Source organism: Rhinatrema bivittatum, chromosome 1, assembly GCF_901001135.1.
Source record: "Rhinatrema bivittatum chromosome 1, aRhiBiv1.1, whole genome shotgun sequence".
Taxonomy (NCBI): Eukaryota; Metazoa; Chordata; class Amphibia; order Gymnophiona; family Rhinatrematidae; genus Rhinatrema; species Rhinatrema bivittatum.
This window is the reverse complement of record NC_042615.1, coordinates 328,454,772-328,598,950: the sequence shown is the minus strand read 5'-3', so window position 1 is coordinate 328,598,950 and position 144,179 is coordinate 328,454,772. Positions and strand designations below refer to the sequence as shown.

Sequence of the window (144,179 nt, the reverse complement as noted above, 5' to 3'; positions counted from 1 at the left end):
AGTGAGTTCAAACTTATTTACAATGTGTGAAAAGTGGAAGGGACACCAAGGAAACAGTTTGAGGTGAATTGAAACTATTTTAAAGATGTTCGACACAATTTGTTCTTTGCCAGTAATTTAAGAATGATTTCAATAGAGAGAGATATTTATTATTTGGGGATATTTTAGCATTTTAAATTAGGGACTATTTAGTCTCCCTAAATGCTGAGATGGACAAACATTTGCTGTTGTGTTTGTATTTCAAGTGTAAAGATGTTTCTTTTTGTAGTCACATAGGGGCGGATTTTAAGAGCCCTACTCGCGTAAATCCGCCCGGATATACGCGAGCAGGGCTTGCGCGCCGGTGCGCCTATGTTCAATAGGCCTACCAGCGCGCGCAGAGCCCCGGGACTCGCGTAAGTCCCGGGGTTTTCCGAGGGGGCGTGTCGGGGGCGGGGCCGAGCGGGGCGCTGTTTTCGGGGCAGGATGCGGCGTTTCGGGGGCGGGCCCGGGGGCGTGGTTTCGGCCCGGGGCGGTCTGGGGGCGTGGCCGCGCCCTCCGGAACCGCCCCTGGGTTGCGTCTAGGCGCGCCAGTGGCCCGCTGGCGTGCAGGGATTTACTTCTTCTGGGAGGCGTAAATCCCCCAACAAAGGTAGGGGGGGGTTTAGACAGGGCCGGGGGGTGGGTTAGGTAGAGGAAGGGAGGGGAAGGTGAGGGGAGGGCGTTACCGAATTCCCTCCGAGGCCGCTCCGATTTCGGAGAGGCCTTGGAGGGAATGGCGGCAGGCTGCGCGGCTCGGCGCGCGCCGGCTACACGGAATAGGCAGCCTTGCACGCGCCGATCCAGGATTTCAGCGGATATGCGCGGCTACACGCGTATCTACTAAAATCCCGCATACTTTTGTTTGCGCCTGGCGCGCCAACAAAAGTACACGAACGCGCCGTTTTTGAAAATCTACCCCATAGTGAGGATTTTCCCTGATGTGACTTGATCTACCCATATGAACATAAGAATATGCTTTCCTGGGTCAGACCAGGGATCCATCAAGTCCAGCATCCTGTATCCAACAGTAGCCAATCTAGGGTACTTGGCAAGTATCCAAACATTAAATAGAACCCAGTTTAGGAGGAAAATGTTTCTTCTGAAGAAGGCTCAGGTGCTTGCACTGGAAACCACTTTTTTTTTTTTATATGAAGTTCCCATGCAATATCTAGTTGATTTCCAGGGGAATAAGTACATTTTCTTTGAGCCTTCTCAACTGGAGAATTTTCTTAAAGAGAAAAATGTTTGAAAATAATTTTGTTCTTTATGTGTTTGTGATGTAAAGGTGTAATTATCCCGGCATGTTAGAATGGTTATTTGCCCTCCTCTCCAGTTATGTGTAGTTAGATGCAATTTTCCTTTCCATTGACAACAGAGGTACCCTGAGTCTGAGGTTCAGCTTTTTTAGCCACATTTCTATCTATAAGACCAATTTGCAGACTTCTAGCAGACCTGGACCTTGACTACAAACTTTGTGGTTTATATTCAAAAGCCATTTAGAATTTATCTGGATAAGAAGAGGGCATTCCGGTGGGGGGGGGGGGGGGGGGGGGGGGGGGGGGGGGGGGGGGGGGGGGGGGGGGGGGGAGACATTTTGGGGCGGGCCAGAGTTCACAGCGTAAGTTATGTGGCTAACTTCGATATTTGGACCCTGCTAGTTAGCCAATATGTTTATCCGACTAACTAGCCGAGCCACACAGTGGCTGAAAATGCTCCTCTTTATGCAGATGACATTCAGCTTGCTTTAACTGTAGTGCTTAAGATGGATGCTGTTTTATGGAGAGTTGTAGCTTCAATTAAGGAAATTGGGCCATGGGTGCAAGCAAAGAAATTAGCATTAAACATCAGCAAGATGGAAATAATGCTCTTAGCAAAGTTTCTTGCCAGTCAAATAAAGAATTTCGGGGTGACTTTTGATCCGACCCTTTTTCTGTGTCCATGCGTTGGTAAAGTTGCCCAGAGCATTTTTCACATGTTGCGCATAGCAGGCAGATTCAGGTAATTTCCGCTGCCGGATGACTTTGGTACAGTAATTCAGTCGCTTGTGTTAATGGTTTGGATTAGGTAACATTTAAGACTTCTGGCTTCCATTTTACACTTGCTGCAGATACCCTAAAAAGCAGCAGTGCAAACAGTAGTTGGGGGCCTTGCATTATCAGCATGATACTGAAGTCACAGCTTTGGCTCCCGATTGTCTGGCATAGCAAGTTTAAAAACTTGTTGCTAATCTTTAAGGTACTGCATTTATTAAAATCTATGAATCGCCTAACACATCAGGCCTAGGCGATGAACAAAAGATACATACATAATAAAAACACAAATAGACACTTCATAAAAAATGACCAAAACAATGCAATAAAAGTAACATTATAAAATCAATAAATAGGATAAAGGAAAAAAAAAGTGAGCATTACAATAATAAAAGAAAATATATAAAAAAGGATAAAAGGAAAAAGAATTGCTCTGTATCTCTAAAAATATGCTAGTTTAAATAAAAAAGATCCACTAGTGCTGCATTTTAAAGGTTAATGTACCTACCCCAGTCATTGAGATCACAGTAAAAAAAAAATCTCCTGGAAGTTCCATTATATAGGCATTTACACCTGCGCAAAACAAGAGAGCAGATGTTTGTGATGGCAGAACCAATTATTTGGAACTCGTTACCTGATGATTTATGATCTGAAGTGTGTATTAAAACATTAAAACAAGGTAAAGGATTTCTTATTTAAACAGACTTTTGAAGGTTAGGGGTGATTGGATTTTTTTTTAATGATAACTCATATGTGCGGTGGAACAGAGGCTTGGCAGCAGTTGTTCTGCAACTTGTGTAACTATGATGATTTTTTTTATTATATATGTTCATTTTGTTCCTTGCCTACAATTGTAGATAGGTAGGTATCAAATATACCATAGTGTCTCTCTCTAACACCCACTCAAGGTTAACCCCGTTGCCACTCATAGAGTCCTGCTGAATAATGTCCAGGCCAACCTGCACCTGCTTATTGGGCCGATGTAATAAGCAGCGCTAAAGCTGCTTCTGGTTCTAGTGTCATCTAGTGTCTAGTGTGTGTACTTGAGAAGTATTTTGCACGTGTTTTTATTGCTGCAGCATGGGAAAAGCACGCGTCTAAATGCTTTAAAACATGCATCTGGTTTAGTTTGAGTGCATGCAAATTCACGGGCTACACAGGGAGCTGCGCATCAGATAGTGCGGGTTTTTGAACGTGGGTATTTTAGCGCCTGGGTCAGGGCAGGAGTTAAAACGCATGTCCGGAGATGGGTTTACTCTGGGGTAATCATGGATTACCTTCACTTTTTCCAGATGTTTGGAATATTTTGTGGCTCAGCTGTAGAAATCTCTGCTGCATTCGAGGCTAGTGGCATCCGCCAGTACAGCTGCCACATGGTCTGAGACAGAATTTGAAGGGATTAGACAATGATCTATCCACCTTCAGTTCCACTCCCAGATCACTAACATCTTCACTGTTTTATAAAAAGGGAAGGCTTTCACCCCAAGAATCACTTGTAGGTCACCACATTAATGCAGGTTTCAGCATGGGTTTCTGCACAATTTATTACATAGGGCTATGAGAGCGCATTTTTCTGTGTGCTTTTGCATTGGTTAACTTTTACACAGATTTTCTGTGCGCATCTTATTTACATACAGGCCCGTTATTACATTCCCCAGAGGTGCCTGCTTTTGCTGTGTTTACTAAAAAAAAAAATGCACGCTGACAATTAGTGCCGATTTCACAGCAGGTTTTATCACATCGGGCTCAAATCTTAATAACCACATCCAATTGGATCACTCATGACCCCGGCCAAAATCACTGAGTCCGCCATACTGTATCAACTCAATGAATACCTCTATGTCAACGACAAAACCATAGTATCAAGACGTTGCTTCTGTCCTCCTTGGATACCATTCTAAGAGGTTTCAACTCCAACCAAGATTACATCTTAGTATTACTGGACATCTCAGCAGCTTTCGACACTCTGGATCACAGTATACTGCTATCCAGACTATAATTAATTGGTATCTCAGACATAGTTTACAAATGGTTCAATTCCTTTCTCACTAACCGACAGTGCCAAATTAATTTAGGAGCCTTCTCATCTGCACTCTATTCCATCCCCTCTGGTATACCTTAAGGTTCATCACTTTCCCCTATTCTCTTCAACATCTACCTTCTACCGTTATGCTACTTACTGGATAGCTTAAACATCCAATTTAAAATATTCACGGATGATATACATTTCTATATCCCTTACTCAACCTCATAGTACTATACCCTTACACCCGTCTCTCTATACATAAATATAAGTCTGGCTTTCACATAACGCCCTAAAACTGAACACCTCCAAAATTGAAATAATCTGCTTGTCATCCATCCCCAACTCTAACAATGGTCCTCCTCCCACGCTTGATCTATTTTTATTTATTTATTTATTTATTTATTTAGATTTATATTCCACTTTTTAGACTGTTTTCAGCTCTTCAAAGTGGATTTCATTCAGGTACTATATTTTTAAACAGCACTCCTCTTCCAATCATTAATAAATTGTGAAACCTTGGAGTAATTATCGACTCCCGCCTCTCCATGAACAATCACGTATCCACTTTGGTAAAAAATTCTTTCTTTAAACTACACATGTTGAAAAGACTTCGACCGATTTTACATTTCAATGATTTCAGAACAATTCTTCAATCTCTAATTTTCAGTGGTCTGGATTACTGCAATGCATTGCTTATTGGTCTCCAACAAAACACCCTCCACCCACTTCAACTGATCCGGAACGCTGCAGCACGCATTCTCATAGGAACCTCTCGCAAAAAGCATATCTCCCTGATTCTCTATTCCCTTCAATGGCTACCAATAGACGCAAGAATAAAATACAACATACTTACGTTGTTTTATAATCTATTGAATGATGACACCACCTCATAGCTTAGCTCACAACTATGTATTTATAAAGTAGTTAGAAGCCTCCGCTCCGCCATCAAGACAGCAGATTTAGACATAACCAGAAAGAGAGCTTTTTCGGTAGCTGGACCCCTACTTTGGAATTCAGTTCCAGACAATCTTAGAAACTCCTCCGGTAAGAAAGAATTCAAAAAGAACTTGAAAACTTATCTTTTTTAAAAAGCATTCCCCAGGAAGAAATAATGACTGAGCACCCACCACTTTTCCTGACTAGCTCATTAGGCCGGAGACCTTCTTCAATATTCTTACTACATGTCTGTTTTTGACAATCCAGTTGGAATCTAATTCTTTTCTCATTCGATTTTAATTATGTTACCTGTTATTATGATTTAAATTTATCTCAAACCTTTTAATTTATTTTCTTATATTATTTAGAATTTTATTTTGGTCACCTTGTAAACTGTTTTGACTACCTCCCAGTAAAAAAACAGTATATAAAAATTGTTTAAATAAATAAATGTTTCTCCACTATCAGCCTCCAACCTACTAGCTGGTTCCTGCATGCCTCTAGGCAGGTACCCCACCTGAAAGCTATAACCTGGTAGTTTCTAGGGACACTGAGACATCACACAACCCAGGGGTCACACAGTTTTTACAGACCAAATCTAGAAAACATTGGGAACATTAATCAGTCCAGGACAGGCAGAGCTAGCAAACTATTGTTTATTAACTTAAATTGAGAACAGTGATCCAAAAAAGATTTAAATTGCAAGCAGTAACAGATAAAATAACAAGGTTTAAACACTAACGGGCGAATTTTTAAATGCCCTGCGCGCGTAAATCTGGCCGGATTTATGCGCCCAGGGCCCTCGCGCGCCAGCGTGCCTATTTGGCATAGGCCGCCGGCGCGCACAGAGCCCCGGGACGCGCGTAAGTCCCAGTGCTTTCTAAAAGGGGCGGGGAGGGGGCATGTCGGGGGCGCGTCTAAAATGACGCGGCGTTTCAGGGGCGTGATGCGGCGTCGCGGGGGTGGGGCCGGGGGCATGGTCGAGGCCTCTGGACCAGCCCCCGGGTCGGGTGATCGCGTGCCAGCAGCCCGCTGGCGCACGTAGATTTACGTCTGCTTTTAGCAGGCGTAAATCGTGGAACAAAGGTAAGGGGGGGGTTTAGATAGGGCCGGGGAGGTGGGTTAGGTAGAAGGGAGGGGAAGGGTGGGGAAGGTGGGGGGAGGGCGAAGGAAAGTTCCCTCCGAGGCCGCTCCGAAATCGGAGAGGCCTCGGAGGGAACAGGCAGCGCGTGCTGGGCTCAGCGCGCGCAGGTTGCACAAATGTGCACCCCCTTGCGCCTGCCGACTCCAGATTTTATAAGATACGCACGGCATACAAAAGTATGCAATCGCGCAAATTTAGAAAATCTATCCCTAAATGTTATCTAAACTTTTTGCCTGGGGAGTTTCAGGAAATGCTCTGTTCATCAAAGTTAGAGAAGGGTTTCAGCACCGAGATCTGCCTTCTCTGTATTTGTAGTTGGGACTAGAAAATTCAGGAACTTCAGGGCTAGTTCTCTGTCTGAAGGGACAATCAAAGTACTAATAATAGCTCTCTGACCAGTAGCTTTCTGACTAGTAATAGTTTTCTGCAGGATGTTACAGTCTTAGAGCTCCCTTAATTTACTGGGATGTGCATGCTGTCTTAAGTGTCATTCTGAGCCAAGCCAAAATCCCAAGCCTCTGTTTGAACAGACAACAGTGTTAAGGTCAAACACCACCTGTAGACTGGCTCAAAGGAAATGAGCTGTCTTTGGGGAAAAACACAAGGCCTAAGGCCAAACAAAAAAATCACAGTGCACATAAAACCCCTGTTTTGCCATAGCAGGTAAAAATATTCTAAACAAAAAAAATGCAAATTATATTATGTTTTTCTATTATTATATTTCTGTTCATATTCTTTGTTTGATAAGACTGTATTTTTAAAATTCTATTAAAACAAATACTTTTTTTTTTACATCGGCCAAAGTATTAATACAGTTTGTACTGTAAAAGTTACAGGTGAAGTTACAGTTGGAGATGTACAGTTGAAATTAGAGTGAGGAAGGCTGTTTGTCAGCTCTTTCAGTTCTCAAAAGCAATATTTTGGGGAAAAAACAGCTTCCTTTAAGTAGCGATTGTTTAATTGACTGTGAAACAAATAGTCCATATTCATTTGGGGAATTTTAAACTCTTTTTGCAGGAGTGAATGAAAATGAATGTGTTGTAGTTTAGAACTGTCTGAAAGATTAATGTTCCCTCTGAAGGTAAAGTGATGGAGCAGTTAAATTAATTTAAAAGCAGAGATGAGCAAAATTAATATTCTCCTTATTTTAGTGAAGTGACTGAAAAGTGTCTGAATGCCTCATAAAACAAAGGTAGTAGAAAAAGCAGCAAAGACGGAAAGGTTTAAACACCAAGTACATTATTTGGAACAATTGACACTTCAATTATTTGGGAACACATTTCCTGCCACTGTCACTAGTTAGATTGACAGAGCTGGCTGTCACTGACAATGATTCCAGGCCAAAGCTTCAAGCTTACATAAATGAAATTATAAGGAGAAAACCCCATTTTTTTTTTTTTAGTGACAGTCAATAGCTGTTAAACCACTCCTGGAAAATTAAAAGTGGCAAGTTTTTGGCAAACATTGTCTCAGTGGAAGAAGCAAGATAGAAAATAGAATACTCTTCTCCAGAGAAAAGATAAGGAGGAAGGAATCATGAAGTGCATTTTTGCTTTGGAGCATTTAGAATGTTCAGAGATCAGCTGCCTCAGCACAGCCTGTTTAGTACTGCAGTGACAGCATAGAAGATTCATGAAAGGGAACCACAGCAGGCTACATAAACACTGAGGAACCTGAAAACCGGCTTTGTATATTAGTACTAGTAGGAAAATTTATTCGGAAATAAAGATAACAAGGGGACCTGGGCTAGTCAGGGAACCTGCTTAAATTGTATTTTTATTTTCTTTTAGTTGGTTTCAGAAGTTCACCAAGGAATATGAAAAGCAAGGGAACACACTGGCAATGAATATTGTGGAAGAATATTGTGTCGGGGAAGTTATTATTATTTTTTTGTTAATTTGGTGTTCACTAGTGTAGTAGTTTCTCAGAAAACAGAAGATATAGAACAACCTGCAGCGGGAGAGAATCCAGATGAATTTGGTGCTACTCGAGCTACAAGAAACTGTGAGCCACATTTCACATTTTACACAACACTGGCCACAGACATCTACAAATACATTTAGATATCATACTGAAAGTAGTGTGAAATAATTTAATTAAAATAAATAATATTAACAAGTAATAAATGCTAACAAAAAGCTCTAAGGTCACTTAAAGGTGCACACATTAATATTAGCAATCATGACTGTCCGACACCAAATGGGGCCTGAAAAATGGCTGTCGCAGCTGAAGAAGGAGAGAGCCTGCTGAAGCAAGGCTGCCATGGGAGCCCATCCTTGTGGCGGTGAAGAAGAAGGCCTGCTGGAGTAAAGGCTTGGCAGGAGCCCATCCCCATGGCAGTGAAAGAGAAGGCCCATCGAAGCAAGGCCGTCACTTGAGCCCATCTTCGTGGTGGCGAAAAAGAAGGCCCCCACCCAAGCAAGGCCAGCACGGGAGCCCAACCCCAGGGCAGTGAAAGAGAAGGCCCATCGAAACAAGGCCGTCACTTGAGCCCATCTTCGTGGTGGCGAAAAAGAAGGCCCCACCCAAGCAAGGCCAGCACGGGAGCCCATCCCCATGGCAGTGATGAAGAAGCCCATGCCCGCAACAGCAAGAGGGTTCGCCAGAGCATGGCTGCAATGGGAGCCCATCCCTGAGAAGGGAATTCGTGAAGAAGAAGACCTGCCGGAATAAGGCTGCTACAGAGTCCATCCCCGTGGCAGTGAAAGAAGGGGTTTGATGGTGAGACCCAGTTTGTGCATGTGGGAATGGGAGCCTGAGTGTGTGGACATGTGTGAGAATGGGAGCCTGAATGTGGGTGTTTGTGTGTGAGAATGGGATCCTGAGTATTTACGTGTGTGAGAATGGGAGCTTGTGTGGATGAGAGAATGGGAGCCTGTGTGAGTGTAAGAATGGGAGACTGTGTGTATGTATGTTTGTGAGAATAGTAGCCTGGGTATGTGTATGTGTGGGTAAGAATGGGAGCCTGGGTGTTTGTGTGTGAGATAGAATGGAAGCCTGGGTGTGTGAGAGAGTGAACTTGTGTCTATGGTAGAACATGTGAGAGTGAGAGCCTTTGTGTGTCTGTGAGAGAGGAAGGGAAGATAGGAGAGAGAAGAAACAGAGAAGTGACCCTGGAGAAATTAGGAAAAGACTGATAAGGGGAAAGTGGAAAAAAAAAAGAGGCCAGGCCCAACTGATTAGAAAAATCAAAAGATCAGACAACAAAGGTAAAAAAAAAAAAAGATTTTTTAAACAATTGGAATATGTCATCTTGCCATCTTTGGGAATGCGCATTTCTTATATTTTTGTATTTTGCTCTTTAGTTCTACTGCTCAGAGTCTGGTTTCTCAGGCTTTCTATTTCGATTTTCTTTGCATGTTTCTATTTCTTATTTGTAGTCCCTTATTTCTGTATTAAGTAAGGGGCTGTCTGTGTTCTGCCTGTGTGTGACTGAGGTGCAGTATTTCTGTTAACGTGTAGTTTCTCTTTAGGGATGTGTAGCAATCTGGCTTGTTCTGTTACCCCAGTATATGGTATATTAATGTTCTAGGGCCTGGTGTACTATTTGCATTGCTGCTTTTTCATAAGGTTGCTGCTATTTGAGTCCTGAGAGTCAGTGCTTTGATTGTGTAGTATGGCAAGGTTCTAGGCTCCTTTTTTTTTTTTTTTTGCAGGGGTTTGTGTTACTTCACAAAGAGGTAGATTTTAAAAGCCTTGCGCACACAAAAATGGCTACATATGTGCGTAAGTGGGCCATAAGTGGGCTGTTCGGGAGCTAAGTGAATTTTAAATAGCTGGGAAGTAATGTATGCATGCCCAGAAAAAGTAGGCAGAACATGGGTATTCCAGAGATGGGGCCAGCACTGACACCTATAACCCCTAATTTTCCTCAGCCAGTGTGCATATGTTACACATGTAACTGCTACAGCTCCTCAGTAGGTGTAAGAGTCTGGTAACATTCGGGGGGGGGGGGGGGGGGGGAGAGAGAGAGAGAGAGAGACTCTTTATAAGGCTCAGCTTGACACTCAATATATGGACCACTGTAAGGGGTACTTTGATTCGGGGTGAGTTTTTGGGAGGCGGGTTGGGGTTAGGGGACTTCGTTACAGTCTCTGCTAGCTGCATTGTACAAATCAACTCCTTTTCATCACTGATAAGGTCTAAACTTCTTTAATGATGTCAATTTTACAATGAATACCTCCCGAAAACTCACCCCGAATCAAATTACCCCCATCCAATGGTCCATATATTGAGTGTCAGGCTGAGCCTTCTAAAGAATCTCTCTCTCTCTCACCCCAGCATGTGCAAGTTATGCATGTAAAGCCACAAACATACTTTATAAAATAGCATGCATCTTTGGGTACATGCACAGCCCTTTTAAAATCTACAAAAATATGTTTAGCAGGGGAGGAAGTCTTTTTTTTTTTTTTTTGGGGAGGTGACTCCAGAGTTTGAATATATATTTTTTTCATGTTGGGTTGCAATGTGAGCTGTTGAAGTTTTGCTCTGCACCTGTTCTTATGATTATTGCTATTTTATCGTAGTTATGATAATCTCTGCCTTTCTGGAAAGATGATTCATTAAAGAACACATTAATATTTGTTTACAACATGATTGATTGGATTTGATGTTTGTGTTCTTTGCTTTTTACATATTTTTGTGTATTTATAAACTACAATAATATCTGCAATAAAAATACAATAAATACAGATTAGTAAGAAACTTTTAATGTTGGCAAGTGCTTGCAATAATTGATTTAAAATATTCTAAAAAATTTCAGTCATGATGCATAACAGCTGTTGTAGACTATTTTACTCCTGGGGGAATTCTGCGCAAAGAGATTTAAAATTCTGTGTACAAAAACTTAAAATTCTGAAAAATTCTGCATACTTTATATTGGTCAAAATAACACAATTTACATGACAGACTTTAAGCAATTACATTTTAAATTAATACAGAAAAAAAGTTATTAAAGATGCAGAATTTTAAATATTTTGAGCAGAATTCCTCCACCTGCCAGTATCTCTCCCTTCCACCTCTAAGCTCAACCCCTTCCACTCTATTGCCAGTCCCAGAGTTTGACCCCCGTTCTCAGTACTGCCCCTCACACAGGCTCCCTCTGTCCCTCCCTCTCTCACACACATGCTCCCTCTCTCTAGTGCACATACACACACCCTCATACAGGCTCTCTCACACACATACATCCCCTTATACAGAGTCCCTCTCTCTTGCATACACGCCCACATAAGCTCCCTTTCTCTCTCATGCATACACCCTCACACAGGCCACCTATATCTCTCTCACACACACACACCCCATCCCACAGGCTCTCTCACACATATACAGTCCCTTCACATAGGCTAGCACCCTCACATACACACGATCCTTTTATCATATATACCAGCTCCCAATCTCTCAAACACATACCCACTCCTTCACAATCCTCACATAGGCTCCCTCTCTCTGGCACTCAAGCACCCCCTGTGCTCACTCATCCTCCCTGCTTGCCCCCCCCCCCCAGGTCTCTCTCACCTCCCCTGTTCTCTCTCACACCCTCTTGCTCACACCCCTACTCTCTCACTCCCGCTCTTTCTCTCACTCCCCCTCTCTCACACCCCTGCCGCCCTCCTTCTTTTCTCTCCCCACACCCCCTTTCCCCTCCCCTCTCACACACACACACACACAACTATCTACACACACTCACTCTCACTAGGGCCTTCATCTTCGCCGTGAATGGTGTTTGCTCCATTCATGGCACGCTGGGGCCTTCATCTTCTCCGTGAATGGCTCGCGCTCCATTCATGACATACTGGGGTCTCCTCTGCCATTTTCTGTGCAGAATTTGGCAATTCTGTGCGCAAGGGGGGGGGGGGAATTCTGCACAAATTCGGCTTTCCGAAGTAGCGCAGAATTCCCCCAGGATTAACTATTTAGAAACCCATCATAGGATGCATGCCAAGGCATTATTTATCAATAAAAGTTCAGCCCTTATTAGGTAACCTTGGGCCCACTCAAAAAATCAATTCTGGCTTTGCCACTGGGTCCAAATGTCTTAAAACACCAAGTGCTAACTTAATTTCAACTTGTATGTCAAAAAAAAAAATATATATCTTGCAGTTTAAATACCCAGCATATGAGAATAACTAACCAGTCTTATGTGAGTGAGACGGGGCATACACAATTCCAAGCTCTTGATTTCTCCCTCTGCAGCAGTACAGCTGTTCCCAGGTATGGTTAGTGTCTTGCCATGGAGCGAAGGCAGCCAGCTGCAGCCCTCAGCTAGTAGGTGGCAGGTTCATGAATCTCAATAGTCCCGAGATGGCAATCCAGGAGCAGTTACATACGGGCTCTCTGCAAATTTTAGGCAGGCAGGAAGGCAGGGCTTTTGGCAAGCAGCAGCACAGGCAAATCTGCAAGGGCGAAGTCAGTTCTTTTTCTTCATCCCCTTTTTAAGGATTCTTGAGCCTGGTCAGGGCCTCCAGACAAATGGATAGAATCTGTAAGTAAATACTGTGATTAGATATATCTTAGTCCACTGGTATAGGATTGGTGGGTTTAGGACAGGGGGAGGCAACATCGGTCCTAGACTGCCACAACCAGGTGGGGGTTTTTAAGGATATCAATAATGAATATGTATGAGATAGATTTGCATGCACTGCCTCCATTGAATGCAAATATATCTCATGCATTTTCATTGTGGATGTCCTGAAAACCAGACCTATTTGTGGCACTCCAGGACTGGAGCTGCCTATCTGTAGTTTAGATGCTTCTTCATTTTAGCAGGGATATTCACACTTTGCCTGTGAGCATGATGACATATGCTGGAAGACACCTAGTTATCCAGAATGGGCCTCTCAATTAGATGCAAAGTTTGTCAAGGCCATGGAAACTTAATAAGTTTGTGTCTAGGTGAACAAGCTAATTCCAGCTGTAAAAAAAAGAATATTCAGTATATTCAGTGATAGCAGCTTTCTCAGTGCACTTGTGTAGTATCTATCTCATGTTGCTGTGACTCTGTCTCGTTTGGATCAACTTAGCACACAGAAAGCTTCAGGGTGATCTGGCTAGTCCCTACACACCTGCAGCCAGACTCCGGCATCTTCAATGACTGTTGGGTCACAGGTGTGACTGATAAGCTAGGGGCGGGACTGACAAGAGGTTTAAAAGAGAAGCACCTTGTTCTGCTTGCTCTCTTGCTTCTGCCTCCTGTTGCTTTCCTACCCATCCACCCACCCCTCGTGGCATAGTGCATTCTGTATGTAGTAATGTGTGTCTCTTGCAGCAAGGATACCCATAGGTCACATAGAAATAACAAGTGCTTAGTACATGGTGTATTGGTGGTGGGTAATATGGGGATTAATCATGCAACAGCATGTATAGTATATGATGTGACAGGGTGCTTGAGCGTTAAAAAAAAGGAATTGAGGTGAATTCAAAGACCTCATGTTGTTTAGCTCTGGCTGTTTTTCTAGCCTGTTCTGTTACTCGGAAACGCCCGAATGGTCGATGCCTGCTACAGCTATAGCACATTGCTAAGGGGTCAGTTGCCTCGTGAGAACATGGTGGCAGTCAAGTAGTCCCAGGAGTGAATGTATGGCTATTTTACGGTCTCAAGCCCCATGTGGTCAGCGGCTTGGCACTCTTGGACACACCTCCTCCAGTGCCCGAAAGGAAAGAATAAGTGAGGGGGGCCTAGAGGCTGTTGCTCTCTGCCATCCTTTTCCCCCAAGGCACAGAGCTTGAAAGCTAGTACTATGCCTGAGCTGCCCCAAAAAGAGGAAGATGCTTGAATTTGAAGTGCTGTGCAGGTGGTGTGTGTGTATGTGTGTGGAAAGATGGAGTGTTATGAAAAGGAGAGCTATAAGAGAGAGAGAGGTGTGTGAGAGTCATAGATCTGGGGGTAGACAGAGAGTATGGGAGGGGAGATGGGGAAGATGGAGTGGTCTCGGGGCCATGGAAGAGTGTGAGTGAAAATGAAATGGCATGGGCAGAAATAAAAGAAGGTTTAAGAGAAATTTAAATTTGCCTACCCAGATTAAAAAACTCACTGGCCTCCACTGCAGAAAAGCAAACACCAGACAGAAGGAGCTCAGGTGACTACTACAAATGGACACACCTCTTCAAAATGGGTTCATCAAACAATTTGCCAAACCTGGCAAAAGTTCTAGAGGTTTATTGACCTGTTTTGACTTACCCTGTTTGAAGAAATCCAAAGTGAATTCAAAGTTTTCATTTTGGATTTTAGAAAAATCCATTTGGATTTCATCCAACCTCCGAATTTGCTTTAGATTTTCCAAAAATCCAAAGTGATTTTTTTTTACTTTTCCCCAAATCTGTGGGTAAAAATACTACAAATCCTAAAAGCCCACAGAACTCAAAGCAGGCACGGTTCAAAGTTTAACCTTGAATGGCTTGCACTAGCAACACTGATTGAGGAAAACGAAACATCCATATATCCTGCAATCTATATCACATGCCCATCAGGAAGGAAGCAGCTGAGATCCGATCTTAACCCCCTCTGTATGAGCTTCCTCCTTAGTAAGGGCCTGATGTAAAAAGACAGGCTACAAAATGTGCATTGTATTTCAATATACATTTTTTTAATGCACTCGCTAAATAAAGTTAACTCCCGATACAGTAAGCTAATAATATGCAAATCCATCGAATCAAAAAAAGACATGTTACAGCATGTATGTAAGTGAGTGATTGAAAGCCTGTATGTGTAAGTGTATGATTGAAAACCTATTTGTGTGAAAGAGAGTATGTATGTATGTGTGATTGAGATCCTTTATGTGTGAGAGAGATAGCATGAATGTAAGTATATGATTGAGAACCTGTATGTGTGAGAGAGATCATGTGCATGTATGATTAAGAGCCTGTGTGTATAAGTAAGAGAAAAAGAATTTGTGTCTGTGTGTGATTGAGAGCCAGTGTAGGTGAGAGAGCATGTGAGTATGTGATTGAGAGCCTGTGTGTAAGTGAAAGAGAGAGCATGTGTGTAAAGGTGTGATTAAGAGCCTATATAAGTAAGAGAGAAAAAGCATGTGTTTATGTGTGTGATTGAGAGCCTATGTAAGTGAGAGAGAGAGAGAGCATGTATGTGACTTACAGCCAGTGTGAAAGAGAGAGCTTGTATGCAACAGAGAAAGGAGAAAGTTGCAAGCATACCATCCCTCCTCCTGCGAATTCAAAACAATCTCAGGGCACCTGGATATCAAACATTACCAGGTATGCAGAACAAAGCATTTTTAATCCTTATTTTTCATTATTGGGTCTTTGTATCTGCTATTTTGAAATATTTTATTGATATCTAGAAAATTTAGATATGAGTTTTTAATTATTGGATATTCCATTCATTAGCTATTTTGCAATCTGTTCTGTTTGTTAGTATGGTTTTACTACTATTGATTTTATAATTCTTGATTCGTTTTGAGGACTAGTTATGTTTCTCTTTTTCCTTTTTTACACTGCATACAGTCTCTCTGGCTAGTTGCGGTTTCCAGTTCAGTTTTTGTCTGCATGTTTCTAGTTATGCTTAATGGTCTCTTTATTCTTTGTTAGGTGAGGGTCAGCACATGTGATTCAGGTGAGGTTTTCTGCTGATGTATAGTTTCTGTGTAGGGCTCTATAGCAGCCTGGCTTGGTCCGTTTTCCCAATTAAGAGGTGTATTGGTGTCTTAAGGCCTGGTGTAATATTTTCAATGTTGTCTTTTCTTAGGTAAGGTGGTTACTGTTTGAGTGCTGGAAATTGGTGTTTTGGTATGGGATGTTTACTATTTATGCAATTTCTGTTCAGAGTACTTGTCTTTTCCTTGTGTCATTCTTAACAATAAAAATAATACTGGACCTTTATTTATTTTATTTTTATTTTTTATTGTAATGAGCAATGTATCACACATGTGAGCGTGGTCTGTCAGGTGTGTCAAGATGGGAAAAAGGTTGAAAATCACTGGTCTAGTATGAGCTGCCTGTTTAGCGCGCCCAATGTAAACTTTCGGACAAGGACAGATTATCATATACACTACTTATGCTGATAGACATATAGATCCTCGTAACTGCATCGTTCTAACAGAGATATAGGCTCATGCCATGTATCTCCTTCAGTCATTTGGCTACATAAGGCACACTGACCACTCACTCTATGTCCCAACGTGCTGATGGGTATCTGGAGAACATAAGAGGCCAAGTAGGATTTCACCACTCAATCACGTATGTTATGATTACATGTGTATGATATAATAGCCATAGCGTTAAAAACTTCATGGAGCTGCAATATAGCCCAGTACGCAAAAATAGAAGAGACTACTGCTGGGGCAAGATATGTATGTCATAAAACACACATTATTCGAGATGTATCATTCTCCTGCTTATCTATAAGGAGCCATTTTCTATTAACATTTTCTATTACAAGCACACTTGTAAGCCTACCTGATAGTAGAAAAAGGATATCCTCAGTTCAACAAATGATTAGCCAAACATTATGCTTGATTGATAAAAATCAGATTTTTCAGTACACAAATCACATATTCTAAGAAACTGCCCTAGATTTCAATTTAAAAGGATAGCAACTTTCAAATCACAACTGATTATTCTTGTCACTCAGTTTTCTGTACACCATTGTATGTAAGCTTGATCTGTATTTTTAAATCAAGGTGTCCAAAAAAGAAATAGTGTCAGCATGAGAAGACACTGAAAATTTCAAGTTCCTATCCTTCAGGTATATCCAATGTAAAAAAGATTGAAGATGTTCCATCATAGAGCCCAAATACAGAAAACACATCTATATATCAAACCGAAGTCCGTATATGAATGAAAAATTGTGAGGTTTATAGATGTGAATCTTCAAAATGGACAACATATAAATTGGCCAAGTTAGGGGCCAAATCATATCACTTCGGGTTTTCCATCTTGAAGCAACTACATACTAAAGCCAGGATTCATCAAACTATTGCATGGACTCTCTACCTGAGTAACATCAGGCTAGTTTGAGAGAACATTGTACAAATGTCATCTTTGTGTGAGTTTCCTCACTCCGAAGGACATCAATCTTCACGAGTGTACTGTTCTGTCCATACTTCTCACTCTGCATGTCAACGTGGCCCCTAACCCCTCTCTCTCTCTCCAAAATGCTTCTTGTGAAAATACATAGCTCGCAAACTATGAAGCCAACCCACTTGGACAGAAATCGCACCATGTGTTATGGTGCTTTTCATGTGCGAAAAGGCCATGACACAGCTGGAAAATAACCCCCTAAGTGTGAGTTTTCTCCTTATATAATAGGAAGATGAATTGCTGGTGAAATGCAACCACGGTGGAGGCTGAAGAAGGAGATAGGTCACCAGTGGAACTCAACCCTCTGGTGGCTGAAAAGGAGAGATCCGGTGTTCCCTTGCGCGTGCACAACTTTTCCCACAGGTGCACACAGCTCCTGCTCCCCCATTCCACCCTGCAAGCAGGAAGGCTGGAGGGCTGAGGAGTTCATCGCACCACGGCCTGAAGACAACAGGAGGACCGCGGAGCCATGGTGGAGTTCATCCTACATGTCCCAATGACAACAGGAGCCCCGCGGGGGCATGGTGGAGCTCATCCCACCATGGCCCGATGAAAACAGGAGGCCATGTGTCTGAGCTTGTATATGTGTGTGAGTGAGAGCCTGTGAGCTTGTGTGTTGTGTGTATTTGTGTATGTTTGTGTGCCGGCAAGATGGCGGCCGGGCTGCAGGGTCCCGGCGTCAGTGGCTCAGGCGAGGCCCCGGCTTCAGCTGTGGCCTCCCGAGCAGGATCGCAACCAGGGCTGGTGCAAGGGTATAAGCAAACCTTACAGTCTGGCGCCCCCTCCCCATACACAATTTTAAATTATGCATTTATAACATATTTTACATGAAAAATGACATTCTCAGGTAAAATTAATATACAAATTATTGTGATAATTTCATGCACTTTTGTGATGCCAACAAGAAAACTTTGCATCTTGGAATTCATATGGCATTTTGATATATTTCGGCATGGTCCTCCCATATCAACACAGTACTATTTGCCAACACTCAAAGAATAACAACCCCACCTATGAAAAAGAATACCACAAATATTACACCAGAAACTAAAATATCAATACACCTCCTATCAGGAAAACAGAGGAGGCCAAGCTACTACACATCCCTACAGAGAAACCACATGCTAAAAGAATGCTTCATCTCAGTCTTTGCATGCAGAACACAAACCCTCACCAAATACAGAATAAAGCCACATAAAGTATAAATAGAAATGTGCAGACAAAAACTGAACTGTAAAACGCATCACGCCAGACTCTATACATTGTAACAATGGAAAAACAAACATTTCATCATTCCTCGTGAAACAAATCAATAAAATCAAGATATATAAATCATTAATCAGAATTATAAAATCATGCAAATAAAATAGAATATCCAATAATTAAAGCCTCATGCAAATTTTTAAAGCTTTACCAAACACCAATAAAATATTTCAAATAGCAACACATCACATACTACCCAATAATTAAAATGGTAGTCAATCAAGAAAAATGAACTTAAAAAGCCAACTTTACTTACCCTCTACAACAGTTCTCCTATTCCTTTCCCTTGCAGGCCATTCCAGAAGCAGCAGTAGCTGCTGAAGCTGTCCTCACATCATCTGCTTCAACGGCATGGGAGAAAGACTGATACATCATGCATATCCAGCATAGCTCTCTGCTTCAATGGCAGGGGAAAAAGTCTCATAGTTAACTTTCAATGCATATTCAGCATAACTCTCTGCTTCAACGGAGGGGAGAAAGTCAGATATTTCACTTTCAATGCATATCCAGCATAGCTCTCTGCTTCAACGGCATGGGAGAAAGACATACATCACGCATATCCAGCATAGCTCCCTGCTTCAACGGCAGGGGAGAAAGACTGATACATCATGCATATCCAGCATAGCTCTCTGCTTCAACGGCAGGGGAGAAAGACTGATACATCATGCATATCCAGCATAGCTCTCTGCTTCAACGGCAGGGGAAAAAGTCTCATAGTTAACTTTCAATGCATATTCAGCATAACTCTCTGCTTCAACGGAGAGGAGAAAGTCAGATATTTCACTTTCAATGCATATCCAGCATAGCTCTCTGCTTCAACGGCATGGGAGAAAGACATACATCACGCATATCCAGCATAGCTCCCTGCTTCAACGGCAGGGGAGAAAGACTGATACATCATGCATATCCAGTATAGCTCTCTGCTTCAACAGCAGGGGAGAAAGACTGATACATCATGCATATCCAGCATAGCTCTCTGCTTCAACGGCAGGGGAAAAAAGTCTCATAGTTAACTTTCAATGCATATTCAGCATAACTCTCTGCTTCAACGGAGGGGAGAAAGTCAGATATTTCACTTTCAATGCATATCCAGCATAGCTCTCTGCTTCAACGGCATGGGAGAAAGACATACATCACGCATATCCAGCATAGCTCCCTGCTTCAACGGCAGGGGAGAAAGACTGATACATCATGCATATCCAGCATAGCTCTCTGCTTCAACGGCAGGGGAAAAAGTCTCATAGTTAACTTTCAATGCATATTCAGCATACCTCTGCTTCAACGGCAGGGGAGAAAGTCAGATACTTCACTTTCAATGCATATCCAGCATAACTCTCTGCTTCAACGGCAGGGGGAATGAAGAAAAGTAGATCTATATACAGAAAACAACCAACAAGGTCTGAATTATTTAGTCTTGGTAAACAAATAAACATGGGTATAGCTTGCTTATTGCGGCAGTTACTACCCCTAACTATTTAAGCTAGATATTTCACTTAGAGGCAGTTCCAACACTGCTCTCTACATTAATGGTGGGGGCAGAAGGGAAATAGAATCAAAAGGTTACTAAGAGCCAAGAGTAACAGATAAGTATGAGAAAAAAAAAACAACCCAGAACTGGATGGGCCGTTTGGTCTTCTTCTGCCGTCATTTCTATGTTTCTATCTGCCTGATCAGTCTTTCACACACATACACACGTCACCTCTCTGGCCAGTCTCTCTCAATCACACAATACTCTCGCTCTCTCTTACTTACACACAGGCTTTCAATCACACAAATGCTCTCTCTATTTCACTTACACACAAGCTCTCAATCTCAAACATGTTCTATCTCACTTACAAACAGGCTCAATCACTCACATGCCCTCTCTCACAGCCACAAGCCAGCCAAAAACATGCTCCATCTCTCTCACACACACATTGACACACACAAGCACCTTCCCTGACTCACATATACACCACACACATACAGAAGCACCCACCCTGTCTCACATTACACTCTCACAGAAGCACCTTGCTTTCAGACTTGCATGATTTTTCACTTTTACTAAAAGTGCAAGTGATGCTCCCAACCCTTAAATAAGAAAACCACATTCCTATTAGAAGGCGAAATGACACCCTTCCTTCAGGTTCTGTCCTCCCAAGGGATAGCCACCCACACCGTACAGCTTCTCTTGTTTTACGCTTTCAGGCAATAAAGCGAGTGTCTTTCTTCAAACTATCAGTCATATGATTATTCATGTAGGAAATATGGAACAGAAAGACATCCTTAGTCAGCTTCCCTTTTAAATGGGAAGATTCCAGTCTTAGTCATTTAAAAATATACATTTTCTAAAGGCTTAAAAAAAAAAAGCAAAACCGTTTCAGATTGGAACTATTCTAGTCTTCATGCTTAAATTATGCTTCAAAAAAAACCCAAAACAAACCCCACCTGGCATCAGTATCTTAAATTTGTGATTTTGCTGAGATGAACATTTTAAATACTTTAATTTTTTTTTTTGCTTTAGTATTTGTCTCTACCCACTTTAAGTTACATTTTATTTTCCAGAAGAGTGATGCTTAAAATTCAGTAATTTCATCTTTCATCCAACTTTTCAAAAGCTGCGCTACCAGCATAAAAGTTGAGGTATATGTATTATCACATTTCATTTTTTTAAACTAGCAGATTCCTTTCTCACATACACCCACACACGGAAGCTCCTTTCCTTTCTCACATACACATCACATATAAACACACACAGAAGCTCCTTTCCTTTTTCACATACACATCATATACACCCACACAGAAGCTCCATTCCTTTCTCACATACACACCACATATACACACACACAGAAGCTCCTTTCCTTTCTCACATACACAACACATACACCCACACAGAAACACGCACACACACACACACAGAAAGAAGATCGGCGCAACCGGAGACTTCGGCCACGTGATCAGCTAGACCTGCCCACCGGGGGAAGCCCAATCCCCCGATAGGCCAATCCGCCCCTGGCGCCAGTGGCCTTCAGCCCCTACCATGTGACAGGGGCTACCGGTGCCATTGGTTGGCCCCTGTCACATGGTAGGGGCTAAAGGTCACTGGCGCCATTTTGGTTAGTGGCAGCCGAGGCCCCGGGAGCGGCAGATCGCTTCCGGGCCCTCCGCTGGACCACCAGGGAGGTGTTGGAAGGTTGCCACTGGGGGGGAGGCAGGGTGAGTCGGGGGGCTGGCAGAATTTTGAAAGGGCACTTTTTGCCCTTTCAAAATTCTGCCGCCTGCCGCAGCACCCCTTAAGTCTCAGCGCCCTAGGCACAGGCCTAGCTTGCCTAGTGGTTCCTCCGGCCCTGATCGCAACACATTTCTGTTTACACTTCGTGATCTCTTGATTCTGTATTTGGTCAGGGTCTCTCTGTGTTCTACATATTAACCAAGTTGAGGAATTTTGCTGGCATGTAATTTCTGTGTAGGGATCTATAGCAGCCTGGTTTCCTAATAAGAGCTTTTATTGGTGTACTAGGACCTGGTGTAATCTGTGCAGTGTTGTCTTTTCATAATTGAGGTTGTTAGGGTTGTTTTGATATGGGAGGTTTAGTATATTGTATTGGCAATTCTGTCTATTCATGGCTTTCTGAGGGCCAAGCCCACACCCAACATGCATTACAAAAAGTCAAATTCCATAGGAGTCCAAGTATCTTTTTACAGAGTTTTCTGGTTGGTAACACAGGAGTGCATGTTCATATAATATGCATGTTGTAAGTGATATTTTTGCCTAAGAAGACTGTACAGTTGAATGTTGTTTGTCATGTAAAATTTGTTAAAAATGTATTATTTAATTGTGTGTCTGTAAAGGGTGTGGGAGTGGTGTGTGTGCAAGGACGTAAAGTTTGCCTAGGGTACCTAATAACCTTCTCTATCCATGGGTTCCAGGAGGGAGGGCATGTCAATTTTTAAAAATATAGATTGCAGAAGGGAGCTGGGCTTTATTTGATGGGCCCGGGACAGAGACTGAATGATTCGGGGGGAGGGGGGGGGGCACAATCATTGTTTGCACAGGTTACCAAAAAAACTAGCACCGGCCCTGAAGAACGCTTCAGACACAGTCTGTGGTGGAATGAGCAGCGTTTTTCATCCTTTAGGGGAATGGAACAGTTCCCCTATGAGGAAAGACTAAAGAGGATAGGGCTGTTCAGCTTGGAGAAGAGACGGCTGAGGGGGGATATAATAGAGGTGTTTAAAATCATGAGAGGTCTAGAACGGGTAGATGTGAATCGGTTATTTACTCTTTCGGATAATAGAAAGACTAGGGGGCACTCGAAGTTAGCATGTGGCACATTTAAAACTAATCGGAGAAAATTCTTTTTTACTCAATGCACAATTAAACTCTGGAATTTGTTGCCAGAGGATATGGTTAGTGCAGTTAGTATAGCTGTGTTTAAAAAAGGATTGGATAAGTTCTTGGAGGAGAAGTCCATTACCTGCTATTAATTAAGTTGACTTAGAAAATAGCCACTGCTATTACTAGCAACAGAAACATGGAATAGACTTAGTTTTTGGATACTTGCCAGGTTCTTATGGCCTGGATTGGCCACTGTTGGAAACAGGATGCTGGGCTTGATGGACCCTTGGTCTGACCCAATATGGCATGTTCTTATGTTCTTAAGTCTGATGAGAAGTTTTTGCTGCACACAACATGCTCAGGTAAGTTTTTTGATTACTTTGAGGAAGAGTGAATATCATTTTATTTGCAAAGATTTATAAAAACACGAATTAGGATAATCAAACACTATGTCCTATGTCCTATGATTATTTATATATGTCAGAGGGTTTAACAAGCGCAAGCTACCACTGATGATGCCTAGTATGATGGTCATCTAATTTCCTTTAAGCATTTTTTAGAGCAGCTAATTTAAACTTTTGCTTGGTCATTGATGCCTAAGAATAAGCATATGGAACAAATTAGGTATTGAGGGATTTTGAGGATTAGTACATTTATTTTGTATCATTTACAAACACTTCAGTAAACAATTTCATTAAAGATCTAAAACATTTTACAACACAGCAGTTTGGCCTCTGGGCTTGTAAAAGTAAACTTTTCTCAGAGTAAAGAATTTCAAGATTTAGTGGCCAGGAGTAATATCAGATAATATTTCTTCCCAGAAAGGGTGGTGAATGCATGTAATAACCTTCCAGTGGAGATAGATAGACAGAAGTAAAAAAAAAAAGAGTTCAGGTAAGCACAGGACACATATAGAGGATCATTAATTATAATGAAGTGAGGGGAAGTCAGATATCAAATGGCATCTATGGCACTGTAGCAAGAAGTGAACTTATCTGCTATTTACTCTGTTTCTGTGTTTTTCTAATGATGAAGCATGGCAATAAAAGTCACATGTGTGCAAACTCCATCCGCAAAGATATTAAACAGTATATCCAAATGTTTGGAAATCTGATGGGTTGAAAGGTGGCAACCCTACTTCTGAGGCATTAGTATACCATTAGCTTACCGTACTGGGAGTTAAACATTGTTTTTAGCTTATGCATGAAGAAACAGTGTGCTGAATTTCATAGCCCAGTTTTAACTCACAGTTTATTACATCAGCCCCTAAGTTAGGAGCAGAAAAATGAGAGAAGCAGAAAATATGAGAGAAGTAAAGTTCTACACACATAAATCTGCGCAAAACCACACACTGACTGTGTGCACAGCCTATTACACTTTGAGGCCAATGCAATATAGTGCGTTCAGCCTAGAGCACTGCTCGATGCATGTTTGGATGCACGTTTTGGACACGCTAGGTTAACACCCGGTCCAAAATGCATGTCCGAAACTCACACATAGCTAATAGCACTCATCACATATAAATGCCATGTAGATCAGGCTATTAGCTATTACCTCCCAATGCAGAAAGATCGCTGCTCAAGTAACACACCTGTTTTAACGTGGAAAATTTAACGCTAGTCCTGGCGCTGGTGTTAAGTCAACCGCGACTCAAGGGCATATGTAATAAGAAGAAATACTGCTCTCTTTTTCGTTCCTCTTGCTTGTGATACTAAAATAATCCACTGGAATTATACAGCGATACTAAAATAATCAACTGGAGCTATATGGCGCTACTGTGGAAATTTAGGACATCAATGACAATGTGCCAGTTTTTCTCAGCAGTCAAATTGCAGGGCCAGAAAACGGACGCTCCTATTGGGCGCCCGTTCTCCTAATGGGCACACATCCATTGCTCCCCTGGGTGCCCAATGCTCAGCGCTAGGGCGCACAGTGTCCCCTAGCATGTCCCTTTTATTGCGGCAGCTCATTAAAAATTGCCATGGCGGGTCCAGGTGAGGTGGCTGTGCATACGTTATGGAAAATGGGCGCTCAATAGGAGCGCCTGTTTTACCGCACTTTTTATTACATTAACCCCCTTTAATACATGGGGGCCCAAGAGACCTAGAATTTGCACAAATCTGTCATCATCAAGGCCTATGCACTGCTAAGTCAGAGAGAAGTTGTTGCCTTAATAATTACAGTGTGTCACCCACCCTCCTCCTCCTGCAGCCTTCTCTTCCATCATGCCTGTCTGTGTGTGTATGCGCCTGTGTGTGTGGGAGAGCAAGAGAGAGAGAGAGAGGGAGGGAGGGCGGAAGGCGTGTGTCCCTGCTCTACACAAACACACGTAGGGACATGAGAGGAGGAGCAAGGGGGGGAAAAAAAAGGAGGAAGAGACTGAGCAATGAGCTGGCAACGCAGAGCCTTACTCACATATACACACAGGCACACATACAGTGGAGTTGGAAACCCCTCCCCTCCCCCAGCCGGCTACCAATCGCCCTGTCTCCGAAGAACATCACTGGAGCCGGGACGAGGGGCCAGCCCCGGCGCGAGGAGTCGGCACAACTCCAGGCTGCAAGGAAACCCCGGCGCTACGGCAGCCGGCGGCCAGAGAGAAGCCACAGCGGAGAAGGTATTTGCTGCCGTCTTAATCCCAAATGTTGGTGTTGATGTTGGCGGCGGCGGCGCGGGTGCTTGGAATCCCTGCCTCCTCGCCCCGTGCCCTTGAGTGACGCGTCCGGTCGGGCAGCGCTGCCCCAGCCTCTGAGAGCCCCCTCAGGTGTGCGCGCGCTCCGGGCGGAGGCCCGCGGGCAGGGGCGGGCCCGGCCGGCGGTGTCCCGAGGGCGAGTGGCAGTCCCCGCTCGTTCCTTGTTTGGGGGGGGGAAATGTCACGCTGAGGGCGCCGAGGTTCAGGTGGGGAGCCCGGCCAGGTATCGCGGGGGGAGGCAACGGTGCCCCCTCCCCCCCCCCCCGAGCTTGGGCCGGCAGGAGCCGCAGGAGCTCCCCCTCCCTTTCCTCGCTGCACACAACGCGACAGCCGCGTTAGCGAGCCCGAGAGGCAGGAAAACCGCATTGCTTCAATGGGAATTTAACAACCGCGCCACGCTTCAGCGATCGGGTGGGGGCGATGAGACGGAACAAATTGCGGTGTCGCGGTTGTTAGTGCGGTGGAAGGGAGGGGGGGGGGGGGGAAATAAAAAAGCAAACCATTGCCGGGAGCTGTCAGTATGTCCAGCCTGACAGCAGCTCGCACGCTTGCGCTGTGCCCGCTGGAAAGAGGCACTGAGGGCTTGCTTTTTTTTTTTTTCTTTTTTAGCCCTGTTCACCCCCGAGGAAGGGGGGGGGGGGGATGCGGGTGTTTCAGCCCCTCGGCCCTAGCTTGTTTTTTAAATTGAAAGTCACAAGTTGTGATTTGGATCCTGGAAGCGGAGAGCCCGCTTGTGGCGTTTTTGGAAGCGCACCAGGCAAGCGGGGATCGGCTGAGCTGCTACTGCATAGGGAAGGGGATGTGATGTGAAAGAGCAAAGAGAAAGTAAGGTCATAAGGTATTTCCTTTTGTTAATTGGCCGGGAGTTGAGGCTGACTTCTCTACCCGAAGTTGCTTGGCTGAGAAGCCTCATGGGGGGAGGATTTTTCTCTTCCTGCTACAACTGACTCCAGTCCCAAGAATCACCGATTTTTCTTTTCTTCTTGACGAGTCACCGAAAGGTTGTAAAAGTTCTGGAATAATCATACTATTAAAAAGTGGAACTTTTGGGACAGATACACAGAATATTTTTGTCCTCTGAGATGTGGAGATTTTTAATCTAATTTTTGGAGGTAAAACACTTCCAAAGGAGGGTTAATTGAAGGCCTGGTGCCAGCTAATGGTTGTGGTTGTGATGGAGAGTTTAGTGATGAAGATACGGGTGCAATGTAAATTAGAATGAGTTGTAAAATTAATTCAATATTGTTATTGATATTGCAATATGTAAAATCTTGTTGAGTCTCAAGCATGACCTATTTTGATAGTGGGATGTATTTTCATAAGTGTTCATTCTTAACATTGCACTGGAATTTTAAAATGTCAAGAGATTTGTTTTTTCCTTCATCAAGCCAAATAATGTGCATATTCTGGATTATGTTTTTGCCCACAAATTGAACTCTATGCGCTGTGCTTTGTAGATATGTGGTCACTCTGGTATGTTGGGGTATTTCCTTTTTTCAATAAGTAGATTTACTGTAAAGCACCAGAGCTTTCTAACAATTATTGGGGCAATTTTCAAAACTATAGGGGTTGCTGCAAAGTACTTTTCCCCCATGGAATTTGTACCAGCCCTCAAATGCAAAGTGAGCATGTACTTTTCCTTTAAATATTGCCTAGGGAAAAGTTCTGGCAGAGATTTGCTCTTGCTTTTTCTGTGCATTTGCTTTATCTATGGATACTTTTCTCCTGAAAAAAAAACCCAAAACCCAAAACAAGAAAACAATGGACATGGTTTTGAAAATGCAAGACTATGCACGTTGTCACCTCCCTTGGTTTAACCCTGTCCTGGAAACGCCTCCACAGAAATGCAGGTAAAAGTATGCATTGTTGAGAAGTAACTCGTCTCCTCTTACGTACAGGGTGGGCTGTTCTCTAAAAGTGCTTTTACTTGGGTAAATGGCTATTTACAGCAGTGGTTTTTGAAAATTGCCCTGTGTAGGAGCAAAATCCCAATTTGGTGGAAATAGAGCCATGTTTCCTATGCAGTGACAATTGGGGCTGCCAATAACCTATTTTCAGGTCCAGGACAAACAAGAAATTCAGGCCCACAACATAGTAAAAACAAATGCCTTTAACTCTGGACACTTTCCTATTGCCAGGCCCTGGAGAATTTCCCCGAGTATGCCTCCCCTCAGTGAATGTGTGCAGTACTATTGTTGGTGGTTATTGGGCATTAACAACATATCAGAATGCTGGATTAGCTGACACCTTCTCTACGTTGCTTTCTTTATACCGTGTCCTTGCATAGCAAATGTCAGTGCTTTGTTGCAGTGTGCAAGAGCAAGGGACGGGGGGGGGGGGGGGGGGGGGGGGGCTCTTTCACCATTTAAAAGAGTAAAGCTGAATCATAATTTCAAGTTTCCATGAATGTGAAAATCATAAGTGTTTTGTTTTTTTAATTAAATCTTGTGCATTATAAAGTTTGCAGCATCCACAGAGAACTATGCTACTCTCTACATATGTGTGAGACCCCATTTATTCTATGTTAGCATTTCTGTTAGGATATAGTGAAGGCATCATCTGTGGGTCAAATCTGCCCTCAGTCAAGCAAATAAGTCTTCTGTTTATATCAAGGTGCCCTTAGGATGTTAGTGTTAGGACTCGTTTGATTTGAGAGAAGTCATTACTAGAATGCTATGCTACAATTCTGCATGGCATCTTACCAGATGTACCTGGTCCAGTATCTGAATACTGTTTTTGAGATGGCGTAAAAGTTCACTGAGTGCCCTTTCTCAGGAGACCCAGGCGGAATTTAGTTTGTTTTTGGCAATGGTATATTTTGTTTGTTCCTCATTCAGAGGTCTTATCAGGCAATGGTGTGAGTCATAAATTTTAAACAAATAAATAAAAGCAAGGCATGCAACTAGCTTCTTATCTGTTAAAGCATCAGGAGCCTCTGCAATGGCTATTGATGAGCACAAGTTCTCATGACTGTGTGTGTGTGTCAGGTCTTCACAAGGATGTGCTGACAGGCCATGCATGTACAGGAGGAAATCTCTTCAGCCAGAAGGTCAAAGAAAGCAGTAGGATCTCTTAAAAGGCTGCCACACCATACTTCAGGCCCTTTTCTCTGTTACCACCTCCAAGCCCTTCTCAACATTCAAACTCCTTGCTTCTTCTTTAAATGCATGAATAAAAAGACATCTGATTATTGCATTCCCCCTAGAGAGCTCTGATCCTCCCAAATGGCTCTTCTTTCCTTTCCTCCTCAGGCTTCTGCCAGATCGACTTGCACAGGACTTTGTACTTTCAGCTACTGTGCACCAAAAATCTGGAACGAGGTGCCCCTGCCCCTGCACCTCAAAGCCATGTTACCTCTCTGTTTGGTAAAAACCTAGGGCGTTTCCATAGATTGTTCAGTGTAATGCTACTATGACTATACACTTGATTCAATTATACTGTAAATAACACTGCAATTAATGTTATTGTACTTATAAATTACATTTAAATTTGATTGTAATCCACCTTGAGGCCATTCTTCGAAAAAAGGTGGACTATGAAATGTGTGTAAGTAAATAAACACTGTAGAACAAAAACTCCACACTGTAGTTTTATGTTGTTATATTAAGATTATACCTCATGTTCATCCACATACCGACACACTCATTTGTCAGCTGTAATTTAAGGACCATCACACTTTGGGCTCCTTACATTGCAATGGCTCATATGGCAACTGTTAGTTGCACTGCCCTTACATATATAATCATCGGTCCTAGTGATTAATACCTTTATAAATTTCATTTTTTTTGTGAATTTTCTATTTGTATTTAATGTTTATTATGAACCAAATTTGTACTTATCTCTCTATAGCACTCGTATCAGAGGGGTTGATTAAGCTGGTGTTGGAACTGAAACCATGATCCAGATCTCTTGTATAAGTCTTGTCCTTGCGGGAAATTTATGCTGCTTTGGGCAGAAGGTGTGCAAGAGGTTAACGTCTTATATCACAAGAGATATAACCCTTAGCACCTATTGCATAGATTATTATGTATAGTGTGCAGGTAGCACTTAAGGTGCATGTGTATTTTTAGTCCTCTTGTTTGTGAGAGTCTGGACAAGGCATTAATCTTTAATACAAGTTTATCCTGCTCTTTGTATTGGTCCAGCAAAGGTTGCATAGGAGTTTTTCCAGTAGTCTTTTATAAAAACATTTTCCATGTGCTGCAAAGTGCCTGCTTTGTCTGGAATTTTCACATCTGAAATGTGTGGCAGATTTACGCTTTTAATGTACAAGATGATGAATCCAGCAGAAAAATAGATTAAATGCACTCCTGTAAAAGGAATGTGTCTTTGAAAATTAAATTAGCAAATTCAATTAGCATAGCAGAAACCTAAATCAGAAACTCTAAAATCATTTTTTAATAAATAGGACTTAATAGGATGAATATTAATTCAATGGCCAGAGAGATTCTAGTTTAATGTACATAGTAGGAAATGGACCCATTGACCTAAAAATAAAATGAATAGCTGATTTGATGTGCATGAATAGTTATTGCATCACATTATGATTATTTAATATTGTCTGTCCATCACCATTCTGAGTTATCAAAGCACCAGAATTAAAGGGTAGCAGACAAGAAATACTGAACATACTAGATCACTGGTATTCATTCCCAGCCCTTGAGGGCTGCTGACAGGTCTGGTTGTCAGGCTATCCCTAATGCATATGCATGAATAGATTTGCATATAGTGGAGGTAGTATGCGTGAAAATCTCTCTCATGCATATTCATTAGAGAGAGCCTGAAAACCAGACCTGTCTGCAGCTCTCGAGGGCTGGGAGTGAATACCACTGTACTAGACTGTGACTCCCAAAATGTGAAGAATCCCATCTCCTGTAGCTTCAGACTAGCTGACTGTTTTCTTGGTCCAGTGATCTTACAATTGTTCATTCTTGTCCAATAGCATAGAAAAAATGAGCTGGATTGTGAAATCACTGGTGAATTCATTTTCTAAGAGAAGGGCAATTGGAAGAAAGTGAGAGAGCCCAGGGACAGGGCACATTGCTTTTGCTTGTGGTCACAATTCAATGAAACAATGATTCGAGAATGGATACGGGAGGTGGGTGCCCATTATTTTGTAAATTGCTTTGCTGCAGTGATGTTTAGTTGACAGATGAGTGCAGAAGCAGGACAATTGGGGAAAATTTACTAACCCTGGTCACTTACCTGAAAGGTATTGTTCATATGGGGCATTTAACTTATATGCACCTTAAATACATTTACACTACAATGCACACATTTTCCTTAACACAATTTTTTTTTTTTATTGTTTACATTGGCTGGTATTTTAGTGGCATGCACAAATCTCGTATTTTGGTTCTATGCACAAATGATGATGATCTGTGGTCTGTAGCATTCTGTAAATAGCACTTGTACACTATCTCAGGGGTTCTCAACCCTGTCCTCGGGGCACACCTTGCCAGTCATGATTTGCACAATGAATATGCATGAGATATATTTGCATACAATGGAGGCAATGCATGCATATCTATCTCATGCATATTCATTGTGGAAACCCTAAAAACCTTGACTGGCTAGGCATTGCCTGAGGACTGGGTTGGAAACCTCTGTACTAACTGGTAACAACTCCCCTCACCCAAAGCAACACTTCTCTTATCTTCACATAGACATATTGCCAATTTGCTGTGCTCATTTCAAGCAGTGCTCTGTTTAAGAGTGATTTCAAGTTTAGCTATATAAATTAGTGGTCCTCAGAACACACACAATCGGTCTGGTTTTCAGGATATCCACAACGAATCAGCATGAGATAAATTGGCATACAAAGTAGGCAGTACTTTGAAATCTAACTCATACTTATTTATTGTGGATTTCTTCAAAATCCAACAGGCTGGATGTGTCCTGAAGACTGGGGTGAGAACCCTTGAGATAAATGATTGCTCAAATTAACCTGTGCAACTTCAAATATCTAAATCATTCCCCCCGACTCCTGGGACTGAACTGCTGGGATCCGTAATATATGCTTTTGTATGTTTTCTGAAGAACGTGTTAGAGGTCGCCATTCAAAGGTATTTAACTGGATAACTTTCAAGTATCTGGGTAAATTCTAAGGTTTGCATTCATCATCACTTTTCCAGATAGATCATTATTTGGAGGCATTTTGGGGGGTGCTCCAGGGTGGAGTTGAATTCCCTGAATAACTTACCTGGCTCACTCCAATATTTGAAGTTAGCAGAATAAGTTATTCGGCTCCCTCTAGGCGTGGCCAAGAGCAGTGTTAAAGTCATCTGGGAACATGCCTCTGCATAATATGCCCCTTTGGGTATGCCACTAGGTGTCCCTAGTATCCCACAAGCCAGTTAGAAAGAATACCACAGTTCAGCTCCTACTCCTGTAGAAGCTGCCTGAGTGGGTGGACCTCCCTTATAAATAAGGATTGAGATAATAGGCGGTGTGGCATTTGAGTTGGGATTTTGTAGAGAGAAGAGCTCTGTTAGAGTGGTTTCTTTTTAGTGAGGCCTATATTCCTCACTTGGTATATTTTTGGAGGATACTCCTTTCTGTGCGCCCCTGCCAGGTTGGATACACCTCAATTTCTAGGAAGAGACTTTGGAGATGGCCTTTTCCCGGATCCGGAGGCTGGGGCACCGACGATCTGTCAGTTCTCTTCCAGAACAGAGAAGAGCTGTAGTGACAATGTCACCCCAAAAAGTCTTGGACATTTTAGTAAAGGAATTCTCTTTTACTTGAGAGGGAGGTATTGTTGTCATCCATCCTATTTTTTTTGGAGATGGGGCAGGGTGCCAGATCTCTGTCAGCCTAAACTTTTCCTTCTGGGAGATTATAAGAAAGGGAGCAGAGTAGACGAAAAAAGAGAGAAGAATAGAATTGAAGAACCTCCGCAGGATCTTCCTTCCCTGGAGCACAGACGCAGGCTGAGTAGTTCATCTCGACTGGGGAACTTAGGTGGGATCTTTCCATGCTTTAAGGAGATCCCACTCAGAAAAGGATTTTCCCAGAGAGTGGGGGCAGTTATACCCTGATGCGTGCCAAAACCAGGAGATATGCGAGTATGTTGGGCTGGTGCGTGCCGAGCGGATTTGAAAAGCTGCCCGAGTACGTGTGTATCTCCCGGTACACGCATAAATGGAAAAAGACCAGTAAAGGAGCGGGGCATGGGCATGATCTGAGCAGGGTGTGGGCGTTCCTGGATTTATAAACAAAACCAACGCACACGCACGACAGCGCGCCGGGGTCCCCTACCGTGTAACTTTGCTTCTGCTATGGATGGCGTGTAAGTCCCAAAACAAAAGAAAAAAAAAAGGCATGCCAGCAGGTTTTTAAGGGTTGGAGTTAAGAGGGGGGGAAAGGAAGGCTATTTAAATAGGGTGGTTAATAGGAAGCCCTATCCCTTACCTGGGCGAACTGGGGACAAAGTGGTTTAATTGTGTCACCATGCGTTTCTATTAGTCTCTCTGCTTACGCGGTAGAGGTGGCATTTGCATGCAGATGCACACACAGCTATAAAATTGTGCGCATGTGTGCGTGCATTCAGCCTATTTAATGCCATGCGTGCATACATTATAGAGACTCGGCCATTATAAAATGGCCGAGTCTCTAGACACGAGCCAGCATGTGCGCCCGTGCAACGGTGTTAAGTTTCCGTCCCTGCGCCAGGAGTGTTAGGTCTAAACCCCAGAACCTGAGTCAGCGGATGTCACAGAGCAAAGATACATCCAGCTGTACCTTCTGTTATTTTTACCAGTTGGACATTGATTACAATTTTGAAACAATCAGTGAGCTACATTATTTTTGAATACCCAGCTCTGCCTCCCTGCTCCATTTGTCCCAGGCAAGCATCATCTCAGCACCATTTCAGATAAGCAGATACACACCGATAAAGGAAATGATTCACCGCCTGGGCCAGAAGTAATAGCTTCCCCCCCCCCCCCACACAGTAAGGACTCACCCCCTCAGTTAAAACCAGCAGGAAGGGACAAGTGACAATGAAGTCAGCCCTATAGATATAAAAATACTTTTGTGTGCCTTGAAGGATCATGCCCTTACAAAGATAGTTACATTAAAAAAGTAAAAACAAACAAACAGGCTCAGTCTCTCCCTCCAGCCCCCAGTGAAACTAATGTGGGGCCTTCTAGACTGATCTCCCACTCCCTAAATGTATTGGATGCTGTGGCAGGGGGTTGGGGAGGACAGGAATGAGGAATGGGTCGGATGTATTTTTGGATAAAATGTGTGTGTATGTATCGGGGGAGGGGGGTGCAATTAGCCCTATAGGTCTTAAACAGTTTTTAGAGGGCTTTGGGGAGATCAGGCTGGCAGGTCCCACATTAGTGTTGCTGGGGATGGGGGATATGGGATTGTATCCGCAGGCCTGCTAGGTTTTTTTTTTTTTCCCTTTCTTTGAGAATAGCTGGTTAAGGTAAAGTTTTCCAGGTATACGTACCCGGATGACTTTGAAACCTAACAAGTGATAGTTTCAAAGCTATCTGGCTACATATAGCTGGATAAGCTTATTTGAGGATATTCAGCGAGACTTTTATCCGGCTGAATAATCCTGATAACTTGTCCAGCTAACTTTAGCTACATATTTATCCATTTACTGTATTTTTTTTAAATATTGGCCTCTTAGTGTAATGGACAGAAGAATATACTAGTAATTACATCTGTTCCATACACTTCTTCACAACTCACTTTGTGTTACCACATAGCATGGCTGCAAATTTTTAGGAGAGGTGGAATAAAGGAAATAACTGGCATTAAGCAGTATGATATGCATTTTGGTCTTGGGAGAGAGAGAGAAATTTGACATCATTTGGAGTGAGGAAAGTCTCACAAAGAAGAGGTTTCTACTATGTTATCTCACCTTAGCTTGATAGTACTCTGTTACAGAGTCCATCAGGCTAGGGCAAGAGAACATTGTAGAAATCTCATCTTTGTGAGACTTTCCTCACTCCAAATGACGTCATATCTTCACCATGGTGTACTGTGCTGCTTGTACATCTCACTCTGCATCTAAAACTGGCTCCGAAAACCTAAACCACCACCAACACCTCCCCTCGAGGTATAGCTGGCCCTCCTATAGAGATATAAATAGTCGACTACTATGAATGATTTTTTAAATAGTCTCTCTCTCATAAAATTACCATAAACACACCCCTTTTTCTTACCACGGGTTTATCCATGCATTATTATAGCATTTTGATGAATCTTAAGATTTACTTTGCAAAATCGAGAGGTGTGCAAAAATATGCAGGAGAATGAATTTCTGTGGGACAGTCTGATATCCTCGGAGCCAGCCAGAAATTCATTTCTCTTGATAGCATTACAAAATTGCCTGAGGCCGGACTTACCCACGTATTCAGATATTTACATGGCTCAGTACTTTTGCAGAATGCAGGCCAGTAAAAGGACACCTCCTAATGAGGTGCTCAGAAGTACTTTACAGGAATATAATTTCATTTTTATTGGTAAGGAATACAGCGGTTAGTTTACTTAAAAGCTGAACACTGCAAAAGATTAAAGTTCTGCAGTATATAGGCTAGGCCTATTGAGTTTCTATTGTCCTGTTTTGAAGCTGCCTTAATAGGCTTTCCTCTTTCACATTCCTTTTTGCTTGTCATGTGACTTTACAGTGGTTCTGTGTGTACAAAGGTCTAGAGGGTCAGCCCTGTTAATCTGTAGTAGGAACATCAGCACAGAGGCTGTTCAGTTAACATTGTAGAACCGGATTCCTGTGACTGTATCATAACTTGTGCATATTCACCAACTGGAATCCATAATGCCCAGGAGAGAGGGTCTGCTTATTTATAATCATACCCGACTACAAAGATGACAATCTGAAGTTATCCGTGAAGCATATCTTGCAACTATTGCAATCTGAGTAGCTGCAGTCCTCAGTGTCATCACTTAGATATTAATTAAACTACACATGCTATGTGCTTGACAATAGAGTAAAATTATTCTGCTGTTTAGTGACAAAATATTTGTGCTTTGTCTTTATTGCAGTCAGTCCTACGGTATATATGAGTACCACTTGATCTAAATGAAATCTTGTGATGGGGGGGTAATGGGAGAGTCAGGGCAAAAATGTGTCTATGGGGAAACTTATTGGAGAACCCAGTAAGGACATGCAAGATGTCACGCTGATGGCTGAATGATGTGCAAAAATATTTCTATTAAAGTAAAAATGTATCTGTACCCTGTTATTCCCATTTTAATATATTTGCTTGAAAGAGCAGCTTTAAATATAGAGATTTGGGAAAAGGTGCTTTGTGATATGACTTTTTTTTTGTAATCATATTTTATTTTCTTGTACTTTGGAGTGGAGGAGTAGCCCAAGGGTTCAAATTCCACTGTTGCTCCTTATGACCTTGGGCAAGTCACTTTACCCTCTGTTGCCTCAGGTACAAAATTAGGCGTAGATTTATAAATTTGCATTAAAAGTAGCACCCGTGATAATAAAAGGGGCATGGAGTGCATCATGTGTTAAATTTATTATATCCTGTGTTATTTCACATCACAAGCTGCATGAAAGAGAGAGAGAACCTTCGCAGAGGCTCACCAATAAGTTAACTATTTATACCACTGTAAGAGGGGGCACTAGTAGTAACTCAGGGTGAGTTGGGTTTTGGGGGCAGTTTTACATGCAGTCTTATGTATGAACAGCACAGTTACCATCAGTGAAGATATTCTTCACTGATGGTAACTGTGCTGTTCATACATAAGACTGTGCATGTAAAACTGCCCCCTTTTACAGTGGTATAAAAAGTTAAGATATAAGCAAGCATTCACAAAGACTCTTTCTCTCTCTCCTCCTCCTCCTCCTCCTCCTCCTCTCCCTCTCCCTTCCCGAATCGCAATTTGCAATAAAAATGTTTTTGACCGTAACGCACAGCTATCTCAGGCACATTGCACAGGAAAAAGGAGTCGTTATTTCTGGTGTTAAAACCTGCGTTGCTATGCGTTACTCTATTGCACGCCACACTAACTGACCCTTATTTCCAATTACTCCTCCCAAACCCCTCCCACTTGACTATAAATAAAAAAACCTTGCATACGCAGTTTGCAATGCGGTATGTATCACACGGGTTAGGGCGTTATCGTGGGTATTAGGGCCCTAACGAGTGCGATAGCGTCCTAACGGATTTTTATAAATGACCCTGTTAGATTGTAAGCCCTCTGGGGATATGAAAATACCTACAATACTTTGAAGTGCCAAAAAGCAGAATATAAAAATTAAATTAAAATGTAGTTAGTGTCTAGTTGAGTTTAGGTATCCTGCAGTTTAAAATGTAAGTAGTAAACAGCCCAGGCAAACTAGGTCTCGGTGGGTTTCAGGCTGCAGTGGGTCAGCCTCCCACCTGGACATGCCAGACTTGCATCATTGAACTGTTACTGCACTCAGAAAATGTTCCCAAATGATTCAGACTGGAACTTTAAACATCTGTAACTCTTTTAGTTTTAATTGAACAATTCTTTCTCTTCCTGAAGATGACCAGCTATTTTCTGTGGTATATATTTAACCAATTTCTGTATGGTGAGGTTGCTCTAAAGTATAAATCCAGTATTGTACTGTATAATATGCAAGAAGTATTGTTACCATTCAGAAGATTTTTTCATCTCTGCATCAGAACATAATGTGCACCATGCTGGGTCAAACTAAAGGCCCATCCAGCCGAGCACCCTGTCTCTGGCGGTGACCAGTCTGGGTGTCAAGTATATGCCAGGATCCCAAAGAAGAGCTCCAGGTCTTGCTGCTCACCCGCAGGGATAAGCTTGGCTTTCCCAATTCTACCTGGCTAATAATAGGGAATTTTATTTATTTATTTTTATTTTAATTCTTTTTAATATACCGATGCTCAAGACCATGGACTTTTCCTCCAGGAACTTGCCGAAACATCTTTTGCTAGATGTCTTGCCCACATCATAGCTTGATTATGTGTTAAAATACTTTTATCTGATTTGTTTTAAATTTGCTACCTCTTAGTTTCATGGTGTGTATCCTAGTCCTAGAACTATTTTACATGGTGAATGACCATTCCCTATTTACCTGTTTCACCTTACTCATGATTTTATAAACCACTATCAATATCCCTTCTATCTTCTCTTCTCCAAGCTGAAGAGCCCTAACCTGTTTAGGTTTTCTTCCTGAGGGAGCCAGTCCCTCCCCTGTATTTATTTATTTATTTTTTCATGCCCTTCTCTGTACCTTTTCTATTTCCTTCCCATGGGAGATCCAGGGCTAGGTTAGGTAAGAACAGTGATGGATTTATGATTTTGGTGCCCTTAGGCACTGTTTGTGCTGTCACTCCCTTTCATTCTTCTACCCCTCTCCCCCCCCCCCCCCCCAGTTTGGACATCAAGGATCGAAAGGTCTAAGACCCAATCTCCTAGTTTCCTGTGGCAGCTCAGGGGTAGAGGGTAGATCCTGTGGCAAGCATTAAAAAATTCTGAAGCAAATTGGCAATCATTTCCATCTTTTACATTGCATTGCAAAGATAAAGCAGTTGTACACCCTAGTTATTAGTGTTATTTATTTCATTTTTATTGGGTGAAAAAAAGTGATATCTAGAATCAGGTACAAGGAGGAGACCTCAGGAATGGGGAAAGGAAGGGAGGAGGATCAGGAATGGAGAAAGGAGGAGAGTGAGAAAGAAAGAGGACCGAGGATGGGAGATGGGGAAGATTAAGAATCTGGGATGGGGAAAAGAAGGGGGAGAGAGAGGGATGTTCTTGGATTGAGGAAGGGGAAGAGGGAGGAGGAAGAGTAGGAGAGTGGGTTCCGAGATCTGGGGAGAAGGGAGAGGTAGGAAGGAAGAGAGGTTCCAGGATCAGGGAGATAGAATCCAGGATCATGGGAGGGAGGATTGGAATTGCAGTGGATAAGGAGGAGGAAGGGGTCCCTACCATGCTCCGGCCCTGCTCCTCCTTGTAGCCCCTCTCTAACATCCCACTCATCACACACACACATCCCTCCTCTCTTCCACAAATGAACACTGCCCCTACCCTTGTTCCTCTCTCTCTCACATAAGATGTACACCCTCAGCCAATCCTCCTTTCAGCCCCCACGCTGTCTTCCCTCTCTCCAATGATCTCTACTCCGCTCCTCCTAATCTCCCCCAAATGATCCCCTTTATTTTCTGTCTGCTGCAGGCTCTCCTGTTCCCTGCATGCTGCCTGGAGGGAAGGCACTGCATCAGGAAGGAGAGGGCTGGTTCTCTGGTGAGTGAAAAGCAGCAAATCTTCAGCCAGCCTGCTGTCCCTCCAGATTTCTGCTGCCCTAGACACAGGCCTAGTGTGCTTATTGAGAAGTCCAGGCCTGGGCAGGAGGCAGCTATTTGACAGTAGGAGGCAGGCCCACCACCTCTGTGCCTTACTGCTGTTTTTAAATGCATGGGATTCTGTACAGCCATGCGGTTCAAAGCAGCAGTCCTTCTGGGCAGCAGAAGAGGATGAGTACGCCACTGAGGTACCCCTGTCCTCCTCCTCCTCCTCCTGCTGCTGATCAAAATGAGAGGAGAATTATTGCAGGGGGGGAGGAGAGGAAAGAAAGGAAGAGAGAGAGAGAAGTCTAGTGGGGGGTTGTGAGTATTGGAAGAGAGAGAGGTGGGGAGAGAGGGAGGGAGAGGATGGGGGCCGGGGAAGATAGGGATGGGACATGAGAGAGGGATGGGATATGAGAGATAGAGAGACCAGTGGGAAAAGGGGAACACAGAGGGAGGGGTGAGGAGGGAGAGGAGCTTTCCCTGATATCGCCTATGGAATTCAAGTGCCATGCTTGTTTATTTCATCAGACTACAGCCAGTCTGTCCATCTGATATGAAATAGGCAATGTGGAAGATTTTATACTATCACATATGAGCAGGGGGCAGAAATAAAAATAAAGAGGAAAGACAATGATATATGTACTGGGGTGGAAGGCAAAAATAGAGAAAACTTGGAAATGATGTCAGGTAAAGAGGATGAAATATGAATAGCAAAACATGAATACCAAGGGGTTAATTTTTTTTAAGCATTTTGGCTCCTAAATCTTGGAGTTAGATCCCTAAATTGAAAATTTACTAGGGCAGAGGGCTTAATTTGGCTCCTAGTTTCACTAGGTGCCTAAAATTAGGATCCTGAAAATAGGGTGGTTACAGGGGAAACAAAGTTAAGTGCTGATCTTCAGAACTCGGCACCTAACTTAGGGGCCTAAATCTAGGCAAATGGATAGCAGCCCTAAATTTCGGGCCAAAACTTATACAAATTTTCAGCTGAAAGGTTCCTAAACTTAGCTGAAAATGGGTGCCTAACTAACTCCGAGACTCATCAAAATGCTATAAATATAGCAGAAATAGCACCTGTGATTAAAAAATTTAAAAAAAGGGTGTATTTCCTATCTTTGCATAGTGCAATACTGTATCACAAGTGCACATCATTTTATGCATGATGTGCTGTTTGGTTTATGTATAAACAGCTGGAGAGAGAGAGTGAGTGAGAGTGAGTCCTCTTCTCTCTTTCTTTCTCTCTCTCTATATATATCTAGCACTATAGATGTACACATTCAACTCAGGGTGGATTTGGAAGTGGGATGTTACATGCACAGTCAGAGGAATTAACTGCACATTTGAAATCACTGAAGAATTTTTGTCAAGAATTTCAAATGTGCAGATAATTCCTCTGACTGTATGTAAAACCCCCCCCCCCCCCCAACCCACCCTGAGTTGAATGTGCCCATCTACAGTGCTAGATATATAGAGAGTCCTAAATATCAGCCACATCATGTAACGTCTGCCAACAGACTTCATACCAGTTTTTATGAAAGACTGATACATCACGAATTTCCAGCATAGCTCTCTACTTCAACGACAGGGGAAAAGAAAAACTGATACTTCACGCATATCCAGCATAACTTCAACGGCAGGGGAGAAGAAATAAGGATTCACACTCATAAAGCGGGGAGTAGCTGGCTTGTTACGGCGGTTACTACCCCAAACCAAATGTGCCTGATACTTCACTTTCGATGCATATCCAGCATAGCTTTCTGCTTCAACGGCAGGGGAGAAGAAAAAAACTGATACTTCACGCATATCCAGCATAGCTCCCGGCTTCAACGGCAGGGGAGAAGATAAACAACCAATAAGGGCTGTATAACATAATCTGGGTAAAAACAAATAAGCATGGGTGTAGCTTGCTTATTGCAGCAGTTACTACCCCTACTACCTCTAACTAATCAAGCTAGATATTCACTTGGATGCAGCTCCAGCTCCATCACCGCTCTCTACATTTATGGTGGGGGTGGAAGGGAAATAGAACCAAGAGCTAAGAGAAACAGATAAGTATGAGAGAAAAAATGAGTGAAGCTTGCTGGGCAGACTGGATGGGCCATTTGGTCTTCTTCTGCCGTCATTTCTATGTTTCTATGTTTCTATATGTATTCTTACGTTTTCAGTTTAAAACAGCATTTCAGCATGATTCAATCAAATCTCAGCTGTGTGAAATGGTATTGTCTCCCGTGTGCTATTTTACTAAATCAGACAAATATCTCAAGTAAAAGTGTGTCATCCTTTCCTCCTCCGAGGCAGTATTGTGAGGTCACTAAGAATCCGGGGATTCCTGAAGGAGTTCTCAGCCCTGAAGCAGGGGACCAGCCATCGCTTTACTAGACGTGTGTTGGAACATTTCCGGAATTTTCGTGAAAAGGTCCCACAGACGTCCAATGGCCTAGAACGTAGGGCAGACATTTATATGACAGATCTTGTCTCGCTGTAAAATTAGGGTAATTACTAATGCCCAAGCTCTGCAGAAAGATCTTAAAAATAAAAATAAAAATTTCCATAGCTTTAATGAAAATTCCAGTGTCTCTCTTTAGAGGTTGTAGAGAAGTTGAGCGTGCGTTTTCTGGTTTGGGTGGATATACTGATAAATCCTGCATGCAGCGCTGTTCTCTTCATTTGTTGCTACGGCAGAGGATGGGTTAGTCAGGTCTTGTAAGTATACTGCAAACACAAAGTTTGATTCAGATTAGCTGCACACCTTGTCCTTTCCAGATGAGCAGGCTGGCCAAATCTGGCTGAGCCGGCCTTTTCTGGGCAACATGCTATTGCTGGTCGGACAGTGTGACTGTGTCTCATAATGTTTTGACTATTCTGCTGTGAAAAAGAAGCAATTTCTAGCCACATCTGTGGTTACTGCTCATTATCTTGTACATTTTCCTCTCTCATTACTGATAACAACTGGAGAGGAAAACCAGTGACCTGTGTACACCTTTCAATGAGATACCACCAAAGTAATGTAACTAGTTGCAGCAAGTATTCAGCTGTGATCTACTTTTAAATGTAATGGAATGGAGAATTTTCTTTTTCAAATGTAAATATTTTTAGAGAGAAAAATTACTTTTTTTTAGTCACCTTTAGTCACCTCTCTATTTCTCAAGCAGCTTTTTCATTAGAAGGGAAAGTTCTCCCTATTCCTTTTTGCAAACTGCAATAACTCCTAAGGTGATTCCCCAGTTCTGTCAGCGTGATAGAAATCTTTTCAAAACAGGGTGCAGGATGACCCTGGGAATAAAATGTCACAGTTTTTTGTGTTTCCTTCCCAGGTAGTAACAGTGTAAAAGTAATTAGTAATGACTTGTTTTCTGGACACTGCAATCAGTAAACAGGTCACTTTAGAAAAGAAACATTACCAGCCCTGAATAAAAACCAGAGATTTTGGGGTAGATTTTAAAAGAAGCGCGCGCGGCCTACATGTGCGCGTGCTACCCGGCACACGCACATGTACGCCCTATTTTATAAGATGCGCACGCACCCTTCCCCTAATGTTTCCACCCCCTAATCCTACTCTAACCCCCCTGACTCTTGTCTTTCCTTTTGCGCCTGCCGGCAGCCTGCCGGCACGCTATCCTCCGACAGAGCGGCAATGGCCGCTCTGTTGGAGGCCTCTGGCCCCGCCCCCGGACCGCCCCTTTTTGTAACTCCCCGGGACTTTCACGCGCATCACTGGGCCTTTTTAAAATAGGCCTGGCGCGCGCAGGACCGGTTACACATGTAAATCCTCAGGATTTATGCTCGTAACCTTTTTAAAATCCGGCTCTTTATATTGTTTGCTCCTTTGGCTCACTGGCGAGCCTCAAAGTAATCTCATTTCAGAAACTATTTTACTAACCTCGCTCCCTTTCCCCTCCAATGTGAAAGGAGAATGATAGGGCTGGGTTTGCTCAAAATCTTTTTCGCTTTTTCGGAGCAAATAATGTGAAACCCCCCCTCCCTCCCACACACACACACACACACACACACAACAGTTGTAGTAAAAGTAGATATTTGGGAGCTATTCAGCCAAAAAAAAAAAAAAGAAAATGTTTTTCACGCCATGAGAAACAGTATTCAAAGCGCATAGGAGAAGGTGGCACCAAAGATATTCCGTCAGGGCTGTCCTTAGAGGTGGGCAGATTAGGGCCCACTGCCCGGGGCCCCACACATTGCCGCCACGGTAGCCCTCTTCCCGAGCCCCGGTGGGCCAGGAGTTGCAGCAGCCCACACAGGGGCTGTGGAGGCAACCCCTTCCCCCTTCCCCCAACCCCCACATCACCGTTCCATTTCCAGGGGAGACCTCCCTCTTCAATCTGGAGCATGCTCTGAGTGAACCCCACTCCCCTTAGGGCAACCCTGCATTCCATTATTACCTTTCGCTCTGCCGCCCCCCTGGAATGCACACACCCTAGGGATGCGCTTTTGGTTTTGACGACATTGGCAGTGTCAGTAACGTTGCTTATTTTGTTTCATTTTGTTTCTAAACTGAAACGATAAAAAAAAAAATGCACAAAATGTCATATATTTTGAACCTCTCTTTCAGTGCGTACTGTGCGGTGAATTTTAAAAGCCCGACGCAAGCATTAATTAGGGGAAGAGGTCGGGCTTGTGCACGCCGAGATACTCGTGTCTCTCCCGCAGCACGCACAGCTCCCAAATTTTCAAAAAGGAGTGGGACGTGGGCATTTTGGGGCATGAACATAAGATGTAAATACTGGCGCAGCCTGGTGCTCGCCGAGGGCCCCCTGCTGCGTAACTTTACTTTTGCTATGGATGCTGTGTAAGTTAACATTTCAAGAAAACTAGGCAGGTCTGCGGGGTTTTAAGGGTCAGGGCTAACTGAGGGGAGTGAAGGCTATCAAACCAGGGGTGGTTGGCGGACCTATCTCTTAACTGGGTAAACTGGGTCAAACTGGTAAAACAGAATGGCGTTGGCGTGCTGTTTTGAAGTTCCCTGAGGTAGTAGAAGCAGGATTTGTGCACACAAGCATGCGCCCACTTAACATTTGGTGCACAAGGCCAGGCTATTTTATAACATGCTTGCATATATTCACACATACGTTATAAAATTGCCGCGCCCCTTGATGTGGGCCAATGTATGCTTGCAAATGTGCGCATGTGCACCGGTTAGAAAATTACTGTCCCTGTAAGTTAGTGTGCACTATTACAACTTAAATAGTCTCACTAACTCAAAAGTTGCACACTGAATTGCACTAGTGTGCACTAAACAAAAAATTAAAACAAAAAAAATCTAATGAAACAAAAAGAAAAGGGGGAAAAACTAAATGAAACAAAAGTTTTATTGATGCATATCCCTAGCACACACATGCTGATTCATCCAAATATGTGTACCTTTTATTCAGTGGTGGCAGCTCTCTGACTAACACTCAAGATGGATGTAAGTCCACAGCAGAGCACATAGCATGGCTTCCATTTATTCCTGTGGAAGTGATTTTGACACATTAAAACCTTTCACAGTTTTGGAAAATAGAAAAAGCAAGGCTAAGAAAATGCCTTTTGGGCAGCAGGACACATATTCAGGCAAGATGGTCTGTTTTTGTTTCTAGTAACTATCAGTTGGCGCTATGCCATTTAATCCAAACACAGAAATTCAGGGCAAAAAATAAGTTGTAGGTGAAACCTCTTTATTTATTCTGCTTATTTGTTGACCCTTATTTCTACTTACTCAAGTGGACTAACATGGCAATAACAATACTTTGCTCAATCAAAATATAGAGGGCCCAATATTTAAAGCGTGTTCAGCGGCTGCTAGATAGCCGGATAAGTCACTTATCTGGCTATCTTTTAACTGGCTAGATAGTGGGTGGGTAGTGGGTGGATCAGGGTGCTGCTATTTAGCCAGATAACTTATCTGGCTAAGTAGCCTTGGCTGGATAAGTTATGCAGGCAAGTTACACCTGCCAATGAGCAGGTTTAACTTAGCCGGATATAAATCATCCAGCTAAGTAACAGCTTGAATGCAGATATTCAGTGGCATCGCCACGCCAGGTCCAGTATGGACCCCATGTTTGATTTTATAATTCCATCTTAATTCTGAAGCATGTAACTCAGTTTTTCTAGCATGGCTATCTCAGCGAGTTTCATATCCCAACAATGTCTTGACGAGCTATTGTAAGTCGAGCCGCATGCAGCAAATGGTTTATTTTTTATTTACTGTAGTTTTGAAATGACATGAAATGAAACAGCCTGGTTTGTTTTGTTTTTCATGTCATTTCAAAATGCCTGTGTATTCCTAATTTTGCTCCCCACTGTAGTTAGAATAACACATCTGACTACACCTACATCCTCGTTGTTCCTATTTTTGTGTAGTGGCACTGCATTCACTTTCTGCCAGTCCCTAGGAACCTCCCGCATCTTCTCCTATCTTCAAGGACAAGTTTGAATAGAGTTGTTTGGGCTGCAGGCACCTTATTCTTTAGTTTCCTGGGATGTACCATTGGGTCCCAAGCTCTTATTTCTGTAAGTATCTCCTCCACCTCTGTAGATGGGTTTGTAACCTTAACACTCATTGAATGCCATAGGTTCACGCCATCCCCTTCTTCGCTAAATACTGTGCAGACAAACTTATCTGCTAACCCCTGGGCCACCTTCTTGGAAATCTCTCTGTTTCCCTTTATTTTGCTTATTCCCTCCCCTCCCCCTCCTCTGGTTTTTCACCTTTCACTTGTAACTAAAGAATATTTTCTTTCTTTCTTTTATTGGTTAGGCAGATTTTCACCTCTGGGCCTTTGTCTAACTTGTTCCTCCCCTTTTCTCGGATAATTCTACTTGTCCTCTTCTGCCTGTGTATTTTCTGTATTTTCTGAATGCTAATCCCTTTGCTCTTACCATGTCTGCTACCTCTTTAGGAAACAATATTGATTGTTTTCTCCTTTTCCTTTTGTTAACAAGCCTTACACAGAGAGGTTGCCTTCTCAATGCTCCCTTCTATTGCTGATCAAAGTTCCTCCATTCCTTTCAGCTCTTGGATTCCACTGGATTTTTTTGTAGAAGAGGCTGCTTGCATGATATTTTCTATGGATTTTCCATCCTTCCGGTTATTTCAGAAAATGAAATGTATGTGCAAAAATTACAATATTTCAAAACTGTGCAAGGATATTTGCTTGCAGGCTTTTTGCCCAAAACATAAATATGACCTATAATATTTGAGATAACTCTAACAAGTTATGAAGTGAAGATTTATAAGAAGCCTCTCTTTATATTATTTTCTTCAACTCTGAATTAGTTTATTGTGATTTCTCCATTAACCTGTATATTTTATGTACCTGAAAATACAATATCATTATGAAAAATGTGACTTTTTCATAATGTTTAACTGATGGATTTTTCCTCATCAGAAGCCTAGAATAAAAAATGTTATTAGTACTAAGGACGATAAATGACTAGACATTCTGGAAATATATCATGTTTAAATGTCTTTTAATGAGCTCATGCCTTTTTCCAAATAAAGACAAGTGCAGCAATCTGATAATGGCCAAGTGTCGTAGCAAAGTAAAGGTTAATACAAAAGAACATATGAAAATTATGAACCACTGCTGGAAATAAAATAAACACTGTACTATAATTTAGGAAACTTCCAGGAGTACTCGCACAAGGAACATAATGAGACTTCAAGAAGGTTCAAGAAGGTAGCAGAAACTCAAGGACAAGAGAACATAATATGAAACTGAAGGGAGGGAGGATAGGAGGAAATGTGAGGAAATATTTCTTTATTGAGAGTAATGGGTGCCTGAGAGAGCCACCAGGCAAGATGATGGCAACCAAAACAGTGGCAGGTTCTGTTAGGATTTGTGGGTATGTGGGCCCTGGGCTGAGGTGAGAGATGGTACCGCCCACGGGGAGGAGCCCTGTGAGCCTCGTCAGACACAGCTGTGGAATAGAGTCTTTATTAGAGAAAGAGAAAGGCCCGTGAATCGGGGAGTGCAGGAGAAAGTCACAGAGTGTGTGCGGTGGGGTATACCCAAGGGGAATACCTCTGTAGAGATGAAACTGTAGATCCGAGGAGCATGTTACATCGATGAGGGTTCCTCACTAGAGATGGTACGGTTGTGGTCCATAGAGCAGAGGTACTCACTGTAGAGAAAGTTCCAGGAGAAGCCCCGGGAAGCGGGGCAAGCAGTAGTTAATGGTGAAAGGCCCTCCGAGGAGCGGATAGCCAGAGACGAGGAAGGGCCCACGAGGAGCGGGTACCCAGAGCGTCTCACGCCAAGTAGCAGGAACTGGAAAGGGAAGTCTGTAATGAGCAAAGCGGATTCAGCAATGAGGGAACTCGTTGCCAAGTCGTCGGTAGGCAGAGCCAGCCGGCTTAAATGTCTTGGAAGGATGGCGTCATCCGGAGGGGACGCCCCCGAGGTTCCCGCCATGACGTACTTAAAACTGGCCTGTGCCCGCGCTCCTAGGGGATTCCGAGGGCAAGATGGCAGTCGGCAGCGTCCAGGGAGGCCCAGGAACAGTGGGCAGGCCGGCGATAGCTGGCGGAGGCCGCAAGTCTTCCCCCACGGAGTCGAAGCTGCAAAAAAGGAGGTGAGCAACAGGTCGCAGCTGTCTGCGACCGACGGGCATAACTGATTCGGGACAGATAAAAGAGGATTATGGTAAAGGCATGGAAGAGAAAAGACCACAGATCTGGGGCTTTCAAATAAAAAAAAAAGCAGTTTTAAGATTGCATAAATAAAGTTTTCCATTGTTATGCTTTCTAGTAAAAATGTTTGAAATCACATTAAAAGGCTGTGTTGCTCCAGAATTTAGTTCGACTGGATGCACCTCAGAATAGCAATAGCTACATCTGAAGGCAGCGCACATTGTGGGTTTTCATACACATCTTATTTATTACATTCCAGACTCTGAGTATGTGCAAGAAACTGGAATAAGGACAGTAAATCTATTGGCATATGCAGTTATATTGTTATTGGGTAGGTACATCAGGACTGCAGTGCTGCTGTGCAAAACATTACTCTTTTTTTACAAGCTCCCAGGCAGCAGGGCTTTTTGAATTACTTTCACGAGACCAGAATTGATGGCAGGTTTCTACCCCCAGCAGCTTGGTTTTCCTAAAAGCATCTTTTTGGAATACCTTTGGAAACATATTTTCTAAAGTACTAATCATTAATTTCATTAAATTCTATTTAATAGCTGAGTGCACCCTGGGAAATTACTAACAAGAGTGCTTCCTGTTTGCTTACACTTCTTTTTTCACTGTTGGTTAAGTTTGTTTTAATGTTCTGACAGAGCAGCCAGTTTTTCTGCATAATAAAAATGCCATCTGTAATTTATCTGCATACTTGGCATTGAAACATCTTTATTTGAAATCAGGTTAGCACAGATTTATTTGGTCGGACATGAGTGCTACATTCTAAACACTCAGGACTTTTTATTTTCAGGGGAACGTGTTGATATGGAGTACTGGCACTTTTTTTTTTCTACCTGCTTGAATTTCCACTTGATCACCCTACAAAAGAAAATACTTCTGGTGCCACCCCCAGTTCCCCTCCCTGTGTCCCCTCTTCTGCATGGAGAAAAGACTTGGAGAAGAGAGTCTTATGTTGGAGCTGCAGAGCTACCATTGTTATTGTAAGAGGGGTGGTGTGATGTTAGGGTCCAAAATGTCCAGTCAACAAAGCTAGACAAAAAATGCCTTTTCCTTTTGGTTTAGTGATTTGAATATGTCACTTTTGGGAATGTAATGTGAAGCATCTCTGATGTCTTTGCATTTTGCACAGCACAGATGGAAATGCATTTCTGTTTTTGTTTCTCCAGTGTTGCACTAAATGCACAATCTGGCTTCTTGGGATTTCCCGTTCAGTGATTTCCTGCATATTTCTATTTATAATTTATGGTCATTCTGTATTTGGTGAGGGTCTATCTATGTTTTGTCATTGACATCAAGGTGAGGGATTTTGCTAGTGTGTAGTTTCTATGTAGAGATCTGTACCAATCCATCTGCTTCTGTTTCCCAGTAGAGGTGTATTGGTGTTCTAGGGCTGAAAATAATATTTGCAATGCTGTCAGTTCATAGGCTCTGTGGCTAGTTGTAGGGGCCAAGTTCTGAGTAGTTTCTTCTTTCCCATCCCATGCTCAAGGAGGGACCTGCATATGAATCCTGGCATTTTTTTTTCAGAAGAAAAGCACTACAGACTTTAGTGGATTTGCCACAGAGCATCTCTGTGGAGTGGTAGCCTAGTGGTTAGAGCAGTGAGCTACAAACCAGGGAACCAGGTTCAAATTTCACTGCCTCTCTTTGTGACCTTGACAAAGCCAATTTACCCCCTGTTGTCTCAGCTACAAACTTATAGGGTCATTTTCCAAGGTGCGATAGCCCATTATCGCATGCATTAGGGTATTATCACACTCGATAATGGGCTTATCGTGGCGGTAAAGTTAAAATTAGGGGAAGGAGTGGAGTTAGGAAGGAATTCGGGAGGGATTTAGGGAAATGGGATGGCGGCACCACTCCCAACAATAATGTTTTGGACATTATCGCTGGCAGTAGTGCGGGAAATAGCACCACCTTTTAGCTTGGCGCTATGGGAGTGATAGTGTGCGGCATGGCCGCACCGTGGCAGGTGAAACCGCACTGCTGTGATGCTGCTGGCTGCACACTAGCATCCCGCCCCTTTTTTCACCCCCTGCCCCCGTTAAATATGGCGTACGTTGTTATTTTATCATACATGGCGTTGCATCAACGCATGCAGCATTACATCAACACATGCAGCACTATGCCACCGTATTGTGCATTGCATCCTCGCTCGGGTGTGTTAAGGCGTGGTTTAGAGGAGAGGATGGTAATTGTGGAGTTTGGAGATAGTTAATATTGCGAGTTCTAAGTGTGTTGTCTTGTGATTTACTGTTCTTCCTTTTGTTAACCTTTACCTTTGTCTTTAGTCTCCTTGTGTGTGTGAAAGTTTGTGTTGGTTTGTGAAATTTGTCCATTTGTCTTTGTCTGTAGTGGAGTGAGGAGGTGATATGTGGAGGAGTAGTGTGTGGAGGAGTGAAGGAGATGGAGAGGATGGAGTGCAAGAGGTGTGGGGAGAGAGGAGAGGAGAGGCGTGAGGGGAGGAGAGAAGGCAGGAGGATGAGGGCAGGAGTGGTAGGGGAAGAACGAGTAGGAGTTGGAGTAGGAGCAGAGAGAGGCAGCCTGGAAGGGACTGAGGAGGCAGGTGGGGGAAGGGGTTAGGCAGACAAGTATGGAGGGAGGAGTAAGCCAGGCTACTGTTAGACAGAGAGGGCAGAGGGGAAGGGAGTTTGCAGGGCAGGTCCTGGGGTGGGGGGAGGAAGTAAAGGGAGAATTGAGTGGGATGGAGAGTGAGGATAGGGAGGACACCTCTCCGGAAGAGGAAATGGCACCCCCATCTGGCAACCAGCCAGCAGGACGCATTCATCTCTGTGCCATTAAGCAAGGCCCAGATCTGGAGAAACCTAGCCCAGGCCATCACTCGGTGCAGCGGCATACCAAGAAGCGGGGAGCAGGTCACTCACCAGCACAGGGATATAAAGGACCAGGTTAAAGCCAAGGAGGTGGTGCAAAACAAACACAGACGGATGACGGGAGGAGGAGCCCCATGTCCCATTGTCATCACCCAAATGGAGAATCGACTAATCGAAAGGCTGGGACCAGACATATTTGAAGGCATGGATGAGCGGCTGGACACCACAAGAGCCGCAGCTGGTAAGTTCACCTCACCCCTAAAAGGGCACACAGCAATGGGTATACACATCATTTGTCATAAGATGCTTGCAATGCAAAGTGCATCTCTGATGCCAAAAAAAAAAAAGGGTACTTAATCCCATTGGTACTTATGTCTTATGTTTTGTTTCCACAGCTCTCGCTCACCAAGCGGTCCCAGCCAGGAAGCCCCAGGTATCAGCTACGATGCCCCAAGGACCAGCCAACAAGGGCCATGGACCAACTACCCACCACCGGTCTTTGAAAAACCTTTCCTCATGGATGCCCAGACGCAGGTAAGCGCTGAGGAGGAGGAGGAGCAGTCATAGCCTACAGACCTGTTTGTGATGCTGGATCCCCTGGGTTCACCCAGCCAACTAAATGTCTCCCTCAACCTCTCACAGTTAATTGAGAAGTTTAGCCTGGAGTGGGTGCCTCCAGGATCAGCTGAAGGTCGAGCCAGCACATTCCAGCGCCATCTGGAACCACTACTAGTCCACCAGGAGGAGGCCACAAGCCCGGTAATGCCAAATTTGCATCCACAAAGCCCAGCAGTACCAGCACCAGCAGCATCAGCAGCACTCCCACCTGAAGAGTCCATGTAGGAGCAGCTGTGCCAGCTGCAAAGGAGCCATGTTGAACACCAGAGACACGTATGGGCAGAGCTAGTGGGGCTAAGGAAGGCTGAAAACAGACGAAACAAGATCCTGCAACAGCAAAAATGGCAGCCCAAACCCGCAATGTCACAATGCTGATGGGAGCAATTAACACACTCACGCAGATCCTATAAAGGATGCCCAAGCCGGCATCTGAGTCCTCACCACATCACTGGACTTGACACCGCACAGCAGTCCCTGTGATGTTAGATGGCCAAGGGGTAGGCCCCCCAAAACCATGCCCCCCCCCTACTGGCAGGGCACGACGTGGCAAGGGGCCATGAAGAACATAACCACCTGGCCTCTAAGGTCAAACTACCACATTTATAGGACAAGCTGGGCCTAGGCTCTGCAGAGAGTTCCTGTGCTGGTTAGATGGAAGAAGCCTGCTGGGCTCGTCCTCACTACAGAGTTCCTGTGCGGACTAGATGGAAGAAGCCTACTGGGTCCATCCTCACTGCAGAGTGCCTGTGCCAGCATACAGAAGGGAGTTTCAACTGTGCTTTTTTTGGGTCCTGCAGCCTAACTGTACAGCACTCCTTCACGCTCTGCTTGTATTCCATCTTCCTTAAAGCATCATCCAGTGATGGTGTAGCTGCTGCCTCTTCTCATCATATCTCATCTCATGCTCTGGATGCTAGTATCTCCTCTCCTCTCCACTTCTACTGATGCTGATTCCTCCATGCTGCTGCGTCTTCACCTGGGACTCCTGTCTCCATGCTGTACTCCGAGTCCTGGTCCTGCTGCCTTTACTTGAACTTTAATGCTGTGGACCTTAGGCTGACCCTTTGAATGCACTCTTTCAACATGGACTGTCTGGGGCCTTTAATTGAATGTGGCTGCCGTGGCCCATAGGCTATCTCCTTTGAGTGCACTCTTTCAACATGCACTGTCTGGGGCCTTTACTTGAACTTGGCTGCCGTGGCCCATAGGCTATCCCCTTTGAGTGCACTCTTTCAACATGCACTGTCTGGGGCCTTTACTTGAACTTGGCTGCCGTGACCTATAGGCTATCCCCTTTGAGTGCACTGTCTGGGGCCTTTGTGCAGTGCTGCATGCAGCTGTAACTTTACAGCAGTACTATAGTTTTTGAGGTGCCCCTTCCTCTTTCTTTGTTCTTTGTCATAATCATGATTGTGCCTAAAGGATAAGAAGCAATGGCTGTATATGTGATTATGGCATTTCAATCAATGACCAGGTTTACACTGAATGTGCTGTTCATGAAATGTACAATGTTTTTAGCTATTTGCTATCTTGTCCTTGCAGAATGTGATTACCTAACACACTGACTTTATTTCAAACTGTGCTTTGCGAATGCATGTGTTTGCTAATAAAGTGCTCACTGTTTTTAAAAAGCAACTTTCTGCTTGTGTCCTTTCATGGTGTGCTTTTAGTGTTTATAGTACTGAAGGTTAAAGGTTTGCTCTCCACATGATCTTGCATGCTAGAATGGCCTTCCTCATTCCAGCTGTGCAATTATGGAGCATGCATGCAAGACCATATGGCATATGGCATAACAGTGAAAGCTGCGTGTCTGCTGGTAAGGAAGACAGCCAGAGGTAAAGAAGAAGCTCGTTACTGGGGACCTTTACTATTAACTGCTGTTGCCTTCTTCACACACCATACCGTCTGGTAACTCCTGCTTACATGCGCCTATATGTGAACCTGCTCAGTACCTTAAGGGGGCAACACATTATATAGTGTGCATATACAGCTTGGGTGATGTAAATATGAACTTGGACTCATCCTGACACAATATTTTATTTTCTGCCTCCTTATTTCTATCAGGAGTGCAAGGGTATGTGACCAGATATTTTGTAGCTTACACCGTAACCCTAATACAATGTGTATTTGTAGAGTATTGCTACACACTGTCAGCTGTTGGGTCACACATAGGGACGAGGAGAGAGGGAGTAACGTTTGCTCTACAGTGTCCACGGGCAATCACCAGAGGGCTAACTTCCACACACTGGCTCCCACACCTGTACTGGCAGGCTTGGGGGTCTGTATTATACGTGTAAGGTAAGATTGACTTTACAGGTAGCATCCAGATCCCAAAGGTAGGCCTCTACAGGAATGTCAGTCTGTGGAAGTCTGCTTGGCCCACAGCACCAGCAGCACACCTCTATGTCCTGTGCTCAGTACCTGTGCAGATTGTGTATCACATACTACTCACTCACTCCTCCTCCCTATTTGTCACAGAGCAGCTGAAACTGTGTTCCAAGAGTCACCAAGTAGAAGTAAACATTTGGTTACTGTAGAAGTGAAGCTCGAACAGTGTTTAGGAAACGGTGGCCCCTCCCTTTGTAGGCAGATATAGGCGCACCACATCTAGGTTTGCACAGAAAAGGTATTGTCCTTCATATGGGCAAAAGACGGTAGGCCTACCATTCCACTGTTTACACAGCACAGACTGAGTGTTAAAAAATGGTTGCTGGTGTGGCAACCTCGATCTGAACTGTGCATGATATGAGCAATGGAGAGGTCCCAAAGCAGAACTGTGAGAGGCAAAAGAGACTATGTAATATGAGTTCTACTATGCTTGTGGCACATGGCAAGCAAAGCAACACCAACCACTCCCCCTCCCCTCACAAACACAAACCCGTGCACCAGGTTTTGCAGTATATGCAGTGTGTAAAGCACCATGATGCTAAGCACTCATCCGAATGGGCCCTATAAGCATAGTAAGAGGACGACTAGATGTATATATTCTGGAAATAGCTAGGCAGTTCAAAATCCTACAGTACAGTGGCTCTTTAACTGGTGAGGCACTGGTGTCATGTTGGTATGGGCATTGCACATTTACTGTAAGCACATCCACAACAGGGGTATAACTTCACCTGCACACCTTTAAGAACTTTGTAATAAGTGTGTAATATTGGAAATCTGTCACTCAAACATTTAACTAACTCTTTCTTTCACATGGGCATTTCACCTTCACTGCTCTTTGATATTGACAGCATTTCTATAGGTGTAGCTCTCCAGCGTCAAGGTACACATTTATAGCAGGATGTCATCCACATGTGAGTGCTAGAATGGGCTCTGTTGGTGAGGGCTCACAGACCACACTGTGCTAGGTAGGCCACTATTTATAATGGCACACATGCCTCTTTTACTGTCACTATCAGGCAGAACACATGGTGGCAGCGACATGTCTTTCATGTAATGTTTACTTTCACAATTGTATTTCAAGCACAGTGTACTGGTGCTTTGTCAATACGAATCCAGAGTATCCATACGTGTTTTATGCAACATGGTGAGCTACAGAGTCAAGCAGTGAGAGAAAGAAAAGGGCTAGTGAGGAGAGGAGCAACTAACAGGCTTCAAGGGGAAGTGATTGGTGAGGCGTATCAGGCAAAAGTGTCTTTGTGGTAGGTTTTTGCCGAATCCGGCTGCCACTCAGCATGGTCTCCTGAGCTCGTGCAGGGAGACATGGGGGATCCTGGGGGAGATCCGGACATAGGTCCATTGGTACTCTGTGGTGTTGAGCCAGATTATGGAATATGCGGCACAGCAACACAAGCTTTGCAACTTTGGGTGGGGAATACATTAATGCTCCACCTGTCTTGTTCAAACAGCGAAAACAACTTTTCAGAAGGCCGAATGTGCATTTTATGACACAGTGGGTAGCACATAAGGCCTTGTTGTACTTCGTCTTTGCCGGCGTGCTGTGAATGGCAACGGGGGTGAGAAGCCAGGGGCTGCAACCGTACCCTGAGTCTCCTGCGGCAGTGACAGAAGAAGCACATGAATGATTGCATTGTAACTTGCAGATGTGAGTGGCAAACCACAGCATCCAGCAAGACTGTATAAAGTAGCCTGTACCTTTGCTGAGCCTTAAAGGGTGAGTAGCATGGCCTAAATGCCTTTCACATTGTTGTTGGCCTCTATATGTGCCGGCTAGCTATAGGCTAAAGGAGCTCATCTGTTCATGACTACTAGATCAGATGTGGATATTGGAAGTATTGCATGACAGGCCCTCCCAATCCAGCAAAGGCTACTGGTGTGCAGCTGGCTGCCAACCTTGAAAAGATACGTAAGAGGTGACATAGCTGTATTTGCAGTAAAAGCCGTACTTCATACTGTGCATGTGAATGTCTGTGTAGCTCTGCAGTCTGTCCTCCATAGAAACCCATTAGTGAGCCCACACACAGGGAATATGGAAGGCCATCAACATGCACAGGATAGTGGTCATGCTAATGGGGTGTCAGGCTGTACAGAAACATTGTGCCACAATCTTTGTGATATTTCAGTAATGACCCACACATGATGGTGCTGTGCCAGCGGTGTGGATGGGTCAAGCTTGAGATTCACCAGTGACATTGAAGAACTCCCAAGGGGGAGTTCTTACAATGTCACTGGTGAAGCTCTGGAATTTGTTACCAGAGGATGTGGTTAGTGCAGTTAGTGTAGCTGGGTTCAAAAAAGGTTTGGATAAGTTCTTGGAGGAGAAGTCCATTAATGGCTATTAATCAAGTTTAGTTAGGGAATAGCCACTGCTATTAATTGCATCAGTGGCATGGGATCTTCTTGGTGTTTGGGTAATTGCCAGGTTCTTGTGGCCTGGTTTGGTCTCTTGGAAACAGGATGCTGGGCTTGATGGACTCTTGGTCTGACCCAGCATGGCAATTTCTTATGTTCTTATGATAGGAACAGGGCCTTTTTACTAATGTAGACGTGCAAAGTGTATATTGGTTCCTCACTCAGCAAACTTTAGGTCCTGTGCATTGTTTGCCCTCACTCATTTTTCCAGCCTGTTTAACATGGGGGACAAAAAGCCAATGGCCTCCATACGTGACTGCACAAGGCACTTGACTTGCCACCAATCATGTCCTCTTTCATAGCCACCTCCCATTTGGGTGCCATTAGCCAGATAAACATCGGCACACATGGAATTGACAAACAAAAGTGTGTCTTACCTACAAGCCAACAGTCACTGTACAGGCCAGCCTCAAAATTGTCAAAGAGCCCCGATTTCCTAAGGATAAAGGAATTGTGCATGGCTCTCGGGTATCTGGCTACCACGTCCAGGATGCGCATTCCAGCATCACAGACCACTTGGACACTCAGGGAGTAGAAAAGCTTTCTGTTGTGGTACATCTCCTCACTCTTGACGGGGTGGATTAAATGGCCACATGAGTGCAGTTGATAGCTCCGACAATATTGAAAAAGTGTGCAAAGGCATAGAAACCTCTCTTCAAGTCTATCAACTCCTGCCGTTCACAAGGAAATTTGATGTAGCAATTAGTGCGGTCAGTGACTGCTTTGACGACTTGGTTGATACAGCGTGAGAAAGTGATTTGAGACATCCCCCTCCCCCACAACCCCTACTCTGGGTTGGAAGGATCCGCTTGCTGTGAAATGCAGGGTGGCCAAGAGTTTGACGAGGCCTGGGACGGCATGGGATCTTTGGGTGACCGGATCCAGATCCCCTCGGATGTCTTCATATAATTCCTGGATTGCCCGAGAGCTGAGGCGATACCAGCTAACCACAAAGTCCTGTGGCATGCCCAGCAAGGAGCTCATGGAGGAAAGATACATTCCTTGTATCTCCAGCACTGTGGCTGCCTGCGTGCCGGATGCTGGAGTGGGCTCTGGAGCCGGTGGCACCAGAGCCTCTGCCTGCGCTGCTGGTACTTCCCTCGTAGGTTTTGGAAGTGGCCTTGGCTGTTGTTGAGGTGGTTCTTCCACGTGTTGTCGTCTGCAGGACACAAACAAAAGGGCTTTTAGAAGGTTGACCTGGTAAAAACAAGTGTTTTTATTGGTTCGAGAAGGCCTGGTAGGTGTGTCGGTAATGTTTGGAGTTTTTATCACGCGTCATACGTGCCGCGATAATACTGCACACCGCAATACCCGCCATAATTACTTTTCGGCTCGTACCGCCAAGGAAAAGGGTTGTAGTTATTTCCCGCAAAAAAAACTCGTAATAATGTGCAATAAGGATCACACGCAGTGCTAGCAACCCCTGTTTTTATATTAATGCCACCCATACTCCACACACTTTAATATTTATGTGAAATTTGCATATGCAATTTGTTATGCGCTGTTTATCGTGCGCATTACTGCGTTATCGTGCACGGTAACAGCCTATCTCGAATTGATGAATTATTATAAGCACTCTGGGGATAGAGAAATGTCTACAGTGCCTGAATGTAATCCTCTTTAAAGTAACAAAAAGCAGAATTAAAAACCAAGTAGAAACTCAGTCTTTAAATTGACAGGAACTCCACATTTTCAGTTCTGCTAAATATGCAGTGACTTCTGCTGTCTGTAGTGCCACTGTATATTTCCTGAACTTTTATTCATACAACAAATTCCCATTAGTTTTAAAAGCATTCATGGATGTTGAAAAAAAAACCCCATTTTCTATTTTAAGTCAGTTTACATATGGTTTCAAAGCTCATTGTGAATGAGAGTAGACTGCAAAGTGGAGTGTGTGGAGAGCACACAATATTGCTAACAGAGCAGTAAATCATGACTGAAAATTTTTCCTTGGTGGTGCTTCAAATTCCCTATGGAGTCAAACACATAAAAAGAAAGCTAGGGCTCTTTCTTTCATGTCTTGAGTCCAGGAGCAAAAAATTCTTAAATTTTAGGCCAGCTTCGGTTGGTTGAAAAAATTCAGATTTTTCTCAGGTCCAAAGACAAAAAAATAAAAATTTATCAGACCATACATAAAAAAAAAATCTATAGCAGATCTGAATAATGCAATGAATCTTCTTTGGATTTTTGGAAGATTTGTCACAGAATCGAAAAAGCCTGTTGAAACTCACTAGCAATTTTAAAATCTGTTTGAACTTAAACAGCTAATTAAAAAAAAAAAAAAAGCAAAGGATCTTATAATATGGAAGTGTAGTCAAATTTATTGCTTTAAAACCTGGTGAATGTGCTGAATGCTGTATAAGGGACAACTCATAAGAGCTATGATGGACCTGGTACTGACAAAATGTGACACTTCTTTTATAACTTCATTGGTTACCTGTATCGTTGGGTTGCAGATTTAAATGTTTAACCTTAGGGGCAGATTTTAAATACTTGCGCGAGCGCGCACATTTGTTCGCGCAGCAGGCGCGAACAATAGTACGCTGGATTTTATAAGATATGTGCGTATCTTATAAAATCCGGGGTCGGCGCGCGCAGGTTGCACATTTGTGCAACCTGCGCGCGCCAAGCCCAGCACGGCCTGCCTGTTCCCTCCGAGGCCGCTCCGATTTCGGAGCGGCCTCGGAGGGAACTTTTCTTCGTCCTCCCCCCACCTTCCCCTCCCTTCCCCTACCTAACCCACCCACCCGGCCCTAAACCCCCCCCCCACCTTTGCTGGCAAAGTTACGCCTGCTGAAAGCAGGCGTAACTTTGCGAGCATCGGCCGGCAGCCCCGCTCCGTCCTCCGGTCCTGGGGGCTGGTCCAGATGCCTCGACCATGCCCCTGGGCTGGCGCCATGGCACGCCCCCAGACACGCCCCCTCCCTCCCCTTTTCGAAAGCCCCGGAACTTACGCGCGTCCCGGGGCTTTACGCACGCCGGCGGCCTATGCAAAATAGGCGCGCCGGCGCGCGAGGGCCCTGCGCGCGTAAATCCGGAAGGATTTACGCGCACGGGCCTTTTAAAATCCGCCCCTTAGCCTTTAGGACCCTATGAGGTACTGGTTCTTTAAGGCTGAAGAAGAAAATGGCATGACGTATCCAGGAGTTTAAGATCTAAGGGGATATCCCTATTACAAAATCTACCTGCAAAAAGCTTCCATCAGGCTAAATTACTAAAGAGATCATTTGGTGGAGTGTTCCAACTTTGTGGAATGAGCTCCTCCTTGAACTCAGGGAGGAATTGGATTTGAAAACATTTTGCTGGGGGGCAAGATGGCCGCCAATTGAGAAGCACACCCTGGGGGCTCTCTGTTCCTATTGCCTTTTTTTAACTCTTTCTCCTGCATCTGCCATGCCTCATACTAAGTGAAAAGCTAAATTGCGTGAGAACATTGTTAGTTCTCCATTACCTGGATCAGAGCAGCCTAAAATTGAGGAGATCTTTGGTGTGATGCCAGTTCATTTGCCCGGAGCGGGGGTTGCTGTGGAGGGGGCTGGCGGGCGGAGCCCCAATCCACTGGCCGATGAAATCTCCTTTAGCCCGGGCACACCGGAGACACCATCTCCCCCAAGGATGGAAGCGTCTGCTTCAGGAGGGTCCTTGGGCGATTTCCAGGGGGTACTGACTGGTGTCAAACCGCTGCAGGAGGCCCTGGGGAGTATGATGACTTCGAGCACAGCGAGGGCAGAGAAACAGGCAGTGGAGAAGCCCTCAACGAGCGAGGGCTCTGCCAATTCCATTTTCAAGCCTGCAGGAGCGGAACAAAAACTGACCTTGAAGCAAGACAGGACAGACCCTTGGATGGCTGGAGAGGGAACAAGCATACAGGTTGGCATTCTAAAAATATCTAAACCTAGTACTATTACTTTAGAATCCCTCTGGAATATTTTGGCTAATTTAGATTCTTCTATATCGTCGATAGCCTCTCTAGTTAAGGAAACAAACAGTACTGTGTAACAGAATTCGGCAGCATTATTACAGCAAGGAAATAAGATTGGGAAAATCGAGTTCCAAGTGGAAAAAAATGGAAAAGATGCAATATCAGCTTGTTCAATCTGAGTTAGTAAACTCAAAGAAGATAGAGAATATTGAAAATAGTTTACGCTTTCTAAATCTGAGGATTATAAACTTTCCCCATTATAAAACAACTCTCTCCGTTGGAACTGTTCAGGAATTATTTATCTCAGATATTGAAGGTTTCTGAAACTGCAGTGCCGGTGATAAATAAGGCTTACGTGACATCTAGACCACAGCAAGAAGATCCCTCAGAAAATATAGATCCTGGACAGCCACTGGATTTAGCAGATTTTTTACAGTCTTCTCAGGACTTTGAAATCACATAGAGAGGGACATTGTTGGTTAAATTTGCATTTCCTATTGACAGAGATAATGCTTTGCGTCTCTTTCTTCGTAATCGATCACTTGTTTTATAAACAAAAAATATGGATACACCCTGATTTGACAAGGGCAACTCAAATTAGAAGAAAAGATTTCCTATTGTTGCGTGCTGAGGTACAAGCTAAGGGGGGATATTTTCAGCTTAGATATCCATGTAAGTGCATGGTTAGATATAGAAATGTCAACAATATATTCTTTGAACCTTCCCAGCTACGTATGCCGTTAGGCACTCCAGAGGGTTAAACCAGTAAAAAGATGGAAACTGGCGGTTCTCATTGTTTTCTTTTTATTGTATTTCCTGAAATCTTCTCGTTAATGTAAGACTTCCCCCCCCGCCCCTTTTCATTTTTAATAATTGAGGTTGTAAGAATATTTTTGTAAAATAACCATTTTTTCTTTATTACTTCTTGGATTGTCCAACCTATTTCAGATCAAGGTGTTCCTTGTGTAAACTATTGAAAGGATAAAAAAAAAACAAAAAAAAAAAACATTTTGCAGAATCTTAAAAACATGGTTATTGACCTAAATTTCTAACAGCTTGTTGTAATAGGCGGGTGGGAAAATGATGGGTGATGTTTTTCTTTTCTTCTTATTATTTGTTTCTAATTGTTTTATTTTTAGTTGCATTCTGCTTGTTTTGCTATGTGATGCATTTTATATTGTAATATGCATTACTGCTGGACATCGCTTTGGGCGATTTCTTTTAATCAGTGAAGCGATTTGTAAGTATTATTAAATAAATAAAATAAATGAAAGGAGGCGGTGTCGCTGATCTTATAAGGGGATCTAGTGATGATTGTTCTTCTTAGTTCAGTGTTAAACTACAACCTGGTCTGAACCATACTGGGGGTCCTGGGCTTCAAGATGATGAGTGATTAGAGTTGCTAATATTTCCTCAGGTCAAAAAAGAAACAGTCATTTTGTGTGTGACCTGAGGAAAGAAGTATAGCTTCCGAACGCTAGTGAAGAAATGCATCCTTAGTCCAATATAAAGGTAGCATTTTACAATATTTTTTTTATCTGTTAAACTTTTCTTCCATGTATGTAATCATTGTGAAAGACATGTTCACTGATGACTGCATACTATTTGTAACATCTGATTAGTGAGTTTAAATCATGACTGTATGCTATCAAAGAGGTTTAGCTTATGAAGCATGAGGAATCCAGACTGTAAATAGGCTGCATGTTAACAGTTACAGAGCTGATTAGGTTGCAACAAGAGCCGAGGTCCATTCAGTTCAACCTCTTTCTAATTACATAGCAACTCTCTACGTGGTAATCCAGAGGAAGATGAAAAAAAGACGCAGTGCCGCTGTCGCTAATTCTGCAGCACGGTGAAAAAAAAAATTGTAAATCCTATTTCTTAAGAAGTTGTTGGTTAAGTGAACTGTAGAAAGTTACATGTTTGTTCTCTCCCGGGGTCTTCATATCAGCTCGAAATAATTACGTATTGTTAGTATTTGAGCAAATGCAAGCGTGACATAGAGCTTGTGAAGAGCATCTTATTATTGAGCATGTTTTCATAGAAAGATAATGAGGAATACAAATTATTAATCAGTGGCATGCAGTGACATTCACAGTGGGGGATTCTGTAAATGCATCTCATGTTATAATAAATCTTTTCTTCCTTCCCCCACCACCTCCTGGCACAATCACCTTCCCTCTTCCCCCACAATCCAGGCATAATCATACCTTCCCCCCCTCCCCTCCCCCCTCATGCACAGGCATAATCACCTTTCCCCCCTCCCCTCACCACCTTCCCCCGCTCCCCTCACCTTCCCACCCCCCCTCCCCTCACCTTCCCCCCTCCCCTCCCCTCACCTTCCCCCCTCCCCTCCCTTCCCCTCCCCGCCCTCTCATGCTCAGGCATAATCACCTTTCCCCCCTCCCCTCACCACCTTCCCCCGCTCCCCTCACCTTCCCACCCCCCCTCCCCTCACCTTCCCCCCTCCCCTCCCTTCCCCTCCCCGCCCTCTCATGCCCAGGCATAATCACCTTCCCCCCCCCCCCTCCCCTCACCTTCCCCCCCTCCCTCTTTCCCTCCCCCACCTTTCTGACAGAATTTTGAATTTTTTGACCCTAGGGTTACCACAAGACATCTAAAACTCTTGAAAGGGGTACAATAGTTATAAACGTTTGAGAACCGCTGACCTTGAACATAATACACCCTTGTACTAGGAAAGCAAGTTGGACTGCCACAGATCCTGTTACGGAAACTACGGTCTAGCAGAATATTTCACCTCAGTCCCACGTGCAGAAGACAGACCCTCACCAATTACAGACTGTGTGACCATAAATTAGAAATGGAAACAGGGAGAGAACAGCTGAATCGGAAGCTCTGAAAGGCCAGACTCTGTCTACAATGTAACACCAAAGAGATAAAAACAAATGCTCTTTTCCTGCACTTCCCATCTCAGAAACAGAAGCTACAGCTTAATTTCCTGAGGGCCCCCTCCCCCCCTCCAGGTCTCCAGCAGGCTCGCTCCTGGTGATTCCAATGGCAACAGCCCCACGCTGACTCTTCTAGTGCCACATGGCTTTGCCGCCTCTTCTAATGACTGCCTCCCTCGCAGTAGCCTCCTCCCCCCCTTCTGTGCTGGCTCCGCATGGGCGCAGCCAGCTCTGAAGGTCCCACCCTCCCAGTGCTTACACTGGGAGGCAGCCAGCGAAACTGAACAGGGACGAAGATGGAGCCTTGCTCTGAGCTGGAGAAAGGTTCCTCCTCCTCCTGCCCCCCATTGCTTCTGTCACTTACTGCTGTCCACGAGAATGGACCTGGGAGAGAGTGGGACTGGCAGTGCTGTGATTGGTTCTGCTCTGCTCCTTCCTATTGGCCAGGCCCCTGTGGCTGCCAATCGGAAGGGTGGTGCACGCTGCTCAATGCTGCTGCTGCTGCTTCAGTTGGGCCCCCGCAGCTCATGCACCGAGAAGCTTAGCAGCTGGCAAAAAAAAAAAAAAAATGCAAATAAAAAATATCGATCAGGGCAAGGGGATTCACTGAACACCTAGAAGGTCCTAACCGCACACCACTGTTAGTAATCATTTGTGTAACACATACCGGATGTACTCCGCACTGTACGGCGTCACACCAGAGACAGTCCCTGCTCCTTGAAGCTTACGATCTAGTTACATCGGAGAGACAAGACAAACCAAACAAAAAAAGAAATATGAGTTAATAAGTGACCAAGACTGGGGAAACAAACCTAAACTGGTTGAATTAAAGGTAGGAATGAATGAGGGAAGGGTCAACTTTGAGTAAGGCTGCAAGAAATGAGTCCAGTAACTATCTTCAAATTATATTTTGTACTGTTTTCTTTGGATAGTTGCTCGAGCTGGCACTCTGCTGTGCCTTTAGCCCTCCCGGTCATGGCATTTTGTTATTGTAATGGAAAAGTCGGAAAACATATGGGCTACTTTGAATGTTCAGTATTTTTATCTATGCTGTGTCCTTGATTATCATCAGTTATGGTTTGTTCCATGGAAACAACTTACATTGCAGTCTTGTTGGATTTCTTCAAGGATGGAAACCTTCCCAGGTCATCAGTTTTTCTTCTTTTGGACATTTCTCAGCCTTTGACATAGTGAAGCATCATCCTCTACCTGGGGATTTTTAGTTCCCCATTAGGGTTGCTTCAATCCAATTTATCCTCCAACTTCTTTTCAGTATCAGTGAGTGAAAGAGGGTTTTCATCTCTGAAGAGGAACCATAGATTCCTTTTTATTCTATGTACACATGATCTCTGGGAAGCTGATATTAAAAAAAAAAAAAGCTGTGCTCTTAAATTTAGGCATCTAACAGGGAGATGCATCAACACGGTAGGGTTCTATCACGCGTTCTATCACGTATTATACGCAATATTTTGCATCTCCCTCCTCAGTTTCCCTCCCCTAACACAATGATCTTCTTTCAATGCGATTTGTATGCATGAATAATGCAAATGCTTATAAAAAAGGTCATGCATAGGCAGTCCCAAGAAAATATTGTATCGCGGCCAACTGAGAAGGTAGTCAGCCACAATAAAATACTTACAACTTTTTGAAAAATGTCAAATGTGAGGCGGGAGGCTCGGGACCCTAATGCGGGTCCTGAGGCCCCGCATCACATTTAAAAAGCCGGCTAAAAATAAAAAAAAAGAATAGGGGCAAAAGGGGAGGTTGAGCAGGGGTCAGTCCCTCCACCCCCCCCCTTAGTCAAGGAGGTTACAGCTCCACCTACCCATACTCCCCCTTCGAAGCCAGAAAATTGAAAAATAAGGGTGTAGGCCCCACCTCCCAAGCCCCCTCCCGCACCCCCCCCCCCAAACCATCCAATGGATCCTGAATTGGCACCGGGTGCACCCTTACTCCCAGTTTGATAGTGCCAACCTGACTTTGCCCCAGTCCATCCCTGGACCTTACCCCAGTCACATGGCTTCAGGGAATGGGAGGATGGGGGTGGAAATGGGCAGGTGGGGCTGGGGACCAATCTTTGACTACAGGGTGGTGGGAAGGGGGGCCTGGATCTTATTTTTGACTAGTGGGGGCTGGGGCCGTCACCACACAGGTACAGGTTTTTTTTAAACATTTTGAGGGGAGTCGGGGTTGTCTTGATTGGCGGCTGTGGGTTGAGACGGAGATCAGCACCCGTTTGCCATGATTTTTTTTTTTTTAGGGCCAGCAGCCCTTTAAGGCGATGATGGTCCCATGAGATTGGGGCCACCATTGTGTTAAAGGGCCGCGCGCAATGTTCTTTTGTTCTGCGGGGTTTGCCCGTGAGATAAAAGAACATGCCATAGAACTGTGATGCTTTTTCGGGGGAGGGACCCCTCCTGCAATAAAATATCACAGCTTAGTGCCTCTAGGCCTAAGTTTGGTGCCTATTTTCAGCCAAACTTGGGAGCCTAAGGGTCAGACTCTCAAAGGATTTAGGCTCCTAACCTTAGGAATTAGGCCCCTAAATTGGCCCTTTTGAAGATTTACTATGGCTGAGTCACTAAGTTTTAGCTCCTAGTTTCACTAGGCTTCTAAACTTAGGATCCTAAAAAGTGGCCTCAGGGTGGAATTGGGGTGGGAAATAAAGTTAAGCTGCATAGCACTGATTTTCAGCACTAGGCACCTAACTTAGGGCCAGATTTACTAAGGCTTTTCTCCCATTCTGTGTCTACAGGAAACATGCTTAGTAAATGAGGCCCTTAGGATCCTAAATCTAGGAGAATTTAGCCCCTAAATTTGTGAATTTTCAGCTGAAAACATAAATCTAGGAGAATTTAGCCCCTAAATTTGTGAATTTTCAGCTGAAAACATAGCCTTATAAACTCAGCTGAAAATAGGAAGCTAACTTAAATACCTAATTTACGAGCCTACATTTAGGTACTGACCCTCTGTTTTAGGGTCCAAAATTTAGACCTGCTATTTATTTGCCTAGATTTAAGTTCCTAGTTCTGAGGATCAGTGCTGAGCCCCTAACTTTGTTTCTGTGCCTTAGCTCTACTCTGTAGCCTCCACGTTTTAGGCTTCTAAATTTAGGTACTAGTGAAATTAGGAACTTAAAATTAGGGAACTCAGCCCTAGCAAATTTTCAAAAGGGCTAAATTAGAAGTCTCACTCAAAAGGTTAAGAGCCTAAACCCTTTTATAATTGACCTGTGCTTGTTTTCACTTTTGGTGTATTTCTTTGAAAATGACAAACGTCTGTTACCATCCCATCCTTGCTTTACTCATGTTATGATCATGAAATTATCTGACTAGGATAGACATTTTAGGATGAATGTTGTACTATCTAAAATTGATACTGCTTAGATGTAGTTAGTACAGTTTTCTAGTTTTTGGGTGTTACAGATATATATAAATATTTTCAGATTCACGTCTTTTATTCCTGATTCCCTTACAAGGAACTCATCCTCCAGATCTTTCCCTTTAATGTAACCCACCCTGCTTCCCCCCATACATTCACCAAATCTGTCAGCCAGCAGGAGAGAGAGATGATGTTCTGCTCACCTCTTGCTGGTGAAGGGATAAGCAGGGGAATGGGGGAAGTGCATCAGGCTGCTCGGCTGGCCAATTGCTATTACCTGGCTCCTTGACCTGTCACTGCTGCTTCTCTGGCTCCTTGTGGCTGTGGGGCCCATGTTCCTGTGCTGTTCTTTTTCTTGTAAGACCAGCACAGGACAATGGGTACTCTCTGGCTCAGTCTTGTAACTGTATGGAGCCATAGAAGCAGCAGAGAGCCAACAACAAAATGGCAGTCAATAAGGCTTTGATGGCAGGCAGTCTTGTGGTTGGAAATAAAGCCATTGGTGGCAACATTTGAAAAGCATTGCTTTAATAGTATGTGACCAGGAATGGAGGTAGGTAGGCATTTTTTGATTGAGCTGAAAAATAAGGCAAGTTCTCTCTTTCTAAATTTAAACCGTTTTAATGTGTGAGTAAACTATGCATTATTATTTATAACTAATGACACACTGACCTCATACCATTTTGGCAATTGACTCTAGAGGTCAGTTAAAATTAAAATGCACAGAGAGATTGTTCTTGTTTTTAGACAGTCATTCAGACTTCACATTTAATTTAAAGATACATTATCTGGACATACACACCTTTCTCCACTCCCTCACATAAAAACATGTCATTGCCTGCTTCCACTGGCATGCTATTTTGTACAATGATAACTGATGCAATATAATGAGTGGCAATTATTGGGTGTTAGGACGGAAGGATTAGCTTTGCCTTGTGTAAAAGTCAAATTCATTGAGAAATATGACTCATAATAATAATAATTGCCAGTTCCCTAAACTGATAAATTTGATGATGTGATTATTTTTACATTTTTATTATAATAATAGAAACAGAGTATGCTTGTAGATAAAGAAGGTAAGGCTGATGTAATGTTTCTGCTTTTCATTCCTGTAGCAATACTTGATGTCAGGCATTAATGTCACCTCCTCACCACTGCTTTCTTCCATTCTGTTACTAATTTGGCTTCCACTGCCACCTCTTTGAGGCTGTCCCATGTATCCTTTACTCTCTTTGAAGAATTACTTTCCGTATTTTACTCCTTAGTCTAACCCCTTTGACTCTTAAACTTCTTTAAAACCTAATAAATCTAAAAATCTATTTTAGCTGTATTTTGATGAAACATGATGTTTATTTCTGTTGTGAACCATTACGATGGGTCCTTCGTGATGGTATATAAAACCTAATAAATCTAAATCTTTTCCACTGAAAAATGTTTGCGTCTTGCGAATTGATATTTTTCAGTCCATTTGAACGTTTTCTACTATATCTCCTCTCTCCTTCCTCTCATGTGCAGATGTGTAATTAGTATTCTAATTTCAAAGGACTTATGACACACACTTTGCACCATGTTGTTAGCCCTTCTCTGAACTGCCGTCACTCTGTATAGCCTCCAGAACTGGATACCATACTCCAGATGAGATCTTTTCAATAATTTGTATAGAAGTAATACAAATATTCTGTTGTTTACTGGTAATATCTCTCCTTTGTATCACACATTCTTTTTTTCTACTCTATCTGGCATGTTGTCATGTATCATCTACAAAAAGACATACTTTTCCTATTTCGTATACAATATCATGTGTTATATATTTTTGCTTTTCCGTGGTGTAAGTCTCCTTTAACTTATAAAATTATATTCCTTTTGTCTTCAATGGCACATATTCCATTTTAATACTTCAGTTTTTCAATCAGTAGTGAGTGGTATATAAATATTCTACTCTTGACTGTTCTTTTTTTTAAGATCATGATATCTCATAATATTATCACTGTGCCAAGTAATAGTAAATCCTCTTTGCTTAAAAACAATCACTGCAGTTCATTTTCTGTGCCAAATATTTGATTAAATAAATAAGAGGAGAAGATAGAGTCAGAGGGAGGATGTGACCTGCGACAAGCTGAGGAGCTGGCATAGGTGTGAGTATGTGATGTGACACTCAGGATTTGCTCCAATTGATTGGGGGATTGTGGGGTACCATTCTGCCTTGTGCTGTAGTGTAGCCTAGTGGTTAGAGCAGTGGGCTATAAACCAGTAAACCAGGGTTTGAGTCCTGCTGTTGCTCCTTGTGACCTTTGGCAAGTCACTTTACCCTCCATTGTCTCAGGTACAAACTTAGGCCTGGATTTATCAAAATGCACTAAATATTGCATGTGATAGAAAAAGGGGCATGTTTTATGGTAATAGGCAGTTTATTGCAATTTGCACTAATACCTATGGAAAGTGCTAAGTTACCGCAAATTGTGATAACCGTTTTGCACTTTGAGATAAGTGCCAGAATTGTGGTATTTCCTACATACAACCACTGGGGGGACCATGTTTACTATCAGGGCCATGGAGGGGGGTGGGAGAGAGAGAGAGAGTCCATCAAGCTAGGTTGAGAGAACATTGCACAAATCTCATCTTTGAGTAAGTTTCCTCACTCCAAAGGTCATCAAATCTTCACAAGAGAGCACTGTTCTGTTTGTATGTCTCACTTTGAATGTCAAAGTGGCCCCTAACCCCTACACTAATACCTAAACCTCACCTCACATTACTAGGTGGGCCTCTCATAGAAATATAAATACCTATCTAGTGTGAGGGCATTATGTACATACGTATGTATGTATGTATGTATGTACGTAGGGAAATACTTACAGTACCTGAATGTAATCCACTTTGAAGCTCTGTGAAAAGTGGAATATAAATCTAAATAAAATAAATAAATAAATACATAAAAATAAATTAACCAATCAGTTGAAGGCACAGGAGAGTACTATTTTGCATGGAACTCTAGTAGACAGATGAATGGCATGGGAGTAGATTAGAAAGTTGTAAATTGGTTGAAGAACTGGTTGAACAGCAGGATGCTAGAGCATGATGATAAATGGAATTCAGTCTGATGAAGATACAGGGACTACTGGGGTACTCCAGGATTCAGGGCTAGGACCATTTCTATTTTATATCTTTATTATGTTGCACGTTCTATCCATGCTCGGCCCACACCTGGTCCTGCTCACCTCTCTAAGACCTCCGCGGGTCCCGGGTTGGCCTCCACAGCAGCGGCAGCGAATCCAGCCAGGCCTTGGTGTCCCACGGCGGCGGTCGTCAGGCCTTCCAGCCAGGCCTCATGGCGGGGCTCAGCGTCCTCCTTGGCATCAGTCCCACCCCTAGGCACGCAGGCGGGGACCGACCAGCCCCTTAAAGGGCCAGGGGCGGATCCCAGCGCCGTGGCATGCCTTGATTAGTCTCAGCATAAAAGGAAGTTCCTGCCATCACTTCCTTGCCTTGGCAATTGGGTTGATCACATCGTGATTTCTAGTTTGCCACTGCGTTTCCAGTTTGTGTTCCAGTTTCATTTAAGCCTTGTTCCAGTCCTGTTCCAGCCCTGTTCCAGTCTCATTCCAGTCCTGTTCCAGCATCCTCCTGTTCCAGCGTCCTTCTGTCTCCTCGTCTCCCCAGGTAGTACCTCTCGGACTGTCTTTACGGTACTGACCTCGGCCTGTTCTTGACTACGTTGATCGCTGCCTGCCTGCCTCCTACCTTCTGCCTGTTTCTACGATCACATCTACTCGCTGCCTGGAACCGACCTCTGCCTGAACTCAACCACGTCTGTCTGCTTCCTGGAACCTGATCTCTGCTTTGGCTAACTACCCACGGACTGACTACTGATATTTGACTCCTGCTTTGGCTGACTATCCACGGACTGATCTCTGTCACTGACCCTTGCATTGTTTGACCACGGTACCTTGACTCTGGCCTTGATCCTTGTCGTACATTCAGAGAATCTCTTTTGGCCTTCTCAGGCACCCCAGACTTCTGGCCTGAACATCGACCACGCACCCTTGATCATGGTGGGCACACCTCTGAACTTTCTCTCAAGGAGATCCTGCGAGGCCCACCTAAGCCCAACCAGCCCGGGTAACCAAGGGCTCAACCTGAGGGAACCCCGGATTGCTAGTGGTGAAGCTCCATCTAGCCTCTGTCTCCTCCTGTGCTCTGCCTCCTGGTGGCAGGCGCTCTCTGGGTCCGACCAGAGAGCCTACCAATCCTGCACTAGGCCTAGGGTCCACCTCCCGGTGCAACATATTAATGACATAGCTAAAGAAATTGAGGAAATATCCTTGTTTACAGATGATATTTATTTTATTTATTTAGATTTTTATATTCCACTTTTCTTAAGCACTTCAAAGCAGATTACATTCAGGTACTATAGGTGTGCTACAGATATATATAAAATCTGTAGCATCCCAAAAGGGTTAGAAAAAATGAAAAAGGCCTTGAATGTACCAGAAGAGTGGAAAAAAGTTTGGAAAATGAGTTTTGGTGCTATAAAATGCAAAAGCATGCTTTGTAGACAAAAAAACCCCAACACCTATTAGTCACATTAATTAGGACAAGAACTGGAAACTTTCGAATCAGAAAGATCTAGCAGTAATTATCTCAGATGACCTCAAAGTAGCCATTGGGAAACAAACCACTGGGAAAAGGGAGGCAGTATTACCATTGTGTAGGTCACTCCTTGAATACTGCATTCAGTTTTGGAGATCATACTTTTGTAAGAATATGGAGCTTGCATAAGCAGTCCAGAAAAGGGCAACTCAATTGATAGAAGGCTTGCAATACAAACCCTATAGAAAGAGATTCAGGACTCTTAAAATGTACACCTGGAGGAAAGAAGAGATGGGGGATAGGATAAAACCATTCAAATATTTGATAAGGTTCAATAAAGTACTGGCAAGTAATATTTTCCATAAAAGAAAACTAAGGATCAGGGCTTATGATATGGAGTTGCAAGGAAGAAGGTCTTGAGGTAAACTTGAGAAATGCGTATAGTTGTCTAGTAAACGATGGTAGATAAAGACCACAGAGATCCATCCAGTTTGCCCAGCAAGGGGTTTAAGGTTGTAGCTGCCGCTCTGTGCTTCTTTGCTAAGAGGGTATTTATTTATTTATACAATCTTGTATTCCACATCTTCTACTAAATGTGCCCAGTGCAGATTCCATAAAATACATTCATAAAAAATACATAAAACACAAATATAAATAATAGCAATAACAATATCATACAGAAAACAAATATCAGTAACATTAAATTAGCATTGAAAAGCCATCCTAAAATACAATGCCTTTACTCTCTTCCTAAGCAGTTTAATATCTCTCTCTCCCAAGTCAGCCAGCAATGCCACCTGCAGAAATAGTAGCAAACAAAACTGTGACAAAAATTAAATATGCACTGGATAGACACAGAGTGCAATCATAGAGACAGGGGAGGGGTAACAAGTAGGGCCTGAGTATTTGCTCACTGATTTGGAATGTTTGAGAACCAAAGAAGGGGAGAAGAAAAGCCAAGAGGCAGACCATGACAATATAGCTGCAGCAGGTTTCCAAGAAGGCTTGGGTAAAGTACATGGATCAGCTATGGTTACAACTCTAACAATAGTGACATGACTGCCTCAAGTTCTGAAGACTGAGATAAGATGCACAGAGCAGCCATGGTTATAACCCTAACATCAATGAGCACAGGGTAGTTGATCTTTTTCAGACGACAGCTTCATTAGTTCTGATGACTTTGTGGATTATTACAGATAGGACAGTTGCTGGGCTAGACAGCAACTGAGGGGAGTGGGTATTTCCCTATGATGTTGCAGTTCTTCTGGGCCAGCTATGGGAGCTTACGTTCATGGTTCTACTGACATTGTTGGCAGCAGCGACACTAAGGAATCCCCTCTGTGGCCTGGCACCCCCAGGTGAGCTCCCATTTCATTTCATTTATTAAAATGTATTTATCACCTAACACTAACATCCTAGGCGATGTTCAAAATAAAACACTCATGTCATTTCAATACAAAAACATATACAACTGTACACAATAAAAATTACAAACAAACAACAAGTTGCCTTAAAAATATCAACTTTGGCAATCATTCCAGACTTCTATAAATGTTCTTAACTCTCTGATATCAAAAGGTGAAGGACTCATGTAATAAAAAAAAACCCCATGTTGCCCTTCCCTTCTGATGACCCTGATTACAGAGCTGGTGGTAAGACATGGAAGGAGAACGAAGTTTTGGATTAATTAAGAGACTTTTGAAAATCAAAAGGAAGACAGTAAGGCCTGACATAGCCTACCAGAACCAAATTTAAATAGGCTTGGGACCCAGTGGTAGGAACATGGTTGAGAGGATGGGTAAAAGAGATGTTGAGGGGAGCTGGTATTGGCTTAAATATGGCAATTCAAAATGGTAGGTAATCAAACAGGATGACAACTGAGCAGACTGGATGGGTCATTTGTTCCTTATTGGCTGTCATCTATTATGTTAAATGTGTTAGAATGAAAAGGTAATTGCCTTACAGCCTGCCATCTTCCATAAACAAAGAGAACATCTTAGCAAAACAGTGAGCGGTAAGTTACCTGGGTAAGTTACGCTGAGATATTCAGCGGGATGTGTTTCTCGCTGAATATATCTGGTTAAATATAAAGTTATCTGGGTAACTATCATGACGTAGACTTACTTGGCTACACTTACTGAATGTTGGTGCTATCTGGCTAAGTATAAAACGTTGAATGTCATGCTGCAGCTCTTTTCTGTTCAGGTAAGTTTTAGCTGGGTGATGACTTGGTGGATGGTCCATGGAGAGTCATGAACCCTTGGACCTGAAGGAATGGGTCTGAAGCTCTAGCAGATTAGTGGGAGCTGAGAGAATAGCTAGTATTGTTCTTTAGGTATTCGTGGGTGGAATTATGACTGAGCAGGTTGTCATTGGTTAACAGGTAGAGATCCCCCCTGCCTGCACTACTGCTTTTAAGTGATAACCAGCAGGGAGTTCCCTGCTGGCACAACGTCATTTATTTACAAAAAGCAGGGTCTGAGCTGGGTGACTCTGGATACACAGGCCTGTGCTGGATCTTGCTCTTTACCTATCCAGTAAGAGAATACACATTACTGGACTACCTTGTTTGGTTTTCTGCAACCTGTAAGCCAGGAAACCCATGTTATGTTCTGAACTTTTGTCATTTTCATTAAACCTTTTTTAAAAGTATGACTGTTATGTGGTATATTTGAGCCAGGTCCTGACACTTACCTGGCTAAAACTTACCCATTTGATATGATGGGAAGTTTAGAACTCTGGATTTGTCCGACTAAGTCTGAATTTAACCGGACAAACCCCTTTGAGTATGGACCTCTAAATTATTACAGAACATATTTCATGTTAAAAACCTGTCAGTATTAGTAAAGTATATTTGTACTATACTGCAAGACACAACTGCTGTTTTTTTTAAATAAAATTTTTATTCCAGAGACAGCAAATATAAACAATCCACACCAGTCAGTATTTATTTATTTGTTTTTATATACCGATGTTCGATCTGGCATATCACAACGGTTTACATTACAACAGTGTTCAATAAGAGTTAGGCTTCTTATTTTACATTGAAACTTTGTATCATAGACAACAATAATAACACAAAATTTCAACAGAAAATAAAATAATACAATGATGTGCATGTCTTTTGGTTTTTAAACAATTACTCATAATATAGAACAAAGGAAAATAAAAACCCCTACCCTCACTGCACATACTAATCCACAAATTTATACTCACTGGTCAGTGCACACACACACAACATTCATTCCCTTACAAGGCATAGCAAAGACAATTAGTTAAACATGTTCTGAAGCGAAGTAACAGAGAGCTGAACGTCTGCAGGCAAAGTATTACAAAACTTAGCCCATAAATGTAAAGATCCTTTTGCATTTGCAGACTTTGACTTCTGCAAATGTTGAAAATCATTATAAAAATAATGTACCATTAATTCCCAAAATGAGATAATAGGAGAAGACTCATTCATCCAGTGTGACAGGACAGCTTTTTTACCCAGTAAGGTAGCTGTTAAAAAAAAAAAAAAAAGCACCTCTCTTCAGCTGTATAATTGTCACCTTCTAAATCAAATCCCAGAATGATAATCACTATTGTTGTGTATAAATTTCCCCACAGTCCTTTCCAGTCTCCTTTGAATGTCTTGCCAAAAAGGCTGCAACTTCGTGCAACATACAAACATATGTAAATACGTGCCAAGTCCAAAGTGACATTTAAGGCAAAGATCTGTATCATACAGACCAAACCCTGTGCCCTCTGCTTCTGTCAAGAAAAGCCCTATGAATCAATTTAAACTGTGTTTCTCTGGTATAAATATCAGAGGTAAGCTGATAAATGGAAGAAAAATAATCAGCTATATATCATCATCCCAGAGCTCAATTCCCAAGTCCCCAGACCACTTTTCAGCTAGTGTCACCAATAAAGGAGCTTCCGCAGGATTCCTTAATCTTTCATACCACCAAGCTCTCTTGTTGTCTTTAACCAGGGTACTTTTAAGATATTGATCAAATCTACTCACAAGGGATTTAACTGCAAACTGCTTGAGGAGGGAGTTAATAAAATGCCTCGCCTGTAAGTAAGCATAGAATTGAGTATTTGGGATATTCCATCGTTCCTGCAAGTTTTTTTTTAAAGGAATTCAGCTCAGTCGTTTCAGTCCATAAGAAACCCCACACCCTAGTTAAACCCCTTTCCTTCCAAAGATGAAAGATAGCAAATTCTTGACTCGGGGGGGAAATAGTTTGTGATGAATGAATTGCACAAACGGGCGACACTTGAGGGGGGATAATTTGAAGTAACTACTTCCACGCCTCACGCAAGGAACAGGGCAAATGAGAATCCCTCTCTAGGGTGAATGGAGGCATTTTTCCTGCCCATGCAGCTTGTTACTTAGTGAAGTAGCAGCCCTTGCAAAATGTAATAGAGGTGCCACAGCATAATCATTATACCCCCATCAATATGTCAGCAATTAACCTCATTTCACATGACATCGCAGATCAGGTAAATGCAGCCACCTTGATGTCTGTCATTTAATAATTTAGCAGAACTGATTAGGGCAGATTTACCTTGCCATATGAAGTGTATGATCGCAGACGTAAAAGTATTAATATCCTTTTGTTAAAACACTTTCGACAATGCTATCATTTTTATCAAGGCACATCCACCATACAATGATAGCAGCAGATCATGCCAACGAGCCAAAAGGTTCTTTACTTTATTTATGGTATCTCTGGTATTTAGGTTATAAAAAGGTTGAGTAATTGCAAGACAGCTGTAATTCCCAGATAGGTAAACTTTTCTAACTCCCACGCAAAGGGAAAGGAATCAGACTGTCTGGTAGAGTTGTATCCAATGGAAAAGCTATAGGTTTAGAACAGTTGATACTCAATCCTGAAAATTGCCCCAAATCTATAATAATTCCAATTAAAACGTAAAACAGCTGCCTGAGGGTTATTAATAAAGAAAAGCATATAATCTGCAGAGAGGCTAATTTTAAATTCATGCCCCTTGTAGGAAATACATTGAATCTGCCCAACTCTCTTATTGCCTGGGCCTCCAAAATAAATAAAAACAATAATGGAGATAATGGGCAATCCTGACGAGTGCCTCTACAAAGAGGAAAGGAGTCAGATGGGTGTCCATTCATTAAAACCCAGGGAATCATATAATGCCTGAATGCCTTGCAGAAAAGATTCATAAGAACCATATTCTGAGAGTAGCCAAAAAAGCAATGACCAATTGACTTTGTCAAATACTTTTTCAACACACTTGCTATTAGTGATAACATCATTATTGTTTATTTGTGACATGCTTTTCCAGCTGGGGAATTCACAGAGTAACAGATACAACCATCCTGTACACTGCAGTGCAGTAGATTGTGTAGGTTGATGCTATGAGAGTCATAAATAGGTGAGAATAGCAGATATGCAGTGAATTACAGAATATTCAGTAGTTACAGTTAGCTAGAGCAGTGAACGTTGTACAACTTGATTAGTTAAGAGCAATGTGGATACCGGTTAGACTTTAATACAATACAGATACTAGCTAGGTCATAGTACAGGGACTAGTTAGAATTCAACACAATACAGTATATTGATTAAATAGCACGTATTAAGGGTTCCATTCGATTAAGTCGAGGTCATATGTAGGGGTCATTTTGGCTGAGAGAGAGATAAACTGTTTGTCAGTTTGGCTGAGGGGTGGCTAAGTTAGGTGGGTTTTTTGTTTATGGATTCACAGTATTTATGTCCTGCATGCTCAGCAGTTTGCAGAGAGTTACAAAGTACATATATAGTTCAATAAAACCACACACTACATTAAAAACAGTGGGGTTTAGGGGCATCTGCATAGCTTAGCAGGGTTCAAGTAATTGCTTGGTGCTGAGCAATTTAATGAATACCAAAGAGCATGGGACAAACACTGTGGATCCCTAAAGACATAAAGAAAGGGATGGTGTAACATTTCTGCATGGTTTTAAACTACACGGAGTGGCAGTTACTGCCCTTAACCGAACACATGGGGGTAACCTGCATGGAGTGCCAGCTGCTAGCATGGGCAGATTGGATGGACCATCTGGTCTTCATCTGCCATCATGATTATGGTTGAGAGAAGGGTGGGACTCTCTCCCTCCTGTGGGTGGTGAGCACTGCCTCTACAGCATCCTCCAGCTCCTCAAAGTAGAATCCTGGCCTGAGTTTCAAACCCAGGCCCTGCACTTGAGGGTGTGCAGCACTTGTCACTGAGCCACCAGGCTAGCCCTTGTAATGTTACATTTTACTGATTCTTTTACATGTCAGAAAATGTCTGGGCAGTCTGTGTTCATGATTTATATTTAACCATCCTGGCTTAGTAGCAAAAAATGTCAGCCTGTAATGTCAAGGAGGTAATTTGGTGTTTGAAAGAGGTTATTATACGCAGTACATACTCGGCGCTTGAGTCAGAAGAGGTGACGCCTTTAACTAAGATGAATACTGTACATTACAGACCTTACTGAAACTTCATAAATATAGACAGATGGGGATGTGTTCCTTCCGCTAATTATATAATGTATTAATTTGCCTGTAAAGGAGACAAATACAGTGAGCCCAGTTTTGTGACAGCATGTGTAGGGCTAAAGTCTGTGAATAGAAAGTACTTGAAGACTTTAATCCACATTTTCAAAGCAGACGTACAAGCATAAATCCACTTTGAAAATTAGGGCTGAGCTCGGAAATTCTGACAGACTTATGTGCACACATTTACACCTCCTTCAGAGCAGGTATAAATGCGTATGTGTACATTTATGCAAGTACTTCCTAAAAACAAAAGTATACACGTAAATGATTTTTCTACCCCAGCTCTGCTCCCAGGAATGCCTCTTTCCTGCGAATGTAAAAATATGTGCATAAAAATGAGTTTTATGCACATAAATGCTTTTGAAAATCTGGCCCAAAAAATTCACTTTTTAAATGATTTTCATTCAGCTTAGTTTGTGTAGACCAGAAGAAAGAGCCAGTTCACAATCTACCTCCCCTTGCCTTTTTTTGCATCAATAAAGCAGTCAGATATATAGTTTCTAAAGTCCCTAAACTATAAAAAGTTTGTCACAACAGGACAGGGATATGCCTGCAGTATCTGAATGTAGTTTCTAAAACAGTGGTGGGCAAACTACAGTCCATGGGCCAAATCCAATCCATCACCAACTTCTGTTTGGCCTGACATCCATTTTTAAATTTATATTATGTTCAATCCACAATGCTCCTTCACTCTGCCGAGCACCTGACGTCATCTTTAAAGGCCCAAAATATCGCCTTTAATGACATGCTGAGAAGCATCACGCTGGGCTTTAATGATGAGGTTGGGATACAGGGAGGAGGGGCGAGTCAGCACTGGAGATGTGATTGTTTTGTTGAAAAGACACCAAGCAATTGTATCAGTACACAATGGACAGGCAAACAGGTCAGCAGAGCCTAGGCTGATGATTCAATTGGCGACTTAATCTAAAGCAAACCAATCGCAGCAGCTGCCTCCTGGTGCTGGCTGCAGGCTCCTTGCTCTGTGGTCCCATGAGGTGGCGTGCTGATGCGGTTTCCACCTCCTGCCAGTGAGGAGAAGCCTCAAGCAGCATTAGGCCCAATGGTGACCTGCTGGCGGGCTTCCAGCATCCAGCTGGCAGGTAGAAGATGATGACGATGATGTGGTGGAGAGGAGGGGGTGAGTCATATGGCTATAGTAACTGAAAGGGAAGGATATGACTAAGCTAGGGAATGAAAGGGAAGAGATGAGAGTGAGGAGAGGGTTAGTGTGGTGAATGACTGAGAGAGAAGGGAGGGAGTGGGAGGGAGTGAAGAGTGACTGAGGGGAAGGGGAGAGTGGGAAGGTGAGTGACAGAGGAAAGGGAGTAAATAGGAGAGAGAGGGTGTGGTAACTGAGACGGAGGGGAGGGAGGGAATGATTGAAAGGGAAGGGCATACTGGAGGGAGTGACTGAGTGGTGAGAAGGGAGTCAATGGGAGGGATCGAATGAGTGACACAGACTGAAGGGAAGGGGTGAGAACCAAGGAACAAAAGACTGAGTATGAGTGGAGGAAAGGGAAGGGAGTAAATAGGGAGGGAGTGACTGAAAGAGAATATGAGTGATGGAGGAAGGGAGTGAAAGAGGAAAGGGAGAAAATGACAGACAGGAGGGAAGAGAGGGAATGACAGAAGGAAGGTAAGGTGTGACTGAGGAGTGAGATGGGAGTAAGTGACATGGGGAAGCAAAGGGGGGAGTAGTAGTGAGGGGATGAATGACAGGAAAGGGAAAGGGGGTGAGAATGAGAGATCATAAGAGGGTGAATGGGAGTAAGAGGATCAGTGACAGGAGGGAAGGGGATTGAGTGGAAGGGTGGGTGATGGAGGGAGTGTGTCACTGACAGGGAAGGGGCAGAGTGACAGGGAAGGGAGTGAATGGGAGGAGGAGGTGAATGAGACAGAGATGAGGGAAGAGGATTGAGTGGGAGGGTAAATGATTAAGAGAGGAGGAAGGGTGAGTGACAGAGGGATAGGAAGGGGTTGAGTGAAAGGGAAGGGGAAGTGACTGAGAGGGTGAGTGGAGGTGAGTGCGTGAGAGGGATGGGGTGATTGATTGTGAAGGGTCAATGACTGAAACGTGAGAGAGAAGGGAAGGGGGAGGAAGGAAGAGAGGAGTGAGAAGAAAATAGGATAGAAGGGTGTGTGAGTTTGTGTGAGAAAGAAAGAGAAGGAAGTTTATGTGTTCCCACGTCCTCCCACTAATCTCAATCTGAGGGTGACTGGAAATCAAAACTTTCCCGGTGTGGAGAGAGGGATTAATTTTATCCTTATTAATTTTAATTATTGGGTGTTATGTCTGCTGTTTTGAAATATTTGATTGATTTTGGGAAATGCTAAAAGATTGTTTTATCCTTATTCTTCTTAATTATTTGATGTTCTGTTTGTCATCTGGTTTCAAATATTCTTATTAGTATGGGTTACTCACTGTTATGACTGAGTTATATTTCTGAATTTTGTTTTTTGGGGAATGGTGATATTTCTGTTTTTGCATTTTTGCACTGCAAATGAGTCCGACTTCTAGTGGTTTCCAGTCCAGTTTTTTGTCTGCACCTTACTATTTATACTTTCTGGCCTCTTTATTTTTATTTGGTGAGGGTCTGACTGTGTTCTGCATTTGTGTCTGATATGAGGTAGTCTGCTATTTAGCCGGGAAAACACCTTGTACCTGTTGGGTTGAAGGTTTTGCTGATTTTTGGTAGAGGCTGGGATCCAACGGGTGCTAAAAATGATGGTGCTTAGGCCTGCTGGATACTGAAATGCCTGCAGCAAGTACAGGGGGTTTGTAGTGTCGAGGAGCTCCAAGGGAGACGTCCCCCCCCCCCCCCCCCCCCGGCTCTCATTGCAGTCGATAATTTGTAATGTGGCCCCAGCATAAGAAAGTTTGTCCACCCCTGGTCTAAAAGGTGGAATGTAAATCAAATGTAACCCATCGGTGGGAAAACCCTGATAGCAGAGCCACATCTCAGTTCTGACTCTGCTTGCACAGTTCTCCAAAGGTGTTAATTCGGCTCTGAGTGTCAGGGCTCCCTGTAGGGGAAGCTTAACTTCAAGGTTCTTTTACACTGTTGACTCCCAAGCCACTCTTCCAACTCCTTGTAAACAGCAGTGACAGTTTCCTAAGCTAATAGCAGCAGTGATCATGTTGGAAACCGAATAGGTTCCAACTCAATTTTAATGATAGGTTGTAAAGATGTTACTGGTTCCTTACAGCTCCTGATGATGATAGTTCAATTTAGTTTTACAAGATGAAACGTAATACATTTGTGATCTTACTCTTCCAGTAAAAGTCTTCTGATTAGTTAAGCCAAACCCTTGAATAAGTTAGCTCCTTCCTTCTCCTCAACATTGAAATTTAATCCTCAGTTTCTTCCTGTAGGTAATGGTTGGAAAAATGTATTCCAATTGATAATCAGAATTAAAAGTGCCAGTGCTCATACTTCTCCTGAAGTCCTCTCTGTTCTCCCCTCCTCTGTTGGTAATACTGGGCTGGTACTATGTTTCCTTTTTGTTGCCAAGATGTCCCTCACCTGAGCCAGTAGATAGAAATCTTAGACAATACTTCCCAACTCCTTCTCACTGGCAGCGGATATGAGTCCATTCCTCTCTGATGACACAGCTCCTCAGGTCCTTTCTAGGTGAAAGGCACGTCTTCCTCTGGATAACAAAAAAAAATCTGCGTGCCTGGGCCCTAGGATACTCGGTCAGTAAAACAATAAAACACGTCTTACTCAAAACGGAAACCAAATGGAAGAAAGGAAGGATGGAAAATCTTTCTATAATATAAAGGTCTCCAAAACACTGGACCAAAAATAGGGATAATGCACTCTGCCTCCAGTTCTTTACCCAGGCCTCATCAGCGAGAACCTCAGAGTCCTTTCTTCCAGGAAAAAATAATTAAAAATGGGACTACACAGACAGGGCTGTCCCATAGCAGGGTAAGTCAGGAAAAATTAACTAAGAGTCAACACACTGAGATGGTGGCGGGGGTTTATAAAGACTCCAACAACATCATCTGATTCTCCCACATCACCTCAGCTCACTGATCTCTGGCCTCTGGCCACCTTCCTAGAACCTTTGCTTTCAACCTTCCGGTAAAGAAACCTATGGTTTCTTCCACCCTCCCAGGGTTAATTTGGGACAGTTTGGATCTAGGGCCTTCCCAGCGAAGTCTTTTGGATATTCTTTCCATGAAATAAGTCCGTCTTGCTGATACAAGAGAGAGAGCTTTTTCCTGTGCCATCCCCCCCAACACACACATTATGGAACTCTCTTCTGAAACATATGCGATTTTTGGAATGTTTGAAAACTTTTTAATCTATGCTAAAAACATTTGTTTTCAAACAGGTATATATGTAGCTGTTTTTTTGATAGGTCCAGAACAACTAAGTTTCATGGAATGTTGGCATTTCTGGCAGAATATTTGATATAGTCATTTTATTATGTGTTTTATTGTGTATTTTATGTTTATTGTTATGAAAATCCTGGTATTAGATTATATGGGGTAGATTAAAAAAAAAAATGTGCGCATGTGTTACTGATCTGCTGCTTGGAGTAGCAATCTGTTATTGATCTGATGCCTGATGGGAGGAGCAATCAGATAGTAGTTAGCAATCTGTTGTTATATATGAGAGCTGAGGGTGGATCCTTGGACCAGTGGCAGATGACCACGCCCCCGGGGGGATGATCCCGAGAGGGACCACCGGTCAGACTCAGAGTTAGGAGACATACACACACAAGTTCTTTTATTAGACAGTATACTGAACCACCAGAGATGGCAGTAGTGAGCTGGTAAGCCCGGCTGGGCTGAGACCCTCAGATACTGGTACAGTGATCCCTGGAGGCTGAGCTGAAGAGAGAGACTGAGATATAGTGAGTAGGCAGGGTATGCAGAGTTTATGGACAGAACCTGATGGTAACACTCACACAATGTCCCAATGAAGCCCAGGAGCTGGAAAGTATAGGCCCTCGAGGAGCGAGTACCTGGTTCCAGGGAAAGCTCAGAGAGAACGACGGTAACTCACTGATGTAGATGATATAGTTGGTAGTGAAGACTTCTAGGCAGAAGAGTATATGAAGCGAGTCTGGAATCAGGGCCCTCGAGGAGCGGGTACCGGTTCCAGACTTTCACCTGAAAAAACAAAGAGAGAGCGAGGCCCTTGAGGAGCGGGTACTTCTGGTAAGTCCGAGGAGGCAGAGTTGCTTAGGTAGCGAAACCCTTGCTAACTCGATGTGTTAGCAAATTCCAAGACCTTAAATATCCGTCGCGGGTGACGTAATCTTCGGGGGACGCCCCCGAGGTTCGTGCCAATGTCAGTACTTCAATCGGGGCTGCGCCGCGTGCACGCCCCTAGGCCTCCAGGAAACATGGCAATTACAGCGTCGAGCCGGTCCGGGAACGCCCGAGGACAAGTGGCAGGAGAACGCCGCGGTAGCCAGTCTTCCCGCGGACGGAGAGGGAGGTGCCAGAGAGATAAGGAGGGCGGAGAGAGGGCATTGGGCACCGATGGACACAACAGCATGTTCATGTGCTCACAGTTCCCGGTGCGCACAAATGGATGTGGCTATTTTATAACATGTGCGCATCAGTGCACATGTTATAAAATAGGATTCCTGCGCACATGCATGCCAGATTTTAATATTCATGCGCACATGTGCGGGTGGATGGCCTCTTCCGCATGCAGGGGGTAGTTTTTTAATTTATGCGTAGCAACGCAATTTTGATTTTTCCAATAAAGGAGCGGACTGGGAGAGAACTTCCCTAACCCTATCCTTCATCCCTCTTCTCTCCTGCCCGACCCCTAAACCTGTCCTAACTATCCCCAAATTTTTTAATGTAATACTTAACTACTCCTCTGGAGCAGAAGTATCTTCCATGCTGTCCCGGCCTGCCCCTTTGTTCAGGCCCGGCACATCTGCGCAAATTGGGGGATATGCTTGTAGCCGGGCCCTTTAAAAAATGTGTGTGGTGCATGCATAGCCCGTCCACAGGCATAACCCCCGAATTTTATGTGCTCAAGGCTTTTAAAAATGGCCTGTATATGCAGATCTGTGCATTGCCTAGTGGTTTAGGTGACTCATAAATCCTAATAAAGATAAAGAAAGATGCACCTCACAGACAAGATATACCATAGAGAAGAATATACATACATGGAGAATATACATAACCCCATATCTATCTTGACTTTGCATGCTAAGTCACAATAGGCTGTATATCTTTTATAGGCACTCATTTGCATGGGCTTATTCTCCACCCAAAACTACATTTTTATACACTAATAACCAATAAATGGGTTGAATAACCTTCCACCTTCAACCTGCATAAAAGGAAACTCCTTACACCAATTTCTTAACAGCACAGGGCATGACCCCATGAAAGGCTGCCATAATGTAAAGCATAACACCCAATACCTACTGCCAGTTCCACCTGCAAAAAAATCTTAATACAACTCAGTTATGAAGAACATTTCCCATTTTGGCCATCAACAATAAATGTTCCTCCAACACCTCTTCTATGTGTAGTAGATAATCTCTATCCATAATATTTTACACAAAATAATTTCACATTTCACCCAGAAATACCTTTTATGTTACATGTTTATTACTTCTATGGACACACCTGCAACAAGGGTATGAACTCCCAAAATATCACCATACACCGTTCTCTTTATACCACAACCTCAAATCCTCCTGGATTCCTCTTCATGGGACTATCCAGACTCTACACTCCTCTTTCCCCCTTCAACATTAGGTCACCATCTCCTATTCCACATACTCCTATAATTGAAATTTAGTTGTTTGCTGTAAAGGAAATATTAATTAAGCATGGTAATAGTCACTTCCAGTAACCTATACACATGAAAATACAAAACCATATTAATGAGATACATTGGCATAGGACGAATTTAATCAGAAACTCTTTTCCTTTCCAAAATGTTATTGATTTTTGTAGCAAGATTTATATCAATTTTTCTGTTTTAAACAAGAATACCTTCATATATCAAACCCCATAAGCAATTTCAACCCCCCCCCCAACAACATTGAAAATCAAATATCTCCAAACAATCAACAACTATTAACGATCAAAACAAAAAAATTGAATGATCATTTCTCCTGTCATCATGGCTTTATATAACACTCAAGAATGCAGTTCATACAGCATGGCAAAAGCAATTTTCTTGCTGATATCCTTAGTCTCTTGTTATCTCACTTTAGTACATATACCTATTGAAGAACGTTTTTATTACTTTTAATTTGGTGCATGTTTGTGACCTTGAGCCTGAATAAAAAATCAGATACTTCTATATATCAATACGTTTTGTACTGAAGTGAGGTAATTGCATCAGTAGCATGGGATCTTCTTAGTGTTTGGGTAATTGCCAGGTTCTTGTGGCCTGGTTTGACTTCTGTTGGAAACAGGCTACTGGGCCTGATAGACCCTTGGTCTGATCCAGCATGGCAATTTCTTATGTTCTTATGTTCTTATATAGTCATTGATGCCATTATCAAACTACAGAGATCTCTGTGTTCCATAAATTGTGTAAAAAGTGTTACCTTGCCATTTTTTGTTTCTTTTGTTTTGTTAGACTGCATAGTAGTGTTGCCGCTTTTTTCTATAACTCACTTAAGTATGACCTGAACTAAGTGCACATTTTTTCTCTATGGAATATTGCTGGTGACATGTCATTGTGTGAAAAAGTCATTCATTGCATACAGCTCCTCAGTGACTTCCAGGTTGTAGTTACGCAAGTGTCTGGCAGAAATCACTTTATCACACTTGGTTGCACTACAAACAAATTGGAATCCACAGCCTGGGATGTATTCTTTTATTAGCCAATCAGCAGCTGATGTCTCTAGCAGATGCTTCATGAAATTAGCCCCAGGAAGAGCATATTGTTCAGTAATTAAATGTGCAGGAAAAATATTATAAGCAGTAGGTTTAACAGATATGAGTATCAAGCCACAAACTAGTTCTGTGCAAGATCTCATATTTATCACCACAAAGCCACTTTTCCAACTGAAAAGTTTTGAGTTAAGCCGTAGGCTTTTGTAGCAGACAGTTTATCAACTTCACTGACATACCCTGCTCATTAGTGAAAGAGACTCAGTTTTCAAAAACTTACAGTTGAAAAATATAGCATGAAAAGACTGGGATGACAATTTTTATGGGAAAATCACCGCAGTTCTAATAATTTTGTTAGATTACCATTAAATATACCTTTGGTTTATAGTTGATCATTAAGGAAGTATGTTTTTAAAATTTTCAGTAGCCAATGCTATTGCAAAGAATGAAGATGTCTTTGTACCTGCAGATCTTGTTGCGAGTTTTCAATAGGGAAACCATTTCCCTTTGAAAACTGCCTAGATGTCAGGCAGGTACAAAGTGCCCACATAGTTTGCCCCTGCTTTATCTGCAGGTGCACACAGAATTTACTTCTCCAAGCTTAACCACCCCTGGCGAAAGCTGCTCTAAGAGAACAGTTTTTCCTCGGAGCAGTTTAGCGAAGTACCTACCTGGCTAAATCCATTCCAAAACTGCCCTTCCTATTGGTTCTGTTTAATAGATTTCTTTAAAGTCAAGTACTCTTCTTGATGATTTGCCCATACTGGCTGGAGCAGAACTAAATCCAGACACTTTTATCCTATAAGTGATTCATGGAAATTATGAGAATGCCTTAGTCAGCTTGTGTCTGTGGCTGGATTATATCCACTGTTTGCTAGCTGGGCAAGGAGCATGATTGCATAATCAAATTTTTCATAATATCAAGAGCGAGTGACACCTCACTTAACACCTTGCAAACCTGTTTTTCTCCTTCCTCATTCTACCCTGTTCACCTTGAACAGAGGCAAAGTGGCCTTTTTAAAATTTCTCTCATTTCATTTTATTACGTTTATAAACCACCTTCCAGATAAATATCTTTCAGAGTGATATACAAAATTCCATTAACAATTACATATAATACCAAATTGTGATAAAAAGAAACAATCATAATAAATATAAAATAAAATACATAAAACAAAAATTACAAAAGAATACCCTGAATATCAAACACAAACAATAAGACATGAGATAAATAAGTACATGTTGCTGCCATCTCTATACCACACCTTTAAACTCAACTCAAGTAATACCATATATCAACCAAGTTTTCAGCTTCTTGCAAAATCTCAGTAAATAATTTTCCTCTGTAAGAGACAAAGGAAGAGCATGCCAAAGACAAATCTTTTCTAATAAAAAAAATGTTTATGCTAAAAATAATTTGTGCTTGAACTTTTCCCCTGTTGCGACGGTCACTTCCCAACGGCTTTACTCCACCTACCTTTCCTTTTTTGCGGCTACACCTGCTCTTCACGGACGCCTGGTTGCCTCCCGCCATGTTCTACAGGTACCTTAGGGCGCGCGTGCCGCGCGGCCCTCATTCTTATTTCCTCATTGGCGCGTTCCTCAGGGGCATCCCCCTGTGATGACGTCACGCTGCCTGAATATTTAAGCCTACAGCTTATTGCTAGCCGTTGAGTTAGCAAGGGGATTCTTACGGATGGGATTCACTCTCCGTACCCAGCTACTCTGCCTTTCCAACTTCCATTGAACTCTTTCTGCTAACGGGGTACCGACTCCTCGGGGGCCTCTTTTGCTTCTTTCAGGTCGCTATCAGGTAACTGGTACTCACTCCTCGAGGGCCCATGTTCCCTGACCCGCTGCCTGCATCCATCTCCTCTTCTACTTGGAACAATTCGCTACAGACACCATCAGTGAGTACTACTATCATCCACTCCTCAAAGCTGTCTCCTTGGAACCATGTACTCACTCCTCGAGGGCCTGCCTCCATTCCAGCACCAGTGCCATCTCCTACGTGGAACCGCTGTGTGAGTACTTTGCCAATGAGTCTCTCAGCTCCCAGGGATCTGGTACTCACTCCTCGAGGGCCTGCCTCCATTCCAGAGCCAGTGCCATCTCCTACGTGGAACCACTGTGTGAGTACTTTGCCAACGAGTCTCTCTGCTTCCAGGGATCTGGTACTCACTCCTCGAGGGCCTGCCTCCATTCCAGCGCCAGTGCCATCTCCTACATGCAACTGCTGTGTGAGTACTTTTCCAACAAGTCTCTCTGCTTCCAGGGATCTGGTACTCGCTCTTCGAGGGTCAGCTCTCCCTATCTCGGGGCTTCTCCATACTTGGGACTCTGTGAATGTTCTATTGTACTCATTTTCTCAGTTCTCTCCACTACAGCACTGCTACCAGAGGAACCGCTGTTCCAGCGCCCTGGGGAATACTAGCCCAGCCGTGCTACATCTTCTACTCACTACTGCCATCTCTGGTGGCTTCTCAAACTGTCTAAATAAAGAACTATCTGTGTTTGTGGGTCCAGAGCTGAGCCTGACCTGTGGCCCCTCACGGGACTTCCCCCTGTGGGTGTGGTCAGCTGCCACAGTGTCCAAAGGTCCACCCAAACCTCACTAATTATAACATCCCCATATTGTACTATACTTCTTTTTGAAAGTTCAGTATATGCTATACTTTCTTTAGGTATAATTGGAGATATTTGTTGACCCAGTGATTTCCTCTTGCTCCTTTGGGCCTCCAGTTCAATTGGAATCAGAGCCGGGATCTGGCACCATAATACTTCATTGGCAGTTGCCCGGAGATTTTGTCTCCGATTTTTATATCCTCTCTGTCATTGCCTTGACTGCTCTCAGCTGATGATTCTTTCTGCAAGCCTGCAGTCATGGGTCCTTTTGCATAACAACTTTGATTCCCTACCCCTTAGGAACTGTGAGCACAGTCTCCAGAGTGTCTCCAGATCTAGCCAACTTGGGAAGCAGAAGACCCAATCCAGAAATCGAAGCCAGTAGTGGTGTGCAGTCATTGGCAAGGAAATAGAAATAAAGACATTTTCCTATTTTCGTAGCATTTCAGGAAGCGAAAAAAACCAAAAGGAAAACCCACAAAATTTCATGTGGTTTTCCTATCATTTTTTGGGGGTGGAGGAAGGGCACATCTACTAAAAAAAAAAAAAACCCAACCCAAACTCGCCCCAACCCTTCAAATATAATTAAATACAACCCCCCCACCCTCCTGATTCCCCCCGACTTGCTGAAAGTCCCTGGTGGTCCAGCGGGGGTCCCTTTAAGATGGCATTGGCCGTCCATTGCTCCTACCATGTAACAGGGGCCGACCAATGGTACCGGTAGCCCCTGTCACATGGTAAGGGCAAAGGGCTACTGGCGCCATTTTGATTAGTATGGCCCGAGAGTGGGAGATCACTCCCGGGACCCCCGCTGGACCACCAGGGACTTTCAGCAAGTCTTGGGGGGGTCCGGAGGGTGGGGTTATATTTAATTAAATTTGAAGGGTTGGGATGTTCTGTTTTTTGTTTTTTTTTTTTTACACGAAATTGGGACGAAAACATTTTCCGATCCGGAGAGTGGACCGAAATGGCCCACCCTGGACCTGAAAATGAAACGGCAATGAAAAAAAATGTATGCACACCACTGGAAGCCAGGTCCCTCAGTAGTGCCATTAAACTATTGGGACAGGCCTACTGGAGATGTTTAACAAACACGAGGCACTGAAATCTCAGGTTATTACTTTTTTTTTTTTTGGAATGGTAAACCTTTTTTTTTCTCAGCAAATGCCTCTGACGATTCAAGTATGCAGGAGCAGAGATTTTCTTGCCTTCTGACTTTAAAGCTGGGTTTGACTTTATCGTATCATGGCACAGGACCTCTGGAAGTATCAAGGATCAATGCACTCTTGCTACAAAAAGTTAGCAGAATATTGTAGAATGCATATTTTATTCAAAATGATAAAGGGGATTCATAGAAATTCTGCAGCTAAATAATCCTTATCTTTTCCTATGCAAACTATTAAAGGGAATTCTGCATGTGAGCTGAAAATCCACTTATTAAATGATGCCAACAATAACCTTGTCAATGTAAAGGGTTCTGTAGCTGTGGGAGATGGCTGACAATAGGCGCATGCTGTTGAGATTGCTTATATTTTAATGGATATTTATATATGACATGATTCAGATCTCTTTGCCCTTCTCAAAAAGTTCACTGCTTTATAAAACTGGCCTGCTTGTCTTTTTCCAACATGAGCAGAGGATATGCAGTGGCCAGTAAGAGAAATGGGACTGTTACCTCCATCGGGCAGGGGTTCAGCAATACATTTTGCCAGTGAAGCTGGTTGTGGCTACAATCTTCAAGGCAAAAGTGGACAAGTTCTTGAAGTAAAAACAGATCAGAGCACATAACAAGGTGTGTACCCTTAGAGATGAGGTCATATCATCATCGTCATCATCATTTAGTTTTCTCTCTCGTCAAGCAGAAGGGTTCAGAGCATGCTGCAGAATGTGGAGAGGTCTACAAGAGATGACGTAAGCATCAGACCAGGAAACAGAAAACACTTTTTTACACTGTGCTACTGAGTTAGCTAAAGATTGGAGTATCATATAGCTATATAACTATGTATCTATTGTGCATGATACTTCTTGAAAGGCACTAGAAACCTGCTGGACAGGGAAGGCAGCTGTTGCTAGTTCAAGTTACAGTCCACTGAGGTGGTGGCTTAGCATCATGAATCCCTTAAGTAGATTGCTCTTATTTTCAGAACTCCATCCTGAGGCTTTAAGCTGATTCAGTTAACTGTATAAGTACAAATATCGCTACTTATCCAGCTAAGTTAACTGGATTAGTAGCTCTGCCCTGATCCGCCCACTGCCCACCCACAACTTTTCTGGCTGTCTGCTTAGCCAGATTTTTGACTTATCCATTGAAAGTAGTTGGATATTCAACAACCGCCACCTAGTTGGATAAATGGCTTCCTATCTTGCTAATTAGCGTTCAGCTGGTTTTGAATCTTGGGCTCCATCAGACTCGGTTCATTTGTACTTTCTTGTTTATCAAAGGACCCATAATCTGGTAAAGCGTCTCTGCATAGACTCTCTGCATAGACCTTTTGGACAAAATAACCCAAAACTATCAAACTCAGTCCATGTGTATTGTCCTGATATCAGAGTCCCCCCCCAGAACTGCTAGAATATGTTGTCAAAGGCCTCTTGAAACAAATGAGCTTCAAGCGTAGTGATGGCACATCAAGTAGGCTTCTCTGTGATGACCTGAGTGACCAAGTGGGATTATAGATATGTAACATGGCATTCATGCAAGGAAGAGCATACTCCCCTAACATTTTGTGAATATAGCTGCAATCTTATAATTCACATACCATTTGACTAGGAGCCAGCACAAGTTAAACGGTACCAAAGTAATATGGGACCTCAAACTCTGGCCAGTAAGCAGACGAGCGGCCACATCCTGCAGTAACTGCAGTGCCCTGAGCACATTAGCCTGCATCCCTGTAAAGATGGAATTCCAATTGTCTAAGATGGAGACAACTAGAGATTAAAGAACTGTGTGAAACTCAGAAAAGTGTATTGTTTTAGTTTTATGAGCCGCTTTGAGCTATGGATTTAGGCGGCATATAAATATTTTAAATAAGAACATAAGAACATAAGAAATTGCCATGCTGGGTCAGACCAAGGGTCCATCAAGCCCAGCATCCTGTTTCCAACAGAGGCCAAAACCAGGCCACAAGAACCTGGCAATTACCCAAACACTAAGAAGAACCCATGCTACTGATGCAATTAATAGCAGTGGCTATTCCCTAAGTATAATTGATTAATAGCCATTAATGGACTTCTCCTCCAAGAACTTGTCCAAACCTTTTTTGAACCCAGCTACACTAACTTCACTAACCACCACCTCTGGCAACAAATTCCAGAGCTTTATTGTGCGTTGAGTGAAAAAGAATTTTCTCCGATTAGTCTTAAATGTGTTACTTGCTAACTTCATGGAATGCCCCCTAGTCCTTCTATTATTCGAAAGTGTAAATAACCGAGTCACATCTACTCGTTCAAGACCTCTTATGATCTTAAAGACCTCTATCATATCCCCCCTCAGCCGTCTCTTCTCCAAGCTGAACAGCCCTAACCTCTTCAGCCTTTCCTCATAGGGGAGCTGTTCCATCCCCTTTATCATTTTGGTTGCCCTTCTCTGTACCTTCTCCATCGCAACTATATCTTTTTTTAGATGCGGCGACCAGAATTGTACACAGTATTCAAGGTGCGGTCTCACCATGGAGCGATACAGAGGCATTATGACATTTTCTGTTCTATTAACCATTCCCTTCCTAATAATTCCTAACATTCTATTTGCTTTTTTGACTGCTGCAGCACACTGAGCCGACGATTTTAAAGTATTATCCACTATGATGCCTAGATCTTTTTCCTGGGTGGTAGCTCCTAATATGGAACCTAACATCGTGTAACTACAGCAAGGGTTATTTTTCCCTATATGCAACACCTTGCACTTGTCCACATTAAATTTCAGATATGATTCTCTTAGTAGCTGCCAAAAGAGGGATTCAGTTTCTAGTACTCGTGCCCTCATTAAAGGGTGCTCCAGAAAAGCTCAGTTATTAGCATTGTATTGTTTCCTGTGAATGCATATAGGGATAGATATTCAAACGCTACTTAGCCGGATAAGTAGGACTAAGTGGTAGCCAGATATGTAGGCTAAGTGGCAGCCGCTGAATATCCGGCTATGTTCAGTAGTCACCATTTAGCTGGATAATTTTCCAGTTAAGTAGATAGCGGGATAATTTGAGGCGGGCAGTGGGCAGATCAAGGTGGAGCAAGTTATCCGGTTACCATAACTGGAGAAGTGCCTAGATTAAGCCTTATCCGGTTAAGTTAACCAAATAAATTCGACCAGTTTAATAGCAGGTCTAACGTCATCCAGATATAACTTATCCGGTAAAGTAGCACTTATCCGGTTATATTCAGCAGCAGAGCTATGCTGCTGAATATCCATCCTACGGATAATTAATATATGGATAACTTAGATAACTGGATATCTTTGAATATTGGGCCCATAATTTTTGACTAATGGTTAAATATTCTTACTATTATTTGCATGTTAATGAGCTGATTGTTTACATATCTAGGGACAACCCAATGCAGTGTTGAAGTACTGGAAGAACAATTTTCATTCAAAGAATTGATACTAAGAGTCTGCTCTAAAGGGTTTTTCGCATTTGGAGTTTCTGGGAAAAATGGTACTACAGAGATCCTTCAAATGTCATTATTGAACACTGAACAGAATCCTTTGGAAGCACTGGACTTCAAGATATTCAATAGATAAATAAATCTAAAAAAATAATTCTTGAGCAAAGAATAGGCAGTGGAATTCTTTATTAAAAATCACATTAGTAAATAATATTGAACTTGAATTACCTGAGAATAGGAAAATTCACTTCTTTTTATTAGACCTAACCCTTCAGCAAATACTGAATATCTCTTTATGTGGCCTGCAAATTATATGTAACTAACAAAGACACTGAGGAACAAAACACTTTCTGATTCCCTATGGCATCAGTATTCTGGTGTCATATGAAATGTTCATATCCCATATGATTGGCTGTATAGCAGTAAATTATAATTATATACCAGCCTATTTTCTCAGCTTATTAAAAGTCACTGTCCGTATCAATAACTATATCGAAGACAAGTTTTTGTTTTTTTTTTGAGAAAATTTTCTGTGCAAGTAAAATCACTTATCTTAAAAATGATGGTTGTGCAAAACCCAGAGGAAAGCGCAGTAATGATGTTACATTGTGTTAAAAAAGTCCTCCTTCTCTCCAAATCCAAATATTCAGAACCACCTGGTTTTCTCCAGATGCCCAACACTGCAGATTTTTGTCAAAAACCTATTGCCTGTGTCAGGGGCTTTATTCAAATATATCATTATTACGTTCGGATCAATCTCTCATATCTCAAAATGGTGGGTACTAAATTAAATGTACCTAAATCGTAGGGCAACGATGACTTTAGAATTACAGTAGCTTTGCCTCCCATTGACATAGACAACATTTGCTGCATATAATGTAAGTGCAAATAAATTTCATTAGAGTTAATTGCATGTGTACAGTAATGCATAATTACACCAATGATGTGTCACCAGGAGCATGTGCCCAGGAGGGAAGAAGGATTAGGATGGCCATTGTAGTTGACAGCTTAGTAAATAGGGATGTAGATACAGTAACTGGGTGGCTGGTTGGTATGAGGATTGTTTAGTAACTTGCCTGCCTGGTATGAAGGTGGTGGTCCTCACACATTTTCTAGATTGGATTTTAGAGAGCGCTGTGGAGGAGCCGGCTATTGTGGGTACCAATAACATAGGAATATGCAGGAGGAAGATTCTGGAAGCCAAAGTTAGGGCATTAGGTAGGAAACTGAGCTCCAGAGCCTTTGGGTTTGCATTCTCGGAAAATATGGAACCTCCAGGGTTTCATTTGCAGAAATGCTCCCCATTCCATGTGCAGGGCCCTAGAGGTGGGATGAGCTCCAGAGGCTCGGTGCAGGGAAGAGGGATTTAGATTTGATAAGAAATGGGGAACATTCTGGGGAATGGGAGAATATTCTGATGGGATGGGCTTTACCTTAACCAGGGTGAAACCCAACTGCTGGCACTGGCATGTAGAAAAGAGAGCGGCTGTTAAACTGGATCATGGGGGAAAAGCTGGTGGTCACTCAGAAGTGCAAGGTTCAGAAGGAGGTATCTTCAAAGGCTACTGGCAAAACAGGGACGTTAGAATATCACAATAGAGAGACTATGGTAATCGTTGAAGGAGCCCAGATTAATTTAAATAAAGAGCACATACATATAAAGGACTCCAAACTGTCCATATAATCTGCTAATAAGCAGGTTAATGCAAAAAAAAGAAATATAAAAAAAATCCACATTTTTATATGTCCATATGTGAATGCCAGAAGTCTGAGAAATAAGATTGGAAGGTAAAAATGTATGGCACTTAGTATAGTGAATAATAATATCCTGATATAAGTGGTGTCCTTAATCTTAGCAAAACAATACAAGAACCACAAAGGATGGACTGTCCAATCATTAGCACATACAAAACCAACATACATAATACATTAAGAGACGCTCATACTAAGGAACAATGTGAACAAGGAGGCATTGTGACTGCCCACTATAGATTGCAATTTCATTCCACTCACAAAGAGATTTTTGCTCCTGTCGTTAATCATAGGTCTCAACAGTTCTACGTTTTCAAGAAATTTTTTTTTACAATTATAATGCTGTAGGCCCTATTAGTACAGACTTAGCTGGTATTTTATATTAACAGGCACTTGTACGAAAAGCTCTGCGATATCGTAAAAAAACCGCCAAAACTGCCTTCAATCTCATCATGCCCAGCACAGACTATGTTTCGAATTCTTCTTCAGGGGCTTAAACTTGTGCAGGGACACCCTTGAGGTTCTCAGCTGCTGGAGTGCTGGTTAACATGGCAGCTGAGAACTGCAAGTATGTCACTGCATTGGTTTAAATCCCTGATGAAGAATCAAAGGCTTTGGGGTCATTTGGGAACTTACAGATCCGTGAGCCCGATGTCTGCAGCAGGCAAAATTGTAAAAGCCATATAGAATCTATAGACATGATGTAATGGGGAAGAGTCAGCATGGTTTTAGTAAAGGGAACTCTTGCCTTATAAATCTATTCAATTTTCTGAAAGTGTAAATAAACGTATGGATAAAGTGAGCCAGCTGATATAGTATATTTGAATTTTCAGAAGGCATTTGACGAAGCCCCACATTAGAGACTCCTCAGGAAATTAAAGTCATAGGATTGGGAGCAGTGTTGGTTAACTGCTTAAAAGGAAGCTGAGAGTAGGACTAAATGGCCAGTTTTCCAAGTAGAGAAAGTTCAAGAGTGGAGTGCTCCAGGAATCTGCACTGGTACCTGTGCAGTTTAACGTAGCCCTAAATTATCTGGAAAAAGGAGCAAGGAGTGATGATATCAAATTTGTAGAGGACACAGTAACTTCAATTTGTTAAAATTGCAGCGAATTGTGAGGAATTGCAGAAGGATTTATGAGATTGGGCAGATTAAATTTAATGTGGGCAAATGCAAAACTATGCAGATAGGGAAAAATAATCCCGATTACAAATACACAATGTTGGGCTCCTTATTAGGAATTACTACCCAGGAAAAGGATCTTTGAGTCCCTGTACACAATACATTGAAACCCTCATCTGAGTGCATGGCAGCAGTCAAAGAAATAGAATGTTAGGAATTAATTAGAAAGGAACAGGGAATAAAATAGATATTATTTTAATGCTTCTGTATTAAAAGTATTAAGTATTGTGTGCAGTTTTGGTTACCCCATCTCAAAAAAAGACTTAGTAGAACTAGAAAAGCCCAGAGAAGGGCAACCAGAATGTCAAAGAAGATGGAACAACTCCCTTATGAAGAAAGGCTAAATGGGGTAGGACTTTTCAGCTCGGAAAAGAGATAATTGAGGTGGGATATGGTTTCAGTTTATAAAATTATGAGTAGGGTGGAACAGATAAACGTGGGATAGTTATTTACCCTTGTAAATAATACCAAAACAAGGGGACACTCGATGAAACTAATAACTGGCAAATTTTTAAGACATGGTAGGAAGTATTTTTTACTCAACAAACGATCAACCTGTGGAATCTGTTGCCAGTAGTTGTGGTGAAGGCAACTATCATAGCGTGATTTCAAAGAGGTTTGAAGATATTCCTGAAACAAGTTCATAAACAATTATTAGATAGATATGGGAAAGCCATTGCTTATTCCAGGGGCAATGAGTATACAGTATCTTCTTTTTGGAATCTGCTTGGTAGTTATGACCTGAACTGGCCAGTGTCGGAGACAGGATGCTGTGTTTGATGGACCTTCGTCTGACCCAGTGAGGCAACTCATATAGTCTTAATATGTCTCTGTGGCTGTATTTGCATTTATCTCCAGTGCACAGCTTAGCATCTCAACTAGCATATACTTCACTGACACTGTCTTCTGTATCAGGAAAGAAAATGTGTAATATAGACATTACATTATTAATGAATATGGTTGTGCTTTGTGCTGCATACAGTAAGTATGATTGGACATATTTTGTATTTTGTAAATTTTATAAGTCCTCAGAAAATTTTGGTGAGGAGAATATATCCTTAAGATAGAATAAATATCTTCCAAGTACACTGGAATATTTGTTTCTTAGCACGAAAAAGTTTCAGGTGTAATGTCTTTAGATGAATGGCCATGCTCAGGAGTTTTGCAGGATGCTAGAAAATATAACTGAAACAAAATCTTAGTTGTTTGCTTTCAGTCTCGCCAGTCAGTCAATTAGTAAAATGTATTGATCATAGGAAACATGAGAGACACTGAAATCCTATTTTCAGCAAGGGCTAAAGCACTTATAGTAGAAGCAATGTAGTGATAGCAGTGTGCACAGTACAAATTGACTTGGATAAGAAAATGAGCCTTATTATAGACCAGGGATTCCCAGGCTGGTCCTTTAGGGCCACCCAGCAGGTTTTGTTATTAGGATATCCATAATAAATGCGTATATTGTATTGCATGCATGGCTGGGTCCGGCACCGCGGTTTACTTTTTATTTAAAAAAAAACCAACACATGAAGAGGTTGGGAGAGGGGTCTGGGTCAGCGGGTAAGTGATACTAGGGAAGGCCGGATAACTTTATGGTGGCATATTCAGCAGGACGTTTATCCCGTTGAATATATGGAACAAGTTATCCGGCTAACTTTAGCCGGATAACTTGTCCACCATCCAACCTAATGAATATGGACCTCAATATATTTTCTATCTTTGTTGCTTTGAATTTCTTTTTCCTCATACTTTTATCCTGTCTGTCATCCTAACTACATTTGTGTGTTGTTGACTTCTGTCTTTCATTTTCATGTTACTTCTCTTTAACCTCCCCCCCCTCCCCACCATCTCTCTCACCCACCATTTCCCTTTCCACCCCGCTGCCTTGGATACCCGTTTTAGCACTTCATTTTAGCTCTTATCCCTCCTTCAGTCTTCTATTGTCTGACTCCCTCTCAGTCTCCCCCAAACCATCTGTGCCCTCTCGCTGGCACCCAGCCCTAGCACTCCAGGGCCCTTCTCTGCCTCTCCTCAGCAGTCAGTGCGGCCTTCCTTCGCTGTGACATTTGCCAGAGCAGCTCGGGAGCAATGGCCCCCTTCTCTCCCACAGCATCTCATCCTTTTTTTTTTTTCCTGTATTTGGAAATGGGTTAAAAAATGTCAGCAGTTAAAAAGAAAATGCCAGGGATAATGTGAGATTGAGAGCTCATCTCCAGAGAATGCTGAGTGTTGTGAAACTGTGGTTGTTATATTTCTGTGAAGGCTGCGAAGGGGTCAGGTGGCTGTGATAAGGTCGGATGCATCCTTGTTGAAAAACCATGCTTGGAACTCTTCTTGTAAATACTGAGTGAACCACATGGGTTTTATACGAAGTTTCAAGCCATTGCATTTTTTTCCTTTGATATAGATATAATTGTCAAAATGTGGTCTGTGATGGGAATTGTAGTACTGCATTTTTATTTTTGGAGTCATGTAGCGCAGGCTAAGCAATTTAAAAAAAAAAAAAGACTCCTTCAAAATTTCCTTGTAAATCAATTGGAACTGTGGCAACGATGATTCTGATGGCTAGATGTAAGAGCAAATAAGCTAGTTATTTACGAAGAGCCACTTTTCTCTTTTATGTATGCCCTATGTTGTCCCATAATTACATGGATTTAAAGGGATGGGTCCTGTTTTCTCGCAAGCTATAATGACATATCTGAGAGACACTGTTTATTAAGCCTGGTGCAATGCAAAAGAAACATTTCTCATCATCTTTAATTCTAAACTGAGATTATAGTGATTTGCTCAGTTAAAAACGTGCAAAGATCTAGTAACCATACTGATACAGGAGAAAAACTGAAGGCTTTGTAGATTGTGATGCTTTTTATTGGACCACTATTGTGAATGAGCTTTCAAGACCTTCTTAGGGGGTCCTGCTGAGAACGTTTGGTGCTCTAAAATGTATACCACAGCCAAAAAAGTCTCTGCTTTCAAATCACACACACACACGCACACACACACACACACACACACATCTCTATATAAATATTAATATAAATATATACACACATATATGACTATTTGATTATTTCCTTTGTAAGCATCAGAAAGCATGTGCAAAAAAGAAAAAGCCATGAAGTGAAAAAAATCTTTTCTTAAGCACATTTAATTCCAAAACAGTCTTTAAAAGGAAGTTTTTAATTGTTCTGGCTGAATGGACTGTAACTCCTGGTGCTCTCCCTGCAGAGCCGGTAAGTTGAATGTAGTAAGAACCAATGCATATGTTTGCATGCATGTGTTGCGCTTCTCGGCCACGTTGGCATTGCGGCCGGGCCTGCTCACCTTGCGCTCCCTTCAACAAGCTCCGGGCACCCCTCACTTGTGACCGCAGCCAGTTCACGGCATCCTCGGGCTCCCTGCTCACCATCTTCCTCACGGCGGAGCTCCCGTCGGGGCTTCGCATCGTCGGCGTCCTCGGCCATCCCCCTAGGCACGCGCGGCCGACGCTCAGCCCTTTAAAGGGCCCAAGGCGGGAAAACCCGTGGGGGCACCTCCCAATGACGTCACGTAGGTTCACTACTTAAGGCGAGGCCCTGACCCCAGGATCTTGCCTTGGTAATCGGGTCGACACCGTTGGTGTATTAGTTTGCCTTGCATTCCAGTGTCTCCTGTTCCAGCATCTCCTGTTCCAGCATTTTCGTGTTCCTGTGTCTTCCATTCCCAGTGGCTCCGTGTGTTCCCGTATCCTTCAGATAGTACCTCTCCGGACTGATCTTTGGTACTGACCTTTGCCTGCCTGACCATTCTCTTGCCTGCCGCCTGGAACTGACCATTGCCTGCCTGACCATTCTCTTGTCTGCCGCTTGGAACCGACCCCTGCTTTGGCTGACCTCTCTTGGACTGATACTCTGGACCCTTGCGCTTCACTCGGACACTCTCTTCTGGCCTACTCTGACCATTGGACCAACCTGCTTGGAAACCAACCTCTGCCTCCACGTGACTAGACCCACAGGCGCTGCCTGTCTCGCCCGGAGAACCTTCCTGAACTGTTGCCTCCCTGAGGTCTCTGGAGCTTCCAGCTCAGGTCTAGTTCATCCTCTCTGCATCATCCGCGCACCCTTGTTCGTGGTGGGCACACCCCTCCGCTACCTGTCTGGGAGACCACCAGAGGCCCACCTAAGTTCAGGCGGTCCAGGTACCCAAGGGCTCAACCTGCAGAAACCCCGGACTGTTATTGGTGAAGCTCCAGCTAGCCTCTGTCTCCTTGTGTGCTCCGCCTCCTGGTGGCAGGCACTCTCTGGGTCCGACCAGAGGGCCGTACCAATCCTGCACCATGCCAAGGGTCCATCTCCAGCGCAACACAAGTATCAGCAAACAATTACACGAACATTTAGTGGAACAGCTAAGGATGCAGTTATGTTTTTCTGAAAGATGTTGCCTGATATAAAAAACATTCTCTGTGAGTGCTTTGATTTTACTGCTATACATAATAACCATGCAGAACCCAAAATTAGTAAAGAAAACAGTGAGTCACCGTGCTTCCATCTGCAGTTGACAACGCATAAAGCCATGTGATAGAAAAAAGGGAAAGAGCCAAGCAAAACAGAATAATTCCATATCGTATCTTGGGCTTGATTTCCTTCCCCGCCCCCTTTCTGTGTCTATGGGAAAGCCGGGAATAAAGCTCCTTCTGTTAAGAATCAAACATGCAGCCCAGGTGAAACATTTATCATGATCCCGAATTACCGTAATCTATCCGCCAAAGAAAATATTCGATTATGAATTAGTTTTGCAAATAAACAGCTTAACATATGGAATAGTGTGAAAAAGTAAATTATACTCTGAGTGCGAATCTCTTAATATGGCAATGTAAAGGAGAAACCAAAAAAGAAAGGAATTCTTGTATAGTCGCAGTTTGGTCAGCATTTCAATGACCTGGCTGGAAAGGCAGAGGCTCCCAGTGGACTAGAAGCTAATCGGCACCGCGGAGACCGGGATCCTTCTCCTTTCCTCACCCTTAGTAAAGAATAGCCCGGCCGACTCTCCTGGGTGGCGCGAGGAGGAAGACCCGCAGGCACCCCTTGTGGCTGCTGCCGGAGTGATGGAGCAGGGGGATCTTGTTCCTCCCGGCAGCTGTGGCCCCTGCCGAGTCTTCACTGCCGGAATGATGGGGGAATGCTGGTCCTTCCTGCTTCCTGGCCATAGCCTCCGTCACCACCTGTACCGCTGCTGCTGCCGGGAGACATGGATTTCTGAATCTCCAAACCCTAAAATGTGGCGTTGACTGCTCTTCCACTGTTTCTAGAGGGCAGGAGGACACATCTCCTTCCTGCCCTGGGCTCCGGCTTCTGCTGCCGCTGCTAGTGCTGCCTTCAGTGGTAGCTTCTGCTGATGGGCTGCTGCCCTTGGGGCTGGGCGGGTTGGGACTCTTGCACTATCCCACCCCACCCCAACTTCAGACCGTGCCACCTGTCACTGCTGCCACTGCTGCTGAGGGGAAGGGGAGGAAGATCCTGTTCTGCTTTGGTATGGGGGTGGAAGAAACAGCAACCGGAAAAGAATAGGCAGTGGTGGCAGGAAAAGTAAAATGTAAAGGGGCTGTGGAATCAGCTTCCATTGAATCTTCATAAGCAAGTCTGTGTGAAGACCTTTAAAACGTAACTGAAAATGCACCGCTTTAAACAGGCATTCAGAGTACCTTGTAACATAGAACAATTTGATATGGGCCTGTAAGCATTCTGTCGCTTTTGTCTCTACTTATAGTTTGAGCTATTGTTTTTGTTTAAATGTAATTTTTATGAGTGTGTTTACTCTGTAAATCGCTTACAGCATGGGATCAGTGGTCTAAAAATCTTTTAAAGAAAATAAATAAATATAGTAGGGAGATAGGAGAGAGTACAGAGAGAAAAGAGCACCAGAGGGAGGGAGGAGAAAGTGTGCAGGAGTGGAAGAGAAGAGAATGCACACTAGTGTAGCCGGTTCCCTGCTTGGGCTGTAAACCTCATGCAGGGGAGCTATGGTTATAGTTCAAGATCGGTGGGGGGGGGAAGCTATCTTTCTGGTCCCCTGGCAGGGTCACTAATACTTACGTACACAATTTCACACTCTAGTTGGATGAAGTTCCAAAAGTGCAGCACTACACAAAATAGGAGCAAAGAGAAAATAAATCAGTAAGATAGTTAGGCAGCAATCACCCCAACATCCATCCATTCAACTGGAAAAGATACGCAAACAAGAGTCCTGCTTGTATTCAAAATAAAACAGTGAGTATCTGGGCAAGAACTGAAAAGATTAAAAAAAACATAAAAAATATTAATTAAAATCATAGTTTCTTTGTCCATTCCAGATTTTCTTACAACCACCATTTCTCTTGCACCCACTATTCACACTGAGGAATTCTTCCCCTTGAAGGGTAGAGTAACTGGAGTGTAGTCCAGCATACACTGGTCAGAAGTTGGAAAAGATCCCAAGCTCAAAAATATTAACAAAGCCTAAACAATTAAAAAACAATATATATATATTCTCAAAACTGTAATCCAGCTCTCAAATCTTCTGGTCTCATGAGTTTCTTAACCAAGAGGCCAGCTTCTTGTCACCCTTGGTTCTTCTGTTTGCTCTAGCAAAAATATCTTTGATTCTATCTCTTCAGGATCCCGGGGGAATACTTTTCCCTTCGGACTGAATCAATCTCCTTCCAAAAATCTTTTTCCTCTCAAATACAAGAACCTTCAGCTGTTGATCAAGACCACCAGGGATGAGGAAAATATCAAACACCAGTGACCATTGCTGGACAAATCAATAGGGAGCAAATCTTAGTGACTGGCAAAGCCTTATCACACAAGGAAGGCAAAGAAACACATCCAAGAAGAAGAGAGGAAGGAAGAGTACAAGGTAAAGGGAATAGAAAAGTGCTGGGGAGATGGAGGGCTAGCAGGGGAAAAGGGAGATGAACTCTGAAAAAGAGGCAAAAAGGGCTCAGAGTAGGGATGAAAGATGGGGAAGAGTGAATGCAGAAGAGATGGTGGAATGCAAGACAAACAGAGATAGAAGAATAAGACAAAGAGGGAGAAATAGAAGAAACAGAGGACCAAGTCAGTGTAAAGAGAAATGAAGTAAAGAGGTTCTGATGCAAAGACAAGAGAGAGAAGCTCATCTTGATAATGAAAACTATTATATTTGTTCAAGCAGACCTTTGGGACAAAGCTCACTCTGTAGCAAAGAGAGCTTCAGGATGTCTAGATGAATCTGCTCATGCCTCATAGACTTTATTATAGAAACATACATAGAAACATAGAAATGACCGCAGAAGAAGACCAAACGGCCCATCCAGTCTGCCCAGCAAGCTTCACACGTTTTTTTCTCTCATATTTATCTGTTTCTCTTAGCTCTTGGTTCTATTTCCCTTCCACCCCCACCATTGAAATATCTAGCTTGATTAGTTAGGGGTAGTAGGGGTAGTAACCGCCGCAATAAGCAAGCTACACCCATGCTTATTTGTTTTACCCAGACTATGTTATACAGTCCTTATTGGTTGTTTTTCTTCTCCCCTGCTGTTGAAGCAGGGAGCTATGCTGGAAATGCGTGATGTATCAGTCTTCTCCCATGCCGTTGAAGCAGAGAGCCATGCTGGATATGCATCGAAAGTGAAGTATCGGACACAATTGGTTTGGGGTAGTAACCGCTGTAACAAGCCAGCTACTCCCCACTTTGTGAGTGCGAACCCTTTTTTCTTCTCCCCTGCCGTGGAAGCAGAGAACTATGCTGTATATGCATTGAAGGTGAAGCATCAGGCTTATTTGGTTTGGGGTAGTAACCGCCGTAACAAGCCAGCTACTCCCCTCTTTGTGAGTGTAAATCCATTTTTCCACATTTCCTCTTGCTGTTGAAGCTTAGAGCGATGTTGGAGTCACAGTAAGCATGTGTATGTTTATTGAATAAGGGTATTGTCTCCAGGCAGTAGCCGTCATTCTGGCGAGTCACCCACTCTTCATTGGCGGCCTCTTGACTTTATGGATCCACAGTGTTTATCCCACGCCCCTTTGAAGTCCTTCACAGTTCTGGTCTTCACCACATCCTCCGGAAGGGCATTCCAGGCGTCCACCACCCTCTCCGTGAAGAAATACTTCCTGACATTGGTTCTGAATCTTCCTCCCTGGAGCTTCAAATCGTGACCCCTGGTTCTGCTGATTTTTTTCCTATGGAACAGGTTTGTCGTTGTCTTTGGATCATTAAAACCTTTCAAGTATCTGAAAGTCTGTATCATATCACCTCTGCTCCTCCTTTCCTCCAGGGTGTACATATTTAGATTCTTCAATCTCTCCTCGTACGTCATGCGATGAAGATCCTCCACCTTCTTTGTCGCCCTTCTCTGTACCGCTTCCATCTTGTCTTTGTCTTTTTGTAGATACGGTCTCCAGAACTGAACACAGTACTCCAGGTGAGGCCTCACCAAGGACCTGTACAAGGGAATAATCACTTCCCTTTTCTTACTCGATATTCCTCTCTCTATGCAGCCCAGCATTCTTCTGGCTTTTGCTATCGCCTTGTCGCATTGTTTTGCAGACTTCATATCATTAGACACTATCACCCCAAGGTCCCTCTCCTGCTCCGTGCACATCAGCTTTTCCCCCCCCCATCGAATACAGTTCATTCGGATTTCCACTCCCCATATGCATGACTTTGCACTTCTTGGCATTGAATCTGAGCTGCCATATCTTCGACCACTCTTCCAGTTTCCTTAGATCCCGTCTCATTCTCTCCACTCCTTCCTACCTCCGTCTTCCTACCTCCGTCTCATTCACTCCACTCCTTCCTACCTTTGTTCTTGCAGTTACTGTATAGTACAATTAGGAATCTTCATTTTTGGTTTTTATTTTTTTATTTTTTCCCAGGAATTTATCAGGATTTAGCATGACAAGAAAAAACACATATATAAAATATGGAATAATTGCATGAAGATATCAGCCCACAATGAATTATCAAAGACGTAGGGGCTTCTACAATAAAGTTTAGTTGCACATTAAGGCCATTCATTATGTGCTAAATATAGCGAGCTATACACTAACAGCTTACTGCCCATGCTAAACCAATCTAACTATGTTAGTGAGTGTATTTGAAAATTACTGAGTACATTCACATAAATGAAAGACATCCTATGCAAATGAGGCTTTAGCATGTACATAGTAAATAGTATGGTATGCTCTCTTCTATCCACTATTTAAGGGCCTATGCAATAATCTTTAACATGCATGTTAAAGCCTCTTGTGCATGCTAAAAATATCATGTTAAACTGATTCTGAAACTGTTCTTGCTAAAACTAGCTTATTGCTTGATGCTGTCATTTCCTACAAGAATCATCAAGAGCTTTTCATTTTGTTGCAGGATTTGTTTTCCACTAGATGACCACGTTTCAATTATTTTGTTATGCTTTAATAAAAATATGTCATAGATATGTTTTTCTGTTGAAGCACCAAGTCAACCTGGAAAAACAGTATTTTCTACATACAGCTAGGTATATGAATCCTGCTGATCTAGAGAAAGCTAGTTTTTTGTTTCTATTTAATACTCAAAATCATGTTCTGTACAGCAGTGGTTCTTAACCATTTTTCTGTCGGGACACACCTGATAGATGGTTCTCACATGCAAGAAACACTGAACATATGACAGTCACAGGGCTAACCCCACCCCCACCCTGACCCTCAGTAATGGGTATAAAGCAGAACTAGAACATTCCCCAAATAACTCACCATACAAAAAAGATATTCTGGTGTTATCTCAATGACAGCAACACAAACTCCCTCTACTACCAGGCACAATAGCCCTACTTATAAAAAGTAGAGATGTGCATTCATTTTTGTGTTGAAATTGTCTAATTTGGCATGGTTTGGGGCAATGAAGCCCGAAAATAATTTTTCCGAAATTTCAGAAAAATTCATATTTCAGTGGCCACGGGTGGGCCTGGGTGGGCAGGTGCCCACCCAACTTAGACCCAGGCCCACCCAACTGGCACCGGAACTGCAAGGCTGTCGCGGGATCCCATCCCCGCGACAGCGAACAAGAGAACCCACGCCTCGCGCGCCATCACGGCACACATGGGGAAGCGCTGCTGCGGCCGTATGGCCAACCGGTCTTCCTGTTGAGGGGGGGGGAGCGGAAGCGCCGCGCGCAGCTTCCGCTTCCTCCCCCCCAGTGCAGGAAGATCAGCTGCCTCTCCTGCTGCCACCGGCCTCCTGCTATCTTCGGGCCAAACGGCCCGCCGAACTTCCTGTTTGGGGGTGGGGGAGCGGAAGCGCCGTGCACAGCTTCCGCTTTCTCCCCCAAAACAGGAAGATCAGCTGCCTCTCCTGCTGCCACCGGCCTCCTGCTATCTTCGGGCGTTGGGCCGTATGGCCCGCCGATCTTCCTGCTTGGGGGGGGGGGGGGGAGGAAGCGGACGTTGTGCGCTGCGCTTCCGCTCCCCCCCCCGACAGGAAGTTCGGTGGGCCATACCGCCCGACGCCCAAAGATAGCAGGAGTCCGGTGGCAGCAGGAGAGGCAGCTGATCTTCCTGCTTTGGGGGGGGGGGAGGGAGGAAGCGGAAGCTGTGCACGTGCTTGAATGTGTATGTGTGGATGAATTTGGGAGTGTGTGTGGGTGAAAACTGGAGCCTGGGTGTGTATGTGGGTGAGAATGGAGGCTTGAATATGTGGGTGAATGGGAGCTCGAATGTGTGTATGTGTGGTTGAGAATGGGAGCCTGGGTTTGTGTGTGGGTGAGAATGGGAGCTTGAATGTGTGTATGTGTGGGTGAGAATGGGAGCCTGGGTTTGTGGGTGGGTGAGAATGGGAGCTTGAATGTGTGTATGTGTGGGTGAGAATGGGAGCCTGGGTTTGTGGGTGGGTGAGAATGGGAGCTTGAATGTGTGTATATATGGGTGAGAATGAGAGCCTGGGTTTGTGTGGGTGGGTGAGAATGGAAGCTTGAATATGTGGATAAGAATGGGTGCTTGAATGTGTGTATGTGTGGGTGAGAATAGGACCTTAAATGTGTATATGTATGGATGAGAATGGGAGCTTGAATATGTGTGGGTGAGACTGGGAGCATGGGTTTGTGGGTGAGAATGGGAGTCTGGGTTTATGTGTGTGGGTGAGAATGGGTGCCTGGATGTGCGTCTGTGTGTGCATAAGAATGTAAGCCTGGGGAGGGGTGAGAAAGTGAGAACTTGTATGTGTGTCTGCAGAGAATGTGAGCTGGGGGGGGGGAGCATATGAGAGTGAGAGCTTGAGTGTGTGAGAGGGAGTCTGTGAGAGAAAGTGTGTGTGTGTGTGTGTGTGTGTGTGTGTGTGTGTGGAAGGGAAGAAGACAGTAATAGAAGAAAGACACTGAAAAGGAATTAGGAAATGAGCTATAAGGGAAAAAATGGGAAAAAGAGACCAGGACCAACTGATTAGAAAAATACAAAGATCAGACAACAAAGGTAAAAATATATATCTATATTTTGAGATGTTAGCAATTTAAATATAAGCAACACAACCGCTCTCTCAACATTTATGGACAGGTAGGAGCCGTGTATAAAATTGTAATAATAAGAAGGCTAAAGTACCACAAATCACCGTGAATTATGTTTGTATCATTAAGTAAACCTCATACTTAGGCGTAGATGTGAATGCTACGCTGCATAATTTGGCATTATTTATCAGTAAAAAAACAACTAGTAGACCTGCATGCCTACAGCCCACCCATGTTAACCTTGTGCCCACCCAAAAAATCAATTCTGGCTACGCCACTGGTGCACGCTAACTTTAAAACATTAGCGTGCGCTGCTAACTCCTGTTAGCACGCTAACCTGAAAATTGGGGGCCCACAAAAAAAAAACAACCCACGAACCACGGGGAAACCAAAGTTTCCTGCGGGGGCCCGAAAACAAAGTCTGAAATGAACTTAAAGAACAATGCACATCTCTAGTTCACCACCAATGCATGTCCAATTGAGAAAACACAACAAATAAAATGAGGTATTTTATGTGCCTATATGCTAGTTAAATATCACACCTCGGTCACAAGATCGACCTTCACCAAGTACAGAAAGACCACAAATTACAAATATGGAGACAAACTGGAATGAAAACCCCAATAAAGCCACTCTGCACGCAGAGCAAACCTGGAGAAATGGAAACAGAAATATAGCACCTAACAAAGTCCCAGGATCTGCAATAATGCACACAAACTAATTTGCACAAAGTTACACCTGCATTATGGCATGTACTCAAATGGAACAACCCTACCTATAAAAAGCCAACACTACAAATATTAAACCAGGCCCTAAACACCAATACATCTCCCATTAGGAAAACAGAAAAAGCCAAGCTGTTATAGATTTCCACACAGAAATAATTATAAAACTATATGAAAAAATGTTTCAAAACAGCTGATGGACAGAACATCATCTAACAATTAAAAACTCTTAAAAACTAGTAAAAATTCTTCAAACATCAATAAAATATTTCAAAACAGCAGACACATCACATAATACCCAATAATTAAAATGGCAGTCAATCAAGAAAAATGAACTTAAAAAGCCACCTTTACTTACCCTCTCCAGCAGTTCTCCTACTCCTTTCCCTTGCAGGTCACACCAGAAGCAGCAGTAGCTGCTGAAGCTGTCATCACGGTCCTCTTCCTTAGGGACCACAACCAGTCTCTTCTCTCTCTCTCTCTCACACACACACACTCTCTCTCTCTTTCACATGCACACACAAGCACACACATACCAGTCATCTCCCTGATCAGTCTTTCTCACACATACACATGGCACCTTTCTGACCAGTCTCTCTCAATCACATAATGCTCTCACTCTCTCTTACTTATACCCAGGCCTCTTGCCACCCCATAATCAGAGCACCCTTCCAGTAATGGGAAGCTTCATGGAGATAATGGTAATTCTGAGTGATAGCAAAGACCCATCCCCTAAAGCAGTGTTTCTCAACCAGTATGTCTTCAGACCTGATCAGGAAAAGTCACCACTGCCTGATGTTCAAATCCAGATCAGCACCTGGGCTCTGCTCTCAACATCTGACAGCAAAAAGAGTCACCAGCTCTTAAACGTGTAGAAGCTCCTTTCTGAGAACATGTGAAATCATGCACACCTCCTCTTCCTAGCTATAATATGAAACCCGGAGAATGGTAATTAATGGGCAACATGCAGGACGTGGATATCCAGGCCCCTCTTTGTACAGCATCCTCCTCATTTCCCCCTCCTGAGCATCCTCTTTTGAGAACTTCCAGCCTCTATCTTATCCCTAGGCTGAGTGAGATGGGAAGAGTATGCACTGAGCGCTGGATGTGACTCAGTGAGTACTAAGAGCAACAGCAATGTAAGAAGTCTGGCTGACCCATGCAGTAGCCAAAGTAACTACCTGAGCCACACCCTTCTCCTGTACTTATATGTAGAGGAACTGTTCCACTGTGAAGGGTTCATGTATGTCTCTATCCCCTCTAGCCCTTTCTTTTAAAAATTGAAAGAGATAATGGCGGGGCTTTCAGTGCTTCTCATATGTTCTTTTGAACATATGAATCTATGTCTGCACTGCCTACTCTGTGTAGTTTGGTGTGCCACACAGCATTTTTGTTATTGTATGTGTGCCTTTGACTTGAAAAGGTTGGAAAACACTGCCCTAAAGGTTAGGTTAGTAGTCAGAGGTTATATTGCCGATTCAGTAATGGAGGAAGTTGAAAGAGCAGTGCGAGGCAGCCATTGTCTGTAGCTCTCAATGGATCTAGGAAGCGAGAGGGTTGTCCATCTGAATGTTGGAGTGGTTTTGCAGGGGAGTTATCTGCATCCAAACACAAGAGGGTTTCTTTTTCCAAGGTCTAAAGGTTGGATGAGTTTGTCCAGGAGACTGGGTCACCAGCAAGGTAGCGTGCTACCATTTCTGAGGAGAAGAAGACTTTCTGTTCCCTAGTGAGTCTTGTAGAGTACAAGCGGAGGGCTCTAGCTTTTACCCTTCTACCCAACTTGAATAAGAAGCTGAGTTTTTGTACTTCTGAGTTGTCTTTATTTTTTCGTACTACTGACTGGTTACTTTTGGATTCAGTAAACTTTATTTTTGTTTATGTCTATAACATTTGGGGGTCAATATTGAAAAAATAACTAGATATCTAAGTTAACCAGATAGAATTATCCAGTTAATTTACATGGGATATTCAGTTGCTATTGAGCAGGTCTAACCTAGACAACTTATCTGGCTAAGTCTCAATATTGCTACTCAGCCAGATAAATTATCCGGTTAAGTAGTGCCATCCCGATTCACCCACTGCCTGCCCACAACTGATCCGGCTAATTAGATAGCTAGATAAGTGACTTATCAGGTCCCGGAGCCGGGCCCTAGGTCTGGAACCAGGCACGAGGAGTCAAAATGGTGCCGTCCCCTTGGGTAAATGTATTGGAGTTAATTAATTCTGGTGCAACCTCAGCAGACGCTGTCATTTGCTGTTGAAGACCAGAAGAAAGAAGAGGATCCAAGGAGAAGCTCCCAGGCCTAGGCTCCAAGGCCTGGGCCTGACCCTGGGCCGAAGCTCAGGCATTGGGCCTGGGTCTGGGCCTAGGCCCTGCTCTTGGAATCTGGCCTGCAGGTCAGGTCGCAGTATTGGGCCTGGGTCCTGGCCTCTGGGTTGGGTTGCAGTGTCAGGCCTGAGCTCAGGCTCCGGTCTAGGCCGAGGCCCAGGTGTTGGGAACTGGCCTCATGATTGGGTCTCAGTGTTGGGCCTGGTTCTGGGCCGAGGCCCTGGCATCAGGCCCAGCCTCGGCCTTGAGTAGGCTGAGGCCATGGTGACCTACCGCAGATTTGTTCTACGCAGGTCTGAGGCTTCAGCCTAGTCCTTGCTGGCGGATCTATATTGGACCAGGTAAGTGGGGGCCGGGGGGGGGGGGATGCTGGCCTCGGCATTTTTCCAGGAGGGTGGGAGGGAGGCTTTGATTTCATTTTTTGGCTGTTTTTGGGTGGGGGAGGGATTATTGCTTGATTCGTTTTTTTCACACAAATGAAATGAATCAAGCAATCCACGAATTGAAACAAAAATGAATTTCTTTCCCCTGCACATCCCTACTAGGTAGGCTGAATAAGTCCTACTTATCCGGATATCTGGCATTTGAATATTGACCTCTTTGTTTTAGGATTTTATTTTTAGAGTGACTGAATGTGAACCCCAGGTTAACCTGTTTCACAGAGCAGAATCTGATTTCCTGATAATGTACTGAATTGAGGAATGCTTTATCCTCTGAAGCTCTGAAGGGTGGGGGAGGGGTTACACACGTATAGCTTGAATGGCAGACTCTCAGAAATAGATATAGATTAAAAAGAGTCTGGGCTCTAGCCAGAATGGATTTTTTTTCATTATAAATGAGAAATAAAATATCTTTGGTCCAAACAGAGTATTGCTTTTTTTAAATACCAATGAAACTGAGAAATAGGCAAGATGATATTTCAGAGTAGAACTACTATGTTAAATGTGAAATCAGTACAAATAAGTCAGCTAATTGCTTGTCTACTTAATCTTAGCAAGCTGCAGTACTAACGGGCAGTTGCATTGTAGTTGGTTAATGCAGAATATTATTAAACCAGTTTTGAATTTCATTTGGAATTCAAATGAAATTTCCACTTAATGTTGCATTGAATGGCGCGGGTGCTGTGATGAACTCTGGAGTTGTGCACTGTGGTGCTGGGGATCTGGGTTCAGGCTCCCTTCCTGTTTAGGCTGATTGGCTCTGTGCACACCACGGAGGTGCTGTGCTTAGATCCAGGGAAGGACAGAGGAGGGCTGCCACAGCTGGGATGGCCCCTGAGAGTCAAAAGAGTGACCCTGAGGGGTGTCAGAGAGGAGATGTCTCTCTTGCTCTCAGTCTGAGTGCTCCTAAAAGCGACCTGGGCATGTCTTCTGGGGATAGAAATCTGAAGATACAGGTTGGGAGGGGAGGGGGGGGTGAAGGGAGAAAACCTAAAAATATGAAGTCATATTTCATTTCTTTCTTTCCATGCCCTTGAATGCATTGTTTCTCTCATGTGTTTATAGCTAATGTTTAGTGGGGGGACGGAGCGGGTTGCACAAAGTGGTAAAGTGAATAACATACTGGTCGGATAGTTGCTGAACTGAACTCTAGCTTTTTACAGGATGGCACTGCTGGAAGTGCTGCTGTCGGTTCAAACTGTCCATTTTGAGCAGACTGACAAACCACCTTGTGTGTCACAGTTAATGAGATACTGTTAACCTCTTTAGCCTTATTTTTTTTCATTTTAAGCTAAAATAATGTGAGGCTTAGGATAACCATGAGATGAATTTTAAGAGTTGTTTGTGTAAAAAGGCATATATTCGCGAGTATATGGGCGTAGTGTGCACAACTCTTATTTTAAAAAAGGCAAATTATTTGCATAGATGCGGGTGTGAAATCAACAGAATACGCGTAAGAAAGGGGCTGATTTGGGACAGGTCAGGGGCGTTCCAGGGCGGGGCCAACATTTACGAGCATAAATCCCGATTTTCAAACCGGCAAACACAGCACACAGTGGGTTATTACCTGTGCATATTTACTTCAGCTCTTTTTTCAGGTGTAAGACTGAATAAAACTTGTTATAGCCAAAAACTGATTGGGTGAGGGGTTGGGGTAAACTGGGGGGACTGCAGGCTGAAGAACCAAAGGGGACTTGATGACCTAGAGATGGACTGGGCAAACTGGTGGACTGCTAGGTCAAACTGGTAATTTCTTTCACACGCCCCATTTTAAGATGTGCTCACTTGCACTTGTAAAAGCCTACAAGTCCTAAGGAAACAAACGCAAATACTATTTCCATGTTTAATTGCTTAAAATTAGGAGCGCATATACTCATGGCAGACATATTTTATATACTACATACGGATTTGTGTGGATGATTTAAAATTCTAGCGTATGTGGGCATGCGCATGCTTATTTTAAAGTTATCGCTCCTGTGTTTAAATATTGTATAAATTTTTTTCTGTATTTTGAAAAGATACTTTAATTTAAAATAAAAAAACTAAGAGCAAAAGAAGGAACTAATGTACATAGAAGGCTCCCAATGTTGTTTAATTTAAAAAAAATCTAGGGGGTTGATTATTTTTGACTCCTGGAGGGCAGTGATCATAAAAATAGCCATATAGCAACTGTCGTAAAAGCTGGCAACTAACGGGAATTTCATCGAAAATAAAATGTTGATATGGGCTAAATAAAAGTAAATGGATTACATAGGAGGAGGGGGTCACCATATAGATTAGTGAAAGCCTTCAGTTTGCCCACAGTCCTGTCCGAAATGACTGATTCATTAAAATACGTACATGCTTTTCATTCATTCCCAAAGCCCTCAGACCTGAATGTAGTAACACTTGCCTTTGCCAGGATTAACTCTGGGCTGGAGCACACAGCCCAATTCATTGTTATGACCATTTGGGGCAAAAAAATTTAAAAATCTTTCTTCTTTTACATAATCTACCTTTCTTTTAACATTGCTGACTGTTTCCGAGAGTGTCAGCATTCTGGCTCCCTCACACCAACCTCAATTCTTAAAAAAGAATCATTGATCATCTGTGACTCTACGAATTTACTGTATCTTGAGAGGAGCCCTAAATCAAGTATTCAAACTCATCACAATCAACAAGTACACAGATGTGCATTTTACTGAGTGCTAAAAAGAACAAGGTTCAAAATACAACTGAGATGCATTAAGATTATGACTTGCAAGAGACTGTTGCTGATACACCTCACATAAGTGAGAAAAATGCACAAACATGAAGCAACATCATGTAGAGTATGAGCTGAGAACGTGCATCCAGTCAATGTTAATGAACTTGTGCTATTGGTAACCTAGCTTATTAATCTAGGAGGTGATATGCCTCAGGGACATGAGGAAGACTTCCTAAAGATGAGAGTTTTGTCTTCTAGATACCTTGTGGGGGGAATACTAGAACAATATCAATCAGTGGACGGCATACTTCTTTTGGTCTACATTGAGTCTCATCTGCTCTTTATGTCACAAGCTTCTTTCTAGTTTGTCTAAGGGTTCCCACAGAGGTTCATGAACTGTAACTGGAAAAAGAAGCAGGACCACTCATCCATAAACCCCAAATTTCCCTTACATCCTCTCCTTTTTTGTTCATCTCCTAGTTCTCTAGTTCTTTTTTTCTTCCTTTTTCTATGGAACTTATTACCCTCCTTAAAGGTAGATTTTAAGAGCCATGCTTGGATGCACATGTGTGTGCGTTTGTTGCACCAATTTTATAACATGCACGTGTCTATGCGTGCATGTTATAAAATCTGCTACCCACATGCACAATTTTATGGCCATGCGTGCATGTGCGCGCAAATGCTGTTTTGTGTGCGTAAATGTCGGGATTTTAGTAGATTTGCGTGGCGACACATTAGAGCCTACTTCCCTGTTCCCTCCCAGTTCGCCCCTGTAAAGGAGCAGACTTCCTAAATGCCGTACCTAATCTGCCTCCCTTTTATCCTGCTAGCCCCAACCCCTAAAACTCTGCTGCCTACCCTAAATATTTTTATTTTACTACTTACCCGCAATCCATAGCAGCAATAAATTACGCGGTTGTGGGATCCTGGAGCGCGCTTGTGCGTGACACTGACTTAATGGCACTGCTTGGCCCTCCCATGCCTGGCCCACCCCTTTTTGCAAAAACCTTTCCAAAGCACGTACTGGGAGATATGCGTGTGGCTGTGGGCCTCTTAAAATCCACATGGCCCGCGCATGTCCCAGTCACGTTCGTATCTCCCGGATTTGCCACACGTATGGCTTTTAAAATTTGTCCTTTAATTTGTATCTCCCTTACATTAATTGGTGCTACATAATTTGAAAGTGCTATATCATTACCAGAGATGACCTAGGAATGGAGCAAAGACCAGTAAAATGATTGGCATTTAACTGTCTTTCATGGTGCATCAATATCAGTGGGTGTCACGCTAAGTGGCCATCCACTTTGGAGTTTGCCTGTTGTTGCTTGATTGGAATGTGGTGTTTTACAAAATATCTTTAATTATGAATGGTAGGTACAGAAGCAGAGGGGATATTCCTTGCCTAGCATTATAAAAACAAGCTTGAACAGCTTATTATGTAACCTGACCCAGAGGTTTGCTCTCATTTTGGAACTGTGTTGATGTTGTTTTGCAGCATGCAGTATGGGCAATAAGCATTATGCTTTTAATATATATCGTGGTTTGTCATAGCATGAAGGAGAATTTATCATGTGATGAAAGCCATTATAAAAGGATGATGGACATTACATAAATTCTTGAATAGTGTCATATAATTGAAATACTTCTGTCTTCTACATACTCAAAGCTAAAGAAATGCTGCTTACAGGATATAGAAACACAGAAACATGATGGCAGACAAGACCATATGGCCTATCTAGTACACCAATCCACACACCAACTCCTCAACTTCCTAATCCCTACCACTCCCTTAGAGATACTGTGAGGCCAATATTCAGTGCTACTTAGCTGGATAAATAGTGGCTTTTCCAGCTAAATGGCGGCTGCTGAATATCTGTCTATTATCCGGCTAGGTAGATAGCCAACTATCTAATGGGGAGGCAATGGGCAGATCAGAGAGTAGTTACTTATCCATCTATATCATAGCCGGATAAGTGCCAATATTCAGACTGAATATCTCATGTAGGTTAACTAAGTTACACACAGGCCGATACAGTAAGGTCCATGGGAAAACGGGCGCTCAGTGTTGAGCGCCTGCTTTCCTAATATGCGCCCAGCCACCTCTCCTGGGCACACAATACTGTATGTAAATGAGGGGTCGCACTAAAAAGGAGGTACAGGGGGCAATAACGCGTTCCTGGTGCCTTCTTAGCAGCGGGTGCCCTGGAGAGGTCAGGTGACCGTGGGTTAGGAAAGCGAATGCTCAATTTTACGAGTGTCTGTTTTCCTTACTGGTGCACAGCCACGGGTTAGGAAAATGGACGCTTGTAAAATTGAGTGTCTGTTTTCATGACCGACCCACCAGCATATTTTATTTTTAAACTTTTTTTTAATCTTTTTTTTTTTTTTACCTTTTGGTTCCTACGACTTAATATCGCTAAACCCCTTACTATATAAGGGGTAGTGGATGCACGTCAAAAATGCACATCCAGCTGTAGGTAAAATAATGTCCTCAGCTAAGTCCATGTTACAGTATTGGCCTGTTAGTCAGATAACTAAATATTAGATCCTCTCACCCAAATTTTCGAAGCCCGGCAGGCATAAAATCTGGGAGGTATGTGCAAGGCTGGGCCGTGTGTGAGCCGAGTGCATTATAGAAATGTCCCGGCCACGTGTGTATTTTCCAGTATGCGCGGAAGTGACGGGCCATGCAAAACGGATGGGTTAGGGGGTAGGGTCTAGGCAAGGAGGATTGGGGTGTGGCTGACCGGGACAGCGGCCATTAGTCCCTGTCCCAGGGAAGCATGCGCCAGCAGCCATCCAACGCATGGAAGTTACTTCTGCTCCAAAGGAGCAGCAAGTATTAAAACAAAAAAAATTAGCCTAGCTCGTAAGGGTTAGGGGTCAGGGAGGAGAGGGGAAAAGGTAGGAAAGGTAGTTAGGGAGATAGGGAAGATCCTTCCCAGTCCGCTCCTTAATTGGAGTGGACTGGAAGGGAACTGGGGAAGGCCCTATTACATCGCAGCGCGTTTCTCTAGAAAATCCCCCGTTGCGCGTGCGAATCTAATCCTGCCCACACATGCGCGTGCTGATTATAAAATTGGGAGAGCATGTGTGCGCGGGTATCGTATTTTATAACGTGCGCAGCGACGCGCATATGTTATAAAATTGGCGCATCCATATGCGTGTGCCGAGAACCGTGCGCACATGGACGCGTGTCTGCGGGTTTTAAAATCGATCCCTCTCTATGTTTTCCCATGCTTTCTTGAATTCAGATGCAATCCTTCATTTCCACCACCTCCAGAGGGAGGCTGTTCAATTCATCCACTATCCTCCTGTAAAGAAATATTTACACACTTCACCCTCATCCCATGACTTCTCATTCTAGTGCCTCCTTTCTTGTGCATGGAAACCTTGGAGGTTATTTAAATGTCTCTATCATAGCTCCCTTATCCTGCTTTTCCTCTAGGGTGTACATGTTTAGATCTTTAAATCTGTCCCCATATGCTTTATAACAAAGACCACTGATCAGTTTAGTAGCCACCCTCTGGACCAATTCCAAATGGTTTTTATCCTATTGAAGATGCGCTCTCCAAAACAGTATAATGTAATCAAAATGAGTTCTCACTAAAGTCTTATACAGGAGCAATATCTCTTCATTTTTCTGCTCACCATTCCTCTCCCTGTGCAGTGATGCATCTTTCTGGCTACTGCCATCCCTTTATCCACCTATTTTGCTTGTTTTTGAGGAGGTACAGTATAGGGGGTGAAATTCTTCAAAGCACAAAGGAAGAGAAGGATCTGGGGGTGATCATATCTAATAGAGATGTGATTCGGCCAAACCTTTTGGTTCGACCTTCGTTATTGGCCCACCGCGGGAAATTTCGTTTTCCCGTGGTTCTGGCCGATTTTTTTCGGCTGCCCCGAAACCCCCCCCCAAACCCATCCCAACCCTTCAAATTTAATTAATTACAACCCCCCACCGTCCTGACCTCCCAAGACTTGCCCGACCCCCCCCACCCAAAAACTTGCCAAAAGTCCCTGGTGGGCCAACGGGGGTCCCGGGAGTGATCTCCCCCTCTTGGGCCGTCGGTTACCAGTAATCAAAATGGCGCGGGCCATCCATTGCTCCTACCATGTTTTTTTTTTAATGGGCCCTTTCTCCCCCCCCAAAAAAACGATAGGAAAACCACACGAATTTTTGTGGGTTTTCCTTTCAATTTGTCAGGCCCCGAAATGCAACGAAATAGGAAATATCATCTTTATTTCCTATTTTGTTGCGAATGAATGCACATCCCTAATATCTAATGATGTTAAGGTGGCCAAACAGCTGGATAACTCGATGGCAAAAGCCAAAATAAATGCCAAACATCTGCCTCTAATGTCTGCAAGGAGGAGAATGATTGGCATCAGAAAGTGCCTTATCTTTGCCCAACACATCCATTCAAAGGAAAGAAATCTGCTTCACTTTCTTGAAGGAGTTAATAAACATGTGGATAAAGGTGAACCGGTAGATGTAGTATACTTGGATTTTCAGACAGCGTTTGACAAAGTTCCTCATGAGAGGCTTCCAGGAAAAGTAAAAAGTCATGGTATAGGTAGCGATGTCCTTTCGTGAATTACAAAGTGGCTAAAAGACAGGAAACAGAGAGTAGGATTAAATGGAGTGGGCAGTGGAGTGCCTCAGGTATCTGTATTGGGACCCTTATTTTTCAATATATTTATAAATGATCTGGAAAGAAATGCGACGAGTGAGGTAATCAAATTTGCAGATGATACAAACTTGTTCAGAGTAGTTAAATCACAAGCAGATTGGGATAAATTGCAGGAAGACCTTGTGAGACTGGAAAATTGGGCATCCAAATGGCAGATGAAATTTAATGTGGATAAGTGGAAGGTGATGCATATAGGGAATAATAATCCATGCTATAGTTACACAATGTTAGGTTCCATATTAGGTGCTACCACCCAAAAAAGAGATCTAGGCGTCATAGTGGATAACACATTGAAATTGTCGGTTCAGTGTGCTGCAGCAGTCAAAAAAGCAAACAGAATGTTGGGAATTATTAGGAAGGGAATGGTGAATAAAACGTAAAATGTCATAATGCCTCTGTATCACTCCATGGTGAGACCCCACCTTGAATACTGTGTACAATTCTGGTCACCACATCTCAAAAAAGTTATAGTTGCGATGGAGAAGGTACAGAGAAGGGCGACCAAAATGGTAAGGGGAATGGAACGCTCCCCTATGAGGAAAGACTAAAGAGGTTAGGACCTTTCAGCTTGGAGAAGAGATGGCTGAGGGGGGATATGATAGAGGTGTTTAAAATCATGAGAGATCTAGAACGGGTAGATATGAATCGGTTATTTAGTCTTTCAGATAATAGAAAGACTAGGCGGCACTCCATGAAGTTAGCATGTGGCGAATTTAAAACTAATCGGAGAAAGTTCTTCTTCACTCAACGCACAAGTAAACTCGGGAATTTGTTGCCAGAGGATGTGGTTAGTGCACTTACAGGCCGATACAGTACAGTGCGCTCCTGTTAACCTGCATTTGGACGCGTGGTTTCGACACGCTATCTTTACCCCTTATTCAGTAAGGGGTAATAGCACGTCGAAAACGCGCGTCCAACCCCCCCCCCCCCCCCCGAGACTAATAGCGCCCACAACATGTAAATGCATGTTGATAGCCCTATTAGTCATTCCCGTGCGATACAGTAAGTAAAATGTGCAGCCAAGCCGCACATTTTACTTTAAGAAATTAGCGCCTACCCAAAGGTAGGCGTTAATTTCTGCCGGTGCCGGGGAAGTGCACAGATATCATGGCGATATTGTCGGAGGTTCCAAAAGTTAAAAAAAAGTAAAAAAAAAATAAAAATAAAAATTTAAAATCAGCCCGCGGCTCGTGGGTTGAAAACCGGACACTCAATTTTGCTGGCGTCCGGTTTCCGAACCCAGGACTGTCAGCGGGCTCGAGAACCGACGCCAGCAAAATTGAGCGTCGGCTGACAAACCCGCTGACAGCCGCCGTTCCTGTCCAAAAAGAGGTGCTAGGGGCGCGCTAGTGTCCCTAGTGCTTCTTTTTACCGCGGGCCCTAATTTACATATTTTGGTTTACTGTATCGCGCACAGAGGACACTGGCCTGTGAGCGCACCGGGAGAGCGGGCAAACTTTACTGTATCGGCCTGTTAGTATAGCTGTGTTTAAAAAAGGATTGCATAAGTTCTCGGAGGAGAAGTCCATTACCTGCTATTAATTAAGTTGACTTAGAAAATAGCCACAGTTATTACTAGCAACGGTAATATGAAATAGACTTAGTGTTTGGGTACTTGCCAGGTTCTTGTGGCCTGGTTTGGCCACTGTTGGAAACAGGATGCTGGGCTTGATGGACCCTTGGTCTGACCCAGTATGGCATGTTCTTATGTAATGCCAAGGAAAGACATTCAAAGAGTGAAGCCTGAATTGGTCTCATTCTCCTACTGATACTGTTTGCTGTCACTGAGCAGGGCTTGTAGGAGGAAGGAAGCTGTGGTACTTCGGTCTGCTCCTTGTCCCCTGCTACGTGAGGCCCGGCTTGTGCTTTGAACCATGCAGCATTACTGTGTCCACTGCTCTTCAAAGCATGAGTGGGGGAGGCGTGCTTGGAGGCACTGCCTCTTCCTTTCTCTTTCTGCTCTCCGGGCAGTGAATCATATTGGCAGCTTGTCTCTTTGGCCCCTCATAGGCCACATCAGGAGAAGGGTAACAGCTTCAGTCCTTGGGCCCTGCAAACCACATGAAAAGGTGCCATCACTGTTTGGCTCCCGTGGGCCACATCGGGAGGGAAATATGTGAGTGTTGAGGCTGCAGGAGGCCAAACTTTGGAGGATGTGAGTGGAGTGTGGGGGTTGTAGGGCAGCCAAACTGTGGGAGATGTGAATGCTAGAGCAGAGGGAGTGAGATATGTGAGTGTGGAGCAGTATGTGTGTGTATGGTGGGGTTTCAGTTGTGAGTGCTGGCGCTGTTTGGGGGTTTGGGCTGTGGGGATATGAGTGCTGGGGATGTGAGGGTGAAGGAGTTTAGCACTGCAGCTGTGGCAAAGCCAGATTGGGGGAGAGGGTCTTATAAGCTGTGATATGCAGAGGCGTACCTAGAGTATTTGGCACCTGGGGCGGATACTTCTTTGGCACCCCCCCCCAATATATAATTTTAAAATTTCCTAAACATCAGTAAAATATTTCAAACAGCAGACACATCAAATAACACTAAATAATTAAAACTAATACAGATTTTAAAAATCTCCCGCTCTCCATATCTTCATCCTAAGATTATGTAGATTGAGGGCACAATGCACACACAGACAATATGCTCCCTCTGTCTCGTACACACAGATACATGCTTGGTGAAAGACAGAGGGAGCATGTGTATATGTGAGAGACACACACATGCATTTTCTCTGTTCTTCTCTCTCACATTCTCACACACACACACACACACACACACACACACACTTCCTCTGTGTCACACACATAGACAAACTTCCTCCATCTCTCTCACCCACACACGCTTACACATATAGATGCTTCCTCTGAGTCTTTCTCGCATGCTAACACACACACAGACACACAACACACACACACACAAATGCTTCTTCTGTCTCTTTCTCTCTCACACATGCAGACATAAACTGAACTGGAAACCAAGACAAGCCAGATTCTGTATGCAGTGCAACAATGGAAAAGCAGAAAATCACTCCTCCTCAAAACAATACAATCATGAAATATAAATCAATCAGAATAGTAAAACCATACTAAAAAACATACATTTCAGAATAGCTGATGAATAGAATAATATTCAATAATTAGAAGCTTCTGTACAAATTTTAAAACATTTCCTAAATATCAATAAAATATTTCAAAACAGCTGACATCAAATAACACCCAGTAATTAAAACTAATAAGGATTTCAAAAATCCCCCAATCTCCATACCTGTCACCCTGAGATTGTCATGAACAAGGGGTACAGACACACACAGAGACACAAACAAAATATGCTCCCTCAGTCTCACCCACACATACACGTTTGGTGAGAGACAGAGGGAGTTTGAGTGTGTGTGTGTGTGTGTGTATGAGACAGACACACATGTTTCCTTCATCTCTCACATATACACACCCGCTTCCTTTGTATCTCTCACACACGATTCCTATGTCGCTCTCTCTCTCTCTCTCTCACACACACACACACCCACCCACATGCATGCAAGCTTCCTTTCTATCACCACCACTTCCAGATGCACACAGGCACCCTCTCATATGTATATACACAGGCACACACACACTCACTCTTATATACACTCACTGTCTCATACACATACATATGCACACACCCTCATACACACACACACAGCCCTCTCATGCACACACAGGCACCTTTTCATATACACACAGGCATCCTCTCAGACACACACATGCACCCCTCTCATATACTGGCACTTACTCTCAGGGCCAGTCTCTCGCTCTCTCACATACATTTTGGAGCTCTTCTTCAGCTGCTGGCTGCACAGCAGGAGCTCTTCTTCTGCCTCTGGCCTCTTTTACCGCAGGAGCTCGCATTTGCTGGTGTGGCGTGGGAACCCTGCCAGAATATCACTGCTCTGCGCCGTCGCGGGACCTTCCTGCTGGCAGCAATGGCACCTCTCCTCCTATTGTCACCCGGGACGGTCCGCCCCCCCTTGCCCCCCCCTCCCTTAGTACATCACTGTGTATATGAATTAACTGGAAAAAATATCCAGTGCTAGTGTCTGCCCCATGAAAACCAATCAAAACCAATTTTTTTAGTACCCTAAAAAAAACCCTAATTTGCTGGAAAATAAGCACTTGCGTATGTACAGTTTCTAAACACCTAAACTCAGAAGCCCATTTATATGTACTAGATTTCATTGCATTTTTGGTTGGCTTTTGTAGGATTGTACAGTCTGCTTGAGTATGGGAGCCTTTCCCTTGGAGTTAGGGCATATAACAGTTTTAAAAGTGTCCCCATGGTATGTTTGAGGAATACAGTGTGGAAAAGCATTTTTAGTTGTATGTCCATATTTTGAGCTGCCAGCACAGGACAACAGTAGATCATTCTTTAGCTAAAATGTCTGAACATAGAGACTCCTCATAAGTATGTGGTATCTGGAGCTTGTCACTGCCCAGGTTTTGTGCACTGAGAAATCAATGGGAGGAGCCCTGTAGTGCAACTGTTTTTTGCCCACTCTTGTTAATTAGAGTAGGTTGTGCGTTTGCTTTTTTTATAGCCAGCTTTGCTATGCACTGGTTCTGTTGTTGAGATCTTTTTGAGTGCATTGTGGGTACGGCTAAGAGATCACATTATGTATCTTGAAACTGGCAGACATGCATAGTCCATATGTCCTTTTTCAAACTTCATTCCTCAGTTAATTAATCATTACTTTCTCCTTCAGCTGTATGCACCTTGTAGAGTGTCTCAGACAAGCAAACTGACAGGAAATCTCCTGTGAGAAAGAGAAAAGGGTGGTCAAAGAATGGGGCATATTTGTCTATCAACTGCCTTTCCTAAATGCTTTTTATTCCTTATGTCCCAGAAAGTATTTATCCTTTCTTTGCAGCCCAGGTCTGATACGTCCCAGGGTTTTTAGAGCATTCCCCTCCCCAAGTTTTAGTAAGACCATTCCATGGATATATAGCATCATAAAGTTGCTTTGTACAATCTGTGCATGCTCCATCTTTCCCTCTGAATGGCTAAAGCCAGATGCCAAGCACAGTGCGTGCAAGCTGCGCCCTTCCATTCAGATGGAAGATTACAATACTGTTAGCAGATCAATGGTATGATGCTGGAACACAATGGCTCTTTATCTCACAACCCAAACAAAACAAGGTCTTCGGTCTTTGGATGACCTTGACTGATCTTGGGGCAGTGGATTTGCCGGTGTTCGCACAGGATAAGCATTATCTTGATCCAAGGAGTTATGGTGTGTGGCAGAGTAGGAAAGGCAGTAGGACAACTAATGCTCTCTTTTCCCTTTCTCTCCCTTCTGCTTTTGCTCACAGGGACTTGAGCCCATCACTCCTCGCTATTCCTGATATGCTCTTGCCAGATGATGTTCCAGGCTGCATACTGGATACCATGACGACATCCTTGCCAACTTAGTGAGAATGGAGGCAGAAGAAGTCAATGTGCTGGGACATTTTTTTTTATAAAAAGGGAGATTATGTGTTCTTCATCCATGTGTCAATTCCAGCTTCCTCATAGGTCCTATATTTATTGAACATTTACAAAAATTATTTTCAGACATGGACTGAGCTTACATGCATTCATTTGAAAAATTATGTTTCTTCTGTATTAGGTGATTGTGCCAATAAACATTTTCTTGGAATTTAGCTTCTGTAATCTTGTTTGTTTTTTCTTAACTTTTATAACTTTACTAAAATTACTTTCAAAACTATACATATAATATAGTTCTATGTATCAACTTGGGGACACCAGCATGAGCTGAGAACATGTAGTGGTGTGCATGAAGTTATCAAACAATAAGAGTGATTTACTATGTAGCAAAAAATTGCTTGCACCATTTGTGAAACAGCACATGCTATTTTTCTACCAGGATTATCATGCAAAGAAACCTGGTGAAAAATAGCACATAGTTTTGGCATGAAATAATTTTTTTGTGAAATCCAATTTGCAAAACAAAATTTTCACATAATTTTATTATTTTCTAATAGTTTATGAGCTGTTTTGCATAATTTTGTATTGCATTTATTCATTAACTATTAATTTGAATACCGCTTTTCAAGCATACTATGTGCAAAAGTGGAATACTTTGCAAAGTCTGCTTTCTCTGCTGAAGTGGCAAATTGTGCTCGCTATTACAAATAACACACACGCATTGCTGTTTTTGCATGCAAAGTGGACAGCACCAGTGCAAAGATAATACGTGCCCTAGGCATGCTTTCAGCATTGTGCTCCTCCAGCCTTTCTTCCCTATTGAGGGCAGCTCCAGCACTGCGCTTCCTTCTCTGGTTGCAGTAGCTCTAGTACAGCATCTCCCGCTCTGTCTTCTCTCACCCTCTGTACAATATCTCTCTCCATTTGCTCCCCTGCCCATTTTTTTTTTTTTTTAATATTCCATTTTTCACACTTTTTTCAGTGCTTCAAAGTGGATTACATTCACTAGGTATTTATATTCACTAGGTATTTCCCTATCCCCAGAGGGTTTACAATCTGTGGGGATTATTTTCTAACTAGATCAGGGCGGAGTCAGCACTGGAAGAGGAGGAGTCGGGGCGGCGTCGGGGCGGACGCTGCGGTAACTTCACTGGCGGCGATAAGGTAAGACCCCTTATCGCTGCCAGTAGCGCGCCCAGTAGCACAATGGTGCTATTGGGTGCGAAAGCTGGCAGCAATAACACCGTGGTGATGCAATCGCTGCTGGCTTTCGCAGGCCCGCCCCCCGCTTCCACGCGATTCAGGAAGGCGTGCGAAGATAGAAAATCCAGCCCTGAGTTTTTACCTGAGGCAATGGAGAGTAAAGTGACTTGCCCAAGGTCACAAGGAGCGACAGTGGGACTCAAACCCTGGTCTCCTGGTTCATAGCCCACTGCTCTTCTACTACTAGGCTACTTCTCCACTCAATGGCATGGCATCCCCTCTTTCCCCCTCCCATCATGTTTTTTATTCTCTCCCAACAGCTTCCTTCTCTCTCTCCCCTCCACTCCCACCCCAGCATACCAGCATCAACGCAATCTGACCTCTTTCCACAGTGATTAACACCATCTCTCTCCACTTCCTTCCCCAGCCATTTAGCACCCTCTTTCTCAACCCCACCAACTGCTCAGCACGTTTTCTCTCTCTTTCCTCCATCCACCGCACCTTCTCTAGTTTTAACCATCCATCCACTCACTACATACTCTCTCTCTTCACTTCCACTCACTCAGCAACTTTAATTGTTTATTATGTCAAAATCTTATATACCACTAATACAAATAATTTACCCAATCAAAATGGTGTATTTTTGTCTCCCTCTGTACTTCCACCAGGTCAGCACACTCTTTTCCTGCACCATGCACCCACTCAGCACACTCGACATCCTATAAGCTCTACCCAGTGCATGTTCCACTCCACCTCCTCAGCTCCATCCTTTCAGTATCCCCACACTCACAGTACCCTTTCTTCAATCCCCCCTGCTGCTAAGCATCTTCTCTGCTTCTGCTGCAAGCAACCCAGTGCTGGCACCGTGCAGCCTGGGTGTATGTTTTTGGTGCACACCTGCAGTGGTTCTCAGTATAGACTTGGGAGCTGTATGGTGAGACAGTATCTGTAGAAGTAGTTTTGATCAGTTTGCTGTTCTTCTTTGGAGCTCGAGCTGAAGCGAGGGAGCGAGAGGCGTAGGAGTGGGAGCATTGCTGATGGCGCCCTCTGCTGTCCACTCTATACCATGGCTGCAGGGGGGCTATTGCAGCAGAAAGCAGTAAACTACAGACATGTCATGGCACCACCGTCACATGTCCTAATGGGGAGAGGGGCCCAGTCTGAGAGAAAGATAGGAGCGTGAATGTTTGCACCAACTCTGACGCTGGCTGCTCTGGGAGAATTGCTGTGTCAGCGTGGCAGGACCTAGAAATGCCAGACCACCACAGAGCAGAGTTGCTACGCTGGGGTAAAGGGCCCAGATGGAAACAAATGGAGGAGAGGACAGTTTTTAGAGGCACACCCAGTGACAAATTTAGGATTTTGATGCCTCTAGGCCAGAGCTTTCCAAACTGTGTGTCGGGACACATTAGTGTGTCGCCTGCAGTGTGCAGGTGTGTCGCGCAAGCCCGGTCAACTCTGATGCGAGTTTGGGCTTTTTTTTTTCTAGAGATTCACTTTTTTTTTTCAGTTTATGGGTTGCTTATTATTGGGTGATTTTTGCTGTCAATCGCGTTTTTTGGGGGGGGCTTGGTGGGTGGAACGAGCCCAGCCATCCTTGCATTGGCTGCTGCTTCCGATGAGGCCTGGCCATGAGGAGTACTGACTGCAAGCAGCAGTGTCTGGTGATCATGGAAGGGAGTGAAGCACTTAACTGGCAACAATCAAAAAGACGAGGTACATGAGTGTGGGGGCCAGACATGTGCTGGGGAGAGAGAGATGAGTGAGTGGGGGGCAAACGTGCTGGGGGGACAGACATGTGCTTGAGGGGGAGAGATATGAGTGTGTGGGGGCCAGACATGTGCTGGGGGGAGGAGAGAGATGAGTGTGTGGGGGACAGACAATTTGTTTTATTATTGTTTCTCATAAATTGTAACAATAACATGAATCTTGGAATATATATTTTTAATATAAATTTAAGGTTTTCATGAGATAAAATGTTTCACGACACAACCTATTTATGTATATATTTAAGGAAACATACATAAATTGTCGAAATATGTTTCGTTCGTTTAACCTTTAACCTCTGGTTTACAAGTAGAGTGAATTACCGTGTCGTGAAATTATGTTTGTCTAAAAAGTGTGTCACCAACATGAAAAGTTTGGAAAGCTCTGATCTAGGCACTGTTGGTGCTGACGCCCTTTGCCATCCCCCCCCCCCCACCCCACGACAAGGGACAATAGAAGGGAAGGTATAAGGCACAGCATTTTTTGCTCTGCTCTATCTGCTTCAGGCTTACCTCCTCCCCTCGTATCCTTAAATAACAAGAAGAGAGGTGGGGAGGTAAGATCAGGGAGTTGAATTTTTTTTCTTTGCTCCCTTCTTTCTTCTGTGGTCTCAGTCTTCCCTTCCTGTTCCCTGTAGAGTCCAGGAGGGGATAGAATAGGGAATAGAGCAGTTTGTCTTTGCTCTGTCTCTTCCACCCTTATCCTCCCCTCCAGTTCTCTACACTGGGAAGGGGGGCTGCAGCAGGAAGCAGAAGGCTGTTCTTTGATGAGTGAGATTCAGCCCAGCTCAGAGACAAAAATGTTATGTGGGCCTGCTATCCCCCCCAGATTTTTGTCGCCCTAGGCACAGGCCTACCATGCCTATTGGGAAATCCAGTCTTGGGCACACCAACTCTGCTGATATTTAAAACTCATGTGGGTTTCCAGGATTTTGCTGCCTGCTCCCCCCAAATTTTGGTGCTCCAGGCCCTGAGAATGGATTTTTGTGAAACTTTTTAACAATTTAGTACATTGACCTTATTATGACTAACACTTAGGAGAGCAATTTTCGACGGTTATGGAAATTGCGGGGGATGTTATGTCATTTAGTCTTTCGTATAGCTGTGCAGGCATTGGTGCTGCCGATCATAGATTATTGTAATGGTCCATTAATTGGCTCCCATGCAAGCAGATTCAGTGGCTACAGATTGATTTATTTCTGCCCCCATTGAGAGAGTGAGGCTCCCTAGTAAGGAGAGATCACAGTTTAAGATCATGACCCTAATGTTTAGTTCAGGGTGAGGGGGAAAAATATTTAAAGAAAGTGTTTCAAGTTACGCTCCCAGACATAACCTTCTTTTGAAGGCAGATGCCTTGTTTCAAGTGCCGTTGGTGCATGAGGTCCATAAAATGTTACATCGGAAGAGGACATCTTCAGTGGTGGGGCCTGATTTTCTACAAGAAGTTCAAGGCATGGTTGTTTCCTTAGTGATTAGTCCAGTAAAGGGCAGGAGTTAGCATTTTCAGGTTTTTATTTCTGTTTTATTTTTTTTATTTTATGTTATGCATTTTTATTTTTAGGATTGTATAATTCATTTTTATGGTTTAAAGTGAGTTAATGTGAAAGTTGTATTTTTGTTATATGTGTATGATTTTTTGACTGTACACCATTCTGTTCAGGCTTGTACCTGCTGGAAGGTTTATAAAAAAATTTGAAATAAAATGAATAAAATAAAAATAAATAAAATACTGCCCGCTTTGTTGTAAAGTCTGTGGGTACTTGTTACATATGGTTTTCTCATCAGATTTCAAAGAGAAAGCATGCACTTCCTCTCTCTTTTGGGAACAAGCCCCAAGTAAAAAATCCTTGAAAACCTTTGCGCCTGCATTTTGTGCTGGGAATGTTGTGCAAGGAAAATGATGCAGGCAATAAAATTCTATGTATGTTCCCAATCTCGCCCAAAACACACCCTCTGTTAATGCCACCACTAGATACAATTAAAAGTACTTTTGCCCACATACTTTATACCAATTCTCAAAGCATGGGCTCCCTTTGGAAATGCTCGGGGGGGAAAAAGTATCTGCAGAGATTTGGCCCTGCTTCTTCTGCATGTACTTTTTCTTTTAAATAGGACAAATAGATTTGAAAATGTAATTTTGTGCATTCTCTCTCTCCCCAGGAATGCCTACATTTTATCAGGCTAAAAGTCTGCATGTTGTTAATCCCAGCTCGTACGTTTTGCCACATAAGGGCTGGGTAGTTTTCTCACTTCCAATTTAACCCTTGTAAATTGCCTTTGTAAAGATTAATCAATAGGCTTGAGATACAAACTCCGTATTTTCTGAAACTCCAAGAAGTGACCTTTCTTCCTCTCTTACATGTCGCCTATGGCTTTCTCCTCTCCCTCCCCCTGAGCCATGACATTTACAATTATGGTTGAAGCATCTTCTGCCTTCCTGGCAGTTCTTATGCTGGAGCTCTCACAGTCTAGCTCTAACCCTCTCCTCTCTTCTTGCTTCGTACAGCAGGTTTAGAAAAAGCCTGTGTGTCTCGCCCCACAAGCAGCCTGACTTCCAGTTTAATCACAGCTGCTTGCAGTACAAGCTCTCAGCTTCCAGATCACACACTGCCACACCAGGATAAGTTATTGAATGTCTACATTATTCACAATATAAGCCAAGGATAAGAGTAGAAGAATCTCTTCTTGTTTCTTATAGTAAAAATCACACTAGTTCTAAAAGACTTTTTGCAATAAATATGTGATGTTATATTCACACAGATAAAACATCTTGAATATTATAAATCTTAGCATGTCACATTTTGTTCTCTGATCAATAGATATCAGTGAACAAGCTGAATTTACAGATATTGTAAAAGATGCTGCTTTATACAGGTGCTAACCACACTGGTGAGTGCTGATCCGTGATGTCCTGCCAACATAATGTTAACCTTTCAGAACAACAGACAACTCATTCTTAATTATGATGTATGGTGTAATTATTGGATAAAAAAAAAATCATACATTGGCAGAACATCGGATCAGCACTCACTAGTGTGGATAGCACCTGCTTAAAGCAGCATTTGCTGGGAAAGGCTTAATATCGCTTGGATGCCCCCCCCTCCCACGATACACTGTTGCAGCTTAGTAAATCTTCCAGTTAGCTGGAGAAAACAGGCTGATTATGGCCCTTTTAGATCTTTGGAATATATTATATCAAATTAAAAGGTCAACTTTTGTTCTTCTCTTGAAAGAAAGGTGTTTACATTGTCACCCCTATAAGATATAGAAGTTGTACGATGGGCACACAAATTAAGATCTTCAAATTTATGGCTCCATGGATCGCAATGTTCAACCTCTGATGCATTTTTTATCTTCCTTTTAATGCAAGCTTTTTGTTCTAATATGTGCATCTTTCATTTTATTTTGGCCATGCCTGTGTACAGCAGATTGCTGTTTTGTGTCTGAATGTACAAAATCTTAGCTTATGGACAGCACTGCGCTTTACACAAACAAAATGCTAATTCACGATTGTCTTTTGATTCATGTTTTGTGAAACACTTTGGGATGGACTCTGTCTAAGCAAAGTGGTGTATAAATATAGCTTAGCATAACATAACATAACATAGTCAGATAATTTTGTGTGGGATTTAGCGCTGATGAAAGAAGTTGGATTCCTAGCTTAGTGAATATTACATTGAAGTTCTTTCCAAATATAGGATGTGTCTGAATGGCACGTTAATGCATATGCAAGATTTACATCAGTTGCTAAGTGATAAAATCTTACTGGCTAATTATAAAAGGAACACGCTTGCACCCATAAACGTATCTATCGGCATGCTAGCGGAGATATGCTGCAATATATCATGCGCGCACATATGTGCGTATCATTTATAATCCCCCTGCTGCGCGTATGTGTGCACTTAATCTTAAGAGGAGGCTTGAGTAAATGTCCCATGCATATTTCCGCTAGGGATTTAGCAGCTTTTACGTGCGTATACAGGCGGATTTTAAAACATGCTTGCATGAGGGAAAAAAACAGTTTTACCAATTTTCCAATTAGTCCACCAGTTTGTCAGGTGATATTGAGGTCTTCACGGCCCCTCTGATTCTTCATCCTGTAAGCCCCCCCCCCCACTTGAGCCCGAACCCTCATGTTGTGCTGAACGTCTTAAAACTCGAGATCTCCGGACTTGCTCCTCATCAGGACCAGCAGTAAAACTACTCACATAACACATTGACGCCTGCCATGATCAGCATTTGCAAAATTTGGAGTTACTTGCACAGGTCTTGGCCCTGCCCAAGAATTCCTCTTTTCCGCCTCCTTTTTCTTGACGTGCGTACAGGTATGTATACTCATATGCAGCTTCTTAAAATTCACGTTGCTGACATGTGGCCCACTTATGCACGTCTGTGGCCATTTTTGTGCAAGCAACCCCTTTTAAAATCTACCTCTTCATGCACAAATGGGATTGGATTTGTCCATTTTGTAATGAGTAACAGCTCTAGTTTGCCTCTGACCTTTTTGCCCTATAATATGCCATATTACACTTCAAAGGCTAACCTCAGTCTAGAAACCTGTTAGTTTTTGGACAGGAGGGTGGGAAAGGGGGAATCCCAAAGTGCATTCTACCGATTTTTGGACAGAAGGCAGATAGGGAACAGGTCCCCACTGCCCATTTTTCCTTTTCTGACAGTTGGCGAGGAGAAAGCGAGTGGGGGAGATATCACAAGGATTTTTGTTAATCCTAAGTCCTTTAACAGGGAGGAATGCAGTGGGAAGATGGATGCAGGGATATTTTTAATTCTAGAGCCATGGTACAGAGGGAAGGAGTAAGGGGATAGCCATCTGGACTTTTTATTTTAAATTGGTGTCTGGAGAGGAGGATGCTGACTCGGTGGAGAGTTCTTTTTTTATTGTGTCATAGTAAAGTAAACAAGATATGCCATGATCATTTGAGGTATATAACGAAAGATCACACAATTAGGTTACAGGCCATGTACAAAGTAAAGTAATTACATCTGCACCATCGCCATGTCTTTAAACAAATCTGAATCCCCCAACTCACAATACCTCCCATTTATCAGTTCTCTATTATTATCCTTCAATCAAACAACATTCACACTATATTCATCCTTCATCCCCCCCCCCCCCTCATTCTGACAAGATCTTGGTTGAGTTACCATGTTATTATTCAGTTGCTGTTGTGGAGAGTATCCTAGATCCACAAGTCTATCTTTGACTTCTGGAGAAAAAGCTTCATAAAAACACTTCCATATAGAGAGGTATTCAGCCTGAATGTTACGCCTCAGCAGACATTCAGCATATCTTTCCAATTGCATAAAAATAGTCATGTATTCCCTCCACAAAGAAAAAGGAGAGGCTTCAGTGATCCATTCTGTTAATACACCCTTACATGCCGTTATCAAAGCCACAGAAATAAAAACATACTGGGTTCTCGTAATAGATAGGTCTACAGATCGCAATGTTTCCATCCTTCCCAATAGCAAAACATTTCCTTGAAATGGCAACTTAATGGATGTACATTTTGTTATGTATGTACTAACCTTTTCCCAAAATGAAAAAAATCTTGAGACAGGTCGGAAAAAGATGAATAAAGGATGCTTTTTCCAATTTACATTTGTGACATTCGCTTGATTCTACCAGTCCCATTTTATGTAAAGGTATCTGGGCAACTTGACAGTGATGTCAAATTTTAAATTGCATTTCTTAAAGGTGTACTGCCACTGGTAGCTTCTGAGCTTCCCAGAATATAAGCCCCAAAAGCTTTCGCTGTCACTGTTTCGCCAACTTCCCTCTGCCAGTAGTCAGCTAAGCCAATTAAAAAAGAAGGCTCTAGTTGGGATTTACCAAATTGATACCATTTAACTATAGAGTTTTTTACTCTAGTAATCTGCTCCATCTCATTTGCCAGCTTAAGCTCCAGTTTAATTGTATTTGTAGACATCCCCAAGGAATGAAAATAGTGCCTCACTTGTAAGTATCCACAGAAATGTGTCTTTGGGATGTGAAAAGTGTCTTGTAAGTGCAGAAAACTCATACAAGTTCCTGCCTCCTCATCCACCAATTGTCTCAAGGAAACTATCCCCCCGGTTTTCCAGTCCACAAAAACCTGACTTCCAAGCCCTGGCAGAAAACCAGGATTATTTAAAATTGGGAGAAGAATGGCGACCTCCATTGGTCTTCCCACACTTCTCCCGATATATTTCCAGGCCCCCGTGACAGAGCGCAAAAAGATATTCTCTTTAAAATCGCTTGCAGCGATGCAGGCGGTAAATGAATCAACCCAAGAGCGGAGAATGGTTTACAAGTTTCCTCTAACAAATGAAATGCATCATATATGACTTTACCATATCCAATTTTGGGTTGCTGCCCTCTCCATAAAAAGCGAGTGACCATAGCTTTGAGGCAGGCTAGGTCTTGGAGGGGAGTTCTTTTTAAAGAACTTAGCAATCTAGTGCTGATTTTTCAATGCTAGCCAGTTTAATTTTAGCTGGGTAAACTCGAGCATCCTAATGGAAAATCATCTTAACTCAGATTGCCACATTTTTGGCTGGCTAAGTTAAGGAGCTCAGGCATTTTTTTGAATGTTGACTGTATAGGGTCTAAATACATGAAAGATGTTCTCTCATCCTTTGCTTCCGAGAGGAAACTAATACATCTGGGCCTATTATCCAGTGCTTAAAACGTCTCCTAGATTGTGTGCATTTGAAAGCTTGGTTGGGAAAACCTGAAACAGATCAGTTTGTAAATTTCGTGGAAGGGAGTGTGTAGCTTGTAACAGTTTTCTTAATTTGAAATGATGCAACACTACCATTCAGCAGAGCGTACTCTGTTTCATTGGCACTGGTACTTGACGTTTGGCCTTCTTTCTGCAGAGTTCAGACTCCCAGAAGGACTCTGGGCAGTGAACAGTGACTATTTTGATTTAGCCATTGGAGACTCTTAGCATAGCTATGTACCCCAGGCTGCATAAACACGTGCATGTCGTATTGTCGCCCCATCGCATAGATATTCTTGTTGAAACCAGCAGTGGGTACTTTGGACCCTTGGAAACTTGCACCTTTATTTTTGTGTGCACTATTTTTATGGGCAGCAACAAGTGTAGATTTGAAAATTCAGTTTACGTGGGTTATTTCTTTCCCTCAACTCAAACTTGGCCCTGGGAATGCCTGCTTGTAATGTGACCAAACGTTCATTCATGTTATGATATGGAACACCATGAATACTTGTAGCCACGCTAGGAGAAGGCAATTTTTGGATGGTTGGTTTGTGCAGGTAGCTGCTTTTTTACCTGCATTGGTGGCTTTGAAAATTGTCCTAGAAAGCAGTTGGAGAAAATGCTGTATATTGCAATAACTGAAACATCAAATTTTAAGCATACATCAAAGATCTGAACAGCCTGGATTGAATTTAAATGAAGTAACTTAAAAAGCCTACCTTTAAATATTTCCCTGCTAATTCACTGTAATACATCTAGACTATTGATACTCATATCCTTGAGATCCTCACACAGTTCGGATATTTATGAACATTCACAATATATCTATATATATATATATAGAGAGAGAGAGAGAGAGAGAGAATGAGAAAGAGAGAGAAGTCCATATTCAGTAAGCTGGCAAGTTGACAAGTTATTTGGCTACAGTGGGATAAATGTCCCACTGAATATCCCTGCTTAAAGTTATCCAGCTAACTGTAGCCAGATAATTTTAAACCTAACAGGCCAAATTTTGAGTATATTTGTTTAGGACAAAAGTTATCCATGCTTGTGTGGCTGGATAACCTGCCACTTAACTGGCTAGGCTGAACAATTATGCTGATAGCTTACACTTCCAACATGGCTGTTCAGAGCCTCGCTGAAAGTGCCCAGGATTGTATCCTACTGCAATCGGCTCTTGCAGTAATAAGCCACTCTGAGAGCAGTGTCTCAATGCTGTTTTATTTATATGTTGGGCTGCAACATAGGCATGTCTTGATTTACAATTACTGCAGGCAAAATGAATATACAAGTGGATTAGAATGCAAATGCTTGCTGTTTGGGACTAGGCGCACTACTCCTGTCAGTTTATCAGTTATGGGATCGGGTTACCAGTAAATCTTCCTCTTGACATGCAGACACAGTAGCCTGGAACAAGATTTTACACAACACTGGATACAACTTCAGACTATTTCACATTGTAATAACAGCTTATGTAATAGGTTTTCTGAGCTCCCAGATCTGCACAGGTATCCATATAGCTCCTTAGCCTGTGAGCCTTCTAAATGCTGAGAATACTTTATTGTCATCCCAGAATTCATTTTGAATCCCTGAGGACCAGTCCAGATCCTCAGGGGTGAGATCATGCTCCTATCAGTGGTATGTGCCTAGATTTCTCAGAGGCATCCTAGCCTGTACCAAATTGGCTGAGGCAGTTTTTGTCCTAACAGGGAAAGAGAGATAACCAGCAGATGAAAAAGGAGGTGATAATGGCTGCATCCAGATCATTGGTGAGACCTCAACTGGAATATTATATCCATTTCTGGAGTCCATTCTTAGAAAAGAACATAGACAGACTAGAAATGTTCCTGAAAAAGGCTACTACTTTGAATGTTTTATTGTAATCCGCACTGGACAGTTTTTTATTGGAAGAGGCGTAATATAAGATGTTGTAATAAATAAATAATAACTAAAAATACTACAATGGTGAAGCAATATGACATGAGACTATGTATACCCTACAGGAAAGGAAATATGCAGGGGGAGGCAGGATGTAACAAGTCAGTTTGGGAAATTGTCTCTCTCCTTTTTGGATACTACAAACTGGATCTCTCTAGGATCCCTAGGGCTCTATCCTAAGAGTGGCCAACCTTTTACGCACCAAGAGCCAAGAAATTGGAATGTATAGTGCCAAAGAGCCTCACGTTTTCAAAAGATGAGAGATGTGAGGGCAGGAGGAGGCAGAGTATCTCCCTCTCTCAATCTTCCTCCCCTTTTCCCACTGGTTTGTCTCTCAGTTCCTCCACCCTCCTTACCAAGTCTCTCACTCTTGCCACCCTGTCCCCACTAGTCTTTCTCAATTCTCCCACCAGTCTCTTTCTCAATACCTCCACACTGTCCTCACCATCTCTCCCTTTCTCTTAATCCCATCCTGTCATCCAATCTCTTAATCCTCCCACAAGTCTCTCTCTCTCTCTCTCAATTCCCCCACACTGCCTCCACCAGTCTCTCTCTCTCTCTCTCTCTCTCTCTCAATTCCCCCACACTGCCTCCACCAGTCTCTCTCTCACTCTCTCTCACTCCCATCCTGTCCCCAATCTCTTAGTCCTCCCAGCAGTCTCTTTCTTAGTTCCCCCACCCTATCCTCTCACCTTGTCCCGACCGGTATTTCTCTGTTCTTTCGACCTGTCTTCACCTGTCATGACCTGATTTTTTCCACTTTCTCTCCACCATGTTGTGCCCAATGTCTGGCTTTATCTCTTGTCCCCTTCAGTCTCTTTCAAACCCCCCACCCTCTCCCTTCAAGTGTATTTCTCTCTGCAGCTCCAGCATAATATTTCCCAAACCCCACAAGAACAACGATGGAGCTTAGTGGCTCCAATATTAACGCCTCCCTCATCACACCTTGTGCAACTCTGCACTCTCTTTCCTCACCCCCTGCCCACCACCAATATCTCTCATGCTCCGCCCTCTCTTACTCTCTATTCTGCCCCCACTCTCTCTTCTCTCGTTCTCTCTCTCTGACTTCTCCCCTTCAGTGCCATCTCTGGCTCTCTCGCATCTATGCTCTACCATTACCCTTTCTGACTCACACACATTTCCCCCTTTATTCACCCCTTTTACTCCCCCCCCCCCCCCCAGAAGCAATCATCCCTTCTTGTGCACTCCCTCCAGAAGCAATCTTGCTCTGTCCCTCCCTGTGTGTTTCTCTCAAATTCTTCCCCTTCTAATCATTATCTCTGGCTTTCTTACCTCTCCACCCAATTATTCTCCTTGCACCATCACCCCTTAATGTTCTGTTACCTTCCATCTTCTCCCTTCAACCTCTCTCTCTCTCTCTCTCACTCCCTTCCAACTTTACTACCTGTGACTGTCACCCATCCTTCCCCTCCCTCCCCCTCCCTCCCCTTTCACACCCCCCCCCCCCAGCTCACTTACACATATCCTCTTATCACCACCTCTGCCCCACCATGACACCATTTCTATTTTTTCACCCTTTCCCCAATCATCACTACTGACTTAATTGCACACATACCATTCCCATGGCTTTCTCAAACTCTTTTACTATCTTCCTGGTTTTTTGAACTCATTTTACCCCTCATGTTGACTCTCTTCTGCCCTTTCTATTAACTCTGACACGGAACCCAAGAGTAAAAATACAATGCTATCCAATATCTAGAAAATTGCTCTAAATACTATAATCACAAAAACCTTTTCAATAAAGTTGCAAATGACCATCATAATCTTGCCAAAAGGACTGCATTAATTATTTTAATGACTAATGTCCTGAACAGTGTGATTAGTATAATCATCAGTCATTCAAAAAAAAAAAAACAAGAGTTCTGTAGACTCCTCCATATTGGCAATGGCACTTATTATTATAGAAATAAACTAAAATTCATATTATTCGTTATACATGTATATATATATTTTAGTCCTTTTAAATGCAAATAAAAATATGACTATATTTATCTCCAATCATTCCCGAGTGCTGGAGGTAGATGATAATGATGAAGAGCAATAAATCTTGTGATGGCTGCGGGAGATTATGATGTTTTCTTTGCAAGCTGAAAGTTCAACAGACTTTGGCTTACTAGCTGTCAGCAATTTAAATTATGGCGCTGCAGACGTTTCGAGAGCTGAATGCTCTCTGCTTCAGGAAAAATGCTGGTCTACGATGACATCCTCCATAATGACTGATAATCAATTGTAGCCACAGTTCAATTTTAAAATCATAAACTTCTTTCGTCAAAACTAAGGATCATAAGCATTGTGAACAGTCCACTTCCCAGTACTGACACGGCTTTTATGCAATACACCTATCCCAGCCCTCTTTTCTTCCCTCTGTTTCCTCCACCCACAACAGATGCAGAACAGATCATAACATGGCTCTTGGGGAAGAATAAGTTACCAGACAGTCCAATTTGCATTGCTGACTTCAGGGAGATGAGGAGGGAAACAATATTCACCCCTCCCCCTGCACTCTTCCCCACAGCACAAGCTCCTCCTTGTGCTTGGGCGTTTCCCGCCCAACTCTTGCAACATTCAACCCCTTTTTATGTCACTACCCTCAGAAGCATTCACGTCCTCTTGCATGGCTGCAACTTCAAGCATTCACACATCTCATCTCTTCCAGCATTCACTTCATGCACCCTTCCCCTATGTATTCATCAAAAATTAAATTAACTCGATTCACCCCCTTCTCCCATCACCCTGTTTCAGCATTCACTCCCTTTCTTTTGTCACAAATTATTCTGGCCTGATCAGAGCTCTGGGTGACTCCCTCCTCCCCTCTGCTGTCAATGGAATCCCGAGTCTTGGGAGCACAGTGAGCTGCTGGGCCTAGGGTTGTGTACACTCCAGCCCCCTCCCCTCCAGATAGCAGACCTGAGAAGAGCCTTTTACTCCAGGCAGCAAGTGGGGTGGGAGGGTGGACAGGGTGATGTGAGGGCTGAAGCAGAGAGCTAACTGGCTCTTCTTTACTGTCCTGTCAGCTCCAGCCTCACCCCTCCACTGCTGCTGATTGCAGACAAAAGGGGGTGGGTTGGAATATAGCAGGGATGAGCAGAGAAAACATACCCCTCCCTTCTGTCTCTGCAACAACCACCAGCACTGTGAGGTCAGGAAGGGGAAAGGGGATGGGGACTGGAGCAGAATGGCTCTTCTCTGCTCTGCTCTATGCTTCCTGCTTCAGTGCCTCCAGTCCTGTCCTCTGCAGTGCTGCTCAGTTGCCATGTGGCCAGGAGGGCAAGAGCCACAGGTTGGCCACCCGTGCTCTGTCCTTTTGCCTACTTTAACATCTGCCTTAAACTCTTATGGAATCTCATTTACCATTGTGGAATAAAATGTTATATGTATGGATGATATCCATTTGTAATTGCTACTGGCTACCAATTGCTCAGCATCTATAGCAAGACTAAAGTTTTGTGTTGAAAAAGCATAAGAAGAGCCACAACAAAGTACACATTAGGAAACTGTCCTCTTTCTTACTTCCTTTAACTATTATCCTAGATAACATTATTTTACCTATATGTTCTGATTTATTTTTCTCTAAGTGCCTCAGATTTTGGCTGTAACAAAAACACTTTCACAATTATTCATTAGGTACAACTGTTTTTAGCTCAAGCAGACTTTGCCACTTTGATTCAGCAACGAGTCACAAGATATTTGGACTGCTTCAATGCTTTGTGTGTAGGTTTCCCACTTAATAAACTTAATAAATGCAGCGGTGCAACCGCTGTCTACTAGTACCACATTGAGGGATCTTACCAGATCTGTTTTAAAACAATTGCATTGGTTCCTGTTTGTTTTTCTTTAGAATTTAAGATTTTAACTATAGCATACAAAACACTGAATAATCTGGCAACCTTTCTGTTTACTTGGCTTGGGAGATATATCCTCAGAGGGGTACTTTGTTCAGCTCTAGAAAGGTTTTACAACTCTTTCCTCCCTTCACCCTCCTTTCTAACTTAGGCATGAGACAACTTGAAAAGGCATTTTTCTTTGTTGCACTCTGTCTGGAATACACTTTTATACAGAGGATCATCTTGCTGCTGAGATTTTAAAATGTAAGAAAGGAATTGTAAACTATGTTTTGAAACTTAGCCATTTCATTTTAAGCTGGTCTTTGTATTCATGATGTTGCTTTGAGCTATTTTCTGCTTTAGCTAACTTATGGGAATTCTATTTCTTTGCTGAATTTTATTTTTCATGCATGATTAACAATATAACTGTTGTTTTATTGTATACTGCTCTTTATTTTTACCATTTATATATGTTTCCATATGATTATTCATTGTAATTCACCTTCGCATCCAGTGGAAAGGCAGAATATAAATTAAAATAAATTAAAATATTAAGGCCAACGAAATAACTCAGTGTACATTTTCTAGAAGAAGAGCTTAAAGAAAATTCAAGGCTTTACAGGGTCTAGACTCAGGAGCAACATCTGAAAGTATTTTTTTTTTTCATGAAAATGGTGATGGATGCACAGCATGGACTCCTGGAGGAGGTGGTGAAAATATTAAATGGCAACAGAATTGAAAAAGTGTGGGATAACCATGGAGGATCCTTAGTGGCTAGAGCATGGGAATGAAGCACTGGAATAACCTGCATGGAGCAACAGTTACAACCAAAAACAGCAGTGATATGACTGCAGTGGCCTTCCAAGAAGGCATTGAGTAACCTGTATGGTATGACAGTTGCAGCCCTAAACAGCTGTGGTACAACAGGATCAGACCTCTAAGAAAGCATTGAGGTAATCAACATGGAATAACTATGATTTAAAACCCAAGCAGCAATGAGAATGGGGAAACTGGAATCTTTTTTTTTTTTACAACAGCCTTACTAACCTTCATGCCAATAGAGATTGTTGCATAGCTTCATAGTAGATAAAAGAAGGGCGCCTGGTTATTGGGTTGGATATTGGTCTTGTAGAAATCAAGGTTGAGAATGGCAGGACCTGAGATATCCTTCTAGCAGACCATGACTGTAGCAGATTCTGGGCATGCAAGGGATGGATGTGAAAGGCAGTGGTGTTGGTGATGGTGGTGGGAGTTTGAGAAGTCAGGTAAACGACATGGAAGAGAGGGAAGTTGGTGTTGGGTTGCATATGGGAATTTATGTGCACATTTACCCAGGATGGATGAATCTCAACTGGACAGACTGGACGGGGAAATCTTGGTCTTTATCTGCCATCATTGACTGAGAAGTCATTATTGAAAGCTTTCTAAGCAGGCAAGATAAGAGGTCAATTTACTCTATCTTTCTATGCAGGTTACTTCAGTGTTTTTTGCAGATTACAGTGAGAAAACTCTGAGGTAGTTACAGCTGTAATCACTGCTCCTTGCAAGTTACCCGTCGGCTACTCCCACGCCATGTGGATTGACTAGGTCGTTTCACTTTTGTGTTAATCCTATAACTTGTTGAAGTCTGTTACCACGTTGGCTTCCACCCTCTCTTCCATGAGGGCATTCACCACTAGTTTGGAAACAAAATATTTCTTGACACTGTTCCTGAGTCTTTTGTCTTGGAGCTTCTTAACATGGCTGACTCCTGATTCTATAATGTCACTTTCCACAGAAAAAAATGTACTTTTTGTGCATTATTGATACCTTTCAGATATTTTAATTTCTTTATCATATCCCTCTGACTCTTCTTAGGGTTACCGATTAACTCCAGGTTTTCAGTGCAGGTTAATGCAATCGTGATCTTACTCCACTGCCTGGATGGATTCTGGTTCTGATATCCTTAAGCAAAGGAAGATAACAAGTTCATGCAGTCAGTGGTGTAAAACCAGGACTGCATCAGCCCATCCTGAAAATCTGGAGCCAGTTGGCAACCTTATCTCCTTTAGAGTAGACTAGAAGTCTATATGCATGCATGCATACATGGGATAAAACTAGGACTGATCAACCTGTTCTGAAAATCTGGAGCCAGTTGGCAACCTTATCTCCTTTAGAGTAGACTAGAAGTCTATATGCATGCATGCATACATGGGATAAAACTAGGACTGATCAACCTGTTCTGAAAATCTGGAGCCAGTTGACAACCCTAGAGAGAGAGAGGCCAGAGAGCAGAGACGCTAACACACACTTGATCACTTCCAAAATATGTCCACATTTATTTAGACAACACACATGCATTTTCAAACAAAAAAGGTTAACAGATAGCAACTGCTTTTCAAATATGGTTGTACATGTCACAATGTATAAGCGAAGAGTGGTGACTATTTCAATAAAGGTCCATCCCACCAGTTCCTATCTAATGCCAGGTCTCTGATAGTACAAACAGGCTGCAGCAGGACAGATGTTGCAGCAGAGAGAAAGTAGCAGCAGGAGAGCAGTAATTCCCCTCTTCATAAGACATCAAGCGTGAGCTAGGAGGGAAGGTAGAGAGACAGCTTCTTCCCACTAAAGTCTAACCTTCCATGTGCTGGGTTTATTTTTATACAGTTTTCCAGCAAGAGGTGGAACCATTGGTAAAAGAGAACTGTACTAAGTTTGGCAAGAGCATACAATTTTGAGTAATGGCAACATATTATTTAGTGATCAGGTGGGTTTAACACCAGGCCCGGTGCTAGGTTTTTTGCTGCCCTATGAGAACAATTACTGTGCTGCCCCCCCCCCCCCCCCCCCCCCCCCGTTTCATTCAGTCTCTCTGTCCTGGCCCATCAGATAAAACCCAGCTCCCTCCTACAATTTATATTTTTAAAAACTGACACGCCCCACCCCCTAACCTTGGTCACATTTGCAGAACACAGACAGACCCTCATCAAATACAGAATGAAGAGATCAGAAAGTATAAACAGAAACGTGCTGAGAAGAACTGAACTGGAACCCACAAGAAGCCAGCCTCTACATGCACAGCAACAATGGAAAAATAGAAACATTGTCATTCTTCATAAAATATTAAATATAAAATCAAGAAATATAAAACATCAATTTCTAATAGTAAAATCATATTCATAAAAAGAATAAATAGTTCAAACCAATTAATGAATAAGAATATCCACTATTTCAAAACATCTGATGAATAAAAAATCCAATAATTCAAATAAGTTCTATTTTCTCCTTCAAAATTAAATATTTCAAAAGAGTAGAAACATCAAATTCCACCCAAAAATTAAAACTAATAAGGACTTAAAAGTCTCTTGCTCTCCATACCTGGGATCTTTTGATTTCCAGTCACCCTGAGATCATCATGGATTGGGGGAGGTAGGGCCATACAAACGCACAATAACACATTCATTCTCTCACACATACACAGGCTCCTTCTCCCTCACAGATACAATATGTGTGTGTGCCTGTGAGAGTCTATGTGACACATAGGCTCTCACAGTCACACAAACATTCACAAACACACACAAGCACACATTCACAAACACACACAAGCACACAGGCTTTGACAGACACATTCACAGGCACATAGGCTCTCAAACAGATACACACAAACACACACATAGGCTCTCACATACACAAATGTGCTCACACAGACAGGCTGTCACACAGACACACACACACACACTTAGGGCCAGATTTTCAAAAGCATTTACTCGAGCAAAACTGGTTTTTGCTCGAGTAAATACACTTTACTCAAGTAAGTGGGCTTTTCAAAATTGCTACAATATATGCCATTGAATTGTCCATAGGATTTACTCAAGTAAGTGCACTTTACTCGAGTAAATAGCTTTTGAAAATTGCTACGATAGTATGTCACATTTACATGCGTAACTCCTTTGAAAATTACCCCCTTAGGCTTTCACACAGATACACAAAAACACACACATATACTCTCACACACACACAAACATATAGGCTGTCATACAGAGATACACAAACACTCACATAGGCTCACTTACACACACATATGTGCTCATACAGACACATAGGCTCTCACACAGACACACACAAACACACACATAGGCTCTCACACAGACACAAACACATAGGCTGTCATATAGACACACACAGATGGTCTTACACAGACATACACAGGCTCTCACACATATACATACAGGGACTCCTATTGTCATCGGGCCGTGGTGGGATAAGCTCCACCATGGCCCAATGGCCTTCATGCTTGGGGGGGGCGGGGGGATGGCGGACATTGTGTGCGGTGCACACACTCACAAATACAAACTCGGGCCTCTCATTCAGCCGCTGGTAGATTGAGCTTCACTGGCAGCCTGCGGCCTCTCTCCTTCCTTGCTGCTGGTGGGTAAAGCTCCTCTAGCAGTCTCTTTCTTCAGCTGCTGGTGGGTTAAGCTCCACCGTTGGCCCCATGACCTCTCCTGCTGCTGTTGGCCCGTTGCCCCCCCCCCCCCCCCCCCGGCTGTTCCACCCCTTGCAAATGCACAGTATGCACACCTGGTCACGCCGGGCCTGGTCACACAAAAAAACTAATCAGACTCATCTGATCAGAACTACCTCTTGTAAAAACCATGCTGCCTGGCATCTGGCTGCTCTGTGAATATAAATTTACTGTTGGCAGTCATGTCGAAAAACAAAACAATTTTCACTAAATTTACATTTATTTTTATTTTATTTATTTAAGTTTTTTATATACCAACATTCAAGACGGTGGTCCCATCATGCTGGTTCACAAGAAACAGGGGTGAAACTTTACCATTTAACAAAAGTGCAGAAAAGCAGTTACATAAAACAAGGGAAAACAATAACTTGGAATGAGAAGGGAAATGAAGATTAGATAGTAAAATATAAGTATAAATAACATTTTGAAAGGTGGCTGTTAACGCTAATACTAGCGGAGCTTGTTGTGTGAAGGGAGATTAGATGGGGTTGGAGTTAGGAAAGGCCTGCGTGAACAGCCACGTTTTGAGTCTTATCTTGAATGTTGAAATGTTGGGTTCCATTCTAAGATCCGGGGGAATGGAGTTCCATAATGTTGGACCGGCTGTGGAGAATGCCCGATCTCTAAGCGTGATGTGTCTGGTAGTCTTGGCTGGAGGTACTTGAAGTGATCCTTTATAAGCATCTCTTGTCGGTCTTGTGGAATGGTGTAATCGGAGGGGAATATGGAGATCGATTGGGGCTAATTTTTGTAAAAAGACATGCACCGTCTTTTTACAAAAATTTATATTCTGGGCATTTTTTCATTCTTATGTTCTAATTTAGGTGCGATGCATCATGCAGTTCTTTATAACAGCAGCCAGCCTACACGAAGTGCTCTCTCTCTCTCTCTCTCTCCCTGTAGACTTCAGTGTGTTTAATCCATTTACTGCATGTGTAACTCTGCCTCTGCAGGAGTGATTGTTTCATGTCCCCTTCTTAAGGGTGCTCTCTTGCACTCCCTCACAGGCTTGTGCAACTGTTCTCTGGCTGGGAATTTGCGGATGGCTCCAGCAGGAGCACCAGCGGGGGTTGCTAGGAGACACATTGGCCGGGCTCATTAGAGGGAGAGGGAGGGGGAGGGACCCGAGAGTGGAAGGGGGGCCACCGATGGTAGGTGGCTGGGGGGAGTCACTGGAACGCTCGGTGGCTTGTTCTATCCTTGTGAAGAGACTTTCTTGCAGTCTCCTGGGTCCCAGCAGAGTCACTGTACTTCTTTTTGCCTTGCGGTGGCGGAGTTCCACTGTAGAGCTCGCCGGTGTGTGAGAAGCGAGAGCGGGGTGGTTCTGTTGTGAGCCTGGGTTTCATTCCCTGCTGGCTCACGTTCCTTGGAGAGCAATGAGAACAAGTTTGCCCTCTCTCTGCTCCGCTGAGGATGTCA

At 43.1% G+C, this 144,179-nt stretch overlaps 1 long non-coding RNA gene across 1 annotated transcript; it reads left to right on the top strand.

Moving 5' to 3' along the window:
* The first annotated feature begins 25,098 nt into the window (after positions 1-25,098).
* Positions 25,099-122,994, top strand: LOC115089623. The gene is made up of 2 exons (XR_003856189.1): positions 25,099-25,389; positions 122,665-122,994. It is a non-coding gene; the product is annotated as an uncharacterized LOC115089623 (long non-coding RNA).
* The last annotated feature ends 21,185 nt before the right edge of the window (positions 122,995-144,179 follow it).